Below are 142060 nucleotides of genomic sequence, written 5' to 3'. Positions count from 1 at the left end.
GGGTGCTGCGCCAGATGACCTGGCCTCCACAGTCATCAGACCTGAACCCAATCGAGATGGTTTGGGGTGAGCTGGACAGCAGAGTGACTTTTTTTTTCTTCCAAAAACTACAGAATTTGTGTGGGAAGCCAGAGTACGCGCAGAGAAACCCACAGGCCAATTGAAAGAGCTCACAAGTTAAAAACTATGATTTTTACCATTTTTTATTTCATTATTATTTTTTCGTTTATTTTATTATTTTTTTATATCTATTTTAATTTTATGGTGCTTTTTGTGATTATTGTCTCTACTTGTCAAAACTGCAACTATTCTGTTTGCAAAATTAAATTACATTGTGCAGTGGGTTGCTAACTATTATGCTGCTGTAATAACTTGATTTCTGTATTGGACCTTATGATGTTCTACTTTATTTACTACGCTGATTTAACGCCAACCTTTGCATTGTGGCAGGTCGGGCTTCTTTTTAGGCTGTCAAAACAGCCACAATTTCCATTCCTTAAGTAGAAAAGTACTATTTGACCTACTATTCTAAGTTTTAGTTGCTCTATTACTAATACTAAAGTACATCTACTATTTGAAGAAAAATTAATGTGGGAAACCATAGGACCTAGAGAAAAACCCACAGGAGCTCATGAACTAAAAACTATGATATTTTCTACATCATTATTGTTTTGTTTGATTAATACTGTTTATTTTGTATAGACAATATTACTGTTGTTTTACTCTACTTTCACTAGTCTAATTTTAAGGGTATCTATTACTAATACTAAAGTACATCTACTATTTTAACTAAATTTGTGTCTGAAACCACAGTACCCAGAGAAAAACCCACTATGGAAGAGCTAATAAACTACAAACTATGATGTGTTTTCAATCATATCCCATCATATTTGTCTTTATAGTAGCTGGAACACAACTGGCTGGCCCTTGGCTGAAATGTTTACTGTAGGATTTAGTTGAGCCAAGGGTGAAGGCGAATCTGTTCCAGACTAGGACGCTCCTTTGGGTCTCTGGTAAAGCACTGCCTCAGAAAATCTTTGCAGTCTTTAGAAAGTCTGTTGTTGATTTTGATCTTTCTTTTTATAAAGCTAGATGAATTGAAGCGCTTGTTGTGGAGGCATTCAAAGAGGACAATTCCCAGCTGCCACACTGTTGTGGGGCCAGCGCTGTATTGATACCGAAATAGCCATTCTGGAGGGACGTGACAATCAGTGCCATAGAAGGTGTTATGATTTGAATTTTTCTGTGTGAAGCAGCTGAGTCCAAAGTCAATGATACGAACTCGTGGGGCGCCTGAACACATCTCTATCAAGATATTTTCCAGTTTGATGTCTCTGTGGAAAATCTTTTCATCCTGAAGGTGAATGGCTGCCTCTACCAGTTGTTTGAGGATAATCTTGGCTTCACTTTCTTTTAATGAACCTCCACGCCTTTCAATGTAGGACTGAAGATCTGATGCTGGCATTGGTCTCTCTAACACCAAAATCAGTTCATGTGGCAGCACATACCAGTCTAGCAAGGTGATAGGTGCTTTGCTGCCGGCTGAATTTGATGTTCCAGACTGAAGTTTTAACATTACAGCAACTTCTACAGATAACTCTCGTCCACTTTCATCAAAATGTGTGCAGTAAATATAATCATTTGGGATGTGCTTGATGGCCACCACTAACTTGTCTGATTTACGATAGCCATTAAACACAGATCCACAACCACCTTCACCAAGTGGATTCAGCTCCACATATTTGGCCTCAAATTCAAGCTTTGGGTCTTCTTCTTCATCTGTGCTTTCTTTCAATCTTTTGGTTGGTAGTTGTTCCGTATCAGATGCCTTTCTCTTTCTGCTACCAACAGGTTTTGAGCGTGCAGATTCATCTTTTTGAGAAGGAATCTCAAGTTCCCGTTTTTTCTTTGCTGGTGTTACAAATTCTTGGCTGTCCTCAGAGATTCTCCTTTTGGTGCCTTTTTGTTTGACTTCGGCACCATCTTGAGATTTCACACTGTCCTTTTCCAAGTCAGAGGAAAAGGGAGAAGTTGGAGGCTCGGCCTCAAGAAAAAAGATTTTCCTTAGAATTCTTCCTAGTAGTTGAAACATGGCTTTCAAAAATGCTTTAAAACTCAAATGTGAGTGAAACAAGTGTCTCTAAACAAGTTTCCAATTGCAAAAAGTACCTCTATATATCAGTTTTTACAATGACATCATAAAGCCATCATATGGTGTCAAACAATGTCACCACTACATCAAGAGAAAGGCTTTGTTGCTTGGCAACATCATTTGGTGTCAAATGATGTCACCACTACATCAAGAGAAAGGCTTTGTTGCTTGGCAACATCATTTGGTGTCAAATGATGTCACCATTGCAACAAGAGAAAGGCTTTGTTGCCTGGCAACATCATTTGGTGTCAAATGATGTCACCATTGCAACAAGAGAAAGGCTTTGTTGCTAGGCAACATGATGTAATGGTTTAACCCAGATCATCAATGCCCAACTATGTCACCAATGGCAGTCTGTACCAGCGGTCAGGTTCACTATTTTGCTGGTTGCCGCCAGCAAACCCGGCTCACCACCAGGTAGTGATCAGTGGACAGCTATACCCCTCTCTTTACCCGAGTGTCAAAGGTCGCTGGAAATTACTTCAAAGTGATCATCAATCTACTGGTCCTACAACAAAACACAGCTCAGGTTCAGATCAGGGAGTCCATTTGTAACAATCACGCCGCTCCAGGTGTTGACATGCAGGGGAAGTTATTTACAGTTCGTATTTTTTAATTTCACAGCTGTTTGTGCACATAAACATGATGAGATCAGTAACAGAGGCACATCATCGGCGCCCTCGCCGCTCCTCCATCACTCGGGTCTTGTACAGACAGCGCGCTCTAAAGTAGACGAGCGCGGGAGCGCGCTGTTGACTATTTTAATTTTAATTGTGCAGTCATCTGATGACAGCGCGCTAAAGACGGAAAGGCAAAAGAAAAGTAATCGAGGACTCAAAACAGAAAATGCCAGAGATGTAGAAGGAATGAAGAAAAGTTCCTCTAAATGGTTGAGAGACAGCAGGTACGTCATAGCAGTGATAAAGACAGCCGTGTAAACATTCAGGCTAAAGCTACCAGTAAAATGGTCACAAGTTGTTGTTGTTAAACAACAACTTGAGGGAGAGGGAGGGTGCCCAGCCATCCCCACACCAAGACCCACACCGCAGCAGCCGCGGCAGCCAGAACCCCCCAGCACCCGCACGGTAGCAAATATAGAACAACCGCCCACCGACTGATCACTTCTCCAACCCAGGCTAGGGCCAGCAGGACCGCCACGGGGGCCCCCACAGCCATAGAGCAGGGAGGCATGGGGGGAGCAGTGATGACTTCAGGTATGAATAATTAAAATATTAAAGCCACGAAAACCTAGATGCTCATTCTGTTTTGAAGTTCTGCTGACCACCTGTTCACTGGGGCCTTCTGGGAAAATACAGTACAGACCAAAGGTTTGGACACACCTTCTCATTCAAAGAGTTTCTTTATTTTAATGACTCTGAAAATTTTAGAGTCACACTGAAGGCATCAAAACTGTGAATTAACTTATGTGGAATTATATACATAACAAAGAAGTGGGAAACAACTGAAGATACGTCATATTGTAGGTTCTTCATAGTAGCCACCTTTTGATTATATTTTACTGCTTTGCACACTCTTGGCATTCTCATGATAAGCTTCAAGAGGCAGTCACCTGAAATGTTTTTACTTCACAAAGTGTTAGTGGATTTCTTGCCTCATAAATGGGGTTGGGACCATCAGTTGTGTCGTGCAGAAGTCAGGTGCAGGGCCGTCCCTGGTCTTCCGGGGGCCCTAAGCAAAATTTAATTTGTTGGCCCTCTAACTTATCAGCAGCACCAACAAAGCACAACTGTTGCTGGCAAGGCAAGTTTATTTGTATAGCACAATTCGTACACAAAGTAATTCAAGGTGCTTCATAAAACAGAAAAATGCATTAAAATCCCAATACATCATAGAAATAATCAACGTAAAATTTACTTTAAAAGAAAAGAAAAAATTTGAAAATTGATTTAAAATTAAAGGAAAAAAAGGAAAGAAAAGTGCAGATAGGACCTTTCTGTCATATACAGAAATGTTTTAAGTCTAGATTTGAACATGAACACAGAAGAGGCCTGTTTTACGACTTCAGGGAGGCTGTTCCAGATTTTAGCTGCAGAATATTGAAACGCTGATTCCTATGGAGTCCTATACTGTTCATCATTAAATAAATAAATATTTAATTCAATAAATAAATATGACGTCATGCAAATACACAATTAACCAATAAATCTCTCATAAATATATAAAAAGATCATGAAATTGTGAAAAACCTGCACACTGATTTTAAATTAGCCATTGTATTATTCAATATATTTCATTTTGCTTTAAAAACATGTTCATTATTTTAAAACAGCATTTTAAAAATATTCATTTTAATCATGTGGAATATATTATAATTTTACGTCTTTTTCAGAACCTCGGATTTCAAAATCAATATTTTCCAAAGTAGCTTGGTTTTTATTTAATGTTGCTGTTTTTCACAATGGCTGATTTATTTCATGAAGAGCTTTTTCAGGAGAATGGGTCTGTCTGTCAATCAAACTAGACAAGGCGGAGACACTTTTGTGATTGGCTATTCCTTTAGAATCCTCAGACATGAGCAGCAGCACGCTGACTCCCCTGACTATATCGATCGAAGATGCTTCAGCAAACGTGATGGCGCAATGCACACCCCTCAACACTAGGGGGAGTATGCACCTCAACACATCCACAGTGTTACAAGAAATTGGGCAGTTTTGGTTCTAAATTTGCGGATAAAAGTGGCTTTGGGCGAGTGTGCATAATTCAGGTGATTTTGTGGTCGGTTTGGCAATTTTCATCTTCTCATGAACGTATAGTAGTGGTCTAAGTTAGGCTGAGTGGTTGTTGGAGTTCCACTAAGCTTCTATGAACTGGAGTTTCCATGAACGCACCATGCCGCGTGTGTGGGGGGCAACAAGCTAATGTTTTTAGCCTTATAGCCACATGGAGCGGTTGCTTGTGCTTATCTCAGTAACAATGCATGGATGCACAATGTACATGGAGAGTGTTAAGATGTCAGAAACGTCATCGCAGGAAAGGTTCAACATTTTTCTTGAGAGGGAAAAATAAAACCAGAGGACCTGATTATAATCATTGTCTCATTGAAAATATAAAAATATCATAAGGTTCAGGAGGCCCGAGCAGGCTTGTCCCGCTTTGCACAGCTGCCTGGTCTCACTCTGTCGATCCTCCTGCGAGCCGACATATGTCACATATGTCACGATGTGAGCTGTGAGTGAATGGCGTAAGAATGAGGAGTGTGAAAGATGTTGACGACTGGAGCTCCTTTGTGGTTTGGTCCACACAAACCCTCAAACTACAAAAACAGAGTTGTGGATGTTTGCATCTTCTGCAGCAGACAGATAGTTTGTCTCTAATTGATCCTCTAATGTCAGCAAAGCCTCGCGGATATCGCTGAAATATGTCATCTCTCTGACTGGCACACCGCTGAGCGGGTATCGAGGAATATGAGTCGATTTCCATGGATCAGCCAATGAGCGTTTAGATCCCGCCCACTTTCACTGATTGACAGAAAGACCCATTCTGCTGAAAAAGCTCTTCATGAAATAAATACGCCATTGTGAAAAACAGCAACATGAAATGAAACAAAGCTACTTTGGAAAATATTCGATTTTGAAATATGAGCTTCTGAAAAAAGACAGAATTATAGTATAATTCAACATGATTAAAAATGAATATTTTAAAATGCTGTTTTAAAATAATGAACATGTTTTTAAAGCAAAATGAAATATATTGAATAATACAATGGCTAATTTAAAATCAGTGTGCAGGTTTTTCACAATTTCATGATCTTTTTATATATTTATGAGAGATTTATTGGTTGATTGTGTATTTGCGTGGGGTCATATTTATTTATTAAATTAAATATTTATTTATTTAATTATGAACAGTATAGGACTCCATAGATTCCCCTTGTTTAGTTTTGACTCTGGGAATCAACAGGAGGCCGGCCCCTGAGGTCCTCAGAGTACGAGATGGTTCATATGGAACTAACATGTCAGAGATGTACTTTGGTGCGTGCCCATGGAGAGACTTGTACACAAGCAGAGCTGCTTTGAAGTCTATTCTTTGAGGTACAGGGAGCCAGTCCAGAGACCTGAGCACAGGACTAATGTTGTTTCTCTGTCGGCTTTTCCCATCAGGGGTTGCCACAGCGAACAAGTCGCATGGTAAACTTGGCAATGTTTTACGCCGGATGCCCTTCCTGACGCAACCCTCTCAAAGCAACCGGGCTTGGGACCGGCACAGAAGCAGAGAAGGGAATAGGGAGCAGCCCGGAGTCAAACCCTGGTTTCACGGACGGAAGGCGCCGCAAACCAGCACGAGCTAAACCGGCTCCGAGCACAGGACTAATGTGTTGTAATATAAATTAGATCTCTCAATTAATACATTCTGTGAATGAAGTATTGTTGCTACCGAAGAATTTAATAGTTTATTGCCTGCATGTTGGATGCACATTTAGTGGTGCCCAACCAATTTTAAAAGTGCAAAGAAAAAAATATGAATGACAAATGTATATAAATATTTTTTAATGTAACACTGGACACTCAACAAATGACTCAACAAATGTTCACAAAACTCTAACTTATTAAAAACAGCAACTTAATAGTAAATCTAATAACAATAAAACAATCCAAAATAAAGAACACAACAGCTCAATGAGGGGGATTTTGGAAAGTCAAAGTCTTTATCAGTATGAAAAGGACCTCTTTGCACCAAATCCATTCTTACTGGATCAGAGAGTGTGGTTGGCCATTCAGCTGGACTAATTGGATTTGAGGTTGGTGGAATTTTGGATCCAGTAGGCTCCTCTTCCATACACACCTCTCTTGGAGCCTTTGGGACATAAGATACATAACTTTGACAAAAGCAAACAGTGAAAAATCAAACAGTATAATCAAATCTACATAACAGTTGCTGTGACGCTGGAAGCAGAATGTTGGAAAGAAGTGGGTTCACTTTTGTGTGTGTGTGTGTGCAAACGTATGACTATTTTTTAAGTAATAATGAAACAATAAGTTTGATATAGGTTCCAAATTGGCTAGATTTGAACTAACCAGCAGCAACATCAGTGTTTTCCCTTTAAAAAGAAGGTGTGGTGACAGGAGTTTCTTCTGCAGCTAAAAAAACAAGAATAAACAACAATGATAAAGCTAATAAAATAACTATAGCAGAATACAACTTATAATATAATGGCTTATTTAAAATCTGTGTGCAGGTTTTTAACAATTTCATGATCTTTTTATATATTTATGAGAGATTTATTGGTTTATTGTGCATTTGCAGTCAAGCAGTACAGGAACATCATATTCTTGTATAATCAGAACTTTTCAGGTCATTATTTTCTTACTTAAAGATAGAACTTAGACAATCATATCATGGCGATAATGGCATGTAAGCAAATGATAATTCCTCTTCAGCTTGTTGGACAAGCTGGTAACGGATGAAAGCCTGCCTAGTGGCCTTTGTGATCATGGACATGACACAAGGCGGAGCACATGTTGTAAAAAGACAAAAACAGGCACAAAACGATGAGTATAGGGGTCAATAATTTCAGCAGGAGGTGCCACCATGGACCTGGTGTTAGCCAGGACCAGATGTCACTGGTGGAACTGGCACCAGGAGTCGCAGACTTAATGTAGTCCTGCAGTTCCGTTAAGTCGTGCAGTGTGGTAGAAATGCCCTGTCTGTCACTGGTTCCGTCCGGGATGAAAGTGCAGCAGGTGTCTCCAAACATTTTGCACACGCCTCCCGATGATGCAGTTAGGAGGTCGTGCACGAGTTGGTTTTGCAGAACACCTCTTGATCTCGATGTGGTCCCTTACTTCTGCCACTCCGATCCATGGAAAGAGTGATTGTCCGAATTTTGGTCCTCCACCCCAGATGCGGAACTCCCATGGGACTCCAGTATTGGTAGTCATTTGTAGGACGATCATGTGGAACTCTGACGCAGAATTTTTCTGTCGTGCGGGGTGAGGGTTAGGGACAGTTATTCATGTTAGATTGGTTGTATAGCCAGGATGTGTGCTCAGTTCATACAGGCAATCTGTTGTCTCCTGGTGATGTTGCCAAGGCGGACACCTGCTGCGGTCTCCCAGTGGGCCTTCCATGCTGCTAGGTTGCAGAGTCACTTCAAGGATCCAAGTTCTAATGGATGTTGGGTTCGAGTGGTTTCTTCGCTGACGATTGAGACGAACCGCCACTAAAAGGCGGAAACTCTTTGTAGTCAGACTTCACCACTGCCTTCTTTAGGCCTCTGGTGCACGCTGCAACTTACAGTGACTGAGATGTATCCAGCTGGGGCGTTCAGCTGTTTTTACTGTCATGGGTGTTGTTAGGAGGACTTGGTATGGTCCTTCCCACTGTGGGCTGGTCCAGATCTTCCTTTTTAAGACCTTAATGAACACCAGGTCGCCTGGTTTTACTGGTGGCGCAGAGGAGATTATGGCCATCTATGCAGCACAAACTGCCTGTACACACGGAGGTCTCTATGTTTTTGCTTTAATTTAATTTTAAATTTAAATTAATATTATTGATATAGCACCTAATTAAATACACAAAAACAAATAAAAGACAAATGAATATAAAAAGCTTAAAAAAGAGAAGTAATGAGTAAAATAGCTCAAATATAAAAACAGCTTAAAAATTAAAATATAAATTAAAATAAATTAATGCATAGAAAGTGCATAATAAATGTCTAAAACACCTCAAATATAAACTACAATAGGTTAAGAAGTAAAAAGTACAACTTGACTAAAAAACATTGAACAAATATTTATGTGATATAATAAAATATTTGAAATATAACAGTAAAATACAAGTTCTAATTAAAAGCTAAATTAAATAGATATGTCCCTTATTTCACTTTTGAAACACACGATTATGTAAATATACGGCCCCAACATCCTCCAAACTTACCTTGTGATTGATGTTTAAGTTCTTCATCTTTTTTCTTCTTTCTTTTATAAGCGCCCGATGAATAAAGTGTAAGGATTCAGTAGTTTGGTTTTCTTTGTCAGTCACTCCAGTTTCAGATTCATGATCCACAGCTGTCTTCAGTTCAGTTAATTACCCTCAGCCTATTTAAGTGTCTTGGTTTCTGTTCATCCTTGTCAGGTCACCTGCTCTGTTGTGTCAGTTTTGTTTCTCCTCATAGTTTTGTCATGCTTCAGTTTGTTTATTAAATATTTGATTTCCTGTCACCAAGCTTGGTCTCCTGCATTTTGGGTCCTCCACCACCAGTTCCTGACATAAAGTCTCTTTGGCATGATGTTCTCTTGTGGTCGCTTTGATCAATGTGACAAAATGCACTTGGAAATGCATACTATGCCAGGCTCGGCTGCAGTGATGTTGACCAATCGTTGCTAAGAGTGGCATAGCGTCACTAATTGGGTTGCCAGATTTGTTCAGGTGTGTTGAAGGGGGGATCATTAAAGCGCAGGCAACATTCTTTTGCACAACATTTAGAGCGCACGTTGGTTCAGAAGAGCTGTGAAATGGGTTGCCAGATTTGGGCCACATCGGGGGCCTGGTGGTGACGGCGGGGCCCTACGCGGCTGCGTGATTCGCGAATAGGAAGGGCCGGCCATGGTCAGGTGGATACACAGCTAATAGTCCTACTGAATAGACTGTTAGAATTTGTGTTATGCCAAGAAAGAAGCAGCCAAGTGCTGAAAAACGAGTGGCCATCAGTACTTTAAGAAATGAAGGTCAGTCAGTCCAAAAAATTGGGAAAACTTTGAAAGTGTCCCCAAGTGCAGTCAATAAAACCATCAAGCGCTACAAAGAAACTGGCTCACATGCGGACTGCCCCAGGAAAGGAAGACCAAGAGTCACTTCTGCTGCGGAGGATAAGTTCATCCGAGTCACCAGCCTCAGAAATGGCAGGTTAGCAGCAGCTCAGAGTAGAGAGCAGGTCAATGGCACACAGAGTTCTAGCAGCAGACACATCTCTACAACAACTGTGCAGAGACTGTGTGAATCAGGCCTTCATATCAGCCTGCAGAAGAAAGGCAACAAGCAGAAGAGACTTGTTTGGGCTAAAGAACACAAGGAAAGGACATCAGACCAGTGGAAATCTGTGCTTTTTGTCTGATGAGTCCAAATAGGAGATTTTTGGTTCGAACCACCGTGTCTTTATGCGACACAGAAAAGGTGAACAGATGGACTCTACATGCCTGGTTCCCACCATGAAGCATGGAGGAGGAGGTTTGATGGTGTGGGGGTGCTTTGCTGGTGACACTGTTGGGGATTCATTCCAAATTGAAGGCATACTAGTCTATTCCATCCGGTTTGCGTTCAGTTGAACCATCATTTATTTTTCAACAGGACAATGACCCCGAACACACCACCAGGCTGTGTAAGGGCTATTTTAACCAAGAAGGAGAATGATGGGGTGCTGGTCTGGTGACTGTGGAGGCCAGATGACCTGGCCTCCACAGTTACCGGACCTGAAACCAATTGAGATGGTTTGGGGTGAGCTGTACAGCAGAGTGAAGGCAAAAGGGCCAACAAGTGCTAAACATCTCTGGGAACTCCTTCAAGACTGTTGAAAGACCATTTCAGGTGACTACCTTTTGAATCTCATCAAGAGAACGCCAAGAGTGTGCAAAGCAGTAATCAAGTCAAAAGGTGGCTACTTTGAAGAACCTACAATATGACATATTTTCAGTTGTTTCACACTTTGTTGTTATGTATATAATTCCACAAGTGTTAATTCATAGTTTTGATGCCTTCGATATTCTGTTTTGATTAGTATGGCAGGCTGTGACTTCTCCTGGATGCCCTCCCTTCCTCCGAGGTCACCTGTGAGAGGACACCACCAACATCCCCAACGCCCAATCTCTACCGATACAAGGTGCCAAACCAGGCTCCCCTGACCAATGGTCTTTTCTCCACCCATGAAGTTTTGCAATAAAAGATGTGAAGCAAATCAGAAATATATGGCATGAAGGGGTTTTAATGGGACTAAGGATGATCCTCTCAAAGTACCACATCAGAGTTCCAGGGCAATTAGCTTTGAGGCAGGTGACAGTTGTTGTTTTTTTTTTGGGTCTGACACATAAATCTTGAATGACAGTAAAGCAATGCGCTGAAGGAAAAAACTGTGAGTAAAGCAGCCTGAACTCGTAGAGAAAAACCAATCATTGTTATTCTGTTGAGGATAGTTTTTCCTGCAGTTGTAAAGTTAACCCTCCTCCTTTATCCGGGCTTGGGACCGGCAAAGTGATTGTAAAGTCACTCTGGCGGAGTTACTTTTTTTTAATCCAAAAACGACAGAAATTGTGTGGGAAGCCGGAGTACCCGGAGAGAAACCCACAGGCCAATTGAAAGAGCTCACAAGTAAAAACTATGATTTTTAACATTTTTTATTTCATTAATATTTCATCGTCTATTTTATTATTTTTTTATTTCTATTTTAATTCTATGGTGTTTTATTTTTATTATTGTCTCTACTTGTCAAAACTGCTAAAGCGGAGCGGAGTCAGGACGAAGAGGCACAGCTGGGACTGTGAAATACGTGAGTGACAATGTTTCCAACCTTTCATTACTATATTAAAATTATTGTTTTAAACAAATTTTGGGTTTTAAAACAGGTTTTTATTTTTGGTTTCATTCTATAGTTCGGTATTGCATTGTAAAATAATAAAAAAAATAAAGCTGACTACTTCACGGATTTCATTTTTCGCGTTATTTTTGGAACGCAGCTCCCGCGATAAACGAGGGATCACTGTATTTTATTCATTCATTCATCTTCTTAACTGTTTATTCCCTTTCGGGGTCACGGGGTTGCTGGGGCCTATCCCGGCCACTTGGGCGTAGGCAAGGGATACCCTGGACTGGTTAACAGTCTGTCGCAGGGTAGAATATCCTCAATCACACATCCATTCACACCTATGGACAATTTAGAGTTGCCAATCAACCTATGTAGCATGTTTTTGGATGGTGGGAGGAAGCCGGAGATCCCGGAGAAAACCCACGCATGCACGGGGAGAACATGCAAACTCCACACAGAAAGGTCCCCCACTGATGTTGTGGTTTTTTTTCATGTCCCCCAGCCGGGACTTGAACGGGGGGCCTACTTGCTGTGAGGCAAGAGCGCTAACCACTGCGCCGTGCAGCCCCCTGTATTTTTTTTTTTTTTTAATCTTTATTTGAATTCTATGGTGATTTATTTTACTTTATTGTATCTACTTGTCAAAACTGCAACTATTCTGTTTGCAAAATAAAAGTACATTGTGCAGTGGATTGCTAACTATTATGCTGCTGTAATGACTTGAATTCTGTATTGGACCTTATGATGTTCTACTTTATTTACTACGCTGATTTAATGCTACCCTTTGCATTGTGGTATGTTGGGCCTCTTGTTAGGCTGCCAAAACAGCCACATTTTCCATTCCTTAATTTGACTTACTATTCTAAGTTTTTTTTTTTTGCTCTAATACTAATACTAAAATACATGTACTATTTGAAGAAAATGAATGTGGGAAACCATAGTACCTAGAGAAAAAACCCACTTGTCAATGGAGGAGCTCATACAAAAGAAACTACAAAATTTTCTACATCATTATTGTTTTGTTTGAAAATACTGTTTGTTTTGTATAGACAATATTACTGTATTTTACTCTACTTTCACTAGTCTAATTTTAAGGGTATCTATTACTAATACTAAAGTAAATCTACTTTTCAAACTAAATTTGTGTCAGAAACCGTGGTACCCAGAGAAAAACCCACTTGTCAATAAAGGAGCTAATAAACTAGAAACTATGATGTGTTTTCAATTTTCTAAATTTTCTATATTCTAAATATATCGAAACAATAAATACTGTTTTGTTTGAGTTATAATGTTAATTTATTACAGACAATATCTTTTACAAATATTAAATTACATTGCACCATGTCTGGCTTCTTGTTATGCTGTTGGAACAGCCTCTTTTCCCTCAAAGGTATAGATTTTCTTGTCAATCTTATCCAATCATATCTGTCTTTATAGTAGCTGGAACACAACTGGCTGGCCCTTGGCTGAAATGTTTACTGTAAGATTTAGTTGAGCCAAGGGTGAAGGTGAATCTGTTCCAGACTAGGACGCTCCTTCGGGTCTCTGGTAAAACACTGCTTCAAAAAATCTTTGCAGTCTTTAGAAAGTCTGTTGTTGATTTTGATTGTTCTTCTTATAAAACTAGATGAATTGAAGTGTTTTTTGTGGAGGCATTCAAAGAGGACAATTCCCAGCTGCCACACTGTTGTGGGGCCAGCGCTGTATTGATACCGAAGCAGCCATTCTGGAGGGATGTGACATTCAGTGCCATAGAAGGTGTTATGATTTGAATTTGTCTCTGTGAAGCAGCTAAGTCCAAAGTCAATGATACGAACTCGTGGGGCGCCTGAACACATCTCTATCAAGATATTTTCCAGTTTGATGTCTCTGTGGAAAATCTTTTCATCCTGAAGGTGAATGGCTGCCTCTACCAGTTGTTTGAGGATAATCTTGGCTTCACTTTCTTTTAATGAACCTCCACGCCTTTCAATGTAGGAGTGAAGATCTGATGCTGGCATTGGTCTTTCTAACACCAAAATCAGTTCATGTGGCAGCACATACCAGTCTAGCAAGGTGATAGGTGCTTTGCTGCCGGCTGAATTTGATGTTCCAGACTGAAGTTTTAACATTACAGCAACTTCTACAGATAACTCTCGTCCACTTTCATCAAAATGTGTGCAGTAAATATTCTCATTTGGGATGTGCTTGATGGCCACCACTAACTTGTCTGATTTACGATAGCCATTAAACACAGATCCACAACCACCTTCACCAAGTGGATTCAGCTACACATATTTGGCCTCAAATTCAAGCCGAGGGTCTTCTTCTTCATCTGTGCTTTCTTTTATTCTTTTGGTTGGTAGTTGTTCCGTATCAGATGCCTTTCTCTTTCTGCTACCAACAGGTTTTGAGCGTGCAGATTCATCTTTTTGAGAAGGAAACTCAAGTTCCCGTTTTTTCTTTGCTGGTGTTACAGATTCTTGGCTGTCCTCAGAGATTCTCCTTTTGGTCCCTTTTTGTTTGACTTTGGCACCATCTTGAGATTTCACACTGTCCTTTTCCAAGTCAGAGGAAAAAGGAGAAGTTGGAGGTTCGGCCTCAAGAAAAAAGATTTTCCTTAGAATTCTTCCTAGTAGTTGAAACATGGCTTTCAAAAATGCTTCAAATCTCAAATGTGAGTGAAACAAGTGTCTCTAAACAAGTTTCCAATTGCAAAAAGTACCTCTATATATCAGTTTTTACAATGACATCATAAAGCCATCACATGGTGTCAAACGATGTCACCACTACATCAAGAGAAAGGCTTTGTTGCTTGGCAACATCATTTGGTGTCAAATGATGTCACCATTGCAACAAGAGAAAGGCTTTGTTGCCTGGCAGCATCATTTGGTGTCAAATGATGTCACCATTGTATCAAGAGAAAGGCTTTGTTGCTAGGCAACATGACGTAATGGTCTAACCCAGATCATCAATGCCCAACTTTGTCACCAATGGCAGTCTGTACCAGCGGTCAGCTTCACTATTTTGCTGGTTGCCGCCAGTGAACCCGGCTCACCACCGGGTAGTGATCAGTGGACAGCTATACCCCTCTCTTTACCCGAGTGTCAAAGGTCGCTTGAAATTACTTCAAAGTGATCATCAATCTACTGATCCTACAACACAACACAGCTCAGGCTCAGATCAGGGAGTCCATTTGTAACATTCACCCTGCTCCAGGTGTTGTTGCCGATGTGGGCACTAAAGTCTCCCAGGTGGACTATGAAGTCCCACAGTCAGACATGCAGGGGAAGTTATTTACAGTTCAAATTTTTTAATTTCACAGCTGTTTGTGCACATATACATGATGAGATCAGTAACAGAGGCACATCATCGGCGCCCCCGCCGCAGCCGCACCTCCCTCACTCGGGTCTTGTACAGACAGTGCGCTACAGCACATTTCTGCGAGAACGTGCCGGAGCACGCTCTAAAGTAGACGCGCGCGGGAGCCATCTGATGACAGCGGCGCTAAAGACGGAAAGGCAAAAGATAAACAGAAAAACAGAAAATGCCAGAGATGTAGAAGGAATGAAGAAAAGTTCCTCTAAATGGTTGAGAGACAGCATGTACGTCATAGCAGTGATAAAAACAGCCGTGTAAACATTCAGGCTAAAGCTACCAGTAAAATGTTGTTAAACAACAACTTGTGACCATTTTGAAACTGTACTGAGTAGGATTTATAGTATCACTGTCACTCATGAAGAAAATAAAAGAGCTTGTTTGTGTTAATTTTGTTTTAGACAGACATAAATAATTTCTTAGATGTACCAAAACACTGAAATTGTTTTTATCCTATATAACTGTAACAGCACTCAATAATGATAAAAGCTGCTCCTATTTGAAGAAGTAGGGAGAAGTATGTGTGATGTGGGTTAGATGGTGCTTTTGTTTCTTTTTATATTGTTAAAGGTTTGGATAATTACTCTTTTTTTGAGTGACTATTTAGTTTACAGCCTATAGCTTTTAATACCACTTTGGCTGAACGACACTTTGGATTTTAGGAAATATACATTGGAGATGTTTAACAACAATAAATAAATATATGCTATTTCATCCCACCACTAACTGATACCCAACAAAATTTTTAAAAATAATCTATTTTTACATATAGTTCAGTCACTGTATCCTTTTAAAATCTTCCTAACACAAAGTTCATATCATACAGCTGTGAGGATGGAGAGAGGAGAAGAAGACAAGAAGAGAGAGAAAGAATCAAGACAGATTGTCATGGTGCCTCTGTCAGTTCTCCTCCCCCTCCCCTCTCTGCTCTGCTCCTGACCATGACCACTGACTTCATCACGCCTCTGCTCTTCTTAAGGTGACCCAACTCCTCCGTGGATTTCGTCACTGGACTACCCCTCTCTCAAGGCAACTCTGTTACATTCACTGTCATTGAAAACTTTTCCAAATTTGCCCACTTTATTCCACTTCCTCAGTTACCTACTGCCACTGAAACTGCTGACATCCTGGTACATCATGTTTTCCGTCACCATGGCATACCGGCTGATATAGTGTCTGATCGTGGTCCACAATTTGTCTCTCAAGTCTGGAAAGCCTTTTTGTTCTACCCTAGTAGCCACGGTCAGTCTAACTTCAGGTTATCATCCCCAGTCAAACGGTCAAGCCGAAAGGGACAACCAAGAGTTGGAGGCTGCCCTTTGTTGTCTTGCTGCTCAGAATTCCACGGACTGGTCTAAGTATCTGGTGTGGATCGAATATGCGCGCAACTCTCACCCTTCCTCCGATACAGGGATGTCGCAGTTTGAGGCCTCCCTCGGGTACTCACCCCCTCTGTTTCCGACCTAGGAACTTGACTTGGCAGTGCCCTCGGTTCAAGATCACCTCCAACGGTGCCGGCACATTTGGCACCAGACCAGGGCTGCTCTCGTCCGCACCAAGGAGAGTAATTGTTGTACTGCCAACCGTCACAGGGTGGTGGGGCCCACGTACCAACCTGGTCAGAAGTTTTGTCTCTCATCCCGGAACATCCCTATCCAGGGGGGTATTCCAGGAAGCATGTTTAAACTACCCTGACTTTAACCCTGAACTCTGGCTGAAATCCACCTGAACTTGCTTACTCTGGGTATGTCGGTTCCAAAAGACCGGATATGAGTTAGCATACGCTCCACTTGGTAACCCTGGGTTAATGCACGTGCACGGCAGGTACATAAAGACATTCTCAATGGATCGCCGATTTCCGGAGTCACCATGGAAACGCGTGACAAAAAAAAAAAAAAAGAAAGCGCTTCAGTGAGACGGAATCTGAGATTTAAATGACGGTGTATAAAGATTATACGTCCATCAAAAAAGTAACACGGCTGCAGTTTCTCCTTTCCTTTTCAATTTTCTTGTGACGCATATATATATATATATATATATATATATATATATATATATATATATATATATATATATATATATATATATATATATAACTCATCCAATTTTCGCCAACTTAAATTAATTACTTTTATTGGTAATAAGTAATAGCGTTAAATTTATTCAACTTAATTTCTTACGTCTATAAAACTCAATAATTGTTTATACAACTTAAATTTACATATTTATCTAACTAAATCTCATTTTACTCCAATTCAATTAATATTTTTTCCATCTTAATTTATTATAATTCTAAAACTCTCATATGTCTAAATTTGAGCCGGCAGATATTCTCATTTTTATAACAATAAAAAGAATAAAAGACACTGTGCTCAGTGCATACATTAATTTAGGAAGTTTCCAACAATATCAGGGCGTCCGCTGACAGCAAGGGTGCTATATAAACACATCATCCTCTCCCTCCCTCTCACTCGTGGTGCAGAGACTTGAGCAAAGTAGGACAATATAACTTGGCAAAAAACGGCAAAACACAGTAAAACAGCTAAACAAATAAAAACATTTGGTCAAAAACCCACACTCAAACCCAAATCCGTCCAGACAGGCAAAGGGAATGGTATCCCACAATCCCTTGCAGTGCCGATCTAACAGCAGCACCAAAGTTACACCTACTTAATTGAATTAATTTGAATGAAAGCAAAATAACTGTCTGAAAACTACGTGTTATTTTTAAACTGACTTAACAAAAAAAAAAAGATTTTTAATCATCTTAAATGAAGCAAATAATGAAGTTAGAGCTTCTTCATTCACTAAATCATCTTCAAATGGACATGGCATGCTGCTTCACCTCTCTGAAAACAAACTAACCTTCAACTAAACCTGCTCCAGACCAGGTTATGTTCAGAGCATGAGTTGCTATGGCAACTTGACATACCCTGAAACATACCTCCATTTCTGGAACCGAAAGCTGAGGTTATCAACTTCCTTAGCCTCAAACTTACTGTGAGAGCCAGCATAACCTGCTTTCTGGAATACCCCCCAGGCCTCTTCTCGCAAGCTCGCACCCCGCTTCATCGGTCCCTACACCATTGAAATAAATTCTCAATCCCTCATGTGTCCGTCTTCGACTGCCTGCGGCTCTCAAGGTACACCCTTCATTTCATGTCTCACAGATCAAGTCTGTTCAGGACAGTTCATTGTGCCCGCCTTCCGTTTCCCCTCCTTCCGCCTGTATCATCGATGGCGCTCCGGCGTTCATGGTCAGCCGTGTTCTGGACGTCCGGCATCGGGGTTGTGGTTACCAGTTCCTGGTAGACTGGGAGGGTTACGGTCCACAAACCACACCAGAATATAAATTCATTACTCACCTTTCAACTTACCTGTGTTTTCCTTCCGGGTTCCAGCATCTGTGTCTCTCTCGCCTACAAATCATTACACAGATGGACAAAAGAAACAGGGCAAAGCCAGTTAATATCAAGTCAGTCATTTTTAAATACTATTCTTCTTTGTAAAAAATGTGAGGATGTTCAAATTATTTAACACATGAACTCATTCTTGCTTGGCCATATGATGGAGTGGTGAAGAACACAGGCAAGAGGTGAAGGAGACAGACATGAGGTTGGTGGTGCACCTAATAGAAAAGGGAGCACCAAACTACCTGAAAATAATTAAACAACCTTCATAACCCAATTAAAATTGTAATAGTGCAAAATCTATTGGGTTTTTTTTCTGTATTGTTGGTTGGTTGTTGTTGTTTTATTTTTAATCGTTGGGAGTGAATTTTAATTTTCATGAAAACAAAAGTTGATAACGAAGAAGCCACACAGTGATCACAGAGGCCCATGTCAATATTATAAAGTTGTAAAAGACATTTAGGACATTTTTGGATCTGTGAGTAATCTGGCAGCGACTGATCTAGAATTTAGCAGAGATTAATCTTTTTTTTTTAAATCAAAACCTCAACTTTTAAGTAATCTTTTAATTTAGTGCTCATAATTTGTATTTCTGGAAACATGTTTGAAACATGGTTCAGTGTGTTTGTCTATTTGTCTTTAATTGCTCCCAGAGCAGATGCTTTTTATTGAGCCATGGGAGATGCACAGATGTAGTTTCAGACTGTTTTTAACGTAAACAAAGGCTGTAATTCTCAGAAATAATGTAAATACATTGCCAACAAATGTAGAAGTTTTCAGAGGAATTCACAATGAAGTGACTTGATTGATTTTTTTTCTAAACTCAACAGCTCCATCCTGTGGTTTGCTGAAATAATGCATATCAAGTTGTTTCTGTGAGTTTATGAAAGTACCTCATCACTTTTCTTGATACATTTTTTTGGTTTCTAAGGAAAAATGCAACATTCCATGACTTTTTTTAAATAAAATGTTTACTGACAGAATAAGAGTACACATTAATAAAAAAAGAAATGCATTTGAAGTTAACATATTTTTCCAGTTTTTTATTTTATTTCATTTTATTCTTTAATCTTACTGTCTTATAGAAAATCAGACTTTTCATTTAGGTTAAACTGAGGAATTTTGATTAGTGAATTTACATGCCACTAATTGACGCATTAACACTTTCCTGGGGGGGGGGGGGGGGGGAGTTTTGGGGAAACAAGTACAGAACTGTCCTTCATGACATTCACTGTGAATCTGAATTTATATTGTTAAAAGCTTGGATGATTATTATTTTTTTGAGTGAATATTTAGTTTAAAGCCTATTGCTTTTAATATCACTTTGGCTGGATGACACTTTGGATTTTAGAAGATATACATTGGAGATGTTTAACAACAATAAATAGATTTATGCTATTTCATCCCACCAACTAATTGATACCCAGCAAAAATATAATTTAAAATTTAAATTTATTTTTATTTTTACATATATTTCAGTCACTGTATTCTTTTAAAATCTTCCTAACACAAAGTTCATATCATACAGCTGTGAGGATGGAGAGAAAGACAAGAAGAGAGAGAAAGAATCAGGACATATGGAGAAAGGAAACAGGCCAAAGCCAGTTACTACCAAGTCAGTCATTTTAAATACTATTCTTCATTGTAAAAACTGTGATGATGCTCAATTTATTTAACACATGAAATAATCCTTGCTTGGCCATATGATGGAGTGGAGAAGAACACAGGCAAGAGGTGAAGGAGACAGACATGAGGTTGGTGATGCACCTAAGAGAAAAGGGAGCAGTGATGACTTCAGGTATGAATAATTAAACTATTGAAGCCATGAAAATCTAGATGCTCATTCTGGTTTGAAGTTCTGCTGACCACCTGTTCACTGGGGCCTTCTGGGAAAATACAGTACAGGCCAAAAGTTTTTTTCTATTTTATTTTTGATTGAACTTCAAAGGAGTTCCTTGCATGGCTAGATTGCATTCAGTATTTTTAAATGGGTTTCTTTGTATTTTGGGAAAATTGGGTTTTTAATAAACTGAGACCTTAACTTGCTTATTTCCTCTTTTGTGTAATGCTGTGACATAGAATGATTTTTGTAAGATACTGGAAACAGTTGTGTAACAGACAAAGATCTTATAAATGAGTTTGGAAGTTTTGAATTAAGCGGTTGATCATCGAAAAACAGAGATGGAAGCTGAACTTGAACATTACGAACCAGACTGGAGGACATTTGGATCAAAGTCTGAGGGATTGTTTTGATCACATTGTTATATTGTTTTCTATCATTTAATTTAAACTTACTGGAAAAAAATTCAAACAAGATGATGTTTCCATTATCATTCATAATATGCAATAATGACCAAATACCGTTATCAATCCAATTTTTGTAAAATATTGATTTGTTACTACATAATACATAACGACAGTTCCATATGGGAGTGCTGTGTGGACTAAAATTATGTTTGAATATGAATATCCAGTATAATAACAACTGCTAGGGAGCCGGTTTAGCTCGTGCTGGTTTGCGGCGCCTTCCGTCCGTGAAACCAGGGTTCGACTCCAGGCTGCTCCCTGTTCCCCTCTCTACCTCTGTGCCGGTCCCAAGCCCGGTTTGAGAAGGTTGGCGTCAGGAAGGGCATCCAGCGTAAAACATTGCCAAGTTTACCATGCGACTTGTTCGCTGTGGCGACCCCTGATGGGAGAAGCCAAAAGAAGAAGAATAACAACTGCTGATGAGAAATGAAAAGTTTAATAGGAAGTTTTCTGTAATGAAAATCACATTTTAGAAGGAACTCAAAGCTTTCAAAGTCTATGACGTTAAGTCCGCCTTCACTGTAATCCTGAATTCTTGTTCTTTTTTTTTTGTGATAATTTTTATTTTTCCTGATTAAGTTGAACTTGGCCTGGTCTATTGCTTTCCTTGCAGATTTGGGGATTGGAAGTGAATATGCTGGATAAATGAATCTGGATAAACATTCTAATTTAGTAAGAAACACTGTGCCCTGAATAAAAATATCACTCTGTGACCACATGTTTAAATTAACTTTACACTTTTCTAAGGTTTTCCATAAGTTCATTTCCTCCATTGTTTTACTGTCTTTGGTAATATGAACACCAAGATATTTCACAACAGTCCCAACCGGTATGTTTTGAATAACTGACTGATCAGAATGGTGAATTGCAACAATTCACACTTGCTGAGATTTCGTTTTAAACCAGATGCTTTAGAGAAGAGAGCCACGGTCTGAATTATCTCAGGTATTTGATGACTGTCCTTCATGGATATGGCCGTGTCATCTGCCAGCTGAGTAATGGCTAACTGTTCTCCCATGACATTGAGTTTAAAGAAACCAGAGTTTTTACAAGTATTGATAACATTTCTGTTGCAAAAGTAACGGTGAGATTGGACAGCCTTGCTTAATTCCTTTCTTAAAGAAAGATCTGGGAGAAAGGCCATTTGGTAAAATAACTACACTGTACTGTTATAGATTGTTTTAACAAATTTTATTAAATTAGGCCTAAATCCAAATAATTCTAAAGTCTGAAACATAAATTTGTGTTCAACGGTCAAAGGCTTTGAGGAAATCTAAAAATAAAATAAAGCCATCATCTTCAATTAATTGATTATAGCCAATCAGATCAAGATTTAACCGGATTTTATTGTGAATTGATCGTCCTTTTAAAAACCCTGATTGTTTGTCTGAGATGATCTGATTCAGTCCTGTTTTCAATCTAGATGCATAAATGTTGTTTAGAATATTTTAATCACTATTGAGTAAGGATATTGGTCTCAGATTATCAATTAGTCTGGCGTCTTTCCCAGGTTTAGTACAGACCAAAAGTTTGGACAGACCTTCTCATTTAAAGAGTTTTCTATTTTTTCATTACTATGAAAATTGTAGATTCACACTGAAGGCATCAAAACTATGAATTAACACATGTGGAATTATATACATAACAAAAAAGTGTGAAACAACTGAAAATATGTTATATGGTAAGTTCTTCATAGTGGCCACATTTTGCTTTGATTACTGCTTTGCACACTCTTTGCATTCTCTTGATGAGCTTCAAGAGGTAGTCACCTGAAATGTTTATCACTCCACAGGTGTGCCCTGTCAGGTATAAAAGACCAAGAGTCACCTTTGCTGCCGAGGATAAATTCGTCCGAGTCACCAGCCTCAGAAGTCACAGGTTAACAACAGCTCAGATTAGAGAGCAGGTCAAAGGCACACCGAGTTCTAGCAGCAGACACGTCTCTACAACAACTGTTCTAAGGAGACTGTGTGAATCAGGCTTTCATGGTAGAATATCTGCTAGGAAACCACTGCTAAAGAAAGACAACAAGCAGAAGAGACTTGTTTGGGCTAAAGAACACAAGGAATGGACATTAGACCAGTGGAAATCTGTGCTTTGGTCTGATGAGTCCAAATTTAATTTTTGGTTCCAACCATAGTGTCTTTATGCGACACAGAAAAGGTGAACGGATGGACTCTATATGCCTGGTTCCCACCATGAAGCATGGAGGAGGAGGTGTGATGGTGTGGGGGTCCTTTGCTGGTGACACTGTTGGGGATTAATTCAAAATTGAAGGCATACTGAACCAGCATGGCTACCACAGCATCTTGCAGCGGCATGCTATTTCATCCGGTTTGTGTTTAGTTGGACCATGATTTATTTTTCAACAGGACAATGACCCCAAACACACCTCCAGGCTGTGAAAGGGCTATCATAACCAAGAAGGAGAGTGATGGGGGTCTGCGCCAGATGACCTGGGGCCTCATTTATAAACGTTGCGTACGCACAAAAGAAGGCGTACGCTACTCTCTACGCAATAATTGATATTTATAAAAAGCAAACTTGACGGGAAAATGTGCGGTCCTTCACGCAAGCCCTGACCCAGGCGTACGCACAAAAACGGGTGAAATGAGAAACGGCGACACCGTCAGCAGATGGAAGAAACAAGTGAAAGTGAAAATGAAAATGACAATACTGCCTCTCATAAATAACATGAAGACTTCACAAAGCAAGTCTTACAATTAACAGCCTACACGAACACCCGTTTGATCGATCAGCAGTGAAACAAACAAAAAAAAATCAAACGAAAATTACAACAGAAATGCAAACACTTATTTGCAAAAAGAAAAGTGAAATATGTTCTGCAATATTGGCGTGTTCCTCATCCTCATCCTCATAAATAATATAGTTAACACAACGAAATAATGTACAAAACTGATATTCTTGTCAGTGTGTCCGTCTGGCGGAGCAGATATAGGTGCAGACAGACAGATGGATAGATAGAGAGAGATGCATTAATTGTCCACTGGGGAAAGTTGTTTTCATAGTAAAACATTTCTTCATAAGCTATGGAATTATGGTATTCATGCATATGCCTTTAGTTTGTTTTATTTTTGATAAAACAATGTATGGCGTATGTCTCAACCATTCAGAAAGCAACAAGAAATTACATTTGCGCTGAACAATTTCCCATTTCCACGTGGATTATTACCGACATCTGTAGCTTGTCAGATGTAATAAATGGATGGAAATAAAATCCCCCATCACAATGCGTAATGACACACAATGGCTGATCTTGCGCTCTTAGAAGATGTGGCAAATGGAAGAATTTGGAGTGAATGCATCTTTAGACAGCAAGAAGACTTGCTGGCAAACGAGGACGAGTGGCTTATGAGCCGGTTCCGACTTCCTCGAGCCGCCCTGTTGGACCTCTGCGGGCTTTTGGGCCCGGCGTTACAGAGGAGCACTCGGAGGAACCACATGTGTCACCCGGTGCATCTGGCGCTCCAGTGCCACCCCCCCGGTGGCAGAGACACTCTTGCGATGCAGCGCTAGACATTTTTTATGCCTCGACTTTGATGTCCGACCATTTCTTTTTTATTTCGGCCACGGTCCGAGGTTGTGAGGCTACAGCATTACGGCGTCTGCCGTTTGCCACTCACGTGCCTTTTTGGCATTAGTAATGCCCACACTGTGCCCTCCAAACAACATTCTTCTCCTCTTTTCCACATCGCCAACGATAACTTCTACTTCACATTGAGTAAAGTTACGTTTTTTTGATTTCCTCTCTGTGTTTGCCATGATTTTGAAACCATGAATATTAATTCGTGGGTGTTTCACGGACTATTTATGGGCAACTATGGGCGTGTCATGAAGCCGCAAAAGCTGCGCTGCATTTAGAATCGGTTGTGATTTATTAAGGGAAAGATGCGTAGGATGTGCGTGCGCACGGTTTCATAAATCCGAATATTTCTGTGCGTACGCACGTCCTATGTTTCATCCGTACGCCACTTCTGATGCAAATCCTACGCAAAGTTTTATAAATGAGGCCCCTGGTCTCTACAGTCACCAGACCTGAACCCAATCGAGATGGTTTGGGGTGAGCTGGACCGCAGAGTGAAGGCAAAAGGGCCAACAAGTGCTAAGCATCTCTGGGAACTGGGAACATCGTCTGGGACCATTTCAGGTGACTACCTCTTGAATCCCATCAAGAGAATGCAAAGAGTGTGCAAAGCAGTAATCAAGTCAAAAGGTGGCTACTTTGAAGAACCTACAATATGACATATTTTCAGTTGTTTCACACTTTATTGTATGTATATAATTCCTCATGTGTTCATTCATAGTTTTGATGCCTCCGATATTCAGTTTTGATTAGTCTGGCAGGCTGTGACTTCTCCTGGATGTCCTCCCCTCTTCCGAGTTCTCCTGTGAGAGTTACAGCTGCAATCCATTTCTCGTCAAGCTCCTGTATAAGGTGTGGCCTTGTGGCTCAGTGATTACGTAACTTAAGCTTTGATGATGAACAGTTACAAACGTTTATGTTGTTCCTTACTTTGATATTGTTTGTTAATAAAATTTTGTATTCCCAAGGAAGTAGATACAAGATAAACAGTCTGGCCACAAGTTATCATTTAAGAGTTACATTTAATGGAGATTGACCATTATTCAATTTAATGTTCAGAATTTAACTTAAACTGATACATGTATTTCTGCTTTTATTTTTCTCACTCATACTATTTGATAAGTTGTGGAGTTAAATGTTTCCTTATGTGGAAATTTCTGTCGGGTAATAAAGGCGCAGACGTCCGCGAAATGGGGCCCGATGACGGCTCCCAAAAAAGACCTCTTCCAAGGCCAGGCCTTACACCCGCCCAAGCACACCGCCAACATCCCCAACGCCCAATCTCAGCAGATACTGTGGAATCCCCACCAAGGTGCCAAACCAGGCTCCCCTGATCAATGGTCTTTCCTCCACCCATGAAGTTTTGCAATAAAAGATGTGAAGCAAATCAGAAATATACGGCATGAAGGGGTTTTAATGGGACTAAGGATGATCCTCTCAAAGTACCACATCAGAGTTCCAGGGCAATTAGCTTTGAGGCAGGTGACAGTTGTTTTTTTTTTTTTTGGGTCTGACATAAATCTTGTATGACAGTGAAGCAATGTGCTGAAGGAAAAAACTGTGAGTAAAGCAGCCTGAACTCGTAGAGAAAAACCAATCATTGTTATTCTGTTGAGGATAGTTTTTCCTGCAGTTGTAAAGTTAACCCTCCTCCTTTATCCGGGCTTGGGACCGGCAAAGTGATTGTAAAGTCACTCTGGCGGAGTTACTTTTTTTTAATCCAAAAACGACAGAAATTGTGTGGGAAGCCGGAGTACCCGGAGAGAAACCCACAGGCCAATTGAAAGAGCTCACAAGTAAAAACTATGATTTTTAACATTTTTTATTTTATTAATATTTTATCGTCTATTTTATTGTTTTTTTATTTCTATTTTAATTCTATGCTGCTTTATTTTTATTATTGTCTCTACTTGTCAAAACTGCAGCTATTCTGCAAAATTAAAGTACATTGTGCAGTGGACTGCTAACTATTATGCTGCTATAATGACTTGATTTCTGTATTGGAGCTTATGATGTACTACTTTATTTACTAGGCTGATTTAATGCTACCCTTTACATTGTGATATGTCAGGCTTCTAGTTAGGCTGCTAAAACAGCCACATTTTCCATTCCTTAAGTAGAAAAGTCCTATTTGACTCACTGTTCTAAGTTTTAGTTTCTCTATTACTAATAATAAAGTACATCTACTATTTGAAGAAAATTAATGTGGGAAACCAAAGTACATAGAGAAAAACCCTCTTGTCAATGGAGGAGCTCATAAACTAGAAAACTATGAAATTTTCTACATCATTGTTGTTTTGTTTGATGATACTGTTTATTTTGTATAGACAATATTACTGTTGTTTTACTCTACTTTCACTAGTCTAATTTTAGGGGTATCTATTACTGATACTAAAGTACATCTACTATTTTAACTAAATTTGTGTCTGAAACCGTGGTGCCTATAGAAAAACCCACTTGTCAGTGGAAGAGCTAATAAACTAAAAACAATGATATTTTCTACACCAATATTGTTTATTTTAGTTATAATGTTCATTTATTACAGACATATCTGTTACAAATATTAAATGACATTGCACCATGTCTGGCTTCTTGTTATGCTGTTGGAACAGCCTCTTTTCCCTCAAAGGTATAGATTGTCTTGTCAATCTTATCCAATCATATCTGTGTTTATATAGTAGATTTATAGTAGCTGGAACACAACTGACTATGAAATTTTCTACATCAATATTGTTTTGTTTGAGTTATAATGTTAATATAGTATAGACAATATCTGTTACAAATATTAAAGGACATTGCACCATGTCTGGCTTCTTGTTATGCTGTTGGAACAGCCTCTTTTCCCTCAAAGGTATAGATTGTCTTGTCAATCTTATCCAATCATATCTGTGTTTATATAGTAGATTTAAAGTAGCTGGAACACAACTGACTATGAAATTTTCTACATCAATATTGTCTTGTTTGATTTATAATGTTTATTTTGTATAGACAATATAACTGTTGTTTTACTCTATTTTCACTAGTCTAATTTTAAGGGTATCTATTACTGATACTAAAGTACATCTACTATTTTAACAAAATTTGTGTATGAAACCAAAGTTCCCAGAGAAAAACCCACTTGTCAATGGAGGAGCTAATAAAGTGGAAACTATGATGTGTTTTAAATTCACATCATAGTGAAAGGTAGTCAAAGTCATAGTCATAGTAGTCATAGTCATAGTCAAAGGTGTAGATTTTCTTGTCAATCTTATCCAATCATATCTGTCTTTATAGTAGCTGGAACACAAGTGGCTGGCCCTTGGCTGAAATGTTCACTGTAAGATTTAGTTGAGCCAAGGGTGAAGGTGAATCTGTTCCAGACTAGGACGCTCCTTTGGGTCTCTGGTACAACACTGCTTCAAAAAATCTTTGCAGTCTTTAGAAAGTCTGTTGTCCATTTTTATCTGTCTTTTCATATAACTAGATGTACTGAAGTTTTTGTTGTGGAGGCATTCAAAGAGGACAATTCCCAGCTGCCATACTGTTGTGGGTCCAGCGCTGTATTTATACTGAGACAGCCATTCTGGAGGGACGTAACGATCAGTGCCACAGAAGGTTTTATGAGTTGAATTCGTCTCTGTGAAGCAGCTGAGTCCAAAGTCAATGATACGAACTCGTGGGGCGCCTGAACACATCTCTATCAAGATATTTTCTAGTTTGATGTCTCTGTGGAAAATCTTTTCATCCTGAAGGTGAATGGCTGCCTCTACCAGTTGTTTGAGGATAATCTTGGCTTCACTTTCTTTTAATGAACCTCCACGCCTTTCAATGTAGGAGTGAAGATCTGATGCTGGCATTGGTCTTTCTAACACCAAAATCAGTTCATGTGGCAGCACATACCAGTCTAGCAAGGTGATAGGTGCTTTGCTGCCGGCTGAATTTGATGTTCCAGACTGTAGTTTTAACATTACAGCAACTTCTACAGATAACTCTCGTCCACTTTCATCAAAATGTGTGCAGTAAATATAATCATTTGGGATGTGCTTGATGGCCACCACTAACTTGTCTGATTTACGATAGCCATTAAACACAGATCCACAACCACCTTTACCAAGTGGATTCAGCTCCACATATTTGGCCTTAAACTCAAGCTTTGGGTCTTCTTCATCTGTGCTTTCTTTCAATCTTTTGGTTGGTAGTTGTTCCGTATCAGATGCCTTTCTCTTTCTGCTACCAACAGGTTTTGAGCGTGCAGATTCTTCTTTTCGAGAAGGAAACTCAAGTTCCCGTTTTTTCTTTGCTGGTGTTACAAATTCTTGGCTGTCCTCAGAGATTCTCCTTTTGGTCCCTTTTTGTTTGACTTTGGCACCATCTTGAGATTTCACACTGTCCTTTTTCAAGTTCTGATTTGTTTCTAGTAGTTGAAACATGGCTTTCAAAAATGCTTCAAGACTCAAATGTGAGTGAAACTAGTGTCTCTAAACGTATTTTCAAATGTAAAAAGTACCTCTATACATCAGTTTTTATAATGACATCATAAAGCCATCATATGGTGTCAAATGATGTCATTACATCAAGAGAAAGTCTTTGTTGCGATTACATGAGTACATCATGTTGCTAGGCAACATGATGTACTCATGTAAAGGCCAGTTGGACCATTCTCAAATGGTTGTACGTGGAGGTACTGCAGGGGGTACGTGAAGCTTTTCAAAATATCTATCTAAATCAGTAGGCTCATCCTAATAATAAGTCTTGAAAAAAATATTTAGTAAAAAGTTCGATAAAATATAAATATGTGTTCATGCACAGTATTTTACAGTCAGTATTTAGTTTCAATATCCTTTGAAATAAAACCGCCCCCCCACCAAGTTAGTTTGACCCACTGACGTCACGTACTCATCAACGACACGTCGTTACCATAACACTGTAACTATGGAGACGTGGTTAAGGCACAGCAGCCATGCTGCTGAAAGTACAGATGGACAAATGAAAAAGAAAACAAAACAAGTGGCGACGAAGGCCAGAAAGTACATGGAAGAATATGTTTTAAAGGGATTTACGTCCACGAGCTCTGACCCACCCCAGGCACTGTGGGGTTTTTTTTGCCGGCAGAAGTTAGCCAACGCTAGCATGAAGCTAGCGCTCCTCCAGCGGCATCTCACCACAAAACATGGATGTCACGTTGGTAAGGCACCAGAGTTCTTCAGGAGAAAACTTTCTGATTTCAAGTCATCCCAAGCCACAATTAAATGATTAACGATTTTTGTAATGATCACATTAAAAAATGTGCCTCTGTCTAATAATGACACCGTTTGCTGCAGAATAGATTGATATCATGGGCACAGACATTATCGAACAAGTTGTGGGGGAAACTTGGCGACTCATTTTCACTGCAGCTGGATGAAAACACAGATGTGAGTGGACATTCGCAACTTGTTGCATTTGTAAGATACATTGACTGTGAACACATTCTATTCTGCAAAGAAGAAATGGAGGGGCGAACAACCGGGGAGAACATTTTAATGTCGTTAACATGTTTTTCACCAGAAACGCTATCAGCTGGAAATCCTGCAGCAGCGTCTGGACAGATGCGGCTGCATCAATGACGGGCAGCGCGAAAGGCCTCATAGCACGGATCATTAAAAAAGAAAATCCCGACATCAAGTGGACGCACTGTGTGTGATACACAGGGCAGTGCTGGCGTCCAAGAAAATGAGCCCTGTGTATCACGATGTTTTGAACGACAGCATTAAAGTTCTAAACTTTATCAAGTCAAGGCCACTTAATGCACGTTTGTTCCGCAGCCTCTGTGAAAATACGGGAGCTTGCAAAGCTTTGCTATCTGGCAGATATATTCAGGAAACTGAATGAACTGAACATGTCCCTGCAGGGCAAGGACACCAGCATCCTGAACCTGTATGACAAGGTGGGTGGTTTCCTGAAGAAAGCAGAGATGTGGAAAAGGGCACGTGATCAGGAGGATTTCACCTGCTTTCCTCAGTTGGATGTGTTTCTCTCAAATGAGGATGTGGCGACAGCTCCGGTGAAGTTAGTCACAGTGGGACATTTGGCTAACTTGCTCAGTGGTTTTCACTCCTACTTTACTGACATTGATGAGAAATCTGTGCAGCTGGATTGGGTGAGAAACCCATTTCTCTTGTCTGAAGCAAACAGAAGCAAGCTTCACTGTCACTCATCAGGAAAAACTGATGGAAGTAGCATCTGACCGTGGCCTGCAGATGAAGTTTGGTGCATCCACTCTCACACAGTTTTGGCTGTGTGTGAGGCAGGAGCACCCTGAGCTGGGACAGAAAGCTTTGGAGCAGCTGCTACCGTTTGCATTAGGGCTGGGAATCACTGGGTACCTCACGATACGATACGATTAAATACGATTTTTGTTATTCATGTATATTTCTTATTTTATGTATTATTAACAGCATTTTTCACATTTGAGTTTTGACTGGTTTTATGCCTTCTGGTGGTCAACGTCTTCTGTTTTTCTTTTTTGTTTGTACATGCAATGTTTGCCATCTGAATCTTTTTGTCTGGTTCACTGTTGTTTGGCTTGAATAAATCTGACTTTACAGCACTGTACCTCCTTTTTCTTCCAAAAATGTTTTGCCCATGTCAGGGGGTACTTGACTAAAAATATATTTCTAAAGGAGTACAACACAGAAGGAAGTTTGAGAACCACTAGTCTAACAGACAACATCAATGCCCAAATGATGTCACCAATGGCAGTCTGCACCTGGGTCGGGTTCACCATTTTGCTGATTCCTGCCAGTGAATCCAATTCAGGTTCGTTGAGAAAAACAATGACTGTTATTCTGTTGAGGATAGTTTTTCCTATAGTTGTAGAGTTGACCTTACTCCTTTATTCGGGCTTGGGACCGGCAAAGTGATTGTAAAGTCACTCTGGTAGAGTTCATTTTTCTTTTTTTTTCTTTCCAAAGACTATAGAATTTTCCGGACAATAGCTATACTTGTCGGTGTTTACAATGACTTTATAAAGCCATTGGTGACATCATTTGACCTTGATGATGTGTGTTAGAGCATACGTCATGTTGTTGATTGGTTGTTGTTGTTTTTTTAATCATTGGGAGTGAATTTTAATTTTCATGAAAACAAAAGTTGATAACGAAGAAGCCACACAGTGATCACAGAGGCCCATGTCAATATTATAAAGACATTTGGGATATTTTTGGATCTGGCAGCGACTGATCTAGAATTTAGCAGAGATTAATCTTCTTTTTTTTTTAATCAAAACCTCAATTTTTAAGTTATTTTTTAATTTAGTGCTCATAATTTTTATTTCTGGAAACATGTATGAAATATTGTTCAGTTTGTTTGTCTATTTGTCTTTAATTGCTCCCAGAGCAGATGCTTTTTATTGAGCTATGGGAGACGCACAGATGTAGTTTCAGACTGTTTTTAACGTAAACAAAGGCTGTAATTCTCAGAAATAATGTTAATACATTGCCAACAACGTAGAAGTTTTCTGAGGAATTCACAATAAAGTGACTTGATTGATTTTTTTTCTAAACTCAACAGCTCCATCCTGTGGTTTACTGGAATAATTCACATCAAGTTGTTTCTGTGAGTTTCTGAAAGTACCTCATCACTTTTCATGATACATTTTTTTGGTTTCTAAGGAAAAATGCAACATTCCATGACTTTTTCAAAATAAAATGTTTACTGACAGAATAAGAGTAAACATTAATAAAAAAAGAAATACATTTGAAGTTAACATATTTTTTCAGTTTTTTTTTTATTTTATTTCATTGTGTTCTTTAATCTTACTGTCATTTAGAAAATCAGACATTATTTAGGTTAAACTGATGAATTTTGATTAGTGAATTTCCATGCCACTAATTGACGCATTTAACTCTTTCTTGGGGGGAAAAAAGGAGTTTTGGGGAAACAAGTACAGAACTGTCCTGTATGACATTCACTGTGAATCTGTGTGGGTTCAGTGTGTACTTTTTGGGGTGGGGGTAGGGGGTAAGTGAGTGTGTAGCTTCGACCACATGCATTTCCAATCATCTACAGCCTCCACACAAACCTCCTCTGTTTCTGCACAGCACCTCCTAAGACTCATTTCATCAGCTCACATAAAGAAGCGTTTAGCTCCACTCAGACACCTTATGTGTCTGCAAAGTAACGACTTCCTCAGCCAGGCAGCAGACATAAACTTTTATGCATGGTGATCATTGGAGCAGAGTCTCTTTTTAACACACTTTTTCGGATAATCAAACAAAACAAAACACTAAAGAAGATCAAAACAACTTTATTATGTTAATTTGTTTGGGAATACATTTGAATTCATACATCATACATGGCTTTTAAATGGAAACATACAATGTTTTCTCTGTGAGTCCCTCTCTTTTTTAATGCAGGAGTTATGTCCTCACACAGAACCAGAGAAGTCAGATAGAAGAGTGGATTGTTGATCAGTCCAGCCTAAAACAACAACAACAGTAAAAAACTCAATCATCTGTAAATTTATAAATATATATATATATATATACATACATATACACACACAGTTTTTAGCTCCAGTGTGCACCTTAGCTTTATCATGTCTTTCTTTCACCCACCTGGAGGCATCTGCAGCACAATCTTAGCTTTGGAACCAGTTGATGAAGTAGGCACAGATTCCTTGGAGACTCTTCCAGCAGTACTCAGAGGCAAGGTGGGATGCCATGGAGTCTGGCTGCTCTGTGGCCAAAGTGGTGGTCATCAAAGTTTTAGGGGTGGTTCTCTTGTTCTGGGGGCTCCTGCCTGGTTTGGGTTTATTCGGCTTCATGGGTTTTGGAGTATCAATGGGTTTTGTCTGAGCTGGCAGGTCCTGAACAGGCTTTGCCTGCTTGGGAGGGCTAGTCTTGGGCCAGGAGGTCAAGAAGGTCATTTGAGCCTCATCTGGGTAGTTCCTGCACATATGTGGTCGGTAAAGTTTGGCTCCCTGGCAGGCATGCTTCATCTTCCTCAGCTCCCACATCATCTGGGTGAAGTAATGGCGAGGGTTGGTGCTGTAGGGACGGCACAGGCTGGGTTTGCCTTGGAAGTCACAGTAGTAGGACCGTCCTGTTGCCTGGCTCGGATTTCTGCAGGACACGCGCAGGCGAGTGTAGTTCCCTGCTGCAGATACAACCATGGTGCACAAGTCTTTAGTCTTTGTGCTGAATCGGATGGGCTCATCCCAGAGGCTGCGCGGCTGCTGCTTGCCATTGTTGTTAGTTTGAGCAATTGACACATAAGCAGTTGCTCCGAGAAGTAGCAGCAAAACTCTCACCCTCGCTCCCATTGCAAAGTTGGATGTGGACTTCTGTGGTCCAAGAAGGAAAAGCCGTATCCGTGTGAGCACAAGGGTTAAGATGTAAAAGGGCAAAAAGCACACATGGGGCACTTTATAAAGCAGGAACACACAAAGATGGTATTATTCAGTAAAACTCTGAGTCTGACTCCTCCTTCAGTTCCTCACATTGGTTCTCACACACACACACATATATATGTGCACAACGCTCCAATTTAAGAAAATGATGTATAGTCTAGGTGGAAGGGGTGGGGGATTACCATAAACTGAAGGAAAAGAAGGGGGGTAATTTGCAGAACACACAGAGCTGGGCTCCAAAGAATCTTTTGAAAAGAATATGTTTTTGGAGTCATCATAGATGACTCTAGATAGAGGAGAGGGAGAAACTGGAATTAGAAGTGGTCCTTCTTTATATGAAATGTTTAGTATGGAGTCATCAAAACCACAAAAGAATGTACAAAACTTCCTTAAGAGATGCATGATTCCTATAGTGGCAAATAAGCCACAACGATGAATTGCATTGTGATGCAGAAAACATATTTTTCTTGTGTTTGAGAGACTTTTTTACATGAACATTCAGAAAACCTTGAAGGCTTTTGAGACTTCAGGCATGAGGCTCACAGTCCACCATTTCCAAGTTTTCATGGAGAACGGATCTTTACATTAACTGGTCTGGTAATTATGCTTAACAAAAACACCAATAACTGTCCTCTCAGCTTACATGTGGTTGCAATTTAAAACTGTTCTTGCTTGCCTTTGCTTTTCAAGGAAGCAAGGAGTAAGTTTTCAGGATAATAGCCAATCTAGGCCCTCTATATCAATGAATGATTTTAGAATCATTGATGATTTTTAAATATTACAGTTTCCAGTCATAAACTACAACGGCCATTAAGGCCAAAATACAAAAAAATACTTACATTTACAAGCAGTCGTAAAAGTAAAGTTGTAATATTATGAGGAAAAAATAGTCAAACATTTTGGAGAAATTATAAGACAATATTTACAAGAATGAAGTCATAACATTATGGGAAAAGAGTGGTAATTTAACAAGGAAAGAGACATTTTTCAAAAATGTAGTTGGGTGTGTGCTGTTTTTTCAAGTGGCACTTCAGGTTAAAGAGAAGCAAATTGACACAAGACAACAATCATGACAGAAACTTTGTCCTTCAAAGATGAAAATCAGGCGTATGAGCGTCAACGTGAGGTCACTTGAAAAAAAAGTATTTAAATATTTTAACACAAGTAGTCACGTTTAACCTTTGTGCTATCTTAGATGACCCCACCCTTGCATTGACGTGTTCTCCCTACCATGACAAAGGTGGATAAAGGTGGAAAGATTTCATGTAATCCATGGACACCAGTGAGGTTCACAAATCATTGAAGAAAAAAGGTTCAGAGCACTGTCTAGTGGGTCTAGATGACCCAACTTCCAAGGTTAAAGTGCCTAGGATAGCACAAGGGTTACACAGAAGAACAATATTGGGAAAGATAAATACTGTTAGCGCATGTCTTTTGAATTACACATACTTTGCATTTAAACATTACACACAGTAATTTTGTGTGTGATATTGTAGTTTTTATTTTGTGAAGATGTCCAAACACAGGAGCGTTTTTTATATATATGAAAATCCATGATAAAACTAAGTTGCAATTGCTTTTTGTCAGAGAACAGTCCCTTTCTTTTGTTATTAGTACTCCTCTGGTAATAAAAGAACAAGAAACATGTTAGGCGGACGTTTTATTACAGATCTGCAACCTCTCCACAAGCTCCAACATTGTTGGTGTACATCAGACCTCTGTTGTCAAATCTACAACACTCTTACTAACAGTCAGGTGAGATTGAAAAGTCTGTTTGTTAGCCGTCTCGAAAACTTTGCCGAAAAAGATGTGCTGAATGAAATGCGACACTTTGAAGAAACAAGGATAAACTCCTGGGCTCCTAATAAAGATTACAGAGCAAAACTGAGCTGCCAGTTAACTCGTTAGTGTTTAGAGGAACAGTTCAACATTTTTGGACGATGCCTTTCTTTGGTAAAAAACAAAAGAAAACACTGGCTTAAATTCATTTTACACCTTGTATTTGGTTTGTAGAAAATACAAATCCTTTAAAACTTTATTTGAGATACAATCATCTGACCTGAAAGTGAGTCTTTTATTTTTTTCCCCAAAATGTCAAACCATCCTCTAAACATCTACCTGATAAGTGCGTCTGATAAATCAAAAATAATGAAAAACTATGTTACAAATATTCACCAAAAAAAGCTATCTCTAAAAAATACTAGTGACATGTTATAAAACAAGGATTAGTAAAAATATATAAAACTTTCAAAAGCTTTGAAAGTGTAAAAAATGTTGTGTCACCATGACGATGTAAGCTGACGATGTTGTTGTACATATAAATCCAATCCTCTACATGTAATTCTGAATATGCAGAAGTTCAGCATGAAAAGTTACAGAAGCAAGTGTGGTTGAGAGAAAACATCAAAGCTTGGCAGCTGGTGAAAATTGGAGGGAAGAGATGCCGTCATCACTCATCCAGAATCCTACCGTACGTCATGTTTTGGTCTTAACATGAATCCAGAACAGATTCTGGAAAAAATAAGAATCATTTATTTGTGTGGCTGTCAATAGATATTTTGCTATAATAGAGTGAGGCAGTGATGATAGATTACCAGAGAGATCACATCAGTTCCAGTTCTCCTGACCACTGTGGGGGGAAAAAAACAAAGAAATTTGACTTAATCCAAAAATAATCTTTTAAATTTTAAACCACACGAAAGTTATTTATCACTTCATTGATAGACTGACTCAAGAAGCTTAAGCATTTTTTGTTATTTCACTCTCCTGTCATGAAAAAAGCTGTGAAAGTTGATTTGCTGTCTTCAAATAAAAAAAAAACTGTCAAAATCTGAACTTTGCTAAAAATATGAGACATGTTCTAGGTCAGAAAAATGTTTATTCAATTTTTTTAAACACCTGTTAAACATTTGTCTTTTCAGGAGCTGCACATCCCTACAGATGATCCTTCTCTATCTATTTTATCCCTAAATAACCATTCATATCATATTTGATACAGGCAGTTCTCAGACCACTATCCCATTAAAATGATCCAAACTTTCCTTAATAACCAATTGTAGGGCTCTAGAGTGCGATCAATTTGGTCGCACATGCGACGGGATTTTTCAAATGTGTGCCTAAAAAAACAACCATAGTCGCACTGCTGCGGCCAGCCGTTCTGTGAAAAAAGGAAAAAGCATAATCTCTGCAACTCTGAAAGTCTCACAAATTTAAAGGTAGGGAGAAGCCAAAAGGATAAGGAACCATATCGGGTTTGGCAAAACATTGTTGTGACAACAGCTTAACAAATCACCCGACGTATAATAATAATAATGCATAATAATAATAGATAATGATATCTATAACTCGTAAAAAACAAGAAATGTTTTCCCCTGTCAATTCTTTGATGTATTGGGCTTTTTTAAGGTCTCCCAGTCCTTTAAATTTATAAAAGTGGCGTCAGGAACTTCTAATGCTCCTCTATGAATAATCCAGCTTTATATTTCAGTCAGTCTATCAAATGCAACTTTAACAAACCGGTTCTGAAACAAATACAAGGATCATCACAGATGAAGTGAAATGATAGAGGACCAGCACAGTCAGATTAGTTGACTATTACAGGTGAATTCAGTTTGTTTATTCTTGGTAATGATAGAATGTCAGATGAGATTGACTGAGGATGAAAAAGAAAAAAAAAGGAGAATGAGATGTTAGTTTCAGCAGCAACAGGGTGATCTGAAGATGCTTTGACTCCTAGTGGTTCTTGAATGAGTTAGCAAGATGTCAGAAGAGGGTTAATGGATGGTTGTCTCTTCTCGTCCATACCTCTGTAAGGCGGACCGATCCTGTGAGTCACCATTCGCTTGGAGGTGCAGAGGCCCGAGAGAACCAAGTCAGAGTGTCATAAGGAGAACTAAACGTACACACATAGGGGCAAGTCTTTGGAATTTGTGGAAAAATATGAAACTTTAACCTTCCGCCTGTTTGAAGGCAAAAAGTTCCCCCCGGGAGCTGATAACCCAGAATGCAAGTGAAGGGGGTTAGGTAGACACGGCTCGTACCTGACCTCATTGACGTTCCCGCGGATATCAAACACTTGACCACGATTACCTGTATTATCCAAACTGCAACACAAGATTGAGGAAGGACATGAAAAAAGTGATGGGAGAGCTCCCGCCCCTCCCCAAAAAAACAAGTGGAGCGATCCATTAAGAGCTTATGAAAGAATTGATGTTGAAAAATAACTGAAGAATCCGGGCGAGAGAAAAGGGAAAATGAAGGAATCCAAATCATCCCATCCCAAAAGAGTGCCTTTATTTCTTTAAGGCAACAAGGTGCATGAATAGCAGACAAACTTTACAGAGCAACAAGCCATGGGTAAGAGTAGCTGAAGAGGAAATGACATGAGGATAACGCATGTGGATAATTGACGACCAAGAGAAGGAATGATAACAGAGAGGTAAAAAAAAAAGCATCATTAATTCCACTACAGTCTATGACAACAGACTTTGTCTTTGTACTTACTCTTCAAACACGTCCTCAGTGTCCATTCGTCTGTAGTACTTGGCCAGTTTAATGGAGAAGATGATGCTGGGGATCAGAAGGATGCAGCAGCCTCCCAGACCAAACCAGAAGGTGTTCTGTAAAACAAGAAAACATCAGATTATGACATAAAACGAGAACAGATTACTACAGGAGGATAACTGTTTTTTGGAACAATTGGAAATAAGTAGTAACATGAGATTAAATATTACCAATGAGCATAAAATATCCACTCAGAATTAGCCAATTTAAATGTATGATGCTTTAAAGTCCAAACAAAAGAATTGTTCTGTCCTGTTTCCTTGTTTTTTTTTTCCTTTTTACCGTTGTTGTTTTTTTATCATTGTGACATTATAACAGCTCTATAGATTGCCTCCATTGATGACCAGCTTTGTTTTTTGAGTGAAGGTTATCGTATAGCAAATCATCACACCCCTCCCATCAAATGATGTTACCCTATCAATGTAGCAATGAGCATTGTTGTCAATGTCTTCGCCACATTTTGACCCTTAAAATCCACTTCCTGATCTTAGTTTTCCTCGACATGTTCAGTGCTTGTGGACTATTAGTAGGGCTCATTTCAGATAAAGTTTCCAACATTTGTAAGCATTCTTAGCTGACCGCAATCTGCTTTCAAACAACATTATATTCCCCTTTATATAGGATGTACCAGAACTAAAGCAATAAAAAAACGAGTTGCTGAATGACCTCCATTGTTGTTGTTTTTTTAAGTCGTCGCAACTAACAAACTGCTCAACTTCACTGAGTGGAAATGCCCCTTAAAATTAACTTGACCGTACCGTACCACTCTGTATCGTACTGTACCGGACCATACAGCTCAGTAGAAACGGGACTCTACGGGCACTTACATCTCAAGTGCACACCCCCTGTGTGTAGTAGTTGCGCACAATCAGTAAGGAGCCAGTACATGCAATGACTAGAGTGTAGCGTAAAGACACCATATGACAGCATCACCCGTACACCATAAGTGTGTGTAACTTCCATTATCTTTACAAATACTTTACAAAACATTTACCACATGTTACAACCGTATGTTACATATTCACAATGGCCCTTGAGGTGGGCGTATGACAAACCTGCAATCCCCTTAAGATGGCAGCCGCTTCTGTCTACAACCCTCTACTGCAGGGGTGGGCAATCATTTTAACTCGCGGGCCTCATTGGGTTCTAAAATTCAATAGAAATGCCGGACCACGAGCAGATGCGTGGAGTGAGAATGATATAACATGGAATGTAGATGAAAACATTTATATTGAAAATTATATTCTAAACCACAATTTTCTAGAGTTTTTAGTTTAAAACTTTTGTTCCCATTTTAAATCTCATTTTTTTAAGTCGTTTGCTACCTTCAAGGAGTTGTAAAGTGCTATATGAATAAAGTTTCATTCATTCATGATCCTTTTAAAAAAATTAATAACATAATTTATGAAATAAAACAATGACCAAGTAATACTCTATGCTTTTCAAAGACAAAAATTCAGGAAAAATATACTGATACATAAAAAAAATAAAATAAAATAAATCATCGATCCTCTCCCGTCATAATCCTAAAGACTTTGAGGGCTGCAGCACAACTCCTCACTGCCTAAATACACTTTTCTCACAGAAACATGAACATTTTCACCGTTTTCACTTGTTTAAATCCTCAAACCTTCCTAGAAATTAGGTCCAGGATCTTAGAATGAAAACAAAGATCTGATCGATCACAGATTTCTGTAGATCTGAAGAGCTCCGCGTTTCTGCACAGGAGAAACGGCTCGTAAGGAGATTTATTGACAGGGTCTCCAGCCACTCAGGACACAGAACAAGGTGCACGGTTTAAAAAAAGCCACATAATTGCTTTAAAAGAATGAGCTAAACCTGGAAAGATGAACTGTGATGTAGAAAGGAAAGACTGTCTTCTGTTCTGTTTGACAGAGATTTTTAGAGGGTTTCAGATCACATTTTGATCGTGTGGTCAGATTAAAAAAAAACAAAAAAACATGGGTCTCTGATTTTGTGGGCCGGACCAAACATGGAAGCGGGCCAGATCCAGGCCGCGGGCCGTAGTTTGCCCACCTCTGCTCTACTGCGACAGGACAACCCAAAAACCTGCAGCATCTGTATGGGTCAACCCCCAGTACAGGTACATGTGACTGAGGCCTTAGCTTAAGTTTGGAGATGGTACTAGGGCTCACTCCAGACAGTGCTGCAGCTAAATTTTGAGCAACTCCAATTTGAAGTTGGTCTCTCATATATTCTCTGTTCCACATTAGTAAAATGTGACAGGATTATTTTTGACACCTACTGAGCACTGTAGCAGGGCTCATGTTTACAGGGGCTGGTATCAGAATTTGTCAAGATTTATTAAGAACAGTGACATGAGAAGGCTGGCACTGACAAAAAAAGACATGGCCTTTTTTTATGGGCGTAAACCACAAACTCAGCTTCACAAAACATTTTTGTGCTAAGTTAAAACTCATAAGAAACTCATACTAAACTGACTCAACTCACAATGAAGCCTTACAGATGTGTCTATAATTAGGAATCCACTAACATAGATGTCAGACATCAGTGGGGTTCCAAGTGGAAACAGAGTATTTTTTGTTCAGATGACACACATCCAGTCTTAAAAAAACACCATGAATGCAAGTAAGAAATTTCAGAACATCCTGTTCCTGAATGTATAGGTAACTAACTCAAGTCCAAAAACTCCACGGCCCCCACCAACTGTCAAAGAGCCATTTATATTTGCAGTAACCAGCAGCACTCATAAAGGATCTGTGTACTGTGCACACAGCTGCAAAGTGAACAAGTTCACCTCAATAGCCACCATGCTGGTCAGTGAAGCACAGAGAATAAATAAGGACACTGAATTCTTACCACTGAGTCCACTATGAAGCTGCAGCCAACTATCTCCATGCTGTCCACCATGTTGCTGATGGGCTTGCACTGAGCAACCTCTGATGTTAGCTAGGAAAAAAACACAGATGCACATTTCTGAATGCCCTAAAATATTTGTGGGAATGTGCTAACACTGACTGAGAAGCTGTGGATCCTAACAGGAAAACCTCTAAATCTGCTGTAATTGACTAAAACCAACACAGCTAGTTCAAGTCTGCTTATTAAGGCACACATCGGTTAATTCACTTCTGTCTTTACACTGTTCCTTTGTGCAGTTGAGTATTTCCAACTCAATTAATCAAAACAAAGACTTATGATCCTCTGGAAATCGAACAACTTATGATCATATACTCACAGAGCTTTTAACCCATCCTGTGTACTGTTTGAAATATCCCTCTAAGCTTTGCATGAAGTTTTTTGTTTCCTAGAAACCAAACAAAAGAGAAAAATGGTTATTGGGGACGATAAAATGAGTGATTTGCAGGCATTTTTCTTTTTATTTTATAGAATAAATTCTATATTTCCTTTTATTTTCCTTTTGCACATGTTCTATAAATCAAGTGAGAAAACATGAAAAACAAGCAACATTTAAATAAAAAAAACTTTCAATCTAAAGAAATCTTTAAAAACAAGAAATGCATGCAAAAAAAAACAGCATCTCTGCCTCTTAATGCCCTCTAAATATAACTTCACAGCTTTGACTAGCTTTGCATCTAAATGGAAATGTGGATAAAATTGTTTTGTTTTTTTTACAATTTTTTCTTGTAATGCGTTGAACACATTTTTTAAGTTTAGAATGACTGTAAAACCACACATCTATTTAGAAAGTTAACTTCAGATGTCATTCATCACAGTCTTTTACCTGCTTAACCACAAAGGAAGCATTATGAACGATGAGAAACTCTGCTGCATCAATGGCGCTCAGGATATTTGTCACTTTAACCTAAACAAAAAATAAAAAGTATTTGATTTTAGTTTTGTTCAGCAGGTTGACTGAATATTAAGTCTTTTAATGGGTAATGTAGCTCACTGGCAGGTCGTCTGAAGTCTTCTGCAGCAGCTTGATGCTCTGGCTCAGGGTGCTCTGCAGGAGACACAAAAAGCACATGCTGTTAGAAGGTTGAGAAGTTTCACTTTGTACACTATTCCACAAATAGTTTTTCCAAACTTGCACCATATGGAAAACACCACAGCAACCCAACTAAACCACCATCACAGTGCCACTGACAGCCTCTTACCCGCGCTCTGACATATTTCTGTCATCATTTTTTGAAAGAAAAGAACAAAAAAAGAAAAGTGTTGAACAAAAAGAAAACAGGAACATTCTTTGCACCCAAAAAATAAGTACATCATTCTGAAATGGTAATTTATCATGTAGTATTATTGGCTGTGGAGTCATTTTGTTTGTGACAGGATCTAGTCTGTATTTACTCCTGAGATTGTAAATGTGAAGTGAAAGTTTTCCTGTTGATTTTTGATGTTGTGGGATGAGTAATTACCATTGCTTGCTCCAAAAGCACCACCTGTTCTCTGTGAATGGTTCTGATGCTGCTGGCATGTCCTTTCAGTGCATTCTCCAGAGCTCCACGTGGCTACAAACACAAAGAGTGGACAAAAAAGTGAAAATGTAAGACAAAACAGAAAAACTGCTTGTAATTGCTTGTAAATCCTTGATAAGTTAGGCACAGTTGCAGAGTGCTTACATCAAAATACATGTTTACAGAACTATCATGCACAAAAATATTTGCAATGTGAGGGGAAAAAATGCAAAAAATGTACACATAATTAGGCCATAATGATTTGTTTTTATAATTTTGCTTTGACATGAAAGAATATTTTCACTTCACATGACAGTAAATAGAGTGTTTTAAAGGCAAATACCTCGTACAGCTAAAGTGCTTTAAAATCTATGTGTATGTGATTACAGTAAAAGAGCAGTTTTTTCAGACGAGTCATAAACTCAAATTAAATTCTCTTAAGGGAGGGTTAACTATACTCTGACACATTACAAAAAATTATGAAAAGTCTTAGTGTACTTATTTCAACAAATGTCTATTCAGAAACAGTCAAAGAAACACAAAAACTATTCTGCTTTAGCGAAAATAAAATTAATTCTCTTCACCGTTTGTGTTGAACCTAAAGGTAAAATTTGAAGATATGTTAGAATTACACATTTAGAAAACCCCTTTTTAGAAATGTAGCTAAAAAGTGTTTTATTTAATAATTTTCTGTAATAACATTATCCTGTCAGATCCCTTAAATATACATTTCCAATAACAGATTTTCTAAGACATACATCAGTAAAAAAAAAAAATCAACTATTTTTAAAGTGGAACATTTTCCTTAAACAAATGGTTTTTGTTTTTCTTTTGATAGATTGCGATGAAGGACTCACCAACTGGTCAGCCTGATCCTCCAGATCAGCGCAGAAAGACAACAGATCCACAAGAGTAACTCCTTTATTAACCTAAAAAGACAATAATACTTATGTTTATAAAGCAGTCAACACAACAAAAAGGGGCTTTTACAACAAAAATATTGCTAATAATCATTAAAAGTGTCACAAGCAATGTTGACTGTGTAAAATAAAAAACAGACTTTTACACATTATTGTTTTCTAAAAAAAAAACATATAAAATTATTTAAAAAATACCAAATTTTGATTTTGTTTTAGACTTCATCACCTCAGAAAGGAAAGCGGCATAGTCAATCTGTCCTATTCCAGAGTTGGCAAAGTTCATCAGATTGTCTCTGCCTGCCTGCTCCAGCAGGGTGATATCTTTTAGGTCCACTTTCACACTTTCAAACAGTTTGGCCAGATCCTTGTTGTACTATTAGGAAACACAAAATAAAAGGGGTAATACGTCTTTTTTTTTTAAGTTGACGTAGCATCAAGTGAGCTGAAGTGATGCCTACCACTGTTCTGTTGAGGAATGAGTTGATGTTGAACATGGTCTCCAGCTGCAGAGCGTGATACAGACCGTTGTTCTCATAGCACTCCCTGTTAGACAAAAATCTCACATTTTACTTCCACATGTTCTGAATATTTAAATCCTTATAGGACTTTAGATAATTATGAAAAATTTGCATTTTGATCTAAACTGCTTTACTTTTTTTAACTGTCAAATGTGAAATTGTATTCGAATGGGCAAGAAATTCTTTAATTGACTTTATATTTGGTGTAATTTCTAGGCTTTTTAGAACTACTAAACATGATTAGATGTACCTGTAAACACTACCCAAAGTCAAGTCAATGTTTGGATTTTGGAAGAGCATCCCAGGAAGAAAATTCTTCTTTTCAGGATGAACCAGGAATGGCGTGTCTATAATCTGCAGACATACAGGTAAACAGCTCTGTTTATTTTGCACTTGCAATGGTAATATGTTTAGATACATTTTTATAAAAGAATCTTAGAGAAAGGATGGGAGAATATGAAAAAAGAGCTTGTCTTTCATACCTTGAAAAGCTGTCTGTTGGCCAGAGGTTCACATATTAGCTTCTCCGTGTTTCCACTGACAGCAAACAGGGTTGTTACGATAGCCATCAGTGCCCAGGAAAAGATGAAGGAGAAGCCTACCCCACTGAAACAGATAACTTTGCTTTAAAAATGTCTTATATTTCCTGTCTTCAACAATATCATCCCAGCTAATGCCAAAATAAACACCAAGGGTATGAAAAATACTGACATCTGAAACTACTGTGACTCTCTCAGTGCAATATCAAAGCCCAAAATATGACCATACTATACATGAACAACAAAAGCTGATAGTTTGATTGTGGAATCTAAAGAAAAGTGTGGTGCTGTTTGCCTTTTTGTTAACAGTTTTAATTTAAATGGAAAAACAACCTGAATATTTTTGTGAAGCTAAGTGTATATACTATCTAACTAACCACTCCCACTGACTTTAGTTATGTTAAATTTATGTTAACTTGGTGTTTTTTCTTCTTCAGTTCCTGTGTTTCTTCTTTCCTTAGCTACTGTTTACAGCATGTTTCAATGATCAGTGATCACTGGATTACTAGTACTGGTTTCCTGTCAGGTCCTCCTGCTATCTTTTCGTTTCTTTTCTCATTTCAGATTTGTCAATTTAGTTCCTGCTCTTGTTATTTTATCTATCAATTTGCATTAAAAAAAGGTTTAGGTTTTTCCCCCAACTCCATCTAATCTGCTGCTCATACCTTTGCTCACCCACGGTCCTTGATTAATTCTTACAAAAATTGATCTTAAAACTCCAAATGAATTAGAGCTTTTTCGGTATCCATGAAATAACCATGTTATAAAAAACAAAAACAATCATAATAGTTGTTGAAGATTATAAAGATCTGTGAAAATTATCTTGAAATGTAGCTCTTGCACAGAGTAACTTAGAATAATCCTAGATTAATATCAACTTTAAACAAATTAAAAAAGGTCAAAGAAGAATGAGGATGATTAATCAAAACATGGTTATATTTCAAAAGACCTTTTACATCTACTCATGTCATGTTTTTATGTTAACTCCACACAAAAGAAAGAGCGGCAATATTTAAAAAAATCAATCACATGTTATCCGCCCAGTATCAGTGCAGGAACACGTCTATTATCAAAATGATCATGCAAGGTGTGCTTAAGGAGAAAAAAAAAAACCCTGAAACAACAGTTGATTGCATTGCAATAATTTAAAAATGAACTGACAAGAATCTCCCCGGGTAATGAAAAAGGGGTGATGTTAGGGTGACCTACGCCATCAGCAGATTTCCTCCAGTGTTTGACAGGCAGCCGCGCGTTGTTGGGGTGGCCTGCTTATCGTAGCCGCAGGAGCCGCAAAGCAGGCCGAGAATGTTGAAGGCCAGGATCAAAACAATCGTGCAGAGCACTGCTACACAGGCAATCCACCTGCAGCAACAGACACGCTGATGACTGAACGCTAAAAAAACACTGACTTAAATCTACTCAGAAAGATTTAAGATGTGACATGTCACACATGACAAAATAAACAGCAACCTCACCACATTTCTGAGTAGTTTATTATTTATAGACACAAACCTGTAAAAATCCATTTGGTCAATCTGTGGGTAAAATGCCTCAATGCTCCGGTGTCTTTCATTAAGGAAGTTAGTGAAATTGGCAAGTGAGGCTTCCACTGGGAACATCTTGGAGAAGCCGTTGATCTCTGCACCAATCTTGTCTAGCATGCCTTTTACTCCTACAAACACACAAAAAGTCATATTACATACCACACAAGACCAGTGGTGGGCCGTCAGGGCCTTCAAGGCCTTCTCTGAAGGCCTAAAAAAAATATCTGAATCATGTGTTTATTATATTTTGTCCATGCATGCTCATTAAATCATTCCAAATGGTCTGTCTATTCCCTTTTATTGTGTTTATGATTGTTATGCTGCTTCCAGAAAAATGAATTTTCATATACTGTAGGAGCATTTAACCAATTGCATTTCAGCTGTCCTTTGTTGCCGGGCAGGATAAGGGTCTTCAGCAAGAGTTGTGAAGGTCTTGTAATGCAAAATCTAATGTTGGACATTAATTTTTTTCAACCAATCTAGCAGTCTTAGGCAATGTCACAGTATTCAGACCTTCTGAATCACCAGAAAAATCTGAGTGAGAGCATGAACCAGCTATGCACATTAGTGTGTTTGGCACTGACCATCCCCATGCCCACTGTCTGTCGAGCGGACATTTTCGGCTCTAAAGTGAATTAAAAGCTATGCAGAAACACAACTGGACAGATTCGGCTCTCAGCACTGGCCTTGATGGAATAGAAAAGGACTTCTTGACGGAACTGAAGACCATAATCTACATGACAGGGTGATCAAACTGTTTTTGAGGAAAGAGAAGAGGATGGATTTTGTCTTCAACTAATCAGATGTTTTGATGAGTGAAATGATAAATATCGTAATAAATAAAATTCCAAATAATATTCCATATGTGGTTGTTTTCAGTGTTCTGTTCTGGCTGTAGTTGCACAGCGAGAGTTGTTTACAATTTTGTTTATTTAGTTTATTTAGAGGCATTCAGATGTAGCCCTACTGAAGGCCCAGGTGTGTAATGCATGGTCCGCCACTGCGCAAGACAGTAATAAATGTACTGTTCCACACGTTTTTATTGGAGTGATTGTACAAGAGGTCATATGAGCCAAAAATATGAGATGAGATCAAAATCGTACTTACGTGGCAAAGCTGAGTTTCATCAAACACAAGAAGGCATGTGAGAAACAAAAAGGTATATGAGAGATCCTTCATTCAACACATTATCTGATCTTATTTACAAGGTAGAGCTGAATAAAACACACCAGTGAGCTTTCATACCTGTGACAATGTTTCTGGTTTGTTCTTTGACCAGCTTTGGAGTGTCATTAAAAGAGGCATAACCCTACATGAGAAAACATGCAGAGAAAAGGGGAGGAAACTGATGGTGAATTATACAAACATTAGTAGAATGAAGAGCAAAATGAGCTGCAAATAGACACCAACCCTTTGAACGATGTTGCTGAGGTCTATTCTCAAAACAGTGTTGATATTGGCCAAAGCATGACCAACATTAGGAAGCTGGGAGAAAAGACACAATGCCAAAAAAAGCAAAACACGTTGATATTAAAAACCAAGTTTCCATGAAGTTAAATCTCTTTAATAAGTTCTGCTTGACCGTTTCTCATTACCTTGGAGTAGTCGGCATTGATTCCCAGCTGAGGCAGAGTGGAACGGATGGTGTTACAGGTGGGTGACACGGCTCCGTTGGTGCATGCGGGGTCAGACAGAGTGTTGGACAGAGAAGCACGCTCCTCAGACAGACTCGCCTGAAGTTTCCCTATTCCTTCCTGAAGAATTTCCAAAGAGGAGCTGACATTCTCCAGGGCCTCTTTGGTCTCCCGCATGGCTACAAACATGAATCAATTCAAGAATATTTTAGGACAAACATGTTTAGTCAAGCCGTGAACATTTTAAACTCACAAAAAAAAGGACTGATAAAAAGAGTGAAACACCAACACAGGCTTACAATTCACAAAGGAAACCATGACAAAGGATGGAATTGAAAACATCAATATTTGTTTCCACTAACACAAAGTCTTGAGAACGACACCAATGAATCCAAATCAGCTAAGTTTACCTTTGATGGCATTCTCAATTTTTGCTTAAAATGAAAGGAAATGTGAGAAAATCACAGAAGAAAAGAGGATGTGAGGATGACAAAAAAAAGAATAAAAAGTTGTAAAGAAAGGATTGTGATTGGTAAAAACAATTAGGAAAACTCAAACAACATGTATTAACAACCTTTGCAAGTTTTTCTGCTGGGGGACCAAATACGGTAGAAACAAATCAGTTATTAACAACTGATGGAAATGAAAGTGTTATATGATCTAAAAAAGTGTTTTACTTTTGCTTAAAGCTCTCATCATTTAACAGTTGGCTTGTAATTCACAGAATGTACAGAAACTTCTTTTGACACTCCAACAAATAAAATCATGATTACCTCCTGCCAGTCGCAGAGCACCGTCCAGTGCAGGAACCACTTCTTTTTCCAGATGGATGTGGATCCTACCTCCAAGTAAAGGTCCAATGTCTGCAAGGCAGCACAGACAGAGCTTCATGACAACTTGTGTAAGACCGTGAACGTGTCAAATAGGAGGTGAAAGAAGACTGCATGGCTTACTGTCAAGGTCTGACATGACTTTGTTCTTTGCTGTAGTGTACTGGGCTGTCAGGTATTCGATTTGCTGCAGCAGGAAACACAGTAAAATCAGAGTCTGCCCTCCTTTCCATGATTTACATGTAGATTTGTGTTTGTGGAAGAACCTACCGCAGGAGTGTTGTTAGCAAATGTCTTCAAGTCTCTCATGTTGGTGTTAATGAGTCGCCGAGTGTTTCGGATTTGAGAGCTGATATTGTGATTGGCAGCATATGCGACAAACACCCCCAGGCTAAAAAAACGCAGTAAGCGGTTAGGGTCAGGGGTTAAGAGGGATTAGGAGATGTCAGTTAGCCAGCAGGGGGCCTCAGTGACACATAGGAAAGACTTCTGCACTGTTCGGGTTCAAATGTTGGAGAACTCACTTGGGTTTAGTAGCCAGGATGAGGTTACTTACAGTTACTTTATAGGACAAATACGAACAGTTAGGAAGAATAGGCCAGTGTTTCTGTAACACCAACTTCCTTTCCCATAGTTCACATGCTTTTTTTCATTTCTGTTAAAACACTGATATCATCAAAAGATGAAAATATTCACTATGATTCTTCAAAAACTTTTGGGCAATATTTTTAATTAAGGTGGCTAAAAACACGAAATACAAGATTCAAGCTAAAAATTAAAATCCTGACCTTAGTCACAAGAGCCAAACTCTTATGCAAAATTGTTGGAAATAAAAGAAAGATGAGCAAAAATGAAAAGTACAGCAACATAACTAAACCTACCTTAGGGAGGCTTAATGTGTGGATTTTGTCTGTATGACCATTCATGTTTGTAATATGAAAGAACTCATTCAGGCAGAGGGGCTTTTCCCCGCCTATCAGTGATATCAATAACATCTAACTGTCCTGCACCCTCTGGATCTAGTTTCTGAGCAACTACGTCCTTCACATTTGCAGATACACATACGCACAGATCTGGATTGTTTATTCGAGGGTGGATTTCAGCAAAAATTCAACAAGGAAAAATGTTGCTTTCAAATTTATTTTGATGTTTACGTGTTGCTTTAGTTTAATAACAAAATAACAGAAAACTATTTTATACAGAAAACCAAAAAAATCTTACATAAATTAACCAATAAAATGGAAAAGCTGTGGTAAATATTCCACATTTTTATTCTTAAGGGTCTAACCAACTGTATTTGTTAATGTGGGCTCAAATTAATGCAAACATTAGGTTGCAATACATTTTAGTCCACTAATACTAAGTTAAAAGTATTTTCCAAATGTCCTTAGTTGCAATCCCAGTATGACATAACAGGGTCCCCAAATCCTCCCAATGCCACTCAAATATTTCCTGATAATAAACAATAACTGTATTAGGAGAGCTACAAATAATCTTAATAAAGAAGAGGATGACAACTCACATGATGAAGATGGTGGTGGCGATAAGAGAGGCGGTGAAGAAACCTCTGTGGCAGTCTGCGTTTTTCCTCTGCCTCTGATGCATCTCACCTCCGCAGTTATCACAGCATCGACACATGCAGAAACACGTGGCTATGATGGGAGTCAGGACCACAAACACGATGCCAATGCTCGTACAAAGTAGGAATCCAGCTTCATAGTGGATCCACTGCAGAGTAAACCAACAGTCAGGCGGTCATTACGATACTCTGTGCTCCTGGATGGGATTGTGATGAAATGTGCAACGTGTCGGTCAAAATGTCAGTTTTGAGGAAGTTTACCTGTAGCAACAGCACAACGTTTTCTGGCTGGAAGAACAAACACAGACACAAAAAGCAGGGTGAGTGCAACAATAACAAAAAAATCCATGAGAATTATTGCTTTGAACATTATTACAAATAAAAATTCACTATTATTTCTGTGACAGAATTTATAATATTTAAGAGTTGAACTATTTATACTTTAATATAAATAAGACTACCAAAAATGTTTGTAAACTGGTGCTGCATTGGTGAATTAAATTCATTTTCCCTTACATAAAAATGCATCCACCAAGCTGGTGCAAATTTGAAGCCAGGTCCTGCCTAAAGCCCTTTTTTCTTTCTTTTTTGTTGTGGGAGAACCAACCCCATGCTTCTGCTGTCTAAACACCAACTTTAGAACATGTTCTTAACATACGCTAACACTTAGCATTTCTGTTGGTTTGCCAACAACCAGGGGTGGAGGAAAGAGGAACATTAAAACACCAAACCCACAGCCTTTATTTACCAGCACGATGCGGTTTGGCTCTACAAACAGGATTAATTGGAAGCAAATGAGTGTAACCAGCTGAGCACTGGCTCTAGAATAAAAAGCACCAGCTCTTGTTTGATGGAAAGGTGGGTTTTAGAAGAAACATACCTTTCTCCACTCTTCCATTTTAATTCCTCCCATGTTCTGCTGAATGACTCTGACAATAAGATCTGCATGAAAAAAAAATTTGGAAAAAAAAATGTACACAGGCATGATATCATGTACAAGTATTTAAGCTGCGTATGCTTCATCACAAGTGTTTCACAAACAGGTGCTGGGATGGTATTTCCTCCAAAATCTAAACAGCTGTCCACTTTGACGGACTCGTTTGAACTGTGTGTTCGACCACTGAGGATTTCAGTTCGCTTCAGCTGTCACCCTGTTTACTGTATATAGGTCAGCCGACACTAAGCCTACCTGCACAATGACTCATCCAGACTGTTACTCATCAGGAAACTCAGATTACTTCACAGATATAAAAACCATTAGCAGTTGCACACAGTGTTTAATAGCGGGTGCTTGAATTTGCGTGCCACAAAAGTTAAACACAAAATGATGTTCAACTGGCATAACTTTTTTACAAACCTTTTAAAAACAGGACCAAATTTTACTCTTCTATAGTCTTGGACTGCAACATTTTCTGAAAAACAACCTTTTGGAATAAATTTAGATATAGCACAGAGGAGCACGTCATATTCATTTTGTATATACTAAACAGGCGGTCTCAAATTTGGTAATCTAACATAAAACCTTTATCCATAACAGCCACGTTTAGAAGTTTAAAGGTCTGGGATATTTGCATTTTACTGCAAAAATGATAAATAGACATTATCCCAAGAATTCTTCATCCAGTAAAGAATTTAAATACAGTAATATAAACAATTTATATATATCAAATCGAACTCTAGTCTCTAAATAGTAAATGTAACCTTAATTAAACTGTTCTGGACAAAAAGGTGCTAGGTATTTAAAGTTAAAAATTTAACCAAAAGAATTCTGGGGAAAAAAAGATAAATATTTGCTGATTTAACTTAAAAAAATCTTAAAATACCACAGTCTAAGCTCGGTGACAAATTATCAAATTATTGGATTGTGTATTGTGTGTCAGAAAACATCCAGAATTTGGTTTCTTTTTTGCAAAAAAGAGAACTTCAAACGAAATTGTCCTCACTAAACAAAGGTTAAATTTGCTCATTAGGCAAAAATAATCAATTACACTTCTGACTTGGTATAAGTAGTCTACAGTATGTAGATGTGAAGGAAGGAGCATGGACCAATCTGGCCTCACTAAAAAGTGCTGGGAAATGTGCAGCGTTTAAAGGGGAATGATGACTTGACAACTCAAATGCTTCATATTTTGTTGTTACAAAGCTGCATTGTCTATCGGCTATTTCTATTTAAATTCAACAAAAATTTCAAATGCCATGTTGTATTGCTTTTTCGACGTGAATTTTCCATATTTATTATCTTAACAATTCTTTTGTGCTCTTATCATTTTTACCTTTCACTGTTAAAAGCTTGAAGCTGAGTTTAGGCACATTTGACACATGTGAAGGTAAAGGTCTGTTTATTGTGCTGATGCTGGCGCAACTATCACAAACAACAACGAGCGCAACAACCATGTTTAAAGTACTTAGAACTTAGCATTAACCTTGGTTTTTTTTCTGGAATTGCACTTTTTTTTCTACACGCAAACAGACACAAAGATATTTCTGTTTACACACTCAGTGACACTCAGGTGACATAAACTACCATCCTGACAATTCCTGGTTCAGGTTTCAGGTAAAGTAGGGTTAAACTTGGGTGTTATGGATGCCTAGCAGAGTTTGTCCAACTCCTAATGTGCTATGGTGCCATTAAGCAAGGTCCTTGACCCCATTGAAGCCTTTCAGAGTCAAAAAGGGCATCTAGAGATGTCTGTAACAATGGGAGTGTGTACTTGTAAAAGAAAGTGTGCTCTATACTGACCCTTTAGTATAAAAAAAGGTTTGAATAAAAAATAAAAAAAATTCCAATATCTGTCTTTTCTTTTTAACTAAGAAGGTATTTTAAGACACACAAGATTGTTCTGACCTACCGATCTCACTCCTTACAAAAGCATAGTTTAGAATTAGACCATAAATGGATAAGGGGCTGCATAAGGGCGCAATGGTTAGCGCTCTTGCGTCATAGCGAGAAGGCTCTGGTTCAAAACCCAACCAAGTCCTCTCTGTGTGAGGTTTGTGTGTTCTCCCCGTGCATACATGGGTTTTCTCCTGGCATTCTGGCTTCCTCCTGCAGTCCAAAAACATGCTACATAGGTTAATTGATGTCTCAAAATTTCCCCTAGGAGTGAATGTGAGTGAGGCCCTGCAACAGTTTGGAGACCTATTCAGGATGGACCCCGCCTTTGCCCAACAGTAGCTCAGTTGGCTCCTGTATCTCCCTGATTAAGCAGGTTTAGAAGATGGATAGACGGATAAATGAATAAGATTAAAATGTAAAGAGATCTTGAACCATAAATGAATACAGTATCCTTTACCTGTGCTTGAAGTGCTAGCACAGGTGTATTAGGATCATAATACATGCCTACTCCCCAATTCAAGTCTTTGTCAGTCTCTGCAACAACAAAACAGAGCAAGGTGACATCAAACTCCATACAAGATGCTAAGAATGGGACAACTGTAACTTTCTGCCCTACATCATCCATCCACGTTGGACTCCGGCAGGGCTGCCCTCTATCACCGGTTCTGTTCATAGTTTTTATGGACAGAATTTCTAGGCGCAGCCAGGGGCCGGAAGGGATCTGGTTTGGGGACCACAGGATTTCCTCTCTGCTTTTTGCAGATGATGTTGTCCTGTTGGCTTCATCGAACCGGGACCTCCAGCATGCATTGGGGCGGTTTGCGGCCGAGTGTGAAGCGGCTGGGATGAGGGTCAGCACCGCTAAATCTGAGGCCATGGTCCTTGACCGGAGAAAGGTAGTTTGCCATCTCTCGGTCGGTGGAGTGTCCTTGCCCCAGGTGGAGGAGTTTAAATATCTTGGGGTCTTGTTCACGAGTGACGGAAAATCCGAGCGTGAGATTGACAGGCGGATCGGAGCAGCGTCCGTAGTTATGCGGTCGCTCTATCGGTCCGTCGTGGTGAAGAGAGAGCTGAGCCGAAAAGCAAAGCTCTCAATTTACCGGTCGATCTACGTTCCAGTACTCACCTATGGTCATGAGCTATGGGTCATGACCGAAAGAACGAGGTCCCGAATACAAGCGGCTGAAATGAGCTTCCTCCGCAGGGTGGCTGGGCGCTCCCTTAGAGATAGGGTGAGAAGCTCGGTCACCCGCGGAGAGCTCGGAGTAGAACCGCTTCTCCTCCACATCGAAAGGAGCCAGTTGAGGTGGCTCGGGCATCTAGTTCGGATGCCTCCTGGACGCCTCCCTGGAGAGGTGTTCCGGGCATGTCCCACTGGGCGGAGGCCCCGGGGAAGACCCAGGACACGCTGGAGAGACTACGTCTCTCGGCTGGCCTGGGAACGTCTCGGGGTCCCCCCAGAGGAGCTGGAGGAAGTGGCTGGGGTGGGGGAAGTCTGGGCATCTCTGCTCAGTCTGCTGCCCCCGCGACCCGGTCCCGGATAAGCGGAGGAAGATGGATGGATGGATGGATCATGATAACATGAAACTATAGCACTTTTCGCCTATTAATCCACGTAACCAAATCATGTTTTTTTTTAGATAACTACATTTCTTAAGGAGCCGGTTTCAGTTATTGAAAAGAGTGTTACGGATGTTTTTACACCCCATCACTTTTGATCAGAAACTAATTAATGTGGTAGGTACTTTTTCCTAACCGCAGAGAAACCATGTGGCACACAGTTTAAGTTAAAGCAGAATACCACAGATGTAATTCTTTTAGCCAAATCCAGACTATAAATTCACTACAGAATTTCCTTAAACTGCTATGAGGTTTGACATCAATGCTTTTTTAACTGGCCAGAAAACTACTCCCCTTACGAATTTCTTTATGACAAGCTGTTAGCTTAGCTATCAACAGGTAGCTCCAATAAAGGAAATCAAAAACAAATAAACAAAAAAAAGAAAAGGAAGAAAGAGAAAGGACTTTTTCTGTGTCCCTGGTGAGCAAAATAAAAAAACAACAGTGATTTGGGGTGTCTTTCATGACCATATGGTTAATCCTCTCAACAACATCCTTAGATCTTAGTGGGAAACGACCACCTTGCACCTCTTGGATTGTTGGTGCTGTACAAAATGGCTGAGGAAAGAGGCTGGCCGTCAGACTGTGCCAGACTTTGACGGTGTAATGACACCTATCCCTGCAGCTTACTCTGCAGATATGCCTTATGAGCATATCTGAGTTGTGTCAATGCCACCTGCTGTTGCTCAACTACTTAGTTAGCTTAACCACTGAGGGGCAGTTAAGCTTAGACAGCTTAGTTCAGTGACCCAGTATAAGAGGTAACTACAGTAAAGGAAAAGAAGAGAGGGAAAATGATAAACATCATAAAATAGTCAAAAATAAAAACTGAGCAATGTGATCTCCTGCATCTAACAGAGCTGCAATTTGATTTATTTACACATGGCTTTCTTTACTAAAAATGTATACATTTCAGTGTATTCAGTGTATATGTGTATGTCAGAATTTTTAAAAGTAGTCTGTGAAAATTAGGTTTCAGAAAAACACATGTAAATAAAAAAATATTTATGAAAAGTTTATTTGGTTTGTTAGTTATTTAAAGTGTTTTAAAAACATGATACCTTTGCAATATGTTATTTCTTTTCACAAAATAAACATTTTACTAAATGCAGTATATTTTTTGGTAATAACAAAAATACACGGCCAACTTCCTTTGGCAGCTACGGCTCAATTTTGCAAAAAGAGATTCTAAAAACACTCTTACTTTATTGTTTAAATATAGACGAGCACAACCCCCTGATCTGCTCTGAGAGATTATTGGTTAAAAGGTGTTGACAGAGCCTTACACAACCCTAGAACCATCTTTACCACCTTTGACTTGAAAAAGCTTTCGCTGTATAAAGTTCAACAGCACAATTATACCACAAAAACAAAGTTTAAAACCACATATTTACATAAACCTATGTTTAGTTTAATATCTGAATCCATCACAAATGATTACTTAACAGACCATTGCTTTGGCCAAAGCAGCACTGTATGTTGTTTTAGGCTTTTACTTTGGAAAATTACTTTTGTGAAGCCATTTGAATACATTTGGGCATATTTGATACTGAATAAACTACAGGTAATACTAAGACAAAATGTGTTTAGGGCCTATAAGGCATACAATGATTCCAGACTTTTTTCCTTTTGTAAAAAAGTTTTGAAGTTGCACTTTAGGAGGAGCAACATCTTTTTCCTTGCTTTAAAAATTGTGCATTCAGTCAGTGAAAAAAGGAAATGTACTGTGTTTTTGTAGTATTTTATAATCTACATTTTATTATTGTGTTTGTATTTTTTTTAACATGTTTCCGCAGCATACTGTTAGCACTCGCATTGTAATAGCTTTTAAACCATTTGAGGGACTGTAATCTAAGCCACTTGATTCCTGACAAACAACATGTCCACCAACCATCACAATAATTAAAGTTAACAGACAAACACCAGGATATGACCCACTTTGCATGTGTCTGGGCATGTGTTTGCACACTCATGTGTCCCACTATGCCATCTGTAGCACTGGTACCAGCGTTAGCGTTAGCCATGTGAATGCTAATCCTCTAATCTAGCCTTTGTGTATCGAAGGGATAAGACACTGAGTGAAAGAGGCCAAATGCCCCATGGAAGCAAAAGCAACCTTGACTGAGATTTATCAGGGAAGTAGGTGTCAATTTTTTCATTTGCATTTTTATTGACTGTTGACAGACAGTTTGGCTGAAGCCAATAAAAAAAATATTCCATTTCCTTTGTGGAGTTTTGGAAATCTAAAAATCACTTATTGTTCAGTTATTTGGTTTTAGCTGAGATATAACCATCGATTGACTTTTTATCAACGACAGTTTAAGGTACCACCTTCTTCATAGCCCACCTTTTTTGTTGTGGGAATGCATTTGAGCTGTAGTGCCGCCTAAATGCTGGAGTAGGGGTGTAACCATTACTCGACTTAACTAATACATTGATTTATATTCCTACGATTACAACCAGGTCAACCTGTCCGAGGCAAGTTGTTAATCAGATCAAATCTAATCGACCTATAGCATTATAAAATTGCTTCAAAATGAAATAAATCGATTATATCAATATTGGAAAATATCATTTGGATTGAGGCACAATAGGTTTATTTTGCTATAACGTAAAAACTAATAAATGCCATCCCATCCATGTGATGGCAACAAAAAATGATCACTCGTCATTCCAGTCCAATGGAATCCACTTTGAATTTAGCAAAGACATGTGACCATACAGTGAGGAAGAATGTTCTAAAAATGTTCCCTTTGTATTATTTTGATGTAAAAAACAACAGTGGATTGAAGTTTTATGAAACTAAAATGTTAATGGAATTGACATTAATTCTTGTTTACTTATTTCCTTGTACATTTTTTTTATTTACACTTGATTCTGTTGCAAGAAATACAAGGAATCTGTAAACTTCACCTGCGCTGTTCACTACCAGGTATTTATCTCTGAGTCACACTGGTGGAAGTTTTGGCTAAAGATGTCCTGGATTGATTTTAGGTCAGTGAATTAGATCAAATCAGATCATTCAAAATGTACCAACATTGACTGAGAATCATATCATCAACCACAAATTATGACAAGAATTGAATCATTGTTGAAATGAATTGTTACACCCTGGAGTGTGTGGGAGATTTTTGGCAGACTTTTGAGTTTGTGAAAGGATACTTAGATGTGTTTTTCAAAAGAAATTCTGCCTCTGACTTTGCTACAGTCCCTACCTCCACTCTTTCCTTTCTTGTTTTTTTTGAGTAATAAACACTTTTAAATCAATTCATTGTGTGTCTTCTGTTAATGTCACCTAAGACCATTGGCCTACCATCTTGTGCACCAAGAAAGAGTCAAGATTTTTTCTCATAGTAAGGTTATTTTACCTAAAATAAAAAGAAAATATTGCAAGAATTAAGTCAAATAATGTACAAAAAAATGTAGTTACATATAGTAACAATACCAAATCTACTGTTCAAACGTTCTTTCCAGCTCAGCCTTTACCAGAAATGTATAATCCAGCTGTTTTATTCACAAAATTGTGTTTACAGCTGAAGTTGCAAGTCTAAAAAATCCTTTGGACCGTTTTAGCACACTAATAGCTGATTAAATGACCAAAAATGGCAACACGCATCAATGTAGCCCACAATATACACTGAATAATTGTATGTATGATTTAATATTATTGTTAAAATTTGTATTATTTTAATTGTAAACACTAGTTTTTGCCCAAAATTCACACTTGAACTGAAACTTGAGGGTCCTGTGATCATGGAGCTGAAGAGCAATCCAGTTGGGAGCACTGTGCAGTAAAGTCCACACATGTCATAGACTTCTATTATAAAATACTGGGTTTAGAAATATTTGCAAAAATGAAACATTTATCTACTAGATTTTGTCATTTGAAATCAAGGTTAAATTTACCTATAAAGTAATAGACTAAAATTCCCAACTGTAAACTGAATAAATAAGGCAATAACTTTACTAATTTGTAGAAATGTGTGACTTTTTAAACAAGGGTAGGAATATTTCCTATGTTTTCCTTTATAGCACCTAGTTGTTAAATATTTGCAGGATAGAAAATTTAGCCTTTGCCTGACAACAGCTGGGTAGGCTCTAGCTACCCTAAAACCCTGAATAGGAATAAGTGGGTAAAGAAAATACTGGTAGATAGATAATTTATTTAAAAGTAAAACAGCCCCCTTTGTCATTAAGTGAAAGTTGTTTGTCACAATCCAAATAGTCTCATAACCAATGTTTTGCTTATATTTAAGACTATTAGGCTGCAGTTCATATATTATCCCACTGCTGACTACATAGCATGCACTGTCTTCTTTTGCGCTCACAGCTCCACCCTATCCTCCACCATACTCCTGAGACCAGGGAACAGTGTGGTGACTTCTGCAAGCAGGCAAAGCATTCTGTGGCTATGAACAGAACAAAAAGTGATTAAATATATGCTTTATTCACAGCACACCATCTGTACCAGCTATTGACTGTAAAAGAAATTGGGACTGAGCGAGTGTCACGTGTCACGTCACCCGAGGAAAAATTGATTATTTCCGGCTCCAATAAAATTAAGCCAATTCGGTCGCCATTTGTCGTAATACGAACACCAACATGTTGGAGTCAGACATTGTCAGTAGGTATTGATCGGTCCGAACAGGTCTAAGTAATTGTTTCTATAGAAACCGCTCTCGCCAATCAAGAGTGGGGTTTTTGGAAGGCCAAACCCCCCACTCGAAAGCGAGCTCGGGAAAATCTGTCAATCAAACATTTTGAACGTTCGACGTGAGGCTGCATACTTTTGTTGAGGCATCTGATTTGCCAGTGCCAGTGCCAGAAAAAAAAATATTAGGATTGGCAAGAACATGTTCAAAACAGCTATAACAACTGAGCAAGAATATTTATTTTGACAATAATAATAAGTAATATTATTTCTATTGAGAAATAATTCTCAATAGAAGTCTATGGAATCTTGGAACCAGCAGGTACTTCTTGTTTGGAGCACGAGGGGGGACGAGTCACTCAGTCCAGTTTTCTTGTACAATCAATATTACCAACCATTGACTGTATAAGAGAACTGGACCAAGCGAGTGTGACTTCACCCTTAGAAAATAGCTTTCTTTCAGCTCCAACAAAATACGCATACTGCCATTTGGAGCCAGATGACATCAGTAAGTAGTGATTGAGTCGAGTCAGTCTGACTTAATGTTTATGTGGCAACTACTGTTGCCAATCAGGAATGTGCTTGTTCAAAGCAAGCGGGAACCACATGCTTTTATTAAGGCTTCTGATTGGCCAGTTTATACCTTTAATAACTTGCAGTAAAGAAATATCAAGGAAAAAGATAGGATTAGCAAGAATATGTTAAAGGGGGTAGAAAATGCTATTCTTAAACCCTTCATAGTAAACTATGTCTATATATATATACCGTATATATAAATTAGTTATTTTTGCCAGTTTTTTTCCTACCCAGAATTTAAACAACTCTATCTCTGAGGCACCAGCTTTCGCTCCTTGTGGGTAACACCCATTTTCTGAAGTCAACCTAGAGTCGGCCTCGGCAGCGTGTCTGCGTTTCACCCATTGAAAACAAACAACATCTAAACTTTTGCAAAGATGGATGTGCATATTGTGCATTTTTGAAGATCACTGCTGATCACTGCTAGAAGGGACTGTTCCCCTCTTTTTGACATCTCCGCTCCACTTCCTCTCTCCAACTCCATGTCCCACCTGCCCGTCTTGCCACCATGGAGGGCAGAGCTTTCAGTCGCTCCGCCCCCCAGCTATGGAAATTCTCTTCCTCCAGATATATGCAATACCGACTCGCTGCCACTGTTCAAATCCAAACTCAAGACTCATCTCTTCAAACAGTCATACAGTTAATCCATTCAGTTAACACAACCTCATTTGTCTGTTTTTCTATCCTGTCTTTATGTCTTTATGTCTTTATGTTTACTCATGTTTTACTCTGATAATTTCTTATTGATGTTTTATTCAGTTTTTCTTATTTTTAACCTTGTACAGCGACCTTGGTTGACCTGAAAGGCGCTTGAAATAAAATTTATTATTATTATTATTATTATTATTACAATGTGAGGACCCACTTGTTTTTGTGTACTGGGAGGGGCTGGTGCTCAAAGCGCAGGTTTTTAGAGGAATGCTCTGAGATGGATCAATATCTAACTTTGGGGTTGTTTTTTGTAAGCAATTAACATTATAATACCCTTCAAAGCTCAAAAAAGTTGATAAATGCCCTTTAAAAAAATTCCAGAGCAAAAATGATCATTCTGACAAATAGAATGACTGAGTAATAGCTGTTTATTTCTCAATAGAAGTCTGGGATTTTGGCTTCATGGAACCAGCTGGTACTTGCTAGTTGTAACGTGAAGGGGGATGGGTCACTCAGTCCAGTTCCCATTTACAGTCACTGCAGCCAACCTGTGCCAAAAACACAATCAGGCTTTGATATCTCTCTTCTCATCTTTTACTGTTCATGCTCGGGCACAGATGCTGTGTACATCAGTACAGCAGATGGTGGTGGTTACTCCTACTGTCAGTAAATGGTGTGCTGTAAAAGCTAGATACTTAGGAGAAGAAATTGCAACTTATTTGTCAATAAAAGCATAAAATTACACAGATTTGCTAATATCTCGTGGCCTTGTTTTTTTCCTTTTTAGGAAAAAAAATCTTGCCTGGTCTTATATTGCATTGCATGTTTTTGAACGTGCAGTGAAGGAAGTATTACTCAATGTTGAATTTTAGTTCTTTACACTACTGTGCTACAACCAAAATGTATATATATATTTTTTTTGTAAAACAGCACAAGCAATTTTTAAATTGTTTAAAACATAATGCGGGTCCTCTGTGGAACACTGGTTAGCGCTCTTGCCAGCAAGAAGGCCCCAGTTCAAGTCCTGACTGGGGGACCTGAAACAAAATCACCTTGTGTGGAGTTTGCATGTTCTCCCCGTGCATGTGTGGGTTTTCTCCAGGGATTCCAGCTTCCTCCCACCGTCCAAAAACATGCTTCATAGGTTAATTTGTTACTCTAAATTGCCCCTAGGTGTGAATGTGATTGTGGCCCTATTTAAGACTGGCGACCTGTCCAGGGTGTAAGTCAATGTCAGACACTGTAATTATCTCTGGTCCCCTGCCTAACCTAGTCAGTGATGAAATGTCCAGTCATTTTTCATCACTTAAATACTGGATAGCAAGATGGTGCCCAGAAAACGGCGTTGCTTTTGTGGATAACTGGAGCATGTTTTGGGAAAAGCCCAGTCTCATGCAGAGAGATGGCGTCCATCCTACTCTGGACGGAGCCGCTCTTCTTCCTAGGAACATTTCAGCTAGCCTTAGTCGTGCAACCTGACAACCCAGATTCGAGACCTGGGTACAGAGCAGCAGTTTACAACTCTCCTCTGAGCCTCCTTTAGTGCTGGTGCAAACCCAATGTAGGGATAGTTGAGCAGTTCCTAGCTTTAGCTTACATGCTGAAAGGCAAGTGAGAGGAGTGAGACACAGAAACCTAAAAGTAATAGATACTGGTACTCTCAATAACAAGGAGAGTTATGATTTAATTAAATGTGGTTGATTAAACATTAGATCCATTTCCTCTGAGTCCCTCTTAGTCACTGAGTTAATTAATGATAACAAATTTAGTCTACTAGCCTTAACAAACAATGGCTCCAACAGGATGACTATGTTAGACTGAATGAAGCAACCCCCCCCCCCCCCCCTTAGTTATTGTAATCCAGGAATTCAAGGAAAGGAGGTGGTTTAGCAGTCATATCACAGTCTAGCCTCATTCTCACCACTAAAGTCAAACATGTTTGTGACTCATTTGAATATTGTCTATATATCACCCAAACAGAAAGGCTCAAAGACCTGTTTTATTCATAGTTATTTATCGGCCCCCCGGCCCATATTCAGAATTTTTAACTGAGTTTTCTGACTGTCTATCGACTAGTGTTTTAGATTCTGATCAAACTATAATATTAGGGGATTTTAATATTCATGTTGATGACCCCAGTGACTGTCTAGAAAATGCTTTTGCAGCTTTATTAGATGATGTTGGTTTCACCCAAAATGTAAATGAACCCACTCACTGTCATAAGCACACCCTGGACCTTGTCTTAACTCATGGTATAGAGATTACCCAGCGGAGTGTCCTTCCTCATAACCCATAATTTCAGATCACTTTCTAATTACCTTTCAGTTTACACTAGAACATGCTACTGCCCCAGTGAATAAAAAACAGCTTAGAAGGACATTATCTGACCATTCTGTGTCTGACTTAAACTCACAGTTCAACCAACACTTAGTAACATGCTGAGCAAATACTCTGAGACAAGATCCCATAGCGTCAGCTCTAGTATAAATGACCAGTTTGTTAATAATGCCTTACAAGCCCTCTGAAGTAAACTCAGTATTTTTGCCCCTTAGAAACCTAAACTTGTTAGACAGTAGCACCGTGGTTTAACGCTGAAACACATTGTCTTAAACAAGTAACCCTTAAGTTGGAAAGAGAATGGCACCACTCCGGTTGAGAGCAGTCTCTGAAAACCTGGAAACATAGCCTCCTAAATCATTAAAAAGCTCTGCGTAGAGCTTGAACCCAATACTATTCAACTGTAATGGCAGAGAATGGAAATAATCCAAGATTTCTTTTTGGCACAATTGCCAGACTAACTGGTAGTTAGAGTCCAGTAAAATCTCAAATATTAGACATAAGTTGAATCAATTTATTTCTACTATCAGCCCAGAGCTGGCTGAAGCGGTAGAAGTGAAAGCCTTCATAGATACCTCTGTAACATTAGACTGCTTCACTGCTGTGGATCAAGCGGAAATAGCATCAGTTATCACGTCCTCCAAAACCTCAACTTGTCACTTAGACACAATTCCCACTAAGCTTTTTAAAGAAACCTTCCCCCTAATTAATGAATGCATATTAACTAAAATAAACACCTCTCTAGAAACAGGTTATGTGCCACAGTAATTTAAATAAGCAGTGGTTAAACCTCTTCTGAAAAAGCCCAGTGTAGATCCTAGCAACCTGGCCAACTGTAGACCAATATCAAACCACCCCTTTATTTCAAACATCTTAAAAAGGCTTTTCAGTCAGGGTTCAAACCACACCACAGCACTGGCTCATCTGTGCTCCTGCTCCTGTGCTTGGCTGTGGACCCTGCTTCTGGCTCGTCTTGTACCCCCAGTCGTCCCCCAACTCCATCTGGATGAAGCCCATCTGCTGGACTATTTAAACATGTAGTTCTAGAGTTAGATAAGCTAATTTTTCTTTAAGAGCTCTGGTACATCGCCTGTCCGTCCTTGGAGAGGATGCCACCTTCATGTAGACTTCCCTCAGGTTTCATCGCTTTTTTTTGGAATCTGTTTTTTTAGGAGTTTGTCCTTACCAAGAGAGGTGGTCCAAGGTCAGGGATGCCCAGTTTAGTTTAGTCTGTTTAGTTTAGTTTAGCCATTACCTATTGAATTCTATGACTCCATTTTCCTTATGATTTCATGTTTATTAGACAATTACCGGTATGCAGCTCGTTGAGAAGACTATTGTTGTCAAATTGGGCTATATAAATAAAATTGAATTGAAATCGCCCATGAGTGGCCAGGTGTGACAACGAAAGAGACAAAAACGGGTTTAGAAAATGAATGAATGAATAAAACATAATGCAACATAATACAGCTTTATGAGTTAATCACATTGGATACTCACAAAAGCCCAAAAATTTGCATAGCAAGTTTATGCTATTATAAATATTTTCTATTTATATCAAGATATGAAAAAGATTTTACCCATGAAAAAAAAAACACTTTAGATATTTGTAGACGTCAAGGCGTTAAACACGTTCATAGTGTTACTAAAAGGCTGACATCCAAAGTTTCTGAGAAAGGAGAAAAGGAGAAAAACTATAACACAAACTTTGACAAAGTACATTTTTATGTATATAAAATGAGGAAAACGCGCAATTTGTGATATTAATGATCAATATTGCGATGACAATATAACTTTATAACTTGCAATACATAAACACATAGCAAAACAATCAAAAACATGATTTCCATTTCACTGCAACAGTTTAATTTAAGGAGATTTAAAGAGTCAACATACCTCAAATTATACTTTAAATGGCCCTAGTCTACACAGGAGGCGCACATCTAACAGAAAATGGCTTCATCCAATTAGTCAACACCGTGAAGGGGTCCATCCGATTGGTCGAATGCATAAAGTGATTTATTTGATTAGTTACATACTTCAAGCTGTCATAAGATTGTTTTAGCACTTTTAAGGTAATTTAATATAGCTTTTTTGTTGTTTCTAACAGAATAGATACATAATTCCTAAATGTTAATGTTGTTTTTGAAGAAGCCACAGAACAGACATTTAAAACAAATTGACCAACATGTTTCTGATATCTCTCATCCTTTAGAAGCATAGAAACAATGTAGCTTTGCTAAACAAGAAAAAACTCAGAATATTGCTTTTCTACTTTAATTCACGATTAAGTTGCCACCACTGCTAACCTGGTCTTTGTTGCAAAACACAGATCCATTGGTAATTAGAACCACAAAGAGGCTCATTTAAAGCCTATTAACAATACATCTATAAAAAGAGAAAAATGCTTTCAATCGTTTTCAAAATTCTAGGTTTACATGTGAATAGTTCCATTTTTCTTTTCCTTTTTTCCTTTACATAAGATTCAAACTGCTCCAAAAATGTGTGCAAAACATAAAAAAAGAGAATCCCTGCTCATTGTCGACATATTTATTTAAATTAAATTTTAATCTGTGTAAACCAGGTGTAAACACAATTTTTCTAGGTGCCAATCTTTCATACATGCAGCCCTTACTTTAATATTTAACCTTTATGCTAGATTCTGTTGAAGACAACCAGGTGAATCTCAGGTATTGAAATAATAATATCAATCGGCAGGTAAGCATAGGATTTTGTGATGATGTTCTTTCGGTAAACCCATTATCTGACAAACTCAACTAAACAGGCAGCCTCGCACAAAACTTGAGGCCCCATTGATATGGAGTTAAAGTGCAGTTTGGAGCCCTGTGCAAACACAGCAAGTCAACCAAAGATTAATTATCTCTAGGATTCATGTTTGTAAACTGCTGGCACATTTACATTTGTGAGCTGCTGATATTTTGCTTTTATCATCCGCTGTGTTCAACATGTGTGTTGTGTTTTCGAATCGAATATATTCAAGGTACAATTTGATGTGAAACAGAGAGTCAAGGCTGCCCTTGTATGTGCTAGACAAGAGATCATCTCATATTTCACATCATCGGTCTTCCCCATCCACAGTGTGGACGTTACTAACCACACAGCGTTTGCTTTTCTTTAGACTCAGACTCAAAGGAACTAACTCTGAAGACCTTAAAGGAACCAACTAAAAACTGTCAACCACAAGATAATAACAATAAACACAGCTGGTGGCCTCAGTTGTTACCTGATATTTACAATGCAACAAAGAGTTTCTTATGGCCATTTCCACACTGAATAATGCGTCCAAAACAACTCGCACATGAGCTCTGCTGCAGACAACGACTCCAACATCTTGCAAAATGAGTGAATCAATTCAAGGAAAATGTCTTCATAAACATTTACAGTACAGACCAAAAGCTTGGACACACCTTTCCATTCATTAGAATGAGAAGGTTTTGTCCAAACTTATGGTCTGTGCTGTATATCAATCTATATATCCATTGAGTGCTTCTTGGACTCAATGGATAGCTCAGCAACTGTTATTGTTTATATCATTTCACATCAGTCTAACAAGCTTTTTAGAAGAGAAATGCGACATCTTAAAAAAACAACTACAAGAAAACAAGAGCAGTTGTGAGCATTTTAAGCTCTTTGGATTACCATGACCTGGATGACAAAGACTTCACGGCAGCAGATCCATGACAACATCACGCAAACAGATCGTGGCACCAAGAAAAATAGGCAGTCTCCATTTCTTACCCTTTGCAAAACATTTGTGATGTAATTAGATCTTAGCAGTGAACTGGTACATTTTTATTATGCATAGAAGCCACTGTATTACACATTATTTTCTTTCACTTGTTTTGAGAAAAACACTTGTATTACATTTTATTTGATGGAATGAGAGCTAAGAACTTTTGAAAGCATTAGCTGGCATTGCTCTTTTGCTTGTTTACTAGTTTCTGAAGCGACAGGACAGTTCAGGTACAAGCAAGCCAAAACTGGAGATAACATCCATGTGGTGATGCAGATGACAGTGAATCCCTCTGGAAAGTCCCTAGCAGTTGCAGCATATGGTCCAGTGGATTAAGGAATTATGTGGTGATGCAGGTGACAGAGAAAGCCTCCTCTAATCACTGATTTACTAATTGATTACCCAGCCAGCATCCCTAACTCTGGGCACCAAAATGGCAGCAACTTAAAACCTTCAATCCTATTGCGCACTGTCATAGCCAACGTGACCGCCGATAGCTGTACGTAAAACAAATGGAGAAAGTGCTTTTTCAGTGCTCTTCTATATGCACTCCATAATTAATTCTTGCTTCACTTGACACGGCATAGTGAGGTACAAGGAAATCATTAGGTATTGATGAGATGAAAGACTTGATCACTTCATGTCAACAAGCTTACGGAAGATCACGTCTGACCTATGACAGCTATTGATCCTATTAATCTGCTCATAATATTGGCTTATGGGCTCAACAAGTGCTGGTATCACTTTGTCATCTGGTCTTGCTCATGTTCTTCAAGTCTGTTGCATCACAGTTGATATTTCTAACAGATCTACCCCTCACCGAGAGAGTGTGCAGTTCCTGCTACAAAGGTTGCAGTCGTTATTTTGAGTTTTAGGAAATTACCCTCTAGTATATATGGGCTGTATTGGGTTTGTGTGAATTACTTGTATTGAAGACCTATGTCTTTGATTATTTACCCCCTCATAACTTTAATAGCTGCTACTAAGAAGACGCCATGGGTCAGTGAGAACAGAAGTTATCAGAGAACAGATCTTCAAGGCCTGCAGGTTTAAAAATATCCTGTAAATTATTAGTAAAGCTTATTGTTATGTTCTAAGCGTTTTGTCTGTCTATTTTTCTTTAAGTAAGTATTATTTATGAGGACCATGCTTCCCAGGGAACTTGAATCCCAAAATGTAGCTCTTGTGTACAGTTCTGGGTTAATTTAGAGTCAGATTTTTAATCTAAAGTGCTAGGGTGATAAAACATGTAGCACTACAACCATAAACACAGAAAACATTCATGTTTTTGTTGCATTATTTATGAAAAAATGATTTATCAGTGCCCTAATCTAAAAATAAGGACTAAAAAGAACCTTCTGTACGTTTCAAACATCTTTTCTGTTATAATGCAACAGGTGATAATCAAGTACTGCTCATAATCGTCCATAAGTAGGCTACCATGAGGTCACTTGAAGGCTGCTTTACATAACCCTGATCACACCTATAGTGGCTGCACTGAATACAACAAGGCCTTCTAATGATCAATGCATTTCAAATAAAAGCTTATTCTAATTTACTAAACAGTTTATATTTTACATTTAACTGACTCATCTAAATAACTCAGCACCCGTTTGTGTCCACTGCCACACCATTTAAGTCCCTAAAATTTGAACTTGAAGAAAAGTTGTATAAGAGTTCAGTAAAACCAGGAAAATAATTACTGAAAAATATTAATTGAATCAACTCTGTTTACATAGAAAAGGGAAATAAAGATGGGTGATGAATAATCTCGAAAAATAAAGAAGACAGTTTGGAGCTTTGAGGAAGACACCATAATCTCACCTTTGGGGAAAGGGTTAGGTTGAACAACGTAGAGAAACGCGTGGACCATGTGGAAAAGGATGCTTATGCTCCCTGGCTCGTAGTAAGCATGGGTGTCATATATCGCCGATGGGACAAACCCAAAGTCCAGCTGCTCCACCGGCGGAGGAGAGCGCCTTCTGGGGGAGTCCGATAACACCTGAGTCCGGGCTTCGTCCTCCTCCTCCGCCTGCTGCTCGCCGCTTGACGCCCCCCAGCAGAGCAGCAGAACGAGCCACCTTATCCACAGCATGGCTCGGGGAATGTCTGAATGTGTAGCTCACGAAAAGACAAGAGAACGAGGGAAGGCAGGCGACGTGCCAGGCGGTACGGGGAGGGGGGGATGAGGAGGGCGGCAAACTCCTCTTCCTCGCTCCTTTATCCCCGCAACCCCGACACAACAGCCCGGAGCCGAACCTCAAGGATGAACATCAAACGGTCCAGCTCGCGTCTGCCGCTAGCTCGCAATTCCCAGGCACCACCGGGCTCATCACTGGCATGCTCCTGGAGGATGAGCTCACTGTCCCGGTGTCCTCGCGCTCACCTCCGCGCGGGCTGAGATCAACTTAATCTAACGTGCACGTTACGCGTTCGCGTTTAAAGGCGCGTGCGACGATTTGGACAGCCAACCTGTCCTCCGCCTCCTAGGTTCTATCGTCACAGGTGATTTCTGCCTCGGTGGACACACACACGTTTGAGAGGAAAACCCACAAGAATTACACTTTGAGTCACACAGTTGCAGGTCAATGACTGCAGTGGCCTCACTTTCACGTGATTTTTTCCGAGTTTGACATGTTCAAGCTCTTGCTTTGAAATGAACTTGTTTGTTTGATTGTTTTGAAAAAAATGATTGATGCAATGAGTTGCATTAATGTTTCTGGCTTATTTCACAAAAAAAGGGTATTTTTAAAAGGTGAAAGGTCATTTAATAGTGAAGAACGGTGAACTTTATTTTTTTTAAAGGGGCAAACCGGAAGATAAGCCACTGTAACAAGGGCGGGAAGCAATTTTGGGAAAACTGTTTGGCATGTAACGATTCTTCATAGTTTGTGGTCGCTGATACGATTCATAGTTGATATCGGTTCATTTTGAACTATCCGATTCACTTGTCCAGGACTTGTCCATTTTAGTTTCCTAAAGTTCAGCCCAATTTTGTTTTTCCACATCAAAATAATCCAAAGGGAACATTATTAGCACATTCTACCACACTGTATGGTCACATGTATTTGCTAAATCAAAATTTTTCCACACATTGGACTAGAATGATGGATTTACCATTTTTGGTGCCATCACGTGTTTGCCCGCTGTTATTACTTATAGTAAAATAAATGTACCCCGCCTCCATTCAAATGTTATTTTTCTATATTGATTATTATTGATTTATTTCATTTTGAAACAATTTTAGTATAGTTCGATTACCGATTAACAACTTGCCTCAGACAGATTGATCTGGTAAGAATAGAAATCGATTCATCGATTAATCATCTAGTCTGCAGCATAAAGAGACAAATCCATTGACAAATGCATACAACTCATTCATTAAAAAAAGAACATACTTTTCAGCTTTGGAAAAATAGATTGTCGTTCAATAGAATTTGTCCAAAAGAATCACACGACTTACATGAATATGGTGGGTTATTTTACACAAATATTTTAGAGATGGAAGTTCATTTGAAAGGGCACTGCAGAACAGTGAAATTGGGCAAACAGTTAAAAGAGCATAGTGCAAATTTGAGAAAACTGCTTTAAAACACGAAACATTTGCATTTTTAACCTTCTTAAATAATATGGAACCTACAATAATGCATTTGTTTTATGACGTGAAATGAAACATTATCCAGAAACTGAAAAAAAGTCTGAATTTGAGATGAGAGATTATCTCCTCCACTATAAGGTGTGGAAAGTAAACAGTGTATTTCAGTGTTTCCTCTGACAACACAGTCTACGGAGTCCTTTCAGCATAAAATGAGACCCCTGCTTTCACTCTCAAACACAGAACACGACAATTTCACCAGAAAGAACTACAAAAGAAATTCTTGTTTAATTTTCTTCCACCTTGAGCCTGATGCACCACACAAATGAGCTGTCTATGAAAAATAAAAACATCAAAATGTCTGATTTATACATGTAAACAGAAAAGCCATCAGTACACTACAAATAACTTCACATATCAAGCACACATTCACTTTTATAAAGCATTCATGCTCTTTAAGATTCTCTTTGCACCTGTCCATTTCCCTTTTGAAGAGACAGTCCCTGCTTATTTTTTAACAAGGATGTTTCGTTCTAGCAGAACTTCCATTAACACTTGTTGAACAGTCAACAATTCAAAACTGTGAGGACATTTTCAATAATTTATTAAAATAACAAAAACATCTAAAAGTATTCGTTTTTTAGATCTCAAACTGTTATTTGAATAATGATAGATTTCACTGTTCTTCTCAATTTGGAGAAAACAATTGTTTTAGGCTTTATGTTTTTCTGAAAAATAATGACACTAAACAACAGCAAGCATTATATTATCCCAGTGATTAACAGATTCAACTCAGATTTTAACTATAAATCCGATTTACACATCTAGTGCAGCAGGACCTTCTTTAGCCAGCCAACAAAGAGACCACAACAGCAACTTTTATGAAATCCTCACTTGTTTAAAAGCTCAATTGGTAGAAAAAATGCTACTTTCATAAATTTGAAATAAACACACAGCTTTGCAATCAATTGACATTTCTATCTGCAATGAAAGCCCAGCTATAAACTGAAGAGCAGATTTGCAAAATAATAAATAAAAAGAATAAATCTGTTAATGAAAGATCAGATAAAAATCCTGAAACCGCTGAATATGATGCAATAATTTAGGAATTGTAAAAAACCAACACTTTTTCCAAAGTTTTATGTTTTCTGTCATTATTTTTACTTTAAAATTAAGTACAACAGCACAAATATGCTGCAGATAAAATGTTGGACATTTACAATTCTGCAGACTTGAGGTTCAGACTTCCTGCTGCACATTTTAAATGTTAGAACTATTGATAGTCCTGGAGAGCACATATTTTTGAGACTCCTTGAGTAATGTCCTTGGTGCTAATGTGAACAAAGTGGGGACATCTGGCTAATCTCAGTTAGCTTTAAGACCTTGTGATGGAAGACTAAACACATGAATTGGTGGGACTATCAATGGATGCATTGATTGAAAGTGAGCCAACAAATCCAATTAACAGGCAAGTACTTTTGTGCAAACCCAAAACACAACTTTCTCCTGTACCAACTAGAATTCATTTATTTAAGATCCATTTTGAAATTTGTATTAAATTGACTTTTGGGAAACCAAAAATTAATTTACAAAAACTGGGGGAAAAAAATTAAGAAAAATTGTAAAGACCTTATTTGGGTTTCATTTTCATGTTAAAACTCTGTAAAACCTTAAAACAGACAGAGGCATGTTCTCCTCTTATTACAGTAGGTCGGCTGTTTTCTTGAAAGACTTGTAAAAATGATCCACATTCAAGAGAATGAATACAAGAAAGCAGAACGCTTTAATTTTTGGAACATGATCGGTTTCTATTCCATTAGTGCCTTTACAAAAAAAGGCATTTTCCTCAGAGCTTTGCTGTAAACAATAAACAAAAATAGTTGCTATTATATGGAAAGAGCTCTTAAAAAGGGAATTGGTGAGGGTTCAATAGAATTAAACAGTCCTGCAGTTGAGTGGGATCATTTTACAAAAAACTGTTCATAAGAAAAACTTCCATCTGCAATATTTCCTATTTTTCACACTTCTAAAATAAAAAAGTACAAGTTTTGTTCTTTTGAAACAACTTTTGCTGCAACTACAATTGTGCTTTTGAACACACACACACACACGCACACACATACACACAGTCCAGCTGTAATGCTCAAGAAAAAAAACAAACAATCACATTTAGTTTGTCATCTGCAGTCATCTTTGCATGAAGCTTCTTCTTAACAGGTGTTCCGTGTTCAGACCCAATCTTTGAGTCTGCACGTGTCTTTCAAGGGCGTCCGGGCCGAACCGCAATCGTCTGATCTTACCGCAAATGTAACAGCTTTATGCCTTGGCTGGTATTTGTTTTGATGTCGGTAATAAATAAATAAATAAATAATGACTTGAAGGGTCAGGTGCATAAGAAAGAGTCAGGTCTGTGCATGCTCCATGACCTTCGTCTGATCCCTGGACCCTGCTGCGTTTCCAGGACGCCCCCCCCCCCCCCCCCCACAGGTGGCTCCTAAAGCAATTAATCTATCCTGTTGCCACAGATGGTGAATCGGTCAATCTCCAACAAGTCTTTCTTGGGCGTTCTGGGCTTAAGTTCCTCCCCATCGAGTCCCGTGTCTGAGTTTATGATTTTCTCGTCATCCTCTTCATCTGGCGTTGTTAGAAATTTGTCAGAGTCACTTTTGGGTAGGACACAGTTGGCATTTTCTGTTGCATCTGTTGTCTGACAAATGTCTGATGCCTCTGATACGCCTGGTTTTTTCGGCATGGGCTCTGCTGGAGAGAAATTCGAGACACGTTTATCAGCACATGACTATGTAAAAAATTAGTTTTCAGGTGAAAGTAACACAGAGTGAGTGGACAACCTTGCTGTGGTGCCGTTTGACCGTGTTTGCTCCGATGAGCTCTTGAGTTTGCACGGCTGGAGACGGCGGAAGGAGGGGGGTCGAATAATTTTTCTTCCATTTTGGCCGCTTTGACGAATGAACAAGATGTTCCAAGGAGAACAATGCTGTTGAGCACCTTCAGAGTGATCATCCTGCTCACAAAGACACATTCAATCTCATATAACTCCCATTTTTTATTTAAAAAAAAAAAAAAATTGGTACTGGAGCCACAGTGTTCAACAATTACCCCATGTAGAACAGCAGGACACACATAAATGAGAGTGAACCTTGGATCTTTACGGAGCTGGTCACTACTCTGATCAACTGAGAAGGAAACACAAAGAAGTTCTCAGTTTATTCCATGTATGCTGAACATTTGAATCATTGAAATGATCTTGAATGAGACAAACATAAATGACTGACCAGCAAAGCCAAAGGAAGAGGGATGAAGCCCATTCTTCTGGATACTGAGTCACTGTAATCCGTGTAAGCCTGTGGACACATTTCCACATTATGCAGAGCATCAACAAGCAGCATTGTTCTACTTCCAGAACTAATGTGTTCCTAAACAAATTACGCTTTTAATCAAGATCTGACACACAAAAACAAGAGCAGGTGAATTCAACCGGCAGGATAAAATATAGGATCTGGCTGCAGACAAGATGGCGCCTGACATCATCGGACAAAACTTACCCTATCCCTAAACCAAAAGTGTTCAGGATAAAACAACAATCTTTTATTGAAGCTGAAATTGTGAAAACTGTTAGGGGTGCCAGTTAAAATAAAATGTTTTTTAGGATGATGGGGGTACTTCCAGTTCCAGTCCAGAACAGAACCTCTGGTTCTGGCTGTTGATGTCTGCAGCCGGGTCCTCTTTTTTCTGTTTTAAGCATTTACAACACTGATGGGAGCAAACAAGCATGTGGTTTTTTTAATATGTACTGCTACATAAAGACATATTTAATGCAAAAAGGATCTGCGCCTTCATGTGATTTCATTAGACGGTAACAGTCTGATAGATTTTGGGATGTTACTTTCATTTTTACAAACTGTGACTCTAATTGTTCTACTAAGGATACCACTTTGCATGGTAACTGCCGTACCTAAAAATAAAAGACTGATGTTAAAGTCCTGCTCCAATCCTCTTTTGACCTATTGTAAACATGTTCCCAGTGGTCTTTTAATTATGATTAAGCCATTTTTAGGCTAAATTTAAAAAAAAACCCTGTGACATAGTTTTTGCAGAGCGGCAGCAGTTTATCAGAAATTCACCTGAGTGTTGGGGGGCGGGACCATTGGCCGCTGATATCCCACTCTCTCCTGCTAGCTTACGGCCTCTCACAACCTCAAGCTAACATTAGTACTCAAACAAAAACTGCAGGCAATATTGGAGCTACCCAGATGTACGGTTTTTAACCAGATGTCTGCTCAGATGAGGAAAATGACGACGTATGTGGATCTAGACGTCTGCAAGTGGATGCATCAGAATGGAGCTGAGAAGAGACTTGGACTCGCCCGTTTCTGTTTCTACATCACAACTGAGAACGTTTTCCAGCAACATTTTTCATCTGCTCCTGATTCACCGCGATTTGAAGAAAGAAATGCATTTTTTCTTCTTCTTAATTTTCCTTATAAAAGAAAAATGCTACAAGAACATGTTAAAAAAAACACAGTTTTTTGCAGTAAGTGCCAGCCCTATTGCCAACTATAATACAGTGGTTTGGCTGAGTGTAAAATCTAGATTTAACTCCCAAATAAAAAGTTTCAACTTTAAATCACCTGATTAAAACCATCAGAGGTTCACAATCATGCAACAATAAATGTTTTCCTCTCTGTGATCAATTAAGTTAATTCCTTTAGAGTCAGATTTGAACAGTTTCACAAATCAATATTTTACAAGATTATGTGTTTGGTCATGGACGCACAAATACTAAAAGGTTCTTATAAACATCGGTCGGTACATTATTTATCTTAGCAGACACTGAACTTACATTTTTCTGCCGACTGCTGACAAGGTCAAAGGCAAGGCTGGCTCTGTATTCTCCATACACCTATGAAAAGATACCAACAAAGACAAAATAAGAACAATAAGGGAGAATCATTTCTGTAGTTTCCAAGGTTTTAATGCTTTAATATCTCAGCTTTAAGCCTTTTGTTAATTGCTTACGTGAAACTTGATTAATGAAGAGTGAACTTATTAACAAATCATGGTTAAAAAAGAAATTATCTAAATTTGCAAACTGCAGATGACCAGTAAAGGTGGAATAGCCTTGATTTTGCATGATTGTGTTTGACGGTTTAAAGACAAATAACTCCATATTTTCCTAGGAGGTCTTGTTCTTCTACCTAAGCACCAGTGCAGCTCCTTGAGGGAAATTAAAGCTACGCAGAGCTCTTGAAGGAAGGGGTGAAACTAACAGGTGAAATGGCTCATTTGACTCTGCTTCCTGCTCTCTGGTGGGCAGTGTTAAATGTCACGGCTGAGTGGATGGCACAGTGTGTCAGAGACGGACAAAAGGGAATAAATACCAGTTTAACACAAAAGATGTGGGTCAGTGTAATCAAATAGAAACCAAGAAGATACATGCTTTTTTTTTTTTTCTAGAGTAAGCGTTCAGTCAAAGGCATGGTTTTATTAGGGATTACAAGAAAGTATTTTGTCAGAATGTTAAAAAGAAAAGTCTGTTTCATCAGGATGAAATAGAATAGCTTTAGAAATAAAGAAAAATAGGAAGAAACATCACATTAAAGCTGGTCAACATGGCAGAAGGACATTGCTTACACTATATAGTGCTTCTCTATTAATTCCACTTTATTCTTGTTAAAACAAGATGACATAAAGATCAAACAAATGCATCAATGATCCAAACATTACTGTTCTACAATTTTCTCTTTTCTGCAACTTTATTTTTCTGAGAAAAGAGACTGATGTCTATACATCTATACAATAACCAGCTGGGCTCACAGAGGAGGCATGCAGCAAAATTCAAGGTGCCATTTTGTTGAGTTACAAGCAAATAAGAAGAAACCTGAACAATCCTCTCCTAATCTGCATTCCGCTTTTGCACAGACAGGGACATACGGAACAAGTGCGTAACGGACTCACGTCGGCATTGATGTCATTGAATTTTGTGATGAATGCGTGCTTCACAATGTCCACAGCAACCTCTGAGGTAATCACCATGACCACGTCAGGAAAGAGCACCCACAAGTGGTCTGAAAAGAGACAACAAATGTCAAATAAATTCAGTTTAACAGAATCAAAGTGATGCAGTGGATGCAAATGTCAGACAACGATGGGAATATTGTGGAGTAATGTAGCATTTGAACGTATGTTTATGTCAACTGTTTGCAAAGTCTACTTTACTTTACCGGGGTTCCATGAAAATTGCTCCATGTTTCTCAAACAAACGATGAGCAGAAGAATATAGTTGGTAAACCTCTCCTTTATATCTGTTGGGGAGAAAAAAAAATCCTGGATTAACCTACTTTCTGCTTACTGACGCCGAGTTCAATACCAGAAGTCTACCTCAGATTAAATCCATTTTAGGAGGTTAAGGCAGACGTAGTGAAAGTTTCGCCAGGTTAAAAGGAAAACCTCCTAAAATTCTGTGTATTTATAACCACTCACCACTATTAGACATCTGGAAAAGGTTGTTCTTTTCAAACTTCTTGAACACACTTCCTTTGATTTCCACAAACTGAAAAACAAGACAATATATCCGTTTGATCCTCGCAGCAGGATGCACTTTAACCAGAGCCATTCTGTAGAAGGCTCACACTCACATTGTTTGACATCATTATTGTGAGCAGAGACTTGTTGTGGGAGTTGAAGGCTACATTGAGTGTTGTGGCCTGGACCATGATGAGGATGGCGTGAAGAACTGGATTCACGTATGCTGAGGAAAAGAACACTGCAAGCAGACTAATATCTTTTTTTCCTTTCTAAATAAAATAAAAACAGGTTTTATCTGTAAAAATAAACCGTTTTCATAAAGATTGTTTCATCAAAAATGTTCTCCATTACTACCTTATACTTTTTTTTTTATTTAGATCAGTTTAAAAGCCAAAATTTAAACAACAACCATTCTAAATAAAGTGCACTTAGATGGTTGACTTACTATAATCAATGCTACAAATTAAAGTGTGAGCCTTTTTATCAGCACCTGGTGGTTTCAAATAAGTGACATTTATTTCTGGAAGGATACAGACGTAGAGCACAGCCATGAAGAAGTGAGGAATCACTCCAATGTGGGCTCTCTTCTTCTCTTTGGGCTCTGTGGCCGTCCAGTACAGAGCATCCAAGATGTCTTGGCCAAAGGACGAGAACAAGCGATCTGCCACCTGACAGCAAAACAACGGAGGAATACCAGAGAACAGTTTGCTCAGTCTTTGGAGCGCAGTATCAGTTCATGTGATACAAAGATCAGATAGCCCGTTATGTACCTCCAGCATATTGTAAATGATGTAAAGCTTGATGACAGACTGTCCCCTGATGAGGTGATACATCATAGAGTAATCCACATAGCTCATCATCGAGTAGCACAGCACCATAATAAAACCTTTCAGCACGTCACACACTTGGGCTGGTTGGAGCAAGCGGGAACCTCTGCAACAGAAAGAACGACAAAAAAATGTTACCAAATAACCCCAAAACAATCCATAGAAGAGGTTGAGAAATCTGGTCAAAGTCAGACAGAGCTCTGCTGCCCTCTAGTGGATAAAAGTCAGATTTATTTCAGCCTAAAAATTATACAGCAGAGAAATCTGTTAAATTTAATTTTTACATTGTTATAAATAAATATAATATTTTATTAATCATATAATGGTTAAGTGAGTTTTTAACTATTCACAACAAACAAATTTTCTGCAAGGTAAAGTAAATGAAGTAATACAGGTCTCATGCAGTGCTCTACAAATTTGAGTTATTACAAGTTATTACTTTAAAACTACAAGTTTTGTGTACAGTTCTTCTACAACAGATGATGATGCAGAAACACATACCTGAGGCCACAGCATGGCACAGTGAAGAGCCGAAGCAGAGCAAGGATCACTCTCAAGGGCAACAGAGTGAACACGTAGAGAAAGGTGTCCAAACAGAGGAAGAAGCCAAAAATCATCAGCTACACAAAGACACCCGGGAAAAACAAGAAAATAGTCATTGATTTTTCTGCTACAGCTGTTTCTTTTCATTTGCCTGAACTCCGTTTGTCACCACGCTCACCTTCTCCAGCTCCTTCGGGATGCGGAGGCAGGTGTACACCCTCTCCCTGCGCTCTGTGTATTTGGCCTCATTATGCTCGAGGAAGTAGCCCCTGTTTAGTTCTGTTGTTATAAACCGTCCAAGAGACAAGTCTGGAAGCACAAAACAAAAGTATTACAACAACAACAAAAAAGGGGGAATCTTGTTCTCTCTGTAATCTTTACGAAATAACGGTGAAATTATTGACCACCATTGATCTTTTTAATATAGTTTCTCGGATTTTCTGTGAACTTTCTACAGATTAGGGTCTTTTAACCAGGTGTGCAACATTGCAAGGCTTATGGGTAATTGTGTTTATAGAAAAACATCCGCAGTAAATGGACAAATAACCTTTGCAATGACTAACAAAGGGGAGAGTTTTAATAGCCATCCTTTGGTCTCCTTTACTCTCAACGCTATAGTGATGTGTGCAAGCGTTATTGTCGCCCATGTACAATACAAAGGCAGGGTCAAGCATTGTCTCCCATTGCGCATGCGTACAAACCAGCAGGGCTAGTTCTGAGAGAATCACTTTGTGACTGGCTTTGTGATTCAGCCGAGCTGTTTTAAAAGCATTCAGGAACGGCGTTGTAAACTACAATATGGTGCACGTGACGCAGTGCGTCCCTAGGGTCCCTATAGGCGACTTTCATGTTCCAACGTTTTTGTCACAAACAGTAACTAATCGAGAGCAGATTTAAGAAGAGTTAATAGAGCTGCAAGGGTTCCGCTCAGTGTAAATAACTTAATACGACGTAGGACTTCGTCTTTAGGAAGCCGTTTATTCGAATTACTAAAAATTATAACCAGAAAAGCAGCAAGCTAGCTTTGTAAACACAGGGACTGTGACTCCACCACTCACCTGACAGGTTGCCGTTCTTGCTCTTGCCGCCGTCACCCTTTTCCTTGTGCCCCAGCGTCTCGGCAGGTCCTTCTCTCTCCGTGTTCGGTTCCGTTTTCAAACCTTGTCGGTCCTTTCCACCGCCCTCCTTTTCTTTCTCTTCTCCTAACAGCGGAGTCGACGGCGAATCCGCCATTTTTGCCAAAGATGTATCAGCTGCTGGCTGGGAAACTGCGTCACGTGAGGGGACGTCATCCCGTGGTGTAGTTACGCCAGGGGCGGAACAAGGAACTTTTAACCCTTGTGCTGTCCTAGGCACTTTAACATTGGGAGTTGGGTCATCTAGACCCACTAGACAGTGCTCTGAACCTTTTTTCTTCAATGATTTGTGATCTTCACTGGTGTCCATGGATTACATGAAATCTTTCCACCTTTATCCACCTTTGTCATGGTAGGGAGAACACGTCAAAGTAAGGGGGGGTCATCTAAGATAGCACAAGGGTTAACTGGGGCGGTGGGGTGGCTCATTGAAGAAGTCACCTCACACAAAATGAGGACCGTAGGAATATAGACTTTAATAAAACGATAATAAAAAAAATGAATGTTAAAAACACATTTTAGAACTGAAATGCACAACTTGTGAGGTTTCTTTTCTTTTTTTATGTTTCTTATCTGGTTTTAGATGTGCATGAAAGACTGCATGAAAAGCAGCACAAAGCTGTACCCTTTAATTAATCACAATTATAAATGCAAACAATTATTTTTACTTTTTCATTTAGGAATTACACTGGTCCTCATGTTCAGCTTTTAACATCTAACTTGCTAACCTCTGCAGAAAACATGTTGTGCTGCAAAGTTCTCTGCTTTAAGGCCCGTTCACACCGGAATGAATTTCGCCGGCGATTTTCGCCGACGTTTAACGCCCGTGACTAAACAAAGGGCACCAATGTGAGTGTGCACACCGACGCGAAAAAACGGCACGCGTCAAAGCGTCAAAAAAAACAAAAACGCCTTGGGTTCGTTTTTTTTTTTTGACGCGTCGCTTCGAAATTTATTCGACCAATGAGAATGGCGCTTTTGCACACGTGTCTGGAGCTTCTGAAGTTACAGTAAAACACAACTTGGGGGCGCTCAAACACAAAACTGCCTTGCTGAGCACACATACAAGTGAAGAAGACAGACGCCAAGTAGCGTCTACGCTGCCGCGAAGAAATAATGACGGACATTTTAAAATATCCCCGAACCAAGCACCAGTTGGAGCTACTGGTGCTTGAAATATTCATGTTTTCTTTGTATTTTTCTGACAAGCGCGTAAATACTTGCTCTCTTCTTCTGAGTGAAAAGCGACTTTAAGAAGCGTAAAGTTGCGCAGCGCCACCTTGTGTACAGGAGTATTTGTGTTTACATTAAGCGCCATCTAATGTTAGGGAATAAAATTGCATGTTCGCTCGGCTCATCGTCAGCGAAAATCGCCTGGGTGTGAACACAAAAAACGTGGCGAAAAACGCTGGCGAATAACGCCTGGCGAACATTCGTCCCGGTGTGTACGGGCCTTTAGACAGTCACTTTGGACTTTAAAGACATTGGAGCTGTCTCAACAAATATTAAGCATTTGTCCAGTTACTTGCTTAAAAGGTTTAGCTTCACAAAGACAGACGTGATCAATGGAAAGGAAATGTGTCCAACTTTTAGACCAAAAATGTAAAAATATTATCACACCTATCCAAGTTAAGTTACATTTTTCTGTTTTCAAACCTAGATTGTGGGTCTGTGAACAAAATGTTGCAGGATAAATAAATATTATTGTTTTTATTGTATCATTTAGCAAATAATCTATTTAGCAAATAAATAAAACTGCCCCAAATAAAGCATGTTATTGTTTTTAAATTTGTCTTAGTAGTAGCCACGTTTTACATCCTAACTAAACTAATTTGCTCAGACACAATACAAGATGAAACATGTGCAAATCATCTGATATGAGTTGGTTTGAATACTGTTTGTTTATTTTGGCTGGGATAAAAAGACCCAAAATTGTTGTATAAAGGGTTGCTGAGTTACAAATTTGAGTTAATTCATTTGGTTTGAGGATTTTTAAACTTTCATCCTCATCATTTTCACACGCCCTTGTTAAAACTTTGGAAAATTTCAAGCATGAGAAAAATAAATGTGAAATGTGTGGGATTTTTCTTTTTCTCTTCAAAAGGGCCACATTTGTTTAGATCGTGTATGTTACCTACCTGATTTTGTTGTGGTCTAAGAACAATGGTCAGCTGGGAGCAAGTTACCAACGGCCGTACTGTCCTACTTAAGACGGATTTTTGGGGATTTAGTATGTATAGTTTTACTTTTTAGTTGGCAAGCACAGATATAGGAATTATGACTTTTATTGAGGATTTAACAAGAGTTTTGCACTTGCAACCATCCACAGACTGTAGATCCTCCTTGCTCTGGGGTGGTCACCCTGTTGTAGGATGGGATTTCGTTCTTCGGTTAGCATATACCAGCTATAAGGAAATGACTAAATGCCACCTTTGAGTGTTCATTCCAGAATGTAATTATTCACAGACCAAATACATCTTCAAATTTTTATTGTGCTTTCCTTCAACATTGAGGTTTTTTTTTTTATTTAGTGTGAGAGAGCCCATAAACCACCCCAAACCATTATACTGTCCCCACCAAATGCTGTTATTCCTTAAATCAGGGGTTTGCAACCTGTGACTGCGGAGCCACATGTGGCTCCTTTTATTAACTCTGTTGTGGCTCTTTGTCTTTGAAGAAAAATGCTAATAATTTGAATAAATAAGGAGTTCATAGTTTTAGGTCATTTGTTTTTGTTAACTAAGCTCTGTCATTTATGTTTAGATTTTTATCAGATAAATGAAAGTGAAATATGAAATAAATCTATTATTATTAGAATAAGCCCAAAGTGCATTTTCTTATCTTCTGCCGAACAGTTATCTAGTTGCTGTTCAGAGGGAAAGTCCTTACATATTTGTATTTACACATATAGATTAAAAAAATAATGATTCTACACCAATGTTTATATTTACAGCAAAAGGAGAAAAAGGGTGAAGACACACCAAGGCTGTATTAATAGAAAACACCTAGTTTGATTTTCTTGGATTTTTATTTTAAGTAAATCTGCTGCAGCAGGAGTATAGGGGCCAAAATGTAGTTTCTTTGCACATTTCCTTTTTTACTTTGTAGTTTTGCATGTTTCATCTTTTTTGATTAGTTAAAGCGTGACACCTGGGTGAAAGGTTAGATGAGCACCCGCTCACCTGCACACTGGATGGAGGAGGAGAGGAGAGCTTGGGCTCTTTATCTCTGTTGACCTTTTATGCAACCATTTGGTCAACCACGTTCATCATCTGTACAAAGTCAACTCAATATTTTGTCCCTGATTTTCTGTTAGTAAAAATAAACACCCAAGACAACAGAATGGACTGTATTGTATTAATAAGACAGAAGTGTCAAAGTCACATCGACAAGGAGAATCGTATTTGACACAGGGAGTGTTGTATTTGGAAAGGGACTTATTTGTTCTTCTGTCAAAAATAAAAGAAGGTGAAATAATTATATATAGAAAAACATGACACAAAAAAAATTCAGTGTGTGTTCATTTTTAAAAAGCTACATTTTAAAAATGAACAACTTAATAGCCACATTCTTTTTTTTTCTAAACATTGAGGTGGAACTTGGCGGCTCTCCCAGTGTTTTTAGGTCAGTAAGAAAGTGTACCCAATGGCTCTTTTAGCGTTACAGGTTGCGGACCCCTGGCTTAAATGTAGCTTTGGGTTTTTGAAATGTTTCAATTCGTTCACAGTTCTTAGGCCGGTTGTCAGACGTCCTTCAACCAAACAAAGGGGCACCAGAAATTCCCAAAAAAACTCAATATCAACACCATGAGCAGAGAAGAATGGAGCATCCATAATGTGACCTTTAAGCTCTGAGCTGTAAATGTTCAGTGCAACAATTAAAATGTTTTATGCGACTTACAGCTGCTTTTTTTAAGGTCATGTTAAAATGTCGGCCTGCAGGAGTTAATGAGATGGCTGAATTGAAGAGAATGAATGCGTGTGAGGGAGGAGGATCCAGTTTCTCCCAGTGAGGGATCACTTTGACTGCCGTGGATTCGGTTTCTCCATCCCTGTTGACTCTTGCTTCATGGACAACCGTCGCTCTCTACAATTTCTTATTTGCACCTTTATGATCTTTTAATGCTTTCCAGCTTCCAGCTAAACTCATGGTGATCTCCACGTTGCACCGCGGCGTCGTGTTACCTTCCTTGGGGCGTAATGGCCTCATAAGATGCCTTCGCTGTGGAAACGGATAACATTCTCGGTCGCCTCGGTGCTGTGTATCGCCTCGGTGGCCCTGCTTGTCGTGGCCCTGGCCACAGAGAAGTGGGTCACTGGCCGGATCCTGTGCAAGACGGGGGCAGAGATAGTGAACGCGTCCCACCCAGAGATGGACCAATTCATCGGTGACATTTACTACGGTCTGTTCCAGGGAGGAAAGACCAAAAAGTGCGGGCTAGGAAACAGGCGTTCCAAAATATACAGTAAGATTTGCCCCATTTTGTTAAATAACTGGTGGGTTTGCAGTCAGATCTATCACAATATGACTCTGTCTGTATAAGATACAGTTATAAATAGTCCCAAATTGATATTTAATTGTTCTATTAAAATGTCTGATTATTTCTATGACTATTCAGACTCAGAAAAATATATTTTCAATGACTATAAAGACTCTCATTCATCCAGGTTGATTCCATCATAGTAGTGGGTTTAAAGGCTGTCATCTGGACTTAGTTTTTAAAGTTGAAGATGTTTTACCTCTCATCCAAAAGGCTTTGTCAATTGACAAAAAATTCTTATGTAGTTTCATTTATCCATTTTATCACACGTCTATCTATCAGCATTTGAAATAAGGAAAAACCTCCTTACAGCAAGAAGGTCTGGTTCAAATCACGACTGAGTTCTCTCCGTGTGATGTTCTATGTTCTCCCGCATCTGGCTTCCTTCAACAGTTCAAAACACATCAACGTTAGAAAATAGGATCCTCGTAATCTGCAGTAAACCACACAATCAGTAGGTAGACCAAAAATTCTCTGTTTAAAACCAAACCATATGTGACATCGTTGAAACAAATCGAAGAGAAAGTAAATGGTTGCATCCCTCCTGCCAGAGATGGACTGAGCAGTTGGAGGACCCAGGTGAACAATAACATGGCCTCTTCTGCAGCAGTTGTATCAGTCTGTCTATTTTTGTCCACGTTTGGACAGTATCAGTGTCAAGGATCCAAATGTTTTGATCATTATCTAAAAACTGAAATCCCATTTAAATAATGAACATATGTATTATATCTACATTATTATTATTTTTTTTTTCTTGGGAAAAAACGTTGAATTTGTTGAATGCGCTTATTTGTTACCCACTCACTTTATAGTAGGAACAAGTTATGGGCTTTTCTTTCATTTGTCAGGTTTTACTAAAGAGGGAAAAAGAAACAAAAAGTACTTGAATGACAGAACAAAACAGTATCCTATAGTGGCGTCATTAAAAGAATAGATGTGGCTTTAAATGTCTTACTTGTTTTTTGCCTTTTCCTTTTCACACTTCATCCCCCCAATCTCTTAGAGGTCTCTCTGCTTGCTGAATTGCTGTTGATGGAATAGTACAATGCTGCAGAAGGACAAGGGGGGACTAAACCCTTTTGCACAACCAGCCTTATGTCATATCAATGATTTAAATTTTTGTCATGACAGAGTTAGATAATTATAGGAATGGAATATATTTTAGACATTTTTATTATATGTTCAACTCAGCCCAGGCAAATGAAGAACAAAAATTCTGAATTTTTAGTTTTGTTGTTGTTGTTATTGTTGTTTTTCAATACACAAATCACCAAAACAAAACTGTGACCCAAAAATCACGATTTGAACTGAACTGTGGGAAAAGTGATTTGTTGCCTCCCTTTCAGATGGTCGGCAAAAGCCTCATGTTCTGCTCAACTTTTACGTACTTGATTCTCATTGAAAGCACATCAATTTTTTACTTGTACAACCAGTAATTGTTAAACTTACTTAGTTGTGTATTTTAGGTTTATGAGGACTAAATTCAACTTTTCGGCTGTTTTCATCGGCTGTGCTGTTTTTGATTCCACAGTTTTTCCCAATCTGGTGAAGACATTGAATGGTGGCCTTCACATGATGGTGATCCTTTTCCTGCTGGTGGCTGTGGGTTTTGCACTGGTCAGTCTGTCCTTTTGCATTTATAATGCACGCAAGGTTCCATACCAGAGCATCAAAGGTCACAAGGGACTCTATCTGTGGAACTTCATAGCTGGTAAGAGTTCGTGCTTTTCTGATGATCTTTATGAAACTTTGGAATCTTTCTTACTATGAAAAAAAATCCTGTTCCTGCTCTGACAGAACCTCCCTTGTGCTTCCAGCTTTTTTTGCCTCCCTGGCTGATTTGTGTTTCCTGGCTGCCGTGAGACATCACAGTCTGACAGAGCGGGTGGCAAACTACAAAGAAAACCTTTTTGTTCTTGTCGTTCTGGGCGACTCTCTGGACTGGTCTTTCTGGCTTGGTGTTGGCAGCATTGGGACTCACTTTGCCGTCTGTGGAGTGGTTGCCATGAGTCGCATTAAGCTCCCCAAACCAGAGATGAAGAAGCCGGAAGAACCCACTGTGTCTTCAGTGGACCTGCTCTACTGAGGAACAGATTAGTCATCGGTTGTTTTTCCCTAACCTGTGGCTGAAAAGAGTAACGCACAACGCTGAGAGGAGACTGCGACCCATTCTGTGCCAATGACCTTTTTAGTGAGCTGTGTGGTTGTTTGCCTGAGAGCAGCCTCATCCCAACTGTTCATGCAAATTCTGTCAAGATTTTTAAATAAAAACACGTCTCTCGAATCATTTCAAAGATGTAAAATGAATACTTGTAGTAACTTCTAAAACCTCAAAATATAGGCACTTATTGTTTACCCATGCAGCTACTGAACATGGGGATTAGTAAGCCCTTTTTAGTTACAACAACTTCATTATTACTCACTCTACTTTCTGACAAACACTAATATCTTTGAATCCTCAGGAAATCTGGGCATTTGTTTTCTTTATCCATTGACGCTAGCATTTTCTCAGCTGTTGTGCATCAATAACAATACTGAACATGGTGAAATGTAGTGCAAGCAGACTACATCGTGTTCAGTTTATTCTTAGAGTAAGTCTTTTTAACCACCCATCCATACCGGCATCATCCTGTTGGGAAAAAATATTAGCAAGGCTATCAGTTTAGAATTTATGCACAATTTGGAGAGCACTAAAACAGGGTCAAAAGAAGAAGAAGCTGCCCTTTTTTATTTGGTCTTTAGCACCTGTATGTAAATGGAAGCGTAAAACCTTCAATATGGACACAACACTGATATTTTTGTTGAAGTATTCATAAGTTGCATGAAATTTAAAATTAGAATTGTGATGAGTAAGGTCTCAGAGATTGCTCTTTTTGTGAAATGGCAGGTCACACCCTGTTTAATGATCACCTTGAGTTTATTGCAGGAGCTACATATATAGACAAAGGACCACACACTCAACATATTCAAGGGAATGTGATGGGGAAAGATGTTTAGGCCAAAATAAATATTGTGACCTAAAAAAGAAATAGGTTTTTGTCCTTTAAGTGTAAGGTCACCTATAGAGGAGCTCAACTTTCAGTATTTTTTCAAAATTGAGACTGAGAATTCTGTAGTTGCAGAATTGGATAATATTTTTTCACATTACAATTCATAAGACTGAGAAGTTTAGCTTGGTGTGTAATTCAGCTGTGTAGTTCAGGAGCTTGACATGATAAGAAGTTGTATTGTTTGGTTGCGCAAGACCAGGAACAAAAATCTTCAAATACAACACATTTCCAAGAAAGATGATTGATCATTCTTTAACAAATAAGCATTTTTGACATGCTGCATTATTCAGTGTGGTGAATCTATGAGTGTAAATAATGTGTAAAACGTCCATATTGTATGTCTGTTGTATGTTTTCTGTCAAATAATTCAAATAAAATCGTTAGTTTATTGTTTATTAAATTCTATATAAGTTTAATTAATTTATAACAATGTATTATCATTTGTCTGCGTTTTATATTGTCGTTTGTTTTTGCAAGATTAGTGTCCGCCGCCAGGTGGCGACAAACGACTGTTACGTGACACAGAGCGGCGATTAGTCGATGACGTAGTATACATGCGACACCGGCTTTCACGTGCGGATTTTCGACCTTTACACTAGAAATCTTTCATTTCATTTTGATTGGACGCATGTCCCGCAGGTGACAATGCTTCTGGTTGGAAGAACTGTGCAGACAGTAGTCCGGAGAAACCTCTGCAGACCATTTTCTGCTTCAAAGAATTACCTGCACGAGCGGAAAGTGAGTAGTTCTAGTCCAGGATCATGTCTCGAATGCAACAGACTGCAAGGGGAGCTAGGATGTGGATCCTCCGATGCACTAACTTTAATAGATAGGCTGAACGCTTAGAGAATATCTTCTATTTTTCTAGGGTCTGGTGCTGGGAGTATTTGAGGATGAAGGAGAAGAGGGCCGCCTTCAACTGACAGAAGCAGCAGCACACTTTAATCAGTCTGTATCCGGAAAACTTTCAGAACTGCTGCAGATGTGAGTATTTTGTGTCCCCTGGTTTGTTTCAAGTGGCAATTTATTTAGCCTATTTTTTTATTTTTTACTGTTGAGAGCTTCTGCTTGCTTCTGTATGTAAGTTTTTTTTCCACCCACAAGAACAAGTGATGTGAAATTCTCAAATGACTATTCAATTTTGAAAATAGATTTTGTAACTGCCAAGTCAATGGTTGCAAGTTGATCATTTAAGACGTGCATATCACTTTGACTTATGGGTGAAAACAACTTCCCTACCTCTGAACAATTGTTCAACGATAGTTTCCTTGAAACTTTTTTTGTTGTTTTTACACAGGACTGCCAGTCTGTTTAAATTTGTTTTTACGTAATTTGAAAACATGCATTAGGCATTGTAGGTCAAATAAATTAGACACAATTTTAATAATAAATGGTAGGCCTGCACAATATACCGCAAATTTATCGTTATCGCGACATCAAGCTGTGCAATATGCATACCGCAAAAGACGGCGAAAATCGCAATAAATGGTTACCTTGACCCTTGTGCTATCCTAGGCACTTTACCATTGGGAGTTGGGTCATCTAGACCCACTAGACAGTGCACTGAACCTTTCTTCTTCAATGATTTGTGATCTTCACTGGTGTCCATGGATTACATGAAATCTTTCCACCTTTATCCACCTTTGTCATGGTAGGGAGAACACTTCAATGTAAGGGGGGGGTCATCTAAGATAGCACAAGGGTTAAATGTGCTAAAACAAACTCATGGCAGCTTGAAATATTGAATAAATGAAATAAATCCCTTTATGCATTTAACCAATCGGAAGGACCCGTTTACGCTGTTGATCAATCAAATGAGCCCTTTTATGTTTGATGTTTGCCTCCTATGTCGACAAGGGTCATTTGGACTATAATTTTTATACTGTTGCATTGAAATGGAAATTATGTTTTCGGTTGGTTTGACATTTGTTTATATACCGCAAATTATATCGTTATCGCAATATTAATCACCAATATCGCATATCGCGAGTTTTCCTCATATCGTGCAGCCCTAATAAATGGTATCTTCTTTTTTTTTAAGCCATCTTGAAAATTCAGGAATGATTTTGAGAAGCATTTTTTACAATCTCTTGTCTTAGTTTTTGCACTGTGCAAGATTTTTAAACATTTTTAATGTATATTTAAACAAAAATTATTGAATGCTTTTTTTGGGGGGGGGGGGGGGGGGGGGGCTGATGTTATTCGCCCTTATTTGTGTGCGACCAGCACAAAAAAATGATGGAAATTCATGTTGGACACACATCTCTGCTGTATTTAAGTATATTTATGAAAAATGAAAATAGTGGGGATTCATTTTGAAAATGCTCTCACTTTATTGGAATATGGATTATAAAAATTTTTATTTATTTGCTAAATACTAAAATTTGTGCTACTAAAATGTGTTTTTATAGCTCTGGACCAAAGCTCAAAAAAGGCAAAAGCAGAATATTTTATGGAATTCACAAGGTATAAAATATGCCACACTAGTATCCTAAACCTTTTGTCTTTCTGACTTCTGAGTACGGTAACTTTGCTGTTCTCTCTGCAGGACTTCCCATGTGTAGCAGTAGTTGGTTTGGGCAAAAACGATGCAGGTGTGTGTGGGGCTGAGAACTGGGACACCAGCAAGGAGAGCATTAGACAAGGAATGGCTGGTAAGACATAGTTCTTCAAGTGGACTCGTACACTTAGTCCTTATTTTCCTGAGATTTCCTAAGATCGGCGACCGGGTAGCTCGGTTGGTAAGGTGAGAGGTTGTCATGCAGCAATCCAGGGTTCGATTCCCAGAATTCCCGAATGAGCAATGGTACTGCAATATCAGTGGCGAGCAATTAACATCACCCAGTGATGGGCAATGCCCTTAACGCCACTGCAGCTCACCGCTCCCCCAGGGGATGGGTCATAATTTCCCCATTGTGGGATAAATTAAGTATCAATTTATTTATTTTTTATTTTTTTATTTGTCCAGCTGGCTGCCAGTTACTTCAGGAACTAGAGTTGAACTCGGTTGAGGTGGACGGGTGCGGCGATGCCCAGTCGGCGGCAGAAGGAGCCACGCTGGGTCTGTTTCACTTTGACCAACTAAAGTCCAAGAAGAAAACCAAAGTATCACTGCAGCTCCATGGAAGGTACCCTGAAAGAGCCTTCCTCTGTGATTTTAATGGAGCATTCTTAATTTTGTGCTCATTATAAACCAGAAACTTGGGTGCAGTGATGGACTGTCCTTAATTTTGATGAACACCTTAAGGCAGTCAAAAAAATCATCAGCCTACTATCATCTTCAAGACCCACTACGATAATAATTGTGTTTTTAACACCTTCTTGTGGCATTTTTCAGAGTACATATATTTAAAATGAGTTTTTTTTTGTTCAAGACGTGTGTGGGAAAAAATGCCAGTTGGGAAAGATTTTATTCATGGCATAGAAAATACACTGGGGTGCTCTGCACCCCAACAGGGAAGGGATGGGGGGGTGGGGTTGCTACACCCTGCCCACAAATCAGAGGTGAATTTCTAAGTCTTTCTGCTGCTCTGCAGAAACTATGAAAATGACGCAAGTGTTGTGATTTTGGCTAAAATCGGCATAATGACAGTTGAAAGAATTTCAAAGTAGAACAAAAGATGGTTGGAGTGGGACTTCAAAAATATTTCAATGAGAAAAGATCAGAAAACTAAGCAGAACCTGGAAAAACTAGTTTGCTCATTCATCGTTGGACAACTAAACAACTGTAGCAGTGCTTTTACAGGACTACCAAAAAAGCGATAAAAAACTGCAGATTATTCAGAACTCTGCTTCTTGGGTTCTCACTAGTACCAACAAAGTAGACCACGTGAGTCCCGTTCTGAGGTCTTTACACAGCCTGGCTGTCTGTTTGCCTGCCAGAGGATAAACTTTAAAGTTCTGTTGCTGGTTTGTAAATCTTTGAGGGGTGTAGCACCAAATACATCACTGACCTCCTGACCCAGTATGTAGCAGCCAGACCTCTTGGGTCATTTGGATCCGGACTGTGTCAGTACCTAGAGTCAAAACCAAACACGGAGAAGCTGCTTTCAGCTTCTATCCTTCACATATCTGGAACAGACTTCTGGAAATCCTGAGACCAGCAGAAACACTAATAAAAAAAATAAATTTAAAATCATATTTAAGTCCCACTCCGATCATCTTTTGATCCAATGTAAAAGCATTCAAAGTGTGCTTTTAATTATAATTGTGCCGTTTTATGTATTAAATTCAAAAAACCTTTGAACATAGTTTCCACAGAGCGCTGGTAAATCATTAGAAATTCGACTTCATTGTAGGCGGAACCGTTGGCGTGGAGCAACCCCACCCCCACTTCCAGTCACCCATCTGTTTACATTCTCTCCTGCTAGCTTACGGCCCTTCACAACCCCAACCTAACATTACCGGTCCAACAGAAATGGTGAGCAATATTGGAGCTATCCAGCTGTACGGTTTTAAGCCAGATGTCAGCTCAGACGAGGAAAACAAAGACGTATATTGATCCATTTGTCAGCAAGTGGATGCATCAGAATGGAGTGGAGCAGGGAGCTTGTGTTCTGCCCAGCTTATTTTCTACGTAACAACTACACTCTTTTTTTTCTTCTGTTTTTTGCAAATTGCTGTTTTTCGTCTGCTCCTGATTCATCATGATTTAAATAAAGAAATACTCAGAAATGCAATTTTTGGCTTAATTTGCTTTCGATATGTCCTTCATCATCAGAAAAAGTGCCACAAGAACATGTAAAAAAAGAAAAAATCAATTTTCATCAGAATAGGTTTTTAAAGACCCACCTACTCTGAGCTGAATTTGATTAGTTTTATTCAAAAGTTGACATCTCCACAGTTACTTTAAGCTTTCATTAAACTTTGTTTAAAAATGTATTTCAGTGGCTTTCAAATTTCTCTTTTAATGTTTTCTGTAAAGCACTTTGAATTTTCTTTAAACCCAGAATGTGGTTTACAAATAATCTTGCCTTGCCTAACGTTTTTCATTTTGCCAGTGCTGATGCTGAAGGCTGGGAGAAGGGTATTACTTATGCTGAGGGCCAAAATCTGGCCCGACTTCTCATGGAGGCTCCTGCCAATCACATGACTCCCACTGCTTTTGCCAACATTATCGAGGAGAAACTAGCCCCACATGCCGAACGAGTCACAATCAATAAGAGGTTAGTATTGTCTGTGTGTTAGTTGGAAAGCAAAAAAGAAAATATGACAACAATTAAATCATTTGCTTTCAGAGCCCAGGACTGGATCAAGGAGCAGCAGATGGGAGCCTTCCTCAGTGTGTCCAAAGGTTCAGAGGAGCCTCCGGTCTTTTTGGAGCTTCATTACAACGGGTCACCTGACAGTAAAGAGCCACCCCTGCTGCTCGTGGGCAAGGGCATCACATTTGACAGGTAAACACTTCACATCTTTTTGTACCTACTTGTATGCATAAAAACTATTTGATGTCCTTGAAACGACTTGTTTGCTCTCTGTATTTGTAGCGGTGGTATTTCCCTCAAGCCCTCTCCCTCCATGGACGCAATGAGAGCCGACATGGGTGGAGCTGCCACGGTGTGTGCATCCATCGTCACAGCAGCAGCTCTGAAGCTGCCAGTCAACATTATTGGTGAGCTCCCTGGTGGCAAAAACTCTCCAAGATGGTTTGGTTTCAGTTAGAAAACTTTTTTTTTGTCTAAAGAAAATAAACGGAGATTCCTCAAAGAAGTAAGAACCTCTTCAGAATGATGGGGTGTGCTACCACCACTAAAGAATCACACAATAAACAGAAAAGCAACAAAAAGCAGTCATAGTTTAATAGCAGCCATAAAGGAGAGTTTGAATAAGTCAAAGAAATACTGTCTGCTGTGACTCACTCAGGTCTGGCTCCACTTTGTGAGAACATGCCTAGTGGAAAGGCTACCAAACCCGGTGATGTGGTTACTGCCAAGAATGGGAAAACCATCCAGGTGGGTGGAGCTGTAATTACACTTCTGAATGCAATCCACAAAAATGTTTTATTTTTAATCGGTATGCAATGCCCCAGTGTTTTTTAGCCCGTTTTTTTTCTCTTTTTTTTTTACTACACATATAGTATGAATATTGTTGATCATTTTGATGAGAATTCGTTTTGACTACCATAATGCAGTTGGGTAAAATGAAAACTTTGAGGATGTGTCATATTTAGTTTTTTCATATATTTGTCAATGCTTTTGTTTATTTCCAAGGTTTGATATGCATTTTTGATGTTCAGAAGGTTAGCTGTCAGAATAACATCTGTAAATGTGTCAATTGTCAACTCATTATTTATATATAAATAATTGTTCAGTCAAGTTCCATGACTGGGTTTTTGGCCGCCAAGGCACCCGCCTCTGACTGCCACCTGGCCCCTTTTGAGGTCTCCTATGGGCGGTGGACCCATGGGAGAGTGGTCCCACATCGCTACTTCGGGCTGTGCCCGACTGGGGCCCGTGGGGAGAGCCCCGGTCACCAGGCGCTCGCCTGCGAGCCCCAACCCCAGGCCTGGCTCCATAATGGGGTCCCGGTGATGCCAATCCGGGGGACGCATTTGTCGGTGTGTTCCAACTACCGGGAATCACACTCCTCAGCCTCCCTGGGAAAGCTTATGCCAGGGTACTGGAGAGGAGAGTCCAACTTCAGATCCAGGAACAACAGTTCGGTTTCCGTCCTGGTTGTGGAACAGTGGACCAGCTGTACAGCTCTTTAGGGTGCTGGAGGGTTTGTGGGAGTTCGCTCTTCCAGTCCAGATGTGTTTTGTGGATTTGGAGAAGGCGTTCGATCGCGACCCCCGTGGTGTCCTGTGGAGGGTGCTCTGGGAGTATGGGGTCCGGGGAGCCTTACTGACGGTTGTCCGTGTCTGTATGACCAGAGCAAGAGCTTGGTTCGCATAGCCGGCAGTAAGTCAGACCTGTTCCCGGTGCATGTTGGACTCTTGCAGGACTGCCCTTTATCACTGATTCTGTTCATAGTTTTTATGGACAGAATTTCTAGGCACAGCCAGGGGCCGGAGGGGGACTGGTTTGGGGACGACAGTATTTGCCCTTTGCAGATGATGTTGTCCTGTTGGCTTCATCGAGCCAGGACCTCCAGCGGGCATTGGGGTGGTTTGCGGCAGAGTGTGAAGCGGCTGGGATGAGGGTCAGCACCGCTAAATCTGAGGCCATGGTACTCGACTGGAGAAAGTTAGTTTGCCAGCTCTTGGTGGGTGGAGTGTCCCTGCCCCAGGTGGAGGAGGACTGACAAGTGGATTGGAGCGTCATCCGTAGTTATGCGGTCACTGTACCGGTCCTTTGTGGTGAAGAAAGAGCTGAGCCAAAAAGCAAAGCTCTCAATTTACTGGTCGATCTTTGTTCCAATACCCACCTATGGTCATGAGCTCTAGGTCATGGCCGAAAGAATAAGGTCCCAAATACATGCGGCTGGAATGAGCTTCCTCCGTAGGGTGGCTGGGCGCTCCCTTAGAGATGGGGTGAGAAACTAAGTAAACTGCGGAGAGCTCGGAGTAGAACCGCTTTTCTTTCAGATTGAAAGGAGCCAGTTGAGGTGGCTCGGGGATCTAATCTGGATGCCTCCTGGACGCCTCCCTGGAGAGGTGTTCCGGGTCCCACTGTGCAAAGGCCCCAGGGAAGACCCAGGACACGCTGGAGAGACTACGTCTCTCTGCTGGCCTGCCTCTGCTCGCCTCGGGGTACCCCCAGAGGAGCTGGGGGAAGTGGCCGGGGTGAGGGAAGTCTGGGCATCTTTGCTTAGACTGCTGCCCCCATAACCTGGTCCTGGATAAGTGGAGGAAGATGGATGGATGGAGATTAATTGAGCTAAATAGGGGGGGTGAACTCTGATCTGAAGATCCTAGGTACGATTCCTGCCCTGCCCGCCCATTTGTCGAAGTGTCCTTGGGCAAGACACTTAACTCGTCATTGCTCTTGGTGGTTATAGGTTGGTGCCAGTGTTCAGCAGCAGAGCCGCCATCAGTGTGTGTGCGTGCGCACGCCTGGTGTGTGTGTGAGACTATTCGACTGTAAAGCGCTTTGGGCCTTTCGAAGATGGTATAATAGTGCCATGCCACTTATCATTTGTAGCTGAACTGGGTTTTTGTTTGTTGTTGTTTTTGTTTGATAGGTTGATAATACAGATGCTGAAGGCAGACTGATTCTCGCTGATGCTCTGTGTTATGGACATAGTTTCAACCCCAGAGCCATTGTCAATGTCGCCACTTTAACAGGTAGGATCTCTTTTCGTTTTTCTCTTTTTTTCTCTTTTGAAAAGTTGTTTAGCCTTCACAGTAACTCTCAACGGAGGTAAAAGTTAAAATGTGGTGATATATGATAGTGATTAAAATAAAACACTTGCTTATGTTTTTAGGTGCAATGGATGTAGCCCTCGGCTCAGCAGCAACTGGTGTCTTTACAAATTCTAATTGGCTCTGGGAGCAGCTGCACAAGGTACTGTTAGTGCAAAATACACCAGAAGAATGTGTCACTCTTGTATTTCCTCTGTTGAGTAATGAATGGTGTGTGCATGTATAGGCTAGTGTTGTGACAGGTGACAGAGTGTGGCGGATGCCTCTGTTCCAACACTACACCAAGCAGGTGACTGACAGCCAGCTGGCTGACCTTAACAACATCGGCAAGTACAGTCGGTACGCGTCTCCCTGCCGCTCATCAAATTCCACTGAAGAGTCTGTTTGAGGTTGTTTCAGTCTGATGACCGTTGCTTTCCTGACAGCTCTGGTGGCGCATGCACAGCGGCGGCGTTTCTCAGGGAATTTGTCACAGCTCCTCACTGGGCTCATCTGGACATCGCTGGAGTGATGAGCAACAAAGATGAAATTCCCTACTTGAGGAAAGGCATGTCTGGAAGACCAACGCGCACGCTGGTGGAGTTCGCCGCAAGTCTGGCCCATGATGGCTGAGGATGTGAGAAACCAAAAGGTTTCACACCCAAGACATGTATGAACGTTATGCAGAGGAACAATTCAATATAAAAGCTACAAACACACAAACATGTTTAGTACAACAGGTTGGTTGAAATTGTGGTTTATAGTATTTTTAGCAATATTTTGTTCGACATTTTGTGTTTCACTTTTAATAAAAGTCTAATGTATGACTTAGTTGGCAATATCGTGGTTTTTACTGTGCATAGATTTAAACTATATTAAAGATTGACGCAAGTTCCTAATATCTTTATATACAATGAGATTAATTCAAAATGTCAAAATGATGTATTAATATACTCCTTTTAATTTAAAACAAATTGAAGGCTAGGAGTTCTCTTGAGAAATGAATTAAATAAATGTCTTTTGACTGAACTATAACAGCACAAAGGTGAGGAAAGACCTTCAAACTGCCATATTTGAAAAAAAAAAGGTTAATTCTTTTTTATTTGTGCACAGGTCTATTTTTATGGTTGTGTACTTTCTTTGGGGCGTTAATTTCTTATTATCATATTAATAAATGTTCTGTTTTTACTTTTGCATCTATTGACATCTTCAGTTTAATCTTTCTTGAACTGTAACCGAAAGCATTTTAGTTTATGTCCAGTTATAAATACAGGGCGTGTAAAAGGTCACAATTATTTCGAGGGAACGAATTACTATTTCTTAAGAAATAATTTGTTGTTGTTTTTTTATTTATCTATTTATTTTTTTATCCATGTCAGGTCATGGGCTCTGTATTAACTCTAAAATAGTTTAACTTCGACTCATCCAGAGTTTGCCTGTATGTGTTGGCTTTTATTTACGCTTACTCATACATAAATCTTAGTTTTTGTCAGCAATTGTTAAGTAGCTGTGATTGTTATCATGTCACTGGAATAAAGTCAGGGGTTACATTGAAGTGCTAATAAGGGTCATTGGGTTGGGCGCATGCGCGACTCTAGGAGACGCAACACAGGTAAAGATGGCTTCCTCCATAAGCGGAATGTTTCCCGGCCAGCAGCTGACTGGTTCCCATCCTGTCGGGGGACCTGGTGCACCTGGACAGCCGGGCTTTCCCATGGGTGCTGCCCGAGCTCAGGGTAACAACACACTGGTTGATGAACTGGAAGCTTCTTTCGAGGTAGGTTGCTCTTCTTATAGGTGTTGTTAGCTTCGCAACGCAACCATCACAGAAAAGGCGCGTTTCAAGATTTGGGAGACCAGATACATTCATATCTGTAGACTATAGTTGTGTTATACTGTGATGTCTTGGCTGTAAACTGTTGCCTGCCTTCAGTGTTGCTCTGCAGAGATAAATGCTCTATTTTTTTATTTATGCTAACTAGCCGTGACATGCTAGTTAGTTAGTTAGCTAACAAGTGGATTGGCTAGCTAGCCTATCTGTTCTTGGTAAAGAGATTTACAATCCATTGTTTGGCATAGTGTAGTTGTTCTTATTTAAACTTGATCAATAAGCTTCCCCTTCCTATCGATTCGTAGCCATTTCTGATCAAAGTAATGTCCAGAGGTTCATTCAAATGTTGCTACCGACTGAACAACAAATATTTCAATCGTAATTCTGAAAGAAACAACAAATTGGGATCCATTCCTTTGACTTGATGGACCCGTTTAAAGAAACTGCTAAATATTTCCGTCTTCATGCTGTCCCTCAGTATCATGCCCATCATTGACTATCACACAATGTCATCAAGGCAAGTCTTACGGAGAGCAAAGCAGCACACGGACGTGGATGTGGCTGTCAGTCAATTAAATCAATATTCAGATCCATTTTATAACATTGGTTAAAAAGCTTTAAATGTAATGTCATCTGTGGTCTTTAGATTAGAAATATTAAAAATATTCTGCTACATATTCCTGTATGTCCAGCATGGCTCCTCCTCCAGCATTTACGTACTGTAGCTGAATGGAGACATTTGTATTGAGTTATGTGTTTCCCTTATTGGATCATGATGTGTTCTGTGAATTTCACTTGTACAAAACAATGACCTAAAAACTACAAGATTTTGTCTATTTAAGAAACAAGTGACGACACATAAAGAATATTGGTATCAGTCTGCTCTAAAAACGCACTTAATTTTACCCCTTCTAGTTAATGCAAAACATGTCATAAAATCTTTTTCTTTGGGGATTCTGCAACAGTTTTAAACTTTTTCTTCTTAATCATGTTCATTATGTACTCATAATGTATTATTTATCAAATCTGGGCCAGTGGAGACTATTGAGAGAAGGAGGTCTTTAAGTATTTTAGTATGTAAACATGTATTTCTGTGCATCTTATCCTTTGCTGTTAGCAAAGTTTACCATGTTTACCAATCCACTTGGCACCTTTCAGCACCAAGCACATGCAGACAATTTACCATATTAGTTTGAGACATTTTCTTAAATGCTTGGCTTGAGTCAAAGTTCAATGTCAAATGATTTTGTAAACCAAAAAGATGCATCATATTTTAAAGGGGAGAACGGGACAAAATTAGGGAAACCTTAGAAATAATTAGTACATTTTGCTATTTAATTTTTGTGACTTAAGGTAATTCAAGAGAACTGTAAAAGTTTCTTGTACAAAAAAGGGAAGGGTGACCTACGGGTTGTTTTTCATTGTGGAAAAGGGTATTGGAGAAACTTCCCTTCTTTTTTGTCCTGCTCATTTTCTTTGCAATAAAAAACTATTATTGAATGTAGTGGACACAGTAATCTCACCTGCCCACTTTTAAGAAAAGGAGATAAAACAAGCTTTTCTTTATCATGTAGGCTTGTTTTGCGTCCTTGGTAAGCCAAGATTATGTTAACGGAACAGATCAGGAGGAGATACGTACTGGTAGGTTACATCTTGATGCTGAACATTGACTGTATTTCTTATGTTAACCCGGTGTTTAAGGCCCATCTTAACTTGTCTTTTGTAGGTGTGGACCAGTGCATACAAAAGTTTCTGGATGTAGCTCGCCAGACTGAGTGCTTCTTCTTACAAAAGAGGCTCCAGCTGTCCGTACAGAAACCAGAGCAGGTGGTGAAAGAGGTAAATTGCTACACTGATTAGCTTTTTTTTTTTAAATCAATTTATCAAACTCTTTTCTCCTATGAAGTTCATTCTTTTTTTTTCTTCTTCTCACTTCAGGATGTGTCAGAGTTACGTAATGAGCTACAGAGGAAAGAACAGCTGGTACAAAAGCATTTGGCCAAGTTGCACCACTGGCAACAAGTTCTGGAGGATGTGAGCGGCCAGCATCGCAAGCCTACAGACCTACCCCCTCCTGGACCGCTGGCCTTTCTGGAGCAGGCCTCTGCAAACCTGCCCCCTGCTCCTTTAAAGCCTAACTAACACCCACACGCAAAAGGCCATGTTTTCAAATGTGAGACTGATGACTGGAAACACAAAAGCAATGGAATGAGTTACTCATTGTGGAGGTGTGGGTGGGATTATGTCAGAATAATTTAATCCACAATGTTCTGGGACTTGTGTGTGTCACAGCTGACTGGATGTGACAGGAAATGCAGATCTGCATTTATCACTCCATTTGTTGAACATACGGGAGGTTTATCCATACATTTTCTTTTTTTTCATACTTACAATGTGTATAAATGTTTACTGTAGTCACATGTTTGTGTAAAAATAAAATTTGTACTTTGAATCTGCCCTAAACATTTTCTTACTGTGTTTTCTTAGGTATTGGTCATGCTACTGTATTATAGTCACATGCAAGGATGCTTTTTTTATCCTTTAAGTAAATCAGTAATCTCAGAATAGTCGGGAGCCGCATCATGAGGTCCTGATTATTTATGCCTGACAGTCTGTTTATCTGGAAACTACGCAGCATTTTCGCACTACAGCAGACTTGTTCTGGTCGACTTCGCAGCTCCTGCGTGGTCACTGCTGGTACAGTCAGACAAAAATCCTCACAGATGGACCATGGGGACATAGCTCTCCAACAGGAACCCCTGATCACATTACAACTGCATTTTTAAATGTATGGAAGGGATCTTTGATTCTCTAATGTGTGATGTGACTGAGACTATATCTGCTGTGTTAATTTAGCTCATGATGCTTCATTTGCATCTGGGTAGATGAAAGCTTTTAAATATCAAAATTGATTTCATTAAGATTAAAAAAGCAGATTATTTTCAAATTCGTGGCTTTTCTTCTGCTCCTTTTAGGGGCAGCTACAGTGAAGTATCTGGTTCTGTCTGCATCCTCCTCACTCATAATGGGTTGGATTTAATCTGTGCTTTTCCAGACCCTCAAAGCACTTACATTGTGTCCATTATTCATTCACTCCTCATTCACACTTGGTGATGGTTAGCTACTGATGTGGCCACAGCTGTTCTGGGGCAGACTGACAGAGGCGTGGCTGCCTGTACGCGCCTACTGCCCCTCTGACCATCACCGGCACATTCATGCACATCCACACACCAGTGGAGCAAAACTGGAGTCAGGGAGGGTGGAGTGTCTTGCCCAAGGACAGAACAACAGTTGGCTGGGGGGGAGTGGGGATTGAACCGCCGACCTGCTCAACTGCCTGAGCCACTGCCGTTCTTCACTTCATCCATGCACCTCCGCTTTGATCTCCTGGACCTTTCAGCTTCATCCTCAGCATGCTTTTACAGACAGAATCACTGTGTCTCCTGTCAATGTGTCCAAACCAACTCAGTTTACTTGCCTGCATTTATCTCCAAAAACATCTAACATGATCTGTTCCTCAGATGGATTCAATCCTGATCTTATCCATCCTAAAAAAAAGTACCTTAGAATCTTCATCTCGGCTTCCTCCAGCGCTGCCTGCTGCCAGTCTCTCAGACCCACTGTCTCCAAAATAACGTGACTGATACTCTGAATATATACCACAACAAAATGAAGAATAAAAATTAGTTTGTCAAAAAAAAAAGATTTGATTTAATTTTACAGAGGGGCGACAAAAAAACCCATACTCAGGTTCAGTCCAATTTAAAATGATCATTTAAACCTGATTCTGCAACCTGAGGCTCCAGGGCCACATGACTCTTTTACCCTTTTTGAAATTCTTAACAATTGAGAACAAAAAAAAAAGAGTAACATTATTTTTAAACAAACTGGTGATAAAGAATAACCAAATAAAACATTCACAGGGCAATAAAATAAAATGCGAGACTTAACTTGTATAACTAATCCAAAAGATTTTCCGATGTTAATCGTTTTTTTTGAAATGACATGTTTTTTTCCCTCAAAAATCTTTATTGAAGATATACAGGATAAGAGTACAAAATCGACTCAACTTTAAAGTACACAGATAGACAAAAAGGGTAAAAAAAATGTGCCAGGGGAACATAAAGAACAAAGAGGTTAAAAAAATTAAAAATAAAAAGATTTTAAACAAGAGCAGTAGAAGCAGTAAGTTGCTACTCTGTACATTTAAAAAATTCCAGAGTGTCAAATGCTCTTATATTGTTCAAATATATTGGTTTAACTCAATCATAAAAAGTTTGAATAAGGGCTTTTTTCCCCCAGAAAATTTGCATTTATGAATATGAAATTTGGCTAATATTATTAAAGGGTTAATTAAGTAATATTCCCTTATGAGTTAATTTTTAACATTATAAAAACCAAATAATATATCTTTGTACACCAGATCAAATCTTTTATAAATTTTACATTGAACAAAAGAGGTAAAGTCTTTCCAAAAAAGTTGCTGTTTGGGGGCATTTCCAGAATAGATGTATGACTGTTTCTGTGTCTAATTTTCAAAAGGAGCAGTTTTCATCAAAGTCTATGTGTAGTGAGGATTTGTCTAGATAGCATCTGTGAAGAAGTTTAAAGCAAACATCCCGGGGTTTATTTCTGAGGTGTTTTTTTTGTTTTTTATTGAACAATTGCAACATACAAAACAAGAAAATACAACAATTATGCACATATAATGTACAATAGAATTCTGAATACAGAACAAACGTGTTACATTATTTAAAAAATATTAATTATTAATAACAAACACAAAAGGGAATAAAAAATAAAAAGAAACAAAAAAATAAAAAGAGAAAAGAGAAAATGCGAGAGTAAATCTATGTTGTTGTTTTTTTTCCAACTTTATTGAACAAAGCATAAACATACAAAATCCAGCATCAATGAATCAGAAAGAACATCAGCAGGGAAAGTCAATGCCATCAATTCAGACTTATTGAATTATCTCAAATAAAAAAAAACACATAATCAGAAAAATATCCAAAATAGAATATGCTGTTAGAAAAATAAAGTATCTTAAAATATATAAAAGGGGATTACAAAATAATGATAATAATAATATTTATGATACAAAGTTTTCTTAGAGGAGGGGATTACCTATCAAACAAAAAAGCACAAATTATTTCAGTGTTACTTGCTTTAGGTGTGTTAATTTTTTTAATATATTCATAAAACTGGAGCATCTCGATCTTAAACATGGTGAAGTTGGGAGTTATTTTGATTATTCGGCACTTATGAATGTAAAATTTGAAATGGAGAAGTAACAAATTAATTCTTTTTTCTACTTGTTTATCATCCGAATCAAAATATGCGACTATTTGTTTCAAATTTAAAGCAATGTTACAGTTACATTTGTTGTTTACAAAGCGTTCTAATTGGTTCCAAAATTCACGAGAAAGTTTACAAAAGTAGAAAAGATGAAGAACTGATTCAGGGAAATCAATACAAAAACTACAATTATTTTCTATATTTGAGAATTTGGATATAAACATATTTGTGGGGTAAATGTTATGTAGAATTTTTTTGTGTATTTCTTTAACTTTGTTATTTATACAAAATGTATCTGGCAATAACCAAGCTTTTTTCCAATTCATATCATTTAAAAGGTTGTTCCAAAATATTTTTCCTTTTGGTGTGATATTTCTTTTTTCACTTAAGGAGAGAAAATCTATGTTGTTTTTTTTTATGTCAGCAGTACAGTCCCGGCAGTAGTGACGTCAGGAGTGAGCGCTGCTGCAGTTGGCTCCTCCAGTCGGTCTTCCACCGCTAGAGGGAGACAGCGCTTTCTTCGGGGACGCCTTCGCTGCTCACAGGACCGTCTTTGCCGACATGTCCTTGTTTGTGCGTTTTGATCCGCTCTTGGAAAATAACAGGTATTCTCCCTCGTCCGCCTCTCAAACACGCACACGCCCAAGGAGGAGAGAACGACGAGAAGGCTGTCAAAACCCGGCCCGTTTGACTCGGCGCAGGCTAATTTCCTGTGTGTTTTGAACCGATTGAAGGAGCAGTCCGCTGGGCACAGCAGCCGCGCCGAGCAGCAACGTGTCTGTCTGTGGAGAGACTGTCACCGCAGTCGGGCTGAGTGTGAACCGGGCTGCCTTTGCCGTGGCTGTCGTCGCATGTGGAGCGATCGCTGCCGAGAGTCACGCCTGAATTCAAAGCCATCGAAGACGGCAGCGCGGAGATGGAATGGTGCATGCGGCTGGGCCAAGTTTACCGCCTCTGAAACCCACAGGAATAATGGACAGTCATCCGCTGTAAGTGGTTGTGTCCGCGTGTGTGTGTGTGCGCGCGCGCTTGTGTTGACGTTTCCAGCGGCTGCTTGATGGATGGTGCCGCATTGACAGGGACAGCGACCAGTCGCGGAGGTTGTCCGCTCACGCAGACCGAGAGCCAGGGACGGTGTGTTTGGATTACGGAGGTGTTGTTGTTTGTGGCTCCGTAGTTGCACGCGCGTTTCTGACAGAGGGGAGGTATAGGAAGTGATCTTTCATTGATGTTTTCACATTTTTTATTTTTTTTATTTTTATTGAACTTTTCAAAGACAAAAATACAAACTCCAGCAGAGGATGAACACACTACAAAATACACACTCACTGGGGGTGGGGGGGGGGGGGGGTAAAAATACTCTCAGAAGTCATCAATATATAATGTTTTCACATTTAAACAAGTAAAGAATAGCAAAATAAGAAATGCATTTTCAAAATAATGGCATTAAATTACAATTTAAAGGCTATTTTTGGCCAACTTTAAGCTTGAAAACTTCAATTTATGTGGATATATGTAATAAATAGCTAATTGTTTTAAAGGTTACATATTAATTGAAATGGTTTCAGTGTATACTATTGAATAAATCGAAATCCTTCCTTTGTTAATTTGATTTAACATTAAAAACATTAAAAGCACGTTTTTATCTTGTGATTATTTTACATTTGGTGTTTTCCATATGGAGGACTGGGACTCTTTTTGTAGTTTGTGGATCTCGGAGGGAAAACATTCCTAAAGCTAAAATCTTGGATAAACTCTAGTGGTTTATTGTAGTTGCTGAAGTGGTCGGATCATTTTTTTAGCCATTTTCAAAGCATTTCCAGTTGTCTTTTTAATTATGATTAAGCCATTTTAGGTGAAATCAAAAACCTGTCATTTACTAGGGCATAAGTTCTGCAGGGCAACAGTAGTTCATTAAAAAATGAGTGTGTTGTGGGTGGGACTGTTGGTGTGGAGTAAGCCCCACCCCCCCTTCCAGTCACTCTTCTGTTTACACTCTCTCCTGCTAGTTTACAGCCCCACACACCTCCCCAAGCTAAAATTACAGGTGCATCAAAAATGGCGAGCAATATTGGACTTTGTCATCTACAATTGGATGCATCAGAATGGAGCAGAGCAGTGGGCATGTGGCATGCAATTGTATTTTCGACGTCACAAATAGGATCCTTTTCAAACTACTTTTTTTTGTCTCTTCCTGTTCATCATGATTTAAATGAAGAAAAAGCTCAGAATTGCAATTTTAAGTTCAATTTTATTTAATCATAAATGTCCTCCACCATCAAAAAAATGCCACAAGAACATGATAAAAACAACCAAAACACAATTTTAAACATTTGATCAAATGATGAACCGTATCAAAGAAGAGTTTAATAATGATACTGTGATACGCAGATCTAAAGTACTATTATTTAGGAACCCTAAGATTCACGAAAGTAAATTTATCAGCCGAGGTTTTTTAGAGTTAAAGTTGCCCAAAGAACTGGATCCTGCAGATGATTGGCCGCTCTTGTGTTTCTCTCTTTTAATGTCTTTGTGTCGACGTTAAGTTTACATGTCTTTACTGTCCCTGTCAGGTGTACCAGACTCTGTCCACACTCTCTGGACAAAGAGGACGGAGTGGAGAGGCAGGGTCCTGTTACTCTGAACCCTCGCCACATGAGGAAGGCCTTCAAAGTCATGAATGAGTTGCGCAGGTGTTGTTGTTTTTTTCCTTTTTAAACAAAAAAAACGTTTGTATGCCTTCATGTAAGCTGTGAGTCTCATCCCTTTTTTGTCTCCATCTCCTCCATACAGCCAGAGCCTGCTATGTGACGTGACCATAGTAGCAGAGGATGTAGAGATCGCCGCTCATAGAGTGGTTCTGGCTGCAGGAAGCCCATACTTTCATGCCATGTTCACCGGTAAAGCTCATCCTCTATTTCTCCATGCAAGAACTATGACTTTTTATTTGTAGAGTTTGCTGTTCAGACATGTTCGTAGACACATTCTCTCGTGTCCTCACAGGGGAGATGGCAGAAAGTCGGGCGAAACGAGTGAGGATAAAGGAGGTGGATGGGTGGACTCTGGGTCTGCTGGTTGACTACATCTACACGGCAGAAATACAGGTCACAGAGGAAAACGTTCAGGTACACCTCCGTGTATCTAAAGTGTTTTATGTTAAAAGTCCTGGAGTACCTTAGTCTTGGAAACCGCTGCGTTGAACTCCATATTTCAAAGGCTCAGTTCACTCCAGCTGCATTGCTGCTGAAATCTGACTTCACATGTGAAGCTTTTTTATACAGAACAGTAGCCTTGTTAAGTGACCGGAAATGCAGTCATGATTCAAAAATACATCATTTTAGATTGCTAACCATTTACAACTGGAGACCAGCGACATGCAATGGACAAAAAGGACTCCAGATGGGACACCTGTGCAGCCTGAGCTGAGATGTCACACAGCCAGTGGCACGCAGTAATCTGTTCAGAAGGAAGCAGATGTAAAAAGTATGAAACTACACACAAGACACATGCAGAGTAGCCAATGTTTAAAAGCTGAACAACCGTTGTGACAAAACTTTATTTTGTTTTCTTCTATTTTGTAAACTATATCACTAGCTGTGTTACTACATATAAAAAAAAGATAGTTTAGTTAAGAAGTGAATTCCAATCCTTGACTCTACCTCTGTTTTCCTACAAGGCTAAAGGGTACGTGTAGAAATTAGGGGTGTGTACCTTTCCCTCTCACATGATTTGATACATGGTCCATGAATCGATACATAAATGATTCAACTAACCTAGTGGCATCAAAATACAGTCTATTTCTTTTACCTTAATGGATACAATCCAAATATTTACTACTCATTTGGTGTTTAAAGCTATAAATGACAATGTCTTTTAACAGACATGTCTTTTTTTTCTAACTGGCACTTTTATTAAGCAACAACAGAAATAACTACCTTAAACATAAATATCTGGCATTTGAGGATTGTTTAACTGTTTTCTGGTTTTAAAATAGGTGTCAGGGGTTATGCTATGTTTAATGTAGTTCAGCCAATTGTAACTGACCCAAGCAAGCTTGTGATTGGATGTCTTTCTTTTTCTCACATCACCTGCACATACAAAAACAAAGGCAAAGACAGTAGACATAGCAGGAAAAGAAATGCACTATAATTGCTAAAAATTAGTTGTTCGCTTTCCGATAGATTTTTGTAATACTTTTTACTAGAGATGTGACAATTCTCCGTTTAAAAACTGAACTATATGTTACTCTATTGAACTGAATCGTGGCAAAGTGTTTCATTGCATCCCTACTACATACCAGGATTTTTACACTGAAAGTCAAACACGTGTGTATTATTGTTTATTTGATAACATTACACCAGGCTTAGACAGCTGAAATCTTTTTTTTTATTGTTACTGTCTTATTTTAGAAGTAAAAACTGAAATTTTTGAATTTGTTGTTTTTTTTTGTTGATGTTTTGTTATACACAGATCATATATTGAACCTAAACAACACCGTGACTAAAAAATCTATGTTTGAACTGAATCAGGGAGACAGCGAATTGTTGCATTCCTGCTTTTTATAAATATAATCTCATTGGTATCTGTGCATTTTTCCAAATGGACATGTTAATCTTTACATCCCATAGTAGAAATGCAAGCACTGCGATAGCTATGATCTCAGTAAAATCTTTTGGAAACTACTGTGGTTGGTGCATAAAATAATAAATAAATAAAAAAAAGTTATGGCCTAGATTAAGGATGGGCAACTTCAGGCCTCGAATGCCACATTCTTGCATGTTTTCCAACATTCTCTGCTCTGGCATTTTCTATTTGGCTGGACACACCCGAACCAGGTAATAAGTCAGGTGTTGGGCTTGGATATCTGGAAATCATACAGACACAGCGGCCCTCAGGGCCTGGAGTTGGCTATCCCTGTTCTAGAATATAATATTTAAAGAATTAAGTATGTGCACAAATTATTTGATATGAACAATTATCTTAAAAAAAGATTAGTGCATTGTTTTTATAATGTGAAGTCCTCTCAGACGGACATTGAACACTTATAACACAAATATAACCCATACAATGGGTTTCTTGACTAAAAAACATCCACTTTTGCATGACTTAATATTCTATGTTAAGAGCATTGATAAAGAGTTATCGCTTTATCTAAATCAACATTCGAAAGACACTCCTCTTTCCTGATGTAAAGCTTGGGCCAAAATGCAGAATTGGATTCACCTATAGTCACTTTTAGAGTGGTTGCTCGATTGACGTAACAGATGTAACCGAACTGTGTTCAGACCTTGTGTTGCTTTGCTGTTTTCCAGGCGCTGCTGCCTGCAGCAGGGCTGCTCCAGCTCAATGAGGTGAAAAAGGCTTGCTGTGAGTTCCTGGGCGCTCAGCTTCATCCATCCAACTGTCTGGGGATTCGCGCTTTCGCTGACTTACACGCCTGCTCCCAACTGCTTGTGCAGGCTAACAGCTATGCAGGTTCTTGTGGCTTTAAAAGTCCGTTCACACACATATGTTTTTAGGATCTAAAATCACACCTAGAATGATCCAATAATGCCTATGATCTCAATCGTAACGTATTACCTTTACATATAAGACGTCTTTGCCACTTGTTGTTTAGGGTTACATCAGAGTCGTGTACTTTTCCAGTTTTTTGTAGGTCATTGTCATGCAGTGCAGTGATACTCACTTTATTGAAGCGAGTTTATGGGAGTCCAGAAGAATTTGGAACAAAAGAGGGGACAGAATGAGGACGGGTGTAATTAATGGCCCGTTGGAGAGAAGCAAACTTCTTGCATGTTTTGTCTGCTGCCACAGAAAGAGGCTGTAAAACTTTTGTCTTTGTGATGACAGAGCAACACTTCACTGAGGTGGTTGGAAGTGAGGAGTTTCTCAATTTGGGCATGGAGCAAGTGTCCAGCCTGATTGCAAGTGACAAGCTGACGATCCCCACTGAAGAGAAGGTATACATTTGTCTCGATGGCCATCCACGATAGGGCTCTCAGGTTATTGTTCAGATTTACAGATGTATCTTGTAAACAGGTGTTTGAGGCAGTGATTGCTTGGGTCAACCATGACAAAGATGTCCGCCAGGAACACTTGGCTTACCTAATGGAGCATGTTCGCCTGCCACTCCTCTCCAGAGAATACCTGGTGCAGGTATGTATTCCTGCTGTCGGTCTTTTCCTACCTTTGTCTCGTGTCTTTTTCTGTACATTTTGAACCATTGACTATATAATGAAACTGGACAAGTTGTGTGTGAGACGTCACCCTTGCCTCTAGTTCCAACCGTTGACTGTAGAAACGATGGTCAGCTCAACCCCTCCCTTCTCGTGTTCCCAAATAGGAAGTAACATTGCTTTCTAATACGAGTGCCGCCATGTTGAAACCTGTCATCGTATCTATGACAACTACTGTCGCCATTGCCATAGATACGATGGCTCAGAGCGACTCTGACTAATCACTGTCGACTGGTTTTTACGGGCCTGTGTCAGGAAGGAATGGTGAGGGTTTTTGCCTCATTTCGCGAGAGCTGGAGGTAAAGTTCCAACCAAATGAAATCAATTTAGTTTCCATTTTTCTGCAATATGTCCATCGCCAAGTTGGAACCAGACATCCTCAGTACTCCATGATTGGTCTGTCTACATTTCTGTGGCAACCACTCTCTCCAATCAGGAGTGAGCACCCCTACACCTGAAAGTGGGCACTGTAGAATCTGTCAATCAAATGCTTTGAATGTTCAACGTGAGGCCACCTAATTTTATTAAGGCATCTGATTGGTCAATTTATAACTTGAATAACTTGCGCTACAGCAAAAATATAGTGGAAAAAAAAATCAGGATTCGCAAGAACATATTGATAAACGGTATTAGAGCAAGAATGGTTATTCTGAAGAACATTATGAATGACTAATAGCTATTTATTTCTCAATAGAGGTCTATGGGATTTTTGCTTTTTTGGACCAGCGGTTACCCCTTATTTGGAACGCAAGGGAGGAGGGGTCACTCAGTCCAGTTCTCATTTACTGTCAATGATTTGAACAACAAGGGGTGTTTTGTAGGGGTGTAACAATTCAATTTAACGATTCTATTCACATCATAATTTGTGTTTGCTGATATAACTCATAGTTGATATTGGTTTATTTTGAACTATCCGATTCACTGGCCTAAAATCAATCCAGGTCATCTTTGGCCAAACATTTTAACCAATGTAACTCAGAGAGAAATACCTGGTAGTGAACAGTGCAGGTGAAGTTTTCCAGATTCCTTGTATTTCTTGCAAGATAATCAAGTTTAAATAAAAAATGTGTACCAACATACAAGTAAACAAGAATTAATTTCATAAAGTTAGTTTCCCTAAAGTTCAGCCCACTGTTGTTTTTCCACATTAAAATAATGCAAAGGGAACATTAATAGAACATTCTAGCACACTGTATGGTCATATGACTTTCCTAATTTCAAAGTTTTTCCACACATTGGACTGGAATGATGGACTGATCATTTTTTTTTGCTGCCATCACATGTGCGTCAGCAAAATCAACCTACTCAATACAAATGGTATTTTCCAAAAGCGATTATCATCAATTTATTTCATTTTGAAATGATTTTATAATGGTATAGGACAGGTAAATTTGATGATTTTCAGGTTAAGTTACTGAAAGTTACCCTTCTTTGACAGAAATGGGTTTTGATGTCAAGTCTTTGGCAAGTGCATGCGTTTGTTAACTGCCATTGTTGATTGGACTAGTCAGTGTCTAAAAAGGAATTTAGCCAATCAAATGTTTTATAGTAATCACATGGGATGAGCTGTAAAATATTATATCATAAAGTGCCTTTAGGTACATTTTTTAATTTTTTGTCTTCTTGCTAGTTAACCCTTTAACACTGGAGATGTCACCGGCGACACCTGAATAACACATGTTCTTTAGCCTATGGTAACTTTCAACCGTTTACTTGATCAATGCGAATCAGCTGATTCTGACACTGAGAAAAGCGGCTTTGCATTTTCTGCACGATCGAATCAACTGATTTATGTTAGTTGCGTAAACACTTGACTACAGTAATGTTGCAGGTCTGCCCAAGGCTGCTCTTCTCCACTTCAGAATCCACTGAAGCTACTTCAGTCGCTTTAACGTTGAAAGAGTAACAGTAGTTGATAGAATTTAAACACTGAAGCTAAAGCTCTTGTGTTAAAGGGTTAAAGCCTTAACTTTCATGCGGGTCTATACTCAGTAAAGGTAATTTTGAAACTGGGTCATTGAGTTGAACTGGGTCATACAGCAACGTTTCATGCAGCACAGTAAAATGATAATGTATGTATTAATGTTCTATTTTTTCCCACCATAGTCAGACTTCAAAGTTCTTTTACATCTGAAATAACTTCAAAACTAAAATACAGCCATTGTTTAAAAAGTAAATATATTTGATGCTACATACAAGTTTACATGCACCCAATGGCCTTTAACCCTGATCTTTGTTCTATCATGTTGCTTGTCTTCCAATTATGCATGTCCTGCCTGGTACTACAAACCTGAATCAGGTGTGTTCTTTTAAAACTTTGGATCACTTTATCAATAAGCATAGGGGATCAGGGTTGATGGAGGTTTAGAGGTAAAGTATTTTAACTTCAGAAGGTTTAAGGTCAGCCTTAAAGGTCACTGTATTTACCAGCTAACTGTAAACTCTCACCGGTGTTGAAGTGATTTTGGGTAATAGGTTTATTTAATTCTTTTTTAATCATACATTCTTTCCTTCATCTTTACGAAGATTTAAATTGATGGTACTCAGAAATGTGTAAAAATCCACTTTTTTTTATTAACAAGAAAATCTTTGACTTCTGTTAAAACTTGGCTTCATTCTTGTGGTTCCTCTCTGTCTGCCCGGATGACCAGCGGGTTGAGGAAGAGTCCCTGATCAAGAATAGCAGTGCGTGCAAAGACTACCTGATCGAAGCCATGAAGTACCACCTTCTGCCTGCAGAGCAGAGGGCGCTGATGAAGACTGCTCGCACTCGCATGAGAACTCCAGCCTGCTGCCCAAAGGTACAGCCCTGAGAAATGGAACATTTACTTAGACTTTCACTGCTTGTAAGCAAAAAAAGAACATCATAGTAAGGCTTTTATTTTAGTGACACATATTGGGTATTTTGGGGGGGGTTTAGGTCATGGTAGTGGTTGGAGGTCAAGCTCCTAAGGCTATCCGAAGTGTTGAATGTTATGATTTTGAGGAGGAGCGATGGTACCAAGTGGCTGAACTCCCAACCAGGAGGTGTAGAGCAGGTAAGAAGCCTTCAGCAAAATATTTTTGATAAAATCAGACAGTTTCTAAAGTCCTGACTGCAGCCAAAGATAAAAAATAAACCAAGACAAGTTGACTTCTATTTTTACCAAGCGCTCTGTTGCTCATCACCTGTAATTTGGTATGAAAAGGTGAATAACAATAACATAAGGCTTTATTTGTCAGATAACGGTGCCATATGTGGCTCTGTGTGCTCCATTTCTTAGTTTTACTGTTCATATTTCATCAAATATTTTGTAGTCATGTCTCCAATAAGAACAATAAAATGTTTACGGAATGTTTTGCAAGTCAGGTTGCTGGTTGAGATTTTTTAAAAAGGCTGATGGGAGTAAACTTTGTTGTGATCATCTTAGTCTGTGAATTTACTTTTTGCTAAAACAGTGACTGCCCCTTATGGTAAAACGCAGGTACATGTACGACACTCCTGGGGGGCATGTATATTAATGGATTCCAGCACAGGCATCAAAATGTAGGCCTCATTAAGGCTATTTTCACACAAATGGGAGAATATCTGGGGAGTCCGTCTTTAGTCAGTTGTATCAGACAGACCGCGTGTGCGATCTCATGATGGGACAGCAGGGAGGATTTGTTCCAGCGACTTGCTCTGAGCGTAACTTCACGGCTGTGTGTTGTTCAGGTGTGGTGTACATGGGTGGGTGTGTGTATGCAGTCGGGGGCTTCAACGGCTCCTTGCGTGTGCGAACGGTCGACTGCTACGACCCGACGACGGACCGCTGGACGAGTGTCAGCAGTATGCAAGACCGCAGGTCCACACTTGGGGCTGCAGTTCTCAACGGGCTCCTCTATGCTGTCGGTGGATTTGACGGCAGCACAGGTACCCCCCCCCCTTTTATTTAGTTTTTTAAAGAGGTGGAACTCTTCTTCGTGTTTCCAGACCATGTTTTGTTTTTAATAAATGCTTTTTAACATTTGCAGGTCTGTCTACAGTTGAAGCTTATAATGCAAAGACGGACGAATGGTTCCACGTGTTGCCTATGAGCACCCGCCGCAGCAGTGTAGGCGTGGGAGTTGTTAATGGTGACTAAAGTGTTCTCCTTATTTTTAAAGTCAATGTCTGGTAGAAGGTGCTTTAAGAAAGGCAGTAAATGACACCTTCCCATGATCCTATATTCATATTCTCTTGTTCTCTGTCTGTGTTTCTTAGGGCTCCTGTATGCTGTAGGGGGTTATGATGGAGCCACCAGGCAGTGTTTGAGTACAGTGGAAGCTTACAACCTTAAAAGCAACACATGGAGCTACATAGCAGAGATGGGCACTAGACGCAGTGGAGCAGGTGTGTGGGGGCTGGGCTACAACTAACCATTGACTGCACTGATAGTTTTCACAGGAGGTCTCGGTGTGTGTGTGTGTGTGTGTGTGTGTGTGTGTGAGGGTGTGTGTTTACAGTTGCCTCAATTCTTTTTTCATAAATGTCAGAAGGTTTTTGTGCTTTCCAGTGCCATCATCTCTGAGGAGACAGACCAGGACTTTTTTTTTTTTTTTTTTATCAAACTCACAAATGTATGCTTTGAAATGAGCACTTGACTCACATCAAATGTTGCTATAATTATGATGTTAGCTGCAGTGGCGGACCGTGCATTACACACCTGGGCCTTCAGTCGTGCTACGTCTGAATCACTCAACCCCTCATTAACCATTTTAAGATGCAGAAACAAGCTTTGCATTGTTTATTGAAAATTCCTGTATCCTCAATAAATGCCTCTAAATAAACAAAACAGTAAACAAATGCTGTTATGGAACTACAACCAGCTCAAAACATTGAAAACAACCACATAAATTTGGAAATTGAATTTATTACGATTTTTATCCTTTCACTCTTTAAAAAATCGGATTATTTGAAGACAAAATCCATCCTCTTCTCTTTCCTCAAGAACAGTTTGATCACCCTGTCATGTAGATTATGGTCTTCAGTTCCGTCAAGAAGTCCTTTTCTATTCCATCAAGGCCAGTGCTGAGAGCCGAATCTGTCCAGTTGTGTTTCTGCGTAGAGTTTAATTCGCTTTACTGCTGTCCGCTGGACAGACATAGTGGACACGGTGATGCTCAGCGCCAAACACACAAATCTGCACAGCTGCTCTCACTCAGATTTTTCTGATGAAGGAAGTCTAGGAGATTAGTGGGAGATTTTCCTGCAAAATCATCCATGGCGTACATTACAGTTATTTTATTATGTATATATATTATGTTTCATAAGATATAGGAACTGCTCCCTGAAGTGGGTGGAGCAAACCGGCCTTTCCCATTTCAGGCCTTATTTTCATCATTTAGAATCCAGTGTTGCTTCTTTGTACTAATTTAAAGATTTTGTGTTATAGATCACCCACATTTGAACTTCCAAGAACCAAAGAAATGCACATGTATGTTCAGAACAAAACCAGTAGTTTAATTGATGGAATGTTGGAATGTTGGGTACATTTTATGTCTTCTTGGATGATCCAGTTCCTAGTGGTCAAATGGGAAAACCTTTAAGCTTTGATATCCTAAAAACGTTACTTGTGGGATCATGTGATGTTTTATTAAAGTGTTTATCCCCACAGCAGGAACTGTACATTTGTAAAGAAATCAGGATCTGAAATACACTAAAGCATTCAGCAGTATTTTATGAAATACACACAGAGAGGCATTTAATATCCACATTCAACAGTTTTGTGTTTACTTTGTGGTTTAAAATGTGTACTTTGTCTTCTCCAGGTGTAGGTGTGTTAAAAGGTTTGCTGTATGCCGTGGGGGGGCACGATGGTCCTCTAGTGAGGAAGAGCTGTGAGGTCTACGATCCATCCTCCAACAGCTGGCGTCAAGTAGCTGACATGAACATGTGTCGACGCAACGCAGGTCAGTGAAGGGCGCGTCTCTTCCACCCCCATGGACCTGGTAGATCCCTCTGATGTCAGGTGACCTTTTCGAACTTGTGTTTTCAGGAGTGTGTGCTGTAAACAACTTACTGTATGTAGTGGGAGGAGATGATGGCAGCTGCAATTTGGCCTCAGTTGAGTTCTACAACCCCAACACTGACAAGTGGACTTTAATGCCCACTTGTATGAGCACAGGCCGCAGTTATGCAGGTCAGTTCATCCCTGAACCTTTGTTTGACTAACGCGCGACGTATTCGGAGAAGATTCCGAGCCAGATTCTGAGAATAGAGTAGAAAATCCCTGTTTGTTTACTCCTTGAGTGGGTCATTTCTTTTCATGTGTACTTCATTGGTTTATTTCAAACATAAAAAACAAAGGGAAAAAAATCAAAGAAATTTAAATGTATATCAAACCTATTTATGATATTAATTGAAAAAATAAGCCATCTTAAATAAAAACCTTTTAAGACAGATTTGGATTTCAGCCTCAACTGTTTGTTTTCATGCTTATGATCCTGCTGCAGGTGAAGCTTAGCTGTGACACCACCGATCCATATTTTTTTTTTTTTACAGGTGTGACCATGATCGATAAGCCTTTATGACTGCACACCTGCCACTGATGGAAAGCAGAATGTATTCTTTCACTGAATCCTGATATCGGATCTCTGCAATGCAGATGTTTTCGGTGTTGAGCAGCAGCAGCACTGACGACGATGAAGACAAATAACACAGTGGTTATTGTTGAACGCCATGAGGATTTTTGCACTTACCTGAATGGGTGAAGCTGAATCGAAACAAGGGCTGTGTGATTTTAGTCCGCTCGCGGTAGGACTGCAGCCACAGCTGCCAGACAAGCAAGTTTGAAGCACCATTGTACCACTGCAGTGCCATTGAGACGCTACTGACGGGAAGCTGCTATACCTGCGAAGCTACTTTAACATAAGTAATGTTAATACCAACCAGCTCTGAGGAAAGCCACTCATCTGATCTATGGGAAACAAAGCAGAAAAAGACTGTTCTGGATACATTTAGTTCTTTTTTTAAAGGTTTTATTCTGTTAGGGAGTGTGCTTATGTTGAGTGTTTGTGCGCACTAGCACATGAAGGGTGCACCATTGCTCGCACATGAAAGCATGTGTCTTTTCTGCGTATCTGAGTCTGTATGTGGCGAAGCCTGATTCAATAAGGCATGAACACACAGTCACCATCACCTATTAGAGTATTGCAATGAGGCAAGTTAGAGTGCCTGAATGAACATGCACTATTTCTTTGGTTTAGTCCTGTTGCCTAACAGGGGAAGGCTGTTCTTGGACACAATTCTGACTTTAGATCGGCAGCATTTTTGCTCTCCTAATCTCAGATTTTCTGATACTCTTGAGAATGTTTGATGGAACAAGTCCTCGCTGGAGGAGGAAGCCTCATAAATGTTGCCAAACTCAGCAACAGAGTATTACACTGTTCAAAATGAGAAACAGCTGGATGTATCTGTGCTTTATCGTTGCCTGGCAGCCATATTTACTGTGGTCATAGCCAGTACTGAAAACAGCAGTCTGAGCTCGCTGCATGGTCCTTGTCTCTAACCTATCTCTCAGCAATTTCCTCCTCTCCTGTTCTTTGGTGTAACCACCCCTAATTACCACCGCACACCCTTTGTGCTACGAATGTGCCAATTTTAATGTATCCTCTTTTCTGTATCTTTACGACTCTGTTACTAATCTTTTCTCTCTTTATGGAAAGTGACCAAACCTCCCTTCTGTGTTCATTTGACCTGACGTTTGTTTTTTTCCTGGCTTTTCTGCTATATTCAAAACTGCTATAAAAGTAACTGGTTTTGCTGTTTGTTAGTGTATTGAGGAATGTCATGTAGGCTAATAACCTTGACGATGTTTCAGTACTTGTTTTATATTGCCGTTAATAAATATGCTTCTTGTATTTAAAGCTGTGAAATGAAATGACCTGTTTTTAAACCTTGCCAAATCAGTAAAACATCTAAATGAAACAAATGCATATTTATTTTATTATTTCATTGTCTTGCATGAGGGGTAGGACTTTATTCGTTTTTTAATTTCTAAAATTTCAGCTAAAACCTTTTACGTACACTAATTACAGATACACAGATGGCAATTTGAAAAAGCAGAGTTAAAATATTTGCTGAAATTATCTATAATTAGTTCAAATTGGGTGTATTTGATCAAGAGTTCACATAGTTCAGATTCTTTGCTCTTTTTTTCCAATAGGACAAATAAACATTTCTACAGACCTAAGAAAGTGTTTTAAATATCCACATTTTTTCAGCTTGTCTTAACTTTCTAACCCTCAAGAGATGATGTACACATGGACAAAATTAGCAGGAATCAGTTATTTTGAAATGTGGAGATGGTTAGTACTGCAATAAGAGGCCCATAATAATATTAGATAAGGGCAAACCCTTATCTAATATTTTTGTAGAGCACATTTTACTTCTGCAACTCAACATGCTTCACAGTGATTCAAAATCAGCAGAGAGAAAATTTAATTAAAATAAAATGCTAATAAAAGTAAAATAAAAAAGAAACTGAATGGAGCAAAGTTTGGACAAGAAAAACGTTGGAGAGGATCTCATCAGGATCTCTCTCCTGTGTGCTGCAGTACAGCTAAAGGAGGCTGTCAGGGTTATGACTTTTCCTTTACAAAGAGAAGAACCACACAGGAGATGAACATGTTTGTCTGACTTCGGTCTGTCACAGCGCAAAGCTGTCACAGAGGAGTTCTGCCTTCATAGTGTATCCATTCTGGTTTTATTGGTGGCCGGGTTGATAACATGAAAGTGGGTCATTCAATCAAGCAGTACACTAACATCATATCTTGTAAAGTCAGAACCTTTCACCGAAGTGTTTTCTTACTGATGTTTGATGGGTTTGTGAAAACCAGAAAACTTAGAAGTATTGGGGTCACACATCAATAAGTGTTTACAGCTTTCAAAACGTCACTGTTTTGGTCTTGTTTCCAAAAATGAATGCCCCTGTTTACCGTTTAGCAGCAACAAAGAGAGTATGACAGATCACGACTATTTGGCGACAGAGCTGCATGAATCATGTGCTGCATATATCCATGAGTGGTTTTCAGCTTGGACTAGCAGTCCAGTAGCACTGAATTTTATAACCCTGGGCTTCCTTGACCTCCATTCCTACAGGGACATGATTTGTTATTTGGGTTCATATCGAGGCAGGACCCCTTCTGTCTCCTCTGAGCTGTCTTGTTCATGTGTTTTGACAGACTGTGTCCTCTCGTTTGTCGTGCATGGCGGGGCTGTTTTGTTCCACAGTCAATAGTTATAGTCTATGAGGACGTTCACAAAAGTTGATTGGAAAAAAGCTTAACCTAAACATTTTTCAAAAAGTTAGGAAAAAACCCAGACTAACAAAACTGTCTTCCAACAGTTGTGAAAAGAGATGGAGAAGAAAGCATGGAAAGAGCAGCTAGAGAAAAAAGTGTAGTTTATGAAGTAAACTAGAATGTTGAACATTTACCTCTATTTCAGTTAAATCTACTAAATAAATGTACTCCACTACTATTTTATGACATTTGTGCTACAAACATTAGCCAGAATGTCATTTTACACGACTTTTATTTTATTTAAAAACGAACCAAGCAACTCAAAGCACGCAGTAAAACCTATTTTTGACTTCAAGACACGTTGAAATAAAAATGAAGGAGAGGTATCCAGATCCTCCTCAAGCCTATGGCCGAAGGTTCCGCTCTGACACCCCACCACCCCATCTCCTCCTTCCTGCAGCCTGCCACAGTTAGGAAAACAATCCGGCCTTCTGATTGGCTGTCACCGCGAAGGCCTCCAGTCTCACTATCATCACTCCATACCGACGACCAATCAGCGACGCCGATCTGCAGTACGACATCCCCCTTCTCCCATATCGACCAATAGGCTTCGCCATATTACTGTACTTCACACGGAACGTCGGCCTCGCGCTCAGGTAGACGGGACGTACTGCGGAAAGGTGAGAGTTTTGTTGTTGTTGGCTAAAGGACATGAACTCGACTTGACTTTGTGGTACCAGGTTGTTTTTTCTTTTAGATATTCGGTTGTACAAACTGTGGATAAAGATCAAATAAATGCACTTTAGTACAATATTTTGACGCTGTCTGTCGAGAGAAAAGGGAGAGTCAGCTAGCCCAGTGTGAAAGTCTGCCTGGCTGCACAGTCCAACAACTTCGTTTTTTTAAATACATTGTATTGTCATAAAGGTCGGCACGTGTGTTTGTTTGATAATATATATAGTTTTAATAAATATGAATTGTAGTTGAACTTGCAGTTCATTTTGGTGTATTTTAAATTCAGTAATGAAGAATACAAATATTATCCGCTGTGTGTTATTACTAGTAATATCCTAAGCAAGTTTTTCATACCATATTGGGTTCAAAAGGTTAAACGAAGATATCCTATTTTGTAAGTAATAAAATGGTTGTGTTTTAGTCACATTTCCAAGAATAGTGTCTTTGTTACAAGGAGGTAAAGAAACTCTATTCTAATGAATCTTTTCTAATAAGACCTTCTTTTATTTTGATGTTTCAGAGCTACAGTCACCTTGCCTCCTCCATCATGGCGATGAACGACTCCGCTAACATTCTGAGCTCAGCCTATCTGGCTGTGGAGTATGTCGATGCTGTCCTGCCAGAAAACCCCTTCCAGCCTCCCCTGAAACACGCCTGGAACTACATGCTGGACAACTACACCAAGTTCCAGATCGCTACCTGGGGATCACTTATAGTCCATGAGTTAGTCTACTTCGTTTTATGTTTGCCTGGCTTTTTATTCCAGTTCGTTCCCTTTATGCAAAAATACAAGATCCAACAGGTTTGTGTCTTATTTATCTTACGAGATGATATTTTAGATTTGTGGGTCTTAGTCTGATCGTTTATGTGTGTGTGTGTTTTCTCCTGCAGGACAAACCAGAGACTATGGAGAAGCAGTGGAGATGCTTCAAAATGCTTCTTTTTAACCATTTTTGTATCCAGTTTCCTTTGATCTGTGGAACATATTACTTCACTGAATTCTTCAGCATTCCTTATGATTGGGACTCGATGCCACGCTGGTCAGTGAAAGAATCAAAATACTTTTTTAGTAACGTTCTTCAAAAACTTACAAAAAAAAAAATAATTAGGAGAGTAGGCACTGTGGCTTTAAAGTAAATAATAAGGGTTTTAACCCAGGTCATTACCTGGAATCTAATGTTGAACATTGTTTAGCTACTCTTTCATGAACCAAACTTGTAAACTTCTTGCTGTATTGAGTGACCAACTTCAAGAGTTTTTGCAGTTTATGCAATGATAATGATACTCAAGAAAGCATTTTTTTATCTGTTAGATACGGTAGCCCTGGAGTGCTGAATTTCAGACGTCATCCTCATCATCCTATCAGCGATATCACATTCCAGTTTCTAAATGTGTTTCAGTTGTGTTTTGTTGTGTGTAATTTTGCTTTGATTTCTAAAATATAAAGTTTTTATATTTTTATTTGTTTTGCTTATTTAATTGTTTTACATTGAGTGATTTGTTGGTGTGATTTGCACTTCAGGGCCACCGTAGTTCCAATATCCTAATCTCTTGGCTTTGATCTCATCCTTTTATTATCTAACGATGAGTTTGGTTTTCCAGGCCGTACCTTTTAGCCCAGTGTTTTGGCTGTGCTGTTGTCGAGGACACTTGGCATTATTTCCTCCATCGCCTGCTGCATCACAGACGGATCTACAAATACATCCACAAAGTTCACCATGAATTCACTGTGAGTAGGCACTCAGTTTGTTCAATGTTTGAACAGAGAACTCTCAGGCTTGATTATTTACTCAATAGTTGACTATTAAACACGATAAAGTCCCTATGTCTGACATGCCGGTGTCTGTTAGTCTCCATTTGGTATGCAAGCGGAATACGCACACCCTGCTGAGACGATTATCCTGGGTGCTGGTTTCTTCATTGGCATCATGATCTTCTGTAACCACGTGTTCCTGCTGTGGGCTTGGGTCACATTCCGCCTGCTGGAGACCATTGATGTGCACAGGTGAGACAGGACAACAGCTGTGATGTGGAGGTGCTTACACAGATTGGAAGAGAAACTTGTTTTCTGAATAATTCAGATTTCTCGGGTCAACAAAGCAAATCTGTTAGTAGGCGGGCCGGCCAGTCATGTGACAGTCACCACAGGTGATAATGGACCTGTCATTAATGAGATTGACACCAGAGGGCGACAGGGAACACTAGAAATGTTAGTACATTATTGAAAGAGACAAATAATAGATGTCTATTTGTGTTTAAATTACATGACAATATAATTTTGGTTGCTTTATCCCTTAAACATGTACTATTATTGATACAAATAATCACTCCTTACAAGAAATGATTAAAGCATTTTCTTATAAACAAAAATACAAATAGAGAATACTTCAATGGCGTTTCATGGCTGTCATAAAGTGAAAGGGCCTAAAGACAACTGAGCGTTTGTATTCAGGAACCGACTGAGTGAACCTCACAACCGCTCAGGCGCAATTCTACCCGAGCGACCCCGCAATTTACAACTGCAGTCCTTCAATCCTAACTGAGCGGGGATCCCGCACGGTCAGTTCCACTTTGCGCCCTCACCTGGATTTGCGCTCAGTGTTAAGAGGGCGTTTTTGTAACTTGGGGGGCGGTATTCAGGGGTGTGTGTTTGTCACTTGGGGGCAGGAACCTTTCTGGTTGATCTAATTGGCCGAAATTTATATGTCAGGTCCGGCGAAGCAGCGGGGCGGGACTTTCATTTTTTAGAGCAGGGGGGGTTAACAGGTGGCTCTTGAGCTGCATGCGGCTCCCTGCCTTTTATCATATTTTCTATATACTGTACTTTCACAACCATAAGGTGAAAGTCTTACATTTTCTTCAAAATGTACGGAGCAGCCCTAATGTGTTGTTGTGTGACTTCGGTAAAGAAGATCTTGGAGAGAACAGCATGAGAACTGTATGGAGAGAGGCGAGGACGTGAAAGGAGACCCCCCCGTAGTACAATGGTACAGATATGAGCATAATGCAGAACAAAATCGTTTTGGAAACCCTGGAAATGCAAAGAAGCACGATTTTGAAGCACAGTTTAAACTGCAAGCGATCAGCTACGCGGAGGAACACGGGAATAGAGCAGCTGCAGTTCGGTTAAATAAGATCTTCACAGATTCGGACTTCTGGCCTCAATAACTCTTCTGATAAACGTTCAAATGTGACAGCAAGTCACAGGGCCGGACGAGTTACGCCACACTTTTGGACTGTAGAACTGAAGCTGGGGCTGACGTGTCTGCCTGCACTGTTCGTTGGAGCCGCACAGCAACGAGACGGACTCTGACGATGACGAAAGCGAAGCTGGAATGTTTGATAGAAATTAAGCTCAGCTGTTCATTTCAGATGCAGAAGATGAGGACTTTGATGGATTTTGTGATTGATGACTGAAAAAATAAATCACAACCAACTCAGTTTTGGCAGGTCAGTGCTTAGTGTGGCACTGGCCTGTGGCTCACCGCTCAGTTAGGGTTGCAGGCCTGCAGTTGTAATATGCGGGGTCGCTCAGGTAGAATTGCGCCTGCGCGGTTGTAAGGTTCCTCACTCAGTTCCTGAATACGCCCACTCAGTTGTCTTTACGCCTTTTCACTTTATGGCAGCCATGAAACGCCATATTATTCCTCTGAAGAATGAAAAAAAAATTGAAGGATGACCATAATACAATAAAAACATTCCCTCAAACTTGCCATTTGGTGGCACTTCAACTCACAATTGGAAAAGTACAATTTGAAAGAGGTTTTTACAACATAAATACTGAAGCTTTAGTCATATTTTTGTATTTATTTACTCTAATTAACACAAGACCAGAACCCTGCAGCACCAAAAGATGCACAGGACAACTTAACAAAAAAAAACACCATCCAACGATTTTTTTCTGTGTGAAAGAATATCCTAAAAGTATGTTTAGACTGACCTTGCAAACATTCACATTCAGCTGCGATATCATGCAGGCATTTGCAATTCAAAGCAGTCTAAAAAAACTGTAACATTAACCTCAGTACAGCTATACTGTTATCCAAGTCGCAATGTGAGGCCGCAGTTGTAGTTCCCGGCTCCACAACTGCATCCTCTGTGGAATAGCACATCTGTGCGTCATCACGTTAGAACTCAGTTGTCCTTAGGACATCTTTTCTAGAAGTATCAATGATTGTCAGTTTTTACCATTTACAGGACTTATTGAAAGTGTTTGTTTTTAAAAAATTTTTGTTTTGGTAGCGTCACCTTAATAGTTCTATAACATTACCACTCAATGGAGAACACCTCTTTGATTCCCAAAACAATTGATGCTTTTCTTCGATTAGAATAATTACAAAATCTTTAATGTTAATTATTCCCTTTTTTGTGACTTTTTGTCATCTCTACCCTCAGTGGCTACGACATTCCCCTGAACCCGCTTCACTTGATCCCATTCTACGCTGGCGCCCGTTTCCATGACTTCCACCACATGAACTTCGTCGGGAACTACGCCTCCACCTTCACCTGGTGGGATAAGCTGTTGAACACCGACAGCCAGTACAACAAGCACATGCAGAAGCAAGGAGACAAGAAGGAGCAGTAAACAAGGCGAACCTCCTCCTATATTCACTCTGTGGGAGGCAGAAGGACACAAACCCAACTTGATGTGCACAGAAACAACAAAGATGCACAAAAACTGATCGAGTGGTGTGTTTGGTTCTGAATCAGACTAGAGGTTCACATCAACCATTTGTGCCTGAATGGAAAAAGATGGTGACTAAATAAAAAAGATTAACTTCCTGATGTTTTTTTTTTTTTTGGCTTGTCACCAAATGAAAAAAAAAGTTGATCACATGACTGTTGTGAAATGCTCCTGTTTACCTCTGAATGTTTCAGCACTTTAGCACTTCTCCTTAAGTTGACGGTAACAAAAATGTTGTAACTTCCTGCAGTTTATTATCAGTGTAGTCAGAACTTTCTGAACTAAATGCAGCTTTTCAAAGAATGCAACTTGAGTCACAGTGGGATGGAAGGGGAATTGGTTTGTATAGCTCTCCCAAAATGTTCGTCTATTTTTTTATTGCTATAAAATCACAAAATGCTTTTTAAATTTGAACAAAAAAGACTGTTTTTGTTGTTTTTCCTTTTCTGTGTTTGCAACATTAAAATAAATAAATATAAAATATAATCAGCTGTTATATTTGGTCGAGTTTGGCCCAACAGCATCTCGACCCGTTGATGTTATGAAAAATGTCCACACCTACAGAACATGACTGCCGGTACAAACAGTGTTGTAGGATAATATTTCAGGTGGAGTGGTGATGTACTTCAGCTGTCTGGGTGTACAGTGAGAGCTGTATCCGCTGCTGCACTGAGGTCACACCCCTGCAGCTTCACCAGATGTGTCAAGTTAGCCGCCAACAGACAGGAAGTGGCAAAAGTTCTGATGAAGGTTGCTGTAGATGCCAGCCATTTCAACAGTTAAACAAATACATTTTAACAATTCAAAGTGCCACTGCAATCATCTTTTGATCTATTGTAGAAGCTTTCCCAGTGTTTTTTTTTCCTTTCTAACTTATCCAACAGCTGAGCAAGCAGATCAGAGCTGAGTGCCTCTTGTGTTGGACAGATTTTACTGTTATGATTGGGATTTATGGATCTTCAGACAAACAGAATGTATATTTGTATAAACCCCTTTTGTGTTTGAGGGTAAGATTGATTGATAATAATTATGTTTATATGCATTCTTTGTTGGACTGGACAGAAGAAAAGATAGTGACGATGAGAGAGTGGGATGCTAGAGATGGAGGATAAGGGCAGGACGCCAAGCACACCACACCCCGGAGGTAGGGGTATGCAGCATAGCAAACGTGGTCGATCCAGGCATCCAAGAACCCCACCATCAGACAAAGACCCGGGAGCCATTACAAGCATGCACAGAGCCGGAGCCCCTGCCAGGGCATGGACCCACCCCAAGGCGCTCCAGGCCCATACCCAATGTCCTGACCACATTAGACCTACGCTGGTGCCCAGATAAAAGGCATGCCACCGCCTGGGAGCCCTGAGCCCCCCCCCCCCACCTCCCCCCCACCTCCAGAGGTAGGCCAATGACCAGCCCACACTGCACAGCCAAGCAACCTGTCTGCCAGCCCCACCGAGGACAAACTGGGGGGAGCGGAAGAAACTGACCGCCCGATTGGAAAGGCGGACACTGGCGACCAGCAGAGGCCCCAGACAGGGCCAGGGAACAGTGAGCCTGAGGACTTGGGGTGCCCTGGTGTGCCCAGGAAGGGGCACCGGCTCCACTCAGCTCAGATGTTGTGGACTCCTCACTGCGTGGAAAAGAGCTGCAAGGTCAAGGGCGCAGGAACCCCCGGGATGGCACCAATGCCCTGGTAGCAGCTGCTGGCCCGCCCCACCCAGTCTGGGGGCCGTGAAACAGATAACAAAGTGACTGTCTCCCTCTCACTGTGTGTGTCACAGTGGTCTTTTAATTATGAATATGCTGTTTAGGCCTGCACAATAAATCGCTAATTTAACGTTATCGCGATATCAAGATGTGCAACGTCTATAGCAAAAGACGGTGAAAGTTACCTTAAATGTGCTAAAACAATCTTATGGGTGCTTGAAGTAATTAACTAATCAAATAAATCCAAATGAATCCATTTATGCATTTGACCAATCAGATGGACCCCTTCAAGTTGTTGACCAATTGAATGGAACCCTTCTAAATTAGATGCTCGCCTTCAATGTAGACACCTAAACTGTTTAAACAATTAAACTGTTTCAGTGAAAAAGAAATTATGCTTATGGTTGTTTTGCTATTGATTAAGGTGTCGCAAGTTATATTGTTATCGCAATATTGATCATTATTATGGCAAATCGCGAGATTTCCTCATTTTGTTATATTGGAGCTATCCAGGCATAGAGTTTTGAGCCGGCTGATGTTGATGCCGGCTCAGACGAGGAAAATGAAGACGCATATAAACCTGTAGTATTCCTTCATGCCATAAAATGAGTTATTAAATTACTACGTTAGTGCTTTACATATCATTACTCAGAATAAAATTTTTACTTTTTCCAGGTTTTAATTTGCAATGTTCTTCCGGTGGGGATGGCATCTGTATGGGGACATCTCACCTCTTCTCAACATCTTCTATAATAAATGATGACTCAAGTTCAGTTATTTACATATTTACCACCTGATAATACTCAATATATAAGATTCTACACAGACTAAGGCTGTAAATCTGTAAATGTGGTGTGCCTCACATGCAAAAATAGTGTAAACCATCCTTTGTTTACTCATTTGCTTAAAAATTCTAACAGTTAATGTCAGTGTTGATCCCAATGGAACCTCAAATTCATCTTATTTGCAACAGGTTTTAGTTTTGTGCCTCAACATTATGATCTTTACATGGTCAAGATGAAATATTGAACTGTCATCTGCCTTGCCTTACAGATTTTGTAACTACAGAATTTGCCAACTAAGCTTCAGATTTAAATTGAATCAGTCACTGGAGCTGAAAGTAATAATTAAAACGCAATAACATTTTTCATGAACATGACAACAAATTATAAGATTAGAGTAATCATAACCATACAGCTCCCTGACAGAGCTTAAAATTTTTTTTTCCTCACTGAATTTTTATCTTTTGAATGTTTTATGGTTTTATTGTATTTGATTTTTATTGTTGAATATTACATGTTTTTTGCATTTTTAATTAAGAGATTGTATTACTTTAATGTTTTAACTGTTTTATGATTTTTATTGTTTTTCGGGAATAGTGTTATTATGAACGCAATCAGCAAGTCGGTTTTGAGTTTATATTCTATTCTTTTCTATTTGTGGGAATGTCTTTAATAAAATGTAATATATATGCACATCTTTATGTGAGTTTGACAATGTTTTTAATCATGCATAAAAATAGCTTTTTATGTAAATGCAAATTTTCATTGCTGGGGAAAAAAGGCTCTTATTTTATTTAAGCTGTGCCCGGAAGTGTGAATGTGCCTGGCTTGACGCAGGATCGGACTGCGCTCAGGTACACCGTCGCATCACACTCACAGAGAGAGGGAGGCAGAGGAACGATATTTATAGCCTAGAGCGAGGCTGGAGAACAGACAGAGCCAAAGCTTGGGAAGCAGCATCGACCAGAGAGGCGCACAAACGAGGGCGAACCAAACATGAAAGCCTTCCTTTTATTATTTGGAGCTGCGGTGGTTGCGCTGACACGCGCAGCCGCTTCCGACGGGGAGATCTCCTTCGAGTACCATCGCTATGACGAGCTGCGGAAAGCGCTGGTGTCGGTGTGGTTGCAGTGTCCGACCGTCACCCGCATCTACACCACTGGAGAGAGCTTTGAGGGCCGCGAGCTGCTGGTGCTGGAGATGACCGACAACCCCGGAACGCACGAGCCTGGTCAGTTTACGCATCAAGTCTACTCTATAGCACAGTGGATGTACACCTCATCCCATATCCTAGGCATTTTTTAAAACCCTTTTTTTGTGTCAGAGTGGTAAGAATCCAACATCCCTCCGTTTTTATCACACAAAAACCCATCAGGTAGAAACTCCTGATGCGTAATTTTTATTAATTTGAGCTTATTGATAAACTGATATTAGAAGATGGGTGCAGGTGTGAGTTAAACGAGGGGGCTGCAGGGCCTCCCGCATGACTTCCTAAAATTCTCGATGATAGATTGTGGTATCATCAGCAACGCCAGGCCGCCATTTTGCTGCCTGATAAGAATCTGCTCAGTCGTGATCCCGAGGAAACCCCTTAAGGTGTTGGATCAGGTCTCAGCTGCCTTTCAGAAGAGACGCTGCATCCAAAAACATGAAAGGCTTAGACCTCTAAAAATGGGGTTTAACACTCTGGAGTCTATACAATATTCAATCACTATGCGTTTAGAAAACAGAATAAAAATCTACCAATCTCACTTGAATTTTGGATTTCTATGGCTCCAAAAACACACATTACAGATAGAGCGTTTTTTTCAGATATGCTGCCTTTTCCTGTTCCTTAACCCTTGTGCTATCCTAGGCACTTTAACATTGGGAGTTGGGTCATCTAGACCCCACAAGACAGTGGGCTGAACCTTTTTTCTTCAATGATTTGTGATCTTACCTTTATCCACCTTTGTCATGGTGGGGAGAACACGTCAATGTAAGGGTGGGGTCATAGGATAGCACAAGGGTTAAACCTGTGCAGTGAGGAAGATTCTATTTCACTTTTATAAAATCTGCCAAAAGAGCACAGACTGCTGCAGCAGAAGTGTCAAATCATATTTTACAATGGGTTTATATCCAAATAAGCAAAAATCATTTGTTTGCACTGTTCATAAGGATCTCATATTAAACTGAAATGCAGCTGATGTATTTCACTTGGCTTGTTTGTGTTTGTCATCTTTTTGGAATGACTCTTATGTCTGATTACTAAAAAAAAAGAACCTACGAATGTATCTTTTGTCATATGTTCCACTTTTTTGCTGTTTTATTTTTGATTTCATTGGCAGGTTTCATTTTTTTGTTTTTTTTTACATTTTCCAAAGGTGTGCCACGCCTGATGCTCTCTCAATTCAAGAAACATGGAGAAACTCTAAAAACATATTTAGTTCCTGCAAATGAATACGAATCCAACACTAATAGAGAAATCATTTTTTTGCTATTTGCTATCTATTAAGCCATGTATTTTATATATTTTTGGATTACATAAAATGTAATCCAAAAATATAACATTTCTTTGTATTAGACCAAAAAAAAACAAAAAAAAAAAACAAATTCTGAATGATTGTAAAACATACTGCACATTTGCTCAAAGGTGTGTTTTCCTTATGTGGTTTCATTGGTGTGTCGCAGGCTTGGTACAATTTAGCTCACGTGGTCCCAGAGTTTAATGAGCGTACATGTTAAATAGGCCTGTAATAGTCTTGTGGGCGTGCACAGGCATGAGTCACAGTAACAATGTGGAGCCTGATGTGGAGCACTTATTACTACCAGATGAGTTTACAAACTGCTGCTCTAAAGCTGTGCCTCCCCTCTCTGACCTTAAATCTCAGTTTAGCAAAACAACCTAGCTGAGAGTGCTAGAAAAGAGATGAAAAAACCCTGCATGGATGGACAGAGTGAAGACAGGCTATGTGGAATAAACGTGGCTGTTTTTAGGTGCTCTCCATATTTGTCTGACTCTGCAATGTGTGTAGTCGAAGGTGGAGCTGAAATAGCGGTTGCCAGGGCAACAGATCGGCTTAGTGCATTGAGCTGACTGGAGGCTCGCGGTTGGTTGGCTGGCTCAGGAAGACGATGGACCTGAGCAGATGCATCTCTCAGTAAACAACCATCTGTCATACGCTGCAGCAGCACGGGAGCTGCCTGCAGAGATGAACAATGGTGACTCATTAGTATTTAGTGGAAAATACGAGTGGGAAATAACTGTTGTAATAGACTCATTAAAGTTCTTAATTTAAAAGGCTCATTTGACAGTTTTTGGAAAAAGTAAAAAAACTCCAACAGACCCTTGACAACCTACTAATGCAAATATGAATCAAAGCACTTTGGCTCCAAAATTACCTTCATTTAGCATCTACATTAAAGCAAAAACACAAAAGATTTCATAATAGTGTTTTGGCAAAAAAAAAAGTTCATTTTTAAAGATCCACTTCAATGAAAATGGTATTCTTTTTGTTTTTAATAAACATGTTTTTGTGGCATTTCTCTGATGATGGAGGACAAGTACAGTGTATAAAGAAAATTTAAAGCTTAAAATTGCGTTTCTGGGCATTTCTTTATTCAAATCGCTGTGAATCCTGATACGTCGAAAAAATGCCATTTGAAAAAGCCTGTAGATGCTACACAGGTGCCAAAGCCTCTGGGCTGCAAGCTCCCAGTTCCACTCTATTCTGATACTTCCACGTGCAGACAAATAGATCCATGTACATCTTTGTTTTCCTCATCCAAGATGGTATTCAATTCAATTCAGTTTTATTCATATAGCCCAATGTTACAACCCAGTTGTCTCAACAGGGTACACTAGTTGTACAAAACATAAAATCAGTAATATCTGGCTAAAAACTGTACGGCTGAATAACTCTGATATTTCTCGCCATTTTTGTTGCACGGGTAATGTTATCTTGGGATTATGAGGAGCTTTAAACTAGAAGGCAAGAGTGTAAATAAAGGGATGATGGGAAACAGCATAATCATTATTTTTACAATAGATCAAAAGATGATTGGAGTGAGACTTTAATGCAAGGATTCATTGTTTTATTTTAAAAATTCCAACTTTTGATAATTCAAATGACCAAATATTTAAATGTTTTGGAATAGAAATTTGAAAAAGGAATGAGTATTTAATAAAACTGAATTTAAAAAAACGAACTTTTAATACTAAATTGAATCAAATTAGAAATTTAACAGTGTTGGCCACCATCATTCTAAGAAACTGATTTAAAAGCTACAAAGAACTACGTGAGTTTATTCATTAAAGTGACTCACTTTAAGACTATTTACTTCACTTTTCATTTATTTTTTGCCTTTGTCAAACTGCACCAGAAAAATACTTTACTGACGTCTTTCTCCAAACCAAGTCTCTAGAGCATGTGTGGTGGTACATAACACTTACACACTCAGCCACGTTCTCTCCATAAAGAGATTATTTTGGTGACTGCTGCAGTCAGACGGCCTAAAACAAACAGATCACCATGGCTGTTCCACGGATTACTCCCAGCAGGACACACTTCCTCATGCAGTTCCTGGAAATGTTACATTTGCATCACCTGTTCAAAGCGATGTAAAGTACTAGTTCAAAGTAGAAACCTAAACTTGTATCCATAAAGGTGTATTCACTCCAAATTGTGATGCTGTTTTTAAAAATGGTCAGGCTCAACATGAAAGGAAATTTCAGCTGGGGTTAATTTATAGGAAGCATTATTAAAAATAGTACATTTGATGGTAGTGATTATGTCTTTTAGTGTGTTAGCCCACCCTTGTGCCAGATGTTTTTCTCATAGGAAGGAGGCGTTTATTTCTCGTGTCTGGCTGGGATCTGAACTCAAATTGGGGGCCTCTCTGAAAAGAACAAGGGCTAAATTCTTCTGAATTGTATTTGCAACCTTTTTTTTAACATGAGGAGAAACTCTATCTCCTAATGGTTTTGGCTGTGTCTGTAGGTGATGAAAAATTAATGCTCACATTGCTCCTTCCAATCTCATAAAAGTCCCATCTTTTCGGACTGAAGAAACAACAATAATCCTCTGTGAAGAGCAGAGGAAATTAGCCAAACACATGGATGAAACCACCATGTCGGATGACGTCTTCTGTTCTGGATTTAAAGTAGCTTTCAAATGGAACGAGTTCTTTATTAGAGGGACTTGCAGAGGAGGAGGGCAGAGTTTTAACCCATAAAACTTGGTGTATTTTTGGAAGTTTTTCCCTCCGAGGACGCAGAGCCTCTTCCTGTTGAGATGTAGGGGGAGCTGATGAAAAAGAGAGACAGAAAACAACAGAGGGATGATTGAGAAAACAGTAAATGTTGCATGAAATGAGGGAGAAGAAAGAAGAGTGGAGCACATTGACAAACCAGGGATAAGGTTAAGAATCAGAACAGGAAGGAAGATAAAAAAGCACAGTCTGGAGGTCATCTATTATAGATCAGATGAAGCCCATCCACCTTTCACCCCTCTTCCTTTGGCCTCCTTTGACTACCTCTACTTTTTGGTATTTTGATTAACATTTAAAATGATAAATTATTGTTTTGTTTAAAAATTTCCTACAGCTACACCAACTACAGCTGATGTCCAATCAGTCTGAAGACGTTGATCTTAAAGCTTTTTCCTTTAAACTCCAATCAGAACTTTCTATATTTTGAATTCCTTTTGGATCTCAGTGGCAACAAGCAGCACAACTCCAGGGCACTTTTTTCCCCCAAAGTCATAGACAAGTGTCGGCTCGGGACTGTAGTAGAAACTACAAACTGAATTGATTATTGATTTAAAAGTAAAAGTTATTATCTTCACGTTATCCCACACATGTCCAATCTTAGGAGCAGAAAATACTTAGTTATTGTGCAGCTTCTTTAAAGAAAGTCCCATTGTTTGTTTTTGGGGGAAAAGACAGGTCACAAAGGGATGCAATTGTTAGAAATAGAAATCCCATTTTACAAATCTACAGATGAGACGAGTTAGAACATTTTGAGGAATCTCAGCTCACAGAGATTTTTTGAATCCTGGACAGCTTTTTTAAAGACCCATTCCAATGACATTTGTGTATTTTGTGTTTTTAACATGTTTTAGTGGCGTTTTTCTTATGAGGGAGGACATATAGAAAGAAAATTGAGCTTCAAATTCCATTTCTGAGTATTTCTTTCTTCACATCGTTGTGAATCAGGATGAAAAAATGCCGTTGGAAAAAGATTGTATTTGTGATGTACAAGCTACAGTTAGTGGGCAGCAAGCTCACCGTTCCACTCCATTCTGATGTATCCACTTGTAGACGACTAGATCCATGCACGTCTTGATTTTCCTCGACTGAGCTAAATGGAGCGTAAAGTGCTCCATCTGATTGGTCAAATGCATAAAGGGATTTATTCAGTTCATTAAATATTTCAAGTTGCCATAAGTTTGTTTTAGCATATTTACGGTTTACCATTTATAGCGATTTTCGCTGACTTTTGCGATATGGATATTGCAGAGCTTGAAATCGTTATAAAGATAAATTTGCAATTAATTGTGCTGGCCTAGTGTAACATAACGTTCAGTTTTAAACTGAGAATTGTGGCATCCCTATTGTAAATGAGTGATGGATCTGTGACTATAAAGCGCTTTGGGCTTTGAGGAAAGAAGAAAGGCACTATTACCATCTAGCTCTGGTCGTGGCACATATGTCTGTAATATGAGATGTCATGGCTAACAGAGTGCTTGTGCCCTTTGGTGATGGTGTGTTTACTCAATCTTCTAGTTAATTTGTCTCCCCAAGCACCTGCTCCTGTCAGGGTTTCCACGACAACTGAAATTACTCAGAGGCGCAACTTTATCCTTGATGCTGCTGCCGGTCACCAAACAAATCACTATCGATGAACTGTCATAAAACGCAGAGGTTTCTGTCAGCTGACGGATGAGTTTTGTCAGCAGCAGATAAGTTGTCGTCACCTCTGCTGCTCTCCTGAAGCATTTCAGATGTTTTATTTTTACAAATTTAATCATAGAACTCTTTTTAAGCATTCAAAAAATTGCCAATACAGAATGCATCATTGAAGTCTGCACCTTTTTTTAAAAGAATAAGTATTTTAAAAAATGCATCTTGACAGAAAAAGTTAAGTGTGGTCTTGAAATCATTAGGCAGACTTCAGCATTTAAGAGTAGCCTGACTGCCAGATGTGCACTGGGTTATGTGTGTGTAGCCTGTTAGTAACGAATGAAGTCACTGGCTTTGCTGCAGAAGTACATCAAACACTGTGAGAGAAAAAATAAAAACACAAAAATACAGGAATGGGTAGCAAATCTTGAACGATCACCCACATCTTGAAGAGATTGGTTTAATGTACTGTTTGTGGTCAAGAAAAAAAAAGAACATGGAAATATCTCAATCTGGGCACAGGTAAAGGTTTTAAGCAAAACCAGATCACTCAAACCTTTTAGCGCACGCACTGTGAAAAAAACTCTCCAAAAAGTTATTTTTGTCATTGTGGAAAAAGAAATTCTTTGTTGTCACAGAAAACCGGAGAGCTATTAATCTTCAGGTAACAGATAATCAAAAGGATGTCTGGACTCTAACTCATGCTTTGTCATTTTTGACATTTAATGACAAAAAAAAGTCATTTTTTTTGAGGCAAGAATGTGAATTTACTTCCCCGTCTTGGGCTTGTGTGTTTGTTTGTTTGTTTTTTTTCATTTTTTTTTCCGTACTAAAGCAAATACCCTTAAAAAACAAAACTACAAATACCAACGCCTGCTGTTTTCCTGCAGGTGAGCCGGAGTTTAAGTACATTGCCAACATGCACGGCAATGAGGCAGTGGGGAGAGAGCTGCTCATCTACCTGGCCCAGTATCTCTGCAACCAGTATCAACAAGGCAACGAGACCATCATCGACCTCATCCACAACACCCGCATCCACCTGATGCCCTCCATGAACCCTGATGGCTTTGAGAAGGCGGCGTCACAGGTAATCAGTGGGTTTGTGACTGCCTCTGCTATCTGCGCTCAGGAACGGCGGGCGGCCTGTGTCCTGTAACTTTTGGCTTTCCGTTCTGCTGCTCAGCCTGGAGAGATCAAGGACTGGTTTGTGGGGCGCAGTAATGCGCAGGGGATCGACCTGAACAGGAACTTCCCTGACCTGGACCGCATCGTCTACATCAACGAGCGAGAGGGCGGAGCCAACCACCACCTGCTACAGAACATGAAAAAGGCCGTGGATGAAAACCCAAAGGTGCACCAACACACTGAGACTAAATGATACGGCTGATTTCATTGTCTTTACACCTAAATAAAAATAAAAAATGATTGTATATCATATATTGTACGGTAATCATAAAAATGTTTCTTCTTCAGCTGGCTCCAGAGACCAAGGCAGTAATCCACTGGATCATGGACATCCCCTTTGTCCTCTCTGCAAACCTGCATGGAGGAGATGTTGTAGCCAACTATCCATATGATGAAACCAGAACTGGTACGCACTCAGACCAACGCATATCAAACACAGTCTGTTTCTTGTTTAAAATAGTAATTTCTATATAAACAGCTGTTTCCCTATCTGTTTAAATATGTAAACAACTTTGAAGGATGTTTGTTTCGTTTTGTGGATACAAATGATTTTTTTCCCACCAGTTTGGATTTAATTTGAACCACATGCAAATTGTTTTGCTCTGAAAAGCCTTCCCAGTGTTATTAGTAAGCAAACTGCATGCATCAACAAGGTGCAATGCTAATGTGCTCCAGCTGTAGCGGCTTTGATTTTGCTTATTGTCTAACGATTTTTTGCATTCGTTTGTTCTCTTTCCTCCTCCCTGAAGGATCCACCCACGAGTACAGTGCTAGTCCAGATGATGTGACCTTCAAGTCTCTGGCTAAAGCATATTCCATGTACAACCCTGTCATGTCTGACCCTCAGCGGCCCCCCTGCCGGAAGAATGACGACGACTCCAGCTTCAAGGATGGCATCACTAATGGCGGAGCGTGGTACAGTGTGCCTGGAGGTGATAAAAACACTTCATCCTCTTCATCGGAGGGATACATATATATATATATATACAGTGGTGGACAAAATTGTTGGTACCCCTAAGTTAAAGAAAGAAAGTCCACAATGCTCACTGAAAGGACTTGAAACGTTCAAAAGTAACAATATACTAAAATTTATTGAAAATTAAATAATCAAAATCAGCCATTACTGTTGAGTTGTTAATTAACAGAATTATTTAAAATAAAAAAAATATTGAAATAGGGCTGGACAAAAATGATGGTACCTCCATAAAAGACTGAGAACTAATTGCCCAGGGGGTCATGATGAACTCAGGTATGTCCTTTAATTGACATCATAGCTGTTTTCAAACCCATAATCAGTCAGTCTGCATATTTAAAGGGAGACAAATAGTCACGTTGCTGTTTGGTGAAAAGGTGTGTACCACACTGAACATGGACAACAGAAAGCCAAGGAGAGAATTGTCCCAGGACGTTAGAAACAAATTTATAGAACCACCCTAAAGGTAAAGGCTATAAAACCATCTCTAAGCAGCTTGAAGTTCCTGTGACGACAGTGGCACATATTATTCAGAAGTTTAAGACCCACGGGACAGTAGCCAACCTTCCTGGACGTGGCCGGAAGAGGAAAATTGATGACAAATTGAGGAGACGGATAGTTGGAACTGTATCCAAAGAGCCCAGAACAACCTCCAAAGACATTAAAGGTGAACTCCTATCAAGGTACATCAGTGTCAGATCCCACCACTCGTCGTTGTTTGAGCCAGAGTGGACTTCATGGGAGACGGCCAAGGAGGACACCACTGTAGAAAGGTAATCATAAAAAAGCCAGACTGGAATTTGCAAAAATGCATTCTGGGAAAATGTCCTTTGGACAGATGAGACAAAACTGGAGCTTTTTGGTAAGGCACATCAGCTCTATGTTGGTAGACTCAAAAATGAAGCATACAACAAAAAGAACACTGTCCCTACTGTGAAACATGGAGGAGGCTCAGTTCTGTTTTGGGGCTGCTTTGCTGCATCTGGCACAGGGTGTCTTGAAGTTGTGCAAGGTCAAATGAAATCTCAAGATTATCAAGGCATTCTGGATAGAAATGTGCAGCCTAGTGTCAAAAAGCTTGGTCTCAGTCTCAGGTCATGGGTCTTCCAACAGGACAAGGATCCAAAACACACAGCCATAAACCCCCAAGAATGGCTAAGAGAAAAGTGTTGGACTATTCTGAAGTGGCCTTCAATGAGCCCAGATCTGAATCCTATTGAACATCTGTGGAAGGAGCTGAAACATGCCATTTGGAGAAGACACCCGTCAAACCTGAGACAACTGGAGCAGTTTTCTCATGAGGAGTGGGCCAAAATACCTGTGGACAGGTGCAGAAGCCTCATTGACAAATACAGAAACCGTTTAATTGCAGTGATTGCCTCAAGAGGTTGTGCAACAAAATATTAAGTTATGGGTACCATCATTTTTGTCCAGCCCTATTTCATTAGTTTTTATTTTTTAAATATTTCTGTTAATCACCAACTCAAAAGTAATGGCTTACTTTTATTGTTTAATTTTCAATAAATTTTAATTTATTGTTACTTTTGAACGTTTCAAGTCATTTCAGTGAGCATTGTGGACTTTCTTTCTTTAACTGAGGGGTACCAACAATTTTGTCCACCACTGTATATACACAGCAGGTTTCAGTGTTCAATGTTTACTTTAAATTTTAATTTGTCAAAAAATAAAACCCCTCGTCAGTTTTTCACTTCTGCACTCTAAACAATTTAAATAAGAAAATGTTACAACAATAGTGTGCATCTTTTTTGTTAAAACTTTTTAAAGGGAGGAGGATGACAAATTTCAAATTCAATATTTAGGCCTTTTACTGTAAAACTGGCGAACCCAGTTGTATTTTTAGTCAGCTTAAGTGATTTCAAAGTACTTCATTTAAGTTTTAAAATACTGTTTCAACTTCAGTAGCTTCCTCATCTTGTAAGTGTGCGGCCAAAATGGCAAGTTCTTGTTTTCTTCAGATTAAAAGCACGTAGAGATGACCTACGTCGGCACAGCGGGCATGTTCAAAACTACAGCGGAAAAAGGAAAAAAATCCCTCACTGAGATAATAAAACCAGTGACAAATAATCACATTTTTTTCCATTTTGGCATTTTAGATTCATTTTTAAACTCAAAGTAAAAAGTGAATGGAAGAAATAAGTGTTAATTCACTAAATGAGAAGGCTGTTCAGTGACATTTGAAGGCTCTTAAGATTCTCGTAAGGAGCAAAGTTTCGATTAACTCTATTATATATTTGGTATTATGAGACATTAGCTTGTATTTCTCCATCTTAAATATGTCTACATATATGGTTGATTAGCTCAGGACAGAAACTAATGTAGTAAAATCCATTAAAATTAGGGGGCTTTTTGAAAACAGCAAATTGCATGTTTAGATTTTTTTTCAGTGACCTTTTGCTCTAAAATCAAAAGGGTTGTTCCTGCAAATCTTTTATTAAGGCTTTCTGCTGTCTCTTTCATTGCCCCCCCACCCCACCCCACCCCCAGGTATGCAAGACTTCAATTACCTCAGCAGCAACTGCTTTGAGATCACTCTGGAGCTCAGCTGCGACAAGTTCCCCAGTGAAGACACGCTGAAGACCTACTGGGAGCAGAACCGCAACTCCCTCGTCAACTACATCGAGCAGGTCAGCAGAGATCTGGAAGTTTAAACAGCTCCTGTGTTTTTTGTGCAAAGCGAAAAACCTCTGGAGGTTATGCTGATGGTGGAAATGAAAATGACAATTGAGGGAAAAGCCTCCATGTGTCAAAGACAGTGTGTGTGTAACACTGAATTATCTTTATTTTTCTATAACTTGTACAGTATTTACCTTGAGTTAAGCGGCTACATGATATCTAATACTAATTGAGAGGTATACAAGTAAGATATCCTTAATTTTTAAGCAAAAATAAATGTTCTGCTGCTAGATTATGAAGCCTTATCTGTATTTTACAGTTGTTACTGGGTTTTCATGATTTCCCATTTCAACATTTAACCACAGACAGAATGAAAAACAGTAGGTCAGTGTATCACTGGCAAAACACTAGATCAGCTTGAATTCTTTTTATATTTTGATCCAACAAATAATGATTCAAATTTAAAATTTGCATTTAAAACCAATTTTGTTTGGGTATGGTAAAAACTTTACATAACTAGTGATATAAGTAAACAAGAGTAACTTTGCTTGATAAAATCTATTGAAAGGTGTTGGTTGAGAAAAATACTGAAGAAAATTGATAAATAGTTTATTTAGTCAGTACTTTTAATAAATGCAGCATCTTTTAATCCATCTTTTAATATCACAATTCTGTAACCCAAATTATATCACACATCATTTTCTACCCCAAGTGTTACAGTAATTCTACTTGTGTGTGTGTCTGTTTGTGTGTCCAGGTTCACCGTGGCGTGAAGGGCTTTGTCCGTGATCTGCAGGGAAACCCCATTTCCAATGCCACCATCTCTGTGGAGGGCATAGACCATGACATCACCTCAGGTATTTCCATTCAGAAGAGAATTCCCATAACCCTGACACCACTGCAAACTCCACAATGGTGTCTGCTTTTCCTGTAAAATAATTAACGTTTCAGTGGCTCCCTCTTGTGGACACAGCTGATACTACATTCTCTCAGTCGAGTTCCTTTGCACAATACAGTAAATTCTAAGTATTATTGTACATGAAACCCAAGCAATGATCAACTCCTTGTATGTCTTTTTCCAAAGTTGAGCAGCATGTAATGTTTATATTGCAGCCAAAGATGGAGACTACTGGCGCATTTTGGCTCCAGGAAACTACAAAGTAGCAGCCACTGCACCAGGATACCTGACTGTCATCAAGAAGGTGGCTGTCCCCTACAGCCCTGCAGCTCGGGTAAGACACACACAGACAACAGATCTAACTAACAGTAACTTAAACCGTCCAACATGAGAACAGATATGATCTATGTGCAATTTATGCATAAAACTTTAAAACACAGAAGGATGAACAAATGTATGAATCCTAGTAATTGCATGCATAACCAAAAGTTAACATTTCCTACATTTTATGTAAGAAACAAATATTTGAATGCACCACAGGTTATAAAAAAAAGAAAATTTTCTGAAGTACAGACAGTACATTTCTGAATGTACTGCTTTTGCTCTCATGAATAGTTAAAAATAGAAGAAGTAGAAGATCTTAGATGGTTTTGGAGACCTCTCCATTTTTGTGAGCAGTCACTTTGAGTTTGGGTCCCAGATGGTATACAATCAACTCTCTGTTCCATATATTTCACATATTTGGGGAATGTTGTGAACCTTTTGGAATTATTCAGCAGTGTACGAGGAAGCTGTGACTTGGTGCCACAGAGATGCAATTATTTGTAAATCATAATTTCTCATAAAAACACTTGATATAGAAAGACATTTTTTCTGCAGATATTTATGCAACCTAAATAAAGAATTAAAAAATATTTGTAAGGAGTTAAACAGGAATGGAAATAATTATTTTATTAATCCCTCGACGTCTGAATTAATTTCTAGCTGTGAAGAAAAAGAAAATCACCTGTGTTTGTGCTTTGAAGTAAGGACATTTTTGAGCTTAAGTGGTTCAATGCAGAATGGCATCAACAGGAGTCAAAGCGTTCATATTAAATTCAAATCTCTAAAGTTTCTCAATCAGATATTAGATCAAAGCAGCATCAAATAGTTTTAAGAAGTGTGCACACAGTTCTTACATATGTTCATGAAGTCGTATAGTTGCATTTTACATTTCCATGAGAAACTCTGTATTTTTTTTATTGCATTTAAAATAACCAGTTTTGTTTGCCATATCAATCTTTCCCAATCTTCTGCTTTCATTTGTGTTCTTTCCATGTGCACCTACAGGTAGACTTCGAGCTGGAGTCATTGATGGAGAGGAAGGAGGAGGAGCGGGAGGAGCTGATGGACTGGTGGAAGATGATGTCAGAGACACTAAACTTCTAGAGCGTCTGTCTCAACGGTCCGACCATTCGCACATCGATGTAGAAAACCCATTCTGTGTGCCCGTCCACTCTAAAGAGGATATATATATATATATATATATATATATATATATATATATATATATATATATATATATATATATATATATATATATATATATATATACAAAATATATACAAAATATCATCTCTTTCCAGTTGTTTTTCGATCACACCTTTGATTATCTTCTTTGCCTCACAACTCCTGTAGATGGTCTGAATGTTCTGCACGCAGTGAAAGACAAGCAAGAGGCGAGCGGGTGGCGGTGTGGCTGCTGTTGACTTCCGTGGCATTGTGTTCTTTTGTTGTACACGTGATTGGTAACCATGGCACCTATCTATATAACCGGTGAATGATGGCGTAATTAGAGAAGCTGTTTACATGGCTCTGTTTATGAGAAACCATGATTTTATTTCTTCCTGTTTTAAATGTCTCTGTTTTTCCGGTCTTTAGTACACACACACACAGAAAGTTACTGCACACAAAACGTCTCTCCTCCTATCATCTTTAATCACAGTGTGTGAAAATTTTATGTTACTGTACTGTAATATAATTTAAAAAAAAAGCAACAACACTATAGTTCTGATATAATCAGGGACATTAGAAACACTGTAATATAACTGTACACATTATATTGTATGCAGTCCATAAAGGCCGGCTCATTTCCCTCATCTGTTAGTGATGTTGAGATTTTTTTAAACAGCAGCACAGCTTTGAGTTTAGCACAAGAATGAATATAATATTTAATGTATTTATGACTTAGGTACAGCAAGAAATATATCGCTAATTTGGTTCCCTTAACGCAAATAGAAACGTCTTGTCAGACTGACCTCTGTTAGTTCACTGCACATGCATGTAAGGAAGTGTCAGAGAAATTGCTTTTTAGAGATGAATTATTGTAAAACTCTATTCTTAACCTAAAAAAAATGCTGTGGATGCAGTTTAACAAAACTGGACCTCCAGAAATGAATGTACAGAGAAAGAAACTTTTTAAGTGTCATGAATGGCCTGATCAATAAAATTCCCCCCTTTATGTTGTCAAACTGGTATCAGTGCCTTTCTTTTAAGTTGAACCATTTCTATATTTATTATTGTATGCTACCATTTAAACTCTCCATTGAATTAACACACGTGTGTTGTTCATAGTGATTTTTTAAAATGGTTTTTCCTTAAACTATCTGTCTTCTAAACTGTTCAAAATATGTTATAAAATCTTACAAGACTGAAATTCACTGATAAAATAAAGCATTATATTGATAAAGAAACATTTTTTCTCAGTTTCAACATTTTTAGAAATGTTTAACATTGACCACTAGGTGGCAGAAAAACACATATAAAGCAAAAAAGTACTCAACTGAATTAAAGCTAGCATAATGTCTGTTTTTCAGTATTCCTGTTTGTAAACTTGTCATAAAAAAATGCATTTGAAAAGAGACATTTGAAAGAGCGTAAGTACAACATAAAACCATATTTCACCTACAATTTAAGCCATTTTTAGACAACAAAGACAACTTCTGTTAACTCATTATATTGTCTCTTGCAATATAATGACTTATGTGCTATAACAACCATTTATTTTATTACAACTGCTTAAATTACCATTATTTCCATGATACTAAGGCTTATTGTTTTGTCAACTTCCCTCAAAGTTAAGTTGATCTTTTTGCTGCATGTTAGACTTTAAAAATCTCGAGAAAAGAATCTCTTTCTCAGGCTAATAACCCTGTTTTTCAGATCATAGGGATGATCTGCCAAAAAGGAATGATTAGAAATTTGCTCTCAAATAGCTTAATATATTGTTGTATTTTTTTGTGAAGGGTTTTCTGTGCTGGGATACAAGTTTTCAGTTGAAAAAAGAAAAGAAAAACAAAACCTTCTGCAGGTTGTCCTCCCTAAAACACGAGAGAGGTCTGCAATGTTTAATATAGGAAACACTTCAACTGTGACAAATGTAAAGAAATAAAAACAGGAAATCACATTGCATGATTTTCAAATAATTTATTTGTGCAAAAACAAAGTACTTAACAGAAACAAACTAGGAAGAATTCTGCCCTTTGCAGACTTGTTATTTATAGAGAGCTCTTCTATCCTCTACCTTTTTATCTGTATTAATGTCACCTGTTTATCTCTATCAAATACACTTGTCTACACTTTTAAACAGACTGCAACTTCTCCACCATTGCCAAGACAAACGGTACCAGAGACACGATTGTAAAGCTGAACAAGATTGGAATAAACCAATTTACACCTAGCATTTAGCTCGATGAGAAGAGGTTGACCTGACAATCTTCCTCCACCTG

At 39.1% G+C, this 142060-nt stretch overlaps 9 protein-coding genes and 1 long non-coding RNA gene across 20 annotated transcripts; 7 read left to right on the top strand and 3 right to left on the bottom strand.

The window, feature by feature from the left end:
* Window positions 1-29272: 29272 nt before the first annotated feature.
* LOC144994253 (uncharacterized) lies at window positions 29273-30933 on the top strand. The gene is made up of 3 exons (XR_013657707.1): window positions 29273-29529; window positions 29666-29758; window positions 29892-30933. It is a non-coding gene; the product is annotated as an uncharacterized LOC144994253 (long non-coding RNA).
* Window positions 30934-32615: 1682 nt separating this feature from the next.
* On the bottom strand, window positions 32616-33757 carry fgfbp2b (fibroblast growth factor binding protein 2b). Its single transcript, XM_004065944.5, has 2 exons — window positions 32942-33757; window positions 32616-32804 (listed from the first exon to the last, which is right to left on the bottom strand). Exon 1 carries the CDS (start codon window positions 33646-33648, stop codon window positions 32965-32967), a length of 684 nt encoding a protein of 227 aa, XP_004065992.2. The 5' UTR covers window positions 33649-33757; the 3' UTR covers window positions 32616-32804; window positions 32942-32964.
* A 1625-nt stretch (window positions 33758-35382) lies between these two features.
* prom1b (prominin 1 b) lies at window positions 35383-69292 on the bottom strand. Of its 10 annotated transcripts, XM_023957866.2 has the most exons (30): window positions 68512-69292; window positions 51143-51204; window positions 50524-50550; window positions 50206-50411; window positions 48954-49074; window positions 48807-48870; window positions 48627-48716; window positions 48264-48287; window positions 47815-48032; window positions 47630-47704; window positions 47465-47528; window positions 47327-47335; window positions 46188-46347; window positions 45885-46037; window positions 44619-44742; window positions 44387-44490; window positions 44077-44161; window positions 43845-43991; window positions 43556-43627; window positions 42660-42752; window positions 42399-42416; window positions 42191-42244; window positions 42023-42103; window positions 41516-41584; window positions 41140-41229; window positions 38239-38354; window positions 37776-37838; window positions 37540-37627; window positions 36330-36364; window positions 35383-36246 (listed from the first exon to the last, which is right to left on the bottom strand). In XM_023957866.2, the coding sequence occupies exons 1-28, from the start codon at window positions 68780-68782 to the stop codon at window positions 37567-37569; spliced, it is 2721 nt and encodes a 906-aa protein (XP_023813634.1). In that variant the 5' UTR covers window positions 68783-69292; the 3' UTR covers window positions 35383-36246; window positions 36330-36364; window positions 37540-37566. The 10 variants fall into 10 exon arrangements, with proteins under 10 accessions (XP_023813634.1, XP_078807475.1, XP_023813640.1 ...); XM_078951349.1 differs by lacking the exon at window positions 42399-42416; XM_078951338.1 differs by having other exon boundaries at window positions 36138-36246; window positions 37540-37838.
* A 1259-nt stretch (window positions 69293-70551) lies between these two features.
* Window positions 70552-79501, bottom strand: tapt1b (transmembrane anterior posterior transformation 1b). 2 transcript variants are annotated; one of them, XM_011476866.4, is made up of 14 exons: window positions 79257-79501; window positions 78377-78507; window positions 78157-78275; window positions 77599-77761; window positions 77361-77496; window positions 76939-77036; window positions 76784-76853; window positions 76525-76605; window positions 76259-76368; window positions 75144-75203; window positions 73576-73644; window positions 73400-73476; window positions 73132-73304; window positions 70552-73042 (listed from the first exon to the last, which is right to left on the bottom strand). In XM_011476866.4, the coding sequence occupies exons 1-14, from the start codon at window positions 79429-79431 to the stop codon at window positions 72786-72788; spliced, it is 1719 nt and encodes a 572-aa protein (XP_011475168.1). In that variant the 5' UTR covers window positions 79432-79501; the 3' UTR covers window positions 70552-72785. The 2 variants fall into 2 exon arrangements, with proteins under 2 accessions (XP_011475168.1, XP_023813649.1); XM_023957881.2 differs by having other exon boundaries at window positions 70552-73039.
* Window positions 79502-83399: 3898 nt separating this feature from the next.
* LOC101159970 (clarin-2) lies at window positions 83400-86161 on the top strand. The gene is made up of 3 exons (XM_004065945.5): window positions 83400-83799; window positions 85406-85585; window positions 85692-86161. The coding sequence occupies exons 1-3, from the start codon at window positions 83547-83549 to the stop codon at window positions 85958-85960; spliced, it is 702 nt and encodes a 233-aa protein (XP_004065993.2). The 5' UTR covers window positions 83400-83546; the 3' UTR covers window positions 85961-86161.
* A 1258-nt stretch (window positions 86162-87419) lies between these two features.
* Window positions 87420-96036, top strand: LOC144994195 (cytosol aminopeptidase-like). Its single transcript, XM_078951091.1, has 13 exons — window positions 87420-87662; window positions 87793-87908; window positions 89336-89390; window positions 89473-89578; window positions 89893-90052; window positions 91925-92089; window positions 92162-92320; window positions 92411-92535; window positions 92787-92875; window positions 95046-95148; window positions 95289-95368; window positions 95453-95565; window positions 95652-96036. Exons 1-13 carry the CDS (start codon window positions 87570-87572, stop codon window positions 95836-95838), a joined length of 1551 nt encoding a protein of 516 aa, XP_078807217.1. The 5' UTR covers window positions 87420-87569; the 3' UTR covers window positions 95839-96036.
* A 734-nt stretch (window positions 96037-96770) lies between these two features.
* LOC101160463 (mediator of RNA polymerase II transcription subunit 28) lies at window positions 96771-99499 on the top strand. Its single transcript, XM_004065947.4, has 4 exons — window positions 96771-96982; window positions 98611-98677; window positions 98763-98875; window positions 98975-99499. The coding sequence occupies exons 1-4, from the start codon at window positions 96824-96826 to the stop codon at window positions 99176-99178; spliced, it is 543 nt and encodes a 180-aa protein (XP_004065995.1). The 5' UTR covers window positions 96771-96823; the 3' UTR covers window positions 99179-99499.
* A 3310-nt stretch (window positions 99500-102809) lies between these two features.
* Window positions 102810-116501, top strand: LOC101156557 (kelch-like family member 2). The gene is made up of 16 exons (XM_023957903.2): window positions 102810-102939; window positions 103069-103323; window positions 104908-105027; window positions 105128-105234; window positions 105338-105459; window positions 107647-107809; window positions 108185-108294; window positions 108374-108490; window positions 111222-111371; window positions 111491-111608; window positions 112265-112462; window positions 112564-112665; window positions 112793-112921; window positions 114340-114480; window positions 114567-114710; window positions 115073-116501. The coding sequence occupies exons 2-16, from the start codon at window positions 103256-103258 to the stop codon at window positions 115099-115101; spliced, it is 1818 nt and encodes a 605-aa protein (XP_023813671.1). The 5' UTR covers window positions 102810-102939; window positions 103069-103255; the 3' UTR covers window positions 115102-116501.
* A 1885-nt stretch (window positions 116502-118386) lies between these two features.
* On the top strand, window positions 118387-123718 carry LOC144994194 (methylsterol monooxygenase 1). Its single transcript, XM_078951087.1, has 6 exons — window positions 118387-118493; window positions 119069-119350; window positions 119440-119588; window positions 120151-120277; window positions 120399-120553; window positions 122944-123718. Exons 2-6 carry the CDS (start codon window positions 119096-119098, stop codon window positions 123131-123133), a joined length of 876 nt encoding a protein of 291 aa, XP_078807213.1. The 5' UTR covers window positions 118387-118493; window positions 119069-119095; the 3' UTR covers window positions 123134-123718.
* Window positions 123719-126548: 2830 nt separating this feature from the next.
* Window positions 126549-140803, top strand: LOC101160712 (carboxypeptidase E). The gene is made up of 10 exons (XM_011476912.4): window positions 126549-126952; window positions 133494-133690; window positions 133787-133954; window positions 134077-134194; window positions 134538-134720; window positions 137267-137406; window positions 138153-138252; window positions 138509-138627; window positions 139623-139737; window positions 139971-140803. The coding sequence occupies exons 1-9, from the start codon at window positions 126718-126720 to the stop codon at window positions 139719-139721; spliced, it is 1359 nt and encodes a 452-aa protein (XP_011475214.2). The 5' UTR covers window positions 126549-126717; the 3' UTR covers window positions 139722-139737; window positions 139971-140803.
* Window positions 140804-142060: the final 1257 nt, after the last annotated feature.

Source organism: Oryzias latipes, chromosome 1, assembly GCF_053564925.1.
Source record: "Oryzias latipes strain Hd-rR chromosome 1, Olatipes_Hd-rR_3.1".
NCBI classification, from domain to species: Eukaryota; Metazoa; Chordata; class Actinopteri; order Beloniformes; family Adrianichthyidae; genus Oryzias; species Oryzias latipes.
Note: the sequence above shows the minus strand (reverse complement) of the source record. Positions and strands in the feature narration are given on the sequence as shown.

Excerpts from the sequence above, each read along its gene's own strand:
- fgfbp2b (XM_004065944.5), bottom strand. The coding sequence starts at position 33,648 with ATGGGAGCGAGGGTGAGAGTTTTGCTGCTACTTCTCGGAGCAACTGCT.
- prom1b (XM_078951338.1), bottom strand. The coding sequence starts at position 68,782 with ATGCTGTGGATAAGGTGGCTCGTTCTGCTGCTCTGCTGGGGGGCGTCA. Across the intron at positions 44,743-45,884 it reads GGAGGAAATCTGCTGATGGC|TGGGGTAGGCTTCTCCTTCA; the intron begins GTAGGTCACCCT and ends TATCTGTTTCAG. Across the intron at positions 37,839-38,238 it reads ACTGAGGACGTGTTTGAAGA|TTTGGATAATACAGGTAATC; the intron begins GTAAGTACAAAG and ends CTTGTGTTGCAG.
- tapt1b (XM_011476866.4), bottom strand. The coding sequence starts at position 79,431 with ATGGCGGATTCGCCGTCGACTCCGCTGTTAGGAGAAGAGAAAGAAAAG. Across the intron at positions 78,508-79,256 it reads CAAGAACGGCAACCTGTCAG|ACTTGTCTCTTGGACGGTTT; the intron begins GTGAGTGGTGGA and ends TTGTGCTTCCAG. Across the intron at positions 73,645-75,143 it reads TCAGCAGTCGGCAGAAAAAT|GCTTACACGGATTACAGTGA; the intron begins GTAAGTTCAGTG and ends ATGTGTCCACAG.
- LOC101159970 (XM_004065945.5), top strand. The coding sequence starts at position 83,547 with ATGCCTTCGCTGTGGAAACGGATAACATTCTCGGTCGCCTCGGTGCTG. Across the intron at positions 83,800-85,405 it reads CAGGCGTTCCAAAATATACA|TTTTTCCCAATCTGGTGAAG; the intron begins GTAAGATTTGCC and ends TTGATTCCACAG. Across the intron at positions 85,586-85,691 it reads TCTGTGGAACTTCATAGCTG|CTTTTTTTGCCTCCCTGGCT; the intron begins GTAAGAGTTCGT and ends TTGTGCTTCCAG.
- LOC144994195 (XM_078951091.1), top strand. The coding sequence starts at position 87,570 with ATGCTTCTGGTTGGAAGAACTGTGCAGACAGTAGTCCGGAGAAACCTC. Across the intron at positions 87,909-89,335 it reads CTTTCAGAACTGCTGCAGAT|CTCTGGACCAAAGCTCAAAA; the intron begins GTGAGTATTTTG and ends GTGTTTTTATAG. Across the intron at positions 95,566-95,651 it reads AACATCGGCAAGTACAGTCG|CTCTGGTGGCGCATGCACAG; the intron begins GTACGCGTCTCC and ends CTTTCCTGACAG.
- LOC101160463 (XM_004065947.4), top strand. The coding sequence starts at position 96,824 with ATGGCTTCCTCCATAAGCGGAATGTTTCCCGGCCAGCAGCTGACTGGT. Across the intron at positions 98,678-98,762 it reads TCAGGAGGAGATACGTACTG|GTGTGGACCAGTGCATACAA; the intron begins GTAGGTTACATC and ends TGTCTTTTGTAG. Across the intron at positions 98,876-98,974 it reads CAGAGCAGGTGGTGAAAGAG|GATGTGTCAGAGTTACGTAA; the intron begins GTAAATTGCTAC and ends TTCTCACTTCAG.
- LOC101156557 (XM_023957903.2), top strand. The coding sequence starts at position 103,256 with ATGGTGCATGCGGCTGGGCCAAGTTTACCGCCTCTGAAACCCACAGGA. Across the intron at positions 108,491-111,221 it reads CCAGAGAATACCTGGTGCAG|CGGGTTGAGGAAGAGTCCCT; the intron begins GTATGTATTCCT and ends CCGGATGACCAG. Across the intron at positions 114,481-114,566 it reads CATGTGTCGACGCAACGCAG|GAGTGTGTGCTGTAAACAAC; the intron begins GTCAGTGAAGGG and ends TTGTGTTTTCAG.
- LOC144994194 (XM_078951087.1), top strand. The coding sequence starts at position 119,096 with ATGGCGATGAACGACTCCGCTAACATTCTGAGCTCAGCCTATCTGGCT. Across the intron at positions 119,351-119,439 it reads AAAAATACAAGATCCAACAG|GACAAACCAGAGACTATGGA; the intron begins GTTTGTGTCTTA and ends TTTCTCCTGCAG. Across the intron at positions 119,589-120,150 it reads TGGGACTCGATGCCACGCTG|GCCGTACCTTTTAGCCCAGT; the intron begins GTCAGTGAAAGA and ends TTGGTTTTCCAG.
- LOC101160712 (XM_011476912.4), top strand. The coding sequence starts at position 126,718 with ATGAAAGCCTTCCTTTTATTATTTGGAGCTGCGGTGGTTGCGCTGACA. Across the intron at positions 126,953-133,493 it reads CCCCGGAACGCACGAGCCTG|GTGAGCCGGAGTTTAAGTAC; the intron begins GTCAGTTTACGC and ends GTTTTCCTGCAG. Across the intron at positions 134,195-134,537 it reads ATATGATGAAACCAGAACTG|GATCCACCCACGAGTACAGT; the intron begins GTACGCACTCAG and ends TCCTCCCTGAAG.